Here is a 134,924-nt window from a genome sequence, read left to right as displayed (position 1 = left end):
CTGTGGGTGAAGGCTATAACTGAAGTACAAGAGAAGAGGGCTGAGAGAACAGGAGGGAGGAGGACCCTGCTCCTGGGAGCTTACAATCTAAGGGGAGGGGAGACGGAAGACATGAAGCGTGAACTACTCAATGGGGACCTGGGAGCAGAACGGTAGAGAGATAGCGATAGCTGGGGAAGGAGGAAGGTCGTGAGATTAAGATGGTTGGGGCAGGAGCGTGAGGCGAGCCATCAGGTGAATTGGCTTAGTGCTGGATGGGCATGCTATGATGAACAGGTGGGTTTTTAGTGCCCGTTTGAAGATGTATAAGGTCTGCGAGCATGTGACCAATCTTGGCGCTGGTCATTGGCTGACCGGACAGGGGAGGAGTATATAGGCTGAAGAGGTTGGAAATGTAGGGAGCAGTGGAGAGAGGGCCTTCTATGTGATGGTGAGGAATCTGAAATGGTATCTGTAGGGGAAGGGGAGCCAGTGCAGAATATTGCAGAGGGGAGTGGTGGCTGTGGAGTGGCAGGAGAGGAAGATGAGACTGTTGGAGGCCAGTGAGAAGATTGCAGTAGTTGATCCACGAGATGACCAGTGAGTGGATGATAAGTTTAGTGGTCCGTGAGAGGAATGGCCTGATGCGAGCGATGTTACGGTGCTAGAACTGACAGTATTGAGCCAGAGATTGAATGTGGGAGGTGAAGGAGAGGGAGGAGTTGAGTGACACCCAGGCAACAGAGTTGGGGGTACAGGGGAGATGAGTCAACAGTGATAGAGATATGGGGGGGGGGGGGTGTGGAGACTTAGGATTGGGGAAGATGATGAGTTCGGTTTTGTCTATGTTCAGCTTCAGAGAAAGGAGATGGTGGTGAGGCAGCTGGATATCTGAGAGAGGACAGAGGGGGAGAGGGCAGGAGAACAGGGGTACAGTTGCATGTTGCTGGTATAGAGGTGGTATTGGAGGCTGAAGGAACTGAGCAGTACTCCCAGGGAAGAGCTGTACAGGGAGAAGAGCAGGGGGCCAAGGACAGAATCCTGTAGAATGCCAACAGGATGGATGGAAGGGGGTGAGGTGGAGCCAGAGGCACGCACACAGAGAAAGTAGTTGTTGAGGTAGGAGAACCAGGTGAGGACGGTGCTAGAGAGGCCAATGGTCTAATGAGTGCAGAGGAGGTAATCCATGGTGTCAGAGACCACAGAAAGCTGCAAGAGGTTGAGCAGAGAGAAGTGGCCCCTGGATTTGTCTGAAAGTAGGTTATTGGTGACTTTGACCAGGGCAGTTTCGGAGTGGGTGAATGCCAGATTTGGAGAGGATAGCTGTTGTCAGAGAGGACAGCTGTAGACAAAGCCGCTCAAGTAGTTTGGAGGCAAAAGGGAGAAGAGAAATGGAGTGGTAGCTAGTGGGTGAGGATGGTTTCGAGGTTGGGTTTTTATGAGCTGACTCTGTAAAAGATGATTATCCAGTGATCATAAACCATTTCTACCACATTAAGGCAGACAGCAGTATATGAAAACACCTAAAGGAGCAAAAACAAATAGCATGAAACCCCCAGGTGTAACTGCCCCACCCCACCCCTTTTTGTGGTTGCCTCATTGCAGTGTAGGGTCCCCGTATACCTAGTGCCATCTGTCTAGCGCTTTAATACATCTGTACTTGGAGAACATTTGATAAAAACAGAATTGTTTCTATTGGAGGTGAAGCTCGTCATATTTTCTGTACATAATAGTTTCCCGACCTTTAATCTAATCATGTTCTTTTGGTCGGACATTGCTGGTGAGAGAGACCAATAGCTTAAATAGTTTCAGATATTGATCATAAAAGAATAAATATTTGTGTAGCATTGGAATCCCATGTTTCCAGGCATTGAGCAGATAGTGGGGATGCCTGCAGTAACAGTGGTCCGGTGGCCCTCAGGTGTGTCATCTCCAGGAGGCATATGAAAGTTACAGACAAATTCTACCATCATTGTCCATCTTCTTCTACCGCTCTGTAATATCCCTTTCACATCACCAAGGCCGGATCCCACCCGGGAATTGGAAAAGGGTTCTTCCCGGGTGGGATCCGGCATTGAACTCTTAACTGCAGGCTTCCAGACCCAGCAATTTGCTGGGTCAGTTGCCACAGCGGCGGGTGGCGGAGCCGGCAGCGAGGGCGGAGGTAGCTCTGGGAGATGAGATCATCTCCGTGCCACCTCACCCTATGTAGTGAATGGGTCTCGGGTTGCATCGACCCGGGAACCCGTTTATGCTGCCACCGACCCGGTATTCAACCTGGGAATAACACTGCTTTATTTCCGGGTTGAATTACCAGGTCAGGTGACCCGGGAATTCCACCATGGCCCTTTCACATCGCACAGCGACCCGCATCAACCCGGCAATAATGCGGGTCAATACCGGGTTATCTGTGCGGTGTAAAAGGGGTATAACAATTGCAAGAGAGATACAGATATGACACATACTACATCATAGGGTATTGTGACCGGACGGTTCCGAAAGCCCTCACCGCCTCGCGTCCTGCCCAGTCACAGAATGGAGTTTAGGTCACACGGGACCTGTCCAATTAGGGGATTCCCGCTTACCGTCAGTAACCGCCTGTTACTGACTCCACCCACTGTGCAGCTACTATGCTGCCACCACCAGACTCCTTGTAACCGTGGCGTCTGGAACCACGGTTCTGCTCTGTATGCGTCGACACGCAGTCTTACCACACCTGTGTGGTGTTGACTGAACCCCACTAGTCGCATGCCCAAGCAATATAGCTGGCGGAAGGTGAAGCTTGGAGACGCTGGGTCATACCCAAAACAGGCGAAGAATGGAGCTAGGTTTGGCATAACCCTGCAGGTCACAAGATGAAGCGGTCATCTTGAGGCAGAAGATGTTTATTTACTCAAATAGTCTTAAAAAAGAGGGGAAACAGCAATACAGCAAGATGTTACAGCCGACAGTAGATGGTATAATACACTGAGGCTTGCAGGCACCTTTATATACAGTAAAAACACACTGTATCTTCTGAGGATAATCTCCACCCCCCCACCCCCCGAGTCTCTTACAAATTATAAATACATATATTACATTTTAAAAGGAGATAAAGGCTGCAGGAAGCAATTTCCTCCTTCCTGTCACACACAAAGTCTGGTGTCCTTTAAACTCCATCCTTTAGCATCTGGTAGTTTACACTTCGCCATTGATACATTTATCACATATGGGTGGTCATTCCGAGTTGTTCGCTCGGTAATTTTCTTTGCATCGCAGTGATTTTCCGCTAATTGCGCATGCGCAATGTTCGCACTGCGACTGCGCCAAGTAAATTTGCTAAGAAGTTTGGTATTTTACTCACGGCATTACGAGGTTTTTTCTTCGTTCTGGTGATCGTAATGTGATTGACAGGAAGTGGGTGTTTCTGGGCGGAAACTGGCCGTTTAATGGGAGTGTGTGAAAAAACGCTGCCGTTTCTGGGAAAAACGCGGGAGTGGCTGGAGAAACAGAGGAGTGTCTGGGCGAACGCTGGGAGTGTTTGTGACGTCAAACCAGGAACGAAACTGACTGAACTGATCGCAGTGGCAGAGGAAGTCCCGAGCTACTCAGAAACTGCAAAGAAATTTCTATTCGCAATTTTGAGAATCTTTTGTTCGCAATTTTGCTAAGCTAAGATTCACTCCCAGTAGGCGGCGGCTTAGCGTGTGCAAAGCTGCTAAAAGCAGCTTGCGAGCGAACAACTCGGAATGAGGGCCATGGTTTGTATTTGAGTTCTCAAACAAATGTTCTTCCTTCCTGCATCTACCATTCAGGATTCATATATCAATCACACCAGCTACATAAATAAATACAGGTTCCAAACCCATACCAATCCCCATACCACTGTATATATGGAATAAGGAAACCGCCCGTGATTAACATCTTTCCCTGAGGAACTCACACCCAGCCTTTACCTGCCGTGCACTGTCCAACATCCAAAGGTTTTGTCATTCACCAGATCTCCTGCTGGGAGAGGGCAATTAGCATCCCATCTCCTAGTCACAGAAGATAGGGGATCCTTATCCAGGCAGATATAGTAAGTGCATTTTTCCCTTTTAAAATACAGGTGACCACATCTTAAATATCAATACATTATAAAACGTGCAGTTTATAACTCTCCAACTGCGCACAGTGCAGCGTTATACAGATAGAGCCGCGCTCATCTAAGGTGGCTCCATCGCAAACGAGCACTCCCGACGTGACTAGGCAGGCGGCGTGACTAGGCGATCCGTCCGCCTAGTCACGCTGGAGTGTACAGAGACGCTCCCATTCAGAGCGTCTGTTTCCGGGAGCATGGACGGAGGTGTTCTCCATTCAAGTGAATGGGGCGTGTCTCCATCACGGGCTCGTGCGCCCAGTCGGAGACCGAGACGCCTAGACACCGACGGAGCCACGACTAGCGTGGCTCCATCTGTAACATGAAGACACATTTTTAAACACTCCGTGCCCGGCGCTGTTAGTACATGTGAATGGGGCACCTAGCACCCATAGTCTCTGTAAAATGGTGCTGGGCACGGACGGTTAACCCATTCAGCGCCGCGCTGCCATTGTCCTTGTGGCTGATGGGGTCTCCGGCCACAGGTATTATCTAAAAAGTTGAGATACAGGGAGGCTGGCTCCAGACCTCTGCCGGCCACAAGCCCTCTACCCCACCAATTACCCTTCTCCCTCCTCTCCCTGCCCCCTCACCTTCATCACACTGTACTCCCTCCCTGCCCTTCTCCCTCCTCTCCCTGCCCCCTCACCTTCATCACACTGTACTCCCTCCCTGCCCTTCTCCCTCCTCTCCCTGCCCCCTCACCTTCATCACACTGTACTCCCTCCCTGCCCTTCTCCCTCCTCTCCCTGCCCCCTCACCTTCATCACACTGTACTCCCTCCCTGCCCTTCTCCCTCCTCTCCCTGCCCCCTCACCTTCATCACACTGTACTCCCTCCCTGCCCTTCTCCCTCCTCTCCCTGCCCCCTCACCTTCATCACACTGTACTCCCTCCCGGCCCTTCTCCCTCCTCTCCCTGCCCCCTCACCTTCATCACACTGTACTCCCTCCCTGCCCTTCTCCCTCCTCTCCCTGCCCCCTCACCTTCATCACACTGTACTCCCTCCCTGCCCTTCTCCCTCCTCTCCCTGCCCCCTCACCTTCATCACACTGTACTCCATCCCTGCCCTTCTCCCTCCTCTCCCTGCCCCCTCACCTTCATCACACTGTATTTCCTCCCTGCCCTTCTCCCTCCTCTCCCTGCCCCCTCACCTTCACACTGTATTCCCTCCCTGCCCTTCTCCCTCCTCTCCCTGCCCCCTCACCTTCATCACACTGTACTCCCTCCCTGCCCTTCTCCCTCCTCTCCCTGCCCCCTCACCTTCATCACACTGTACTCCCTCCCTGCCCTTCTCCCTCCTCTCCCTGCCCCCTCACCTTCATCACACTGTATTCCCTCCCTGCCCTTCTCCCTCCTCTCCCTGCCCCCTCACCTTCATCACACTGTACTCCCTCCCTGCCCTTCTCCCTCCTCTCCCTGCCCCCTCACCTTCATCACACTGTACTCCCTCCCTGCCCTTCTCCTGCAGTTTCCCTTCCTGCACCAGCAGTACACCCTTTGTATCCGTACAAAGTAATCTCACCTCAACGCTACAGCAACCCTGATTATCTCATTTACACCTCACACCCCCTATCCTGTGCCCCATGGAACACCAGATCTGTCTGTAACACACTGGCCCCCACTCGTGCCTTTTCATCTCCAACTTCCACAGGGAATAACATTGGGGTGTAGAGTTGGATCTTGATCCGAGGCACCAACAGGCTAAAGCTTTGACTGTTCCCAGGATGCCTTGCAACGCCTCCTCTATATCCCCGCCTCCAGGCACTGGAGCTCAGTCTGGAAGTTGGTGCCTGCAGTGCAGGAAGCTAACATGGGGCTGCGCCAGGCAGCCCTGAAAATAGCTTTTCTGACAAGAAAGAAGAATTCAAGGGCCGCAGCACAGGCACCAGATGCTATATGTCACGCAGACATATCGTGCTGCAGCTCCATCACGTCCCCTAGCGGCGCTGTACACTCACGCGCCCTGGTTGCCTGGTACTTAGAGCGGAGGCGCTCCGGTTCCCATAAGGCACACATCACCGCTGCAGCTCTCCTGGATCGCGTGGCCGCACTTCAGGGAGGAGGTAAGAGGGTCCCCTGGTGGGATACGCCAAAATCGTGATCTGGTCACGGTCCCAGGAGACGGACTGTGCCGCTGGCGTGGACACTGGCCGTGCAGGGACCCCACTATATCCACCAGGGCAAGGAGCACAAGTCGGATTTACTAAAAATCCGTTTTACATAGGCTCCATAGTACCCGGTGGTGAAGTCCAGCAGAGGGGATAAGGCGCTGACCTGTAGCTCCTCCCCCAGCCCCAGGCGCCATCTACAGCAGATGTTCCCACCCTGGAGCTGCATCTCTCTCCCTCACTCCCTGTCAGCGTTTGGGCGCCATTACACAGAGCTGCGCTGATTCTGGGACTGCTGGGTGATGTCTCCTCTGTAAAGCCGTCTGTCTCATCAGCGCTGTGCATTTACGGGATACTTAAGTTTCTACATTTCGTTTAGACAGTGTTAGTTAAGAACAAGAGCATAACTACAGGGATATTTAGTACAGGTATCCTGTGATATACATCTGGTCTTTACTGTGCATTGTTATATCTGTATCCACACATATCTATATGTAGTATTACTAGTCCAGTGCAGTTTTATTGTTATATGTAATAATTCCTGCATTGAACATGTGACTGTGTGTGCCTGTAGCTGCTGTGTGGTTTCCATTCTGTGTATCTCACACATATTGCTATCACTATATTCTGTACCCTCTGTGTTTCACGGGATTTACTGTTTGTATTTTTCTCTGTGTATTTCAGTCACCTCATACCACTTAAATCCTCTGTTTGTGCTCTGCATTTGCGGTCACCTACTACAGGGTTTTTTTTGTCAGGTATTGTATTTGTATGGCTATATTGTACTGTCACGCCCTAGGGCTACATTCTCAATAATGTCTAATGCACAGGGCGCTCCTGCCTCAGGCAGTGCTGACGCCTCGGTTTTACCTGAGGGAAATGTTTCAGCTGAGGGTCCAGGTACTGGGTGTTTTGCACCCCCTAGTCAGCCTGCAGCATCAGTGGCACCCCAAAACCCACCTTGGGCTACTTTTTCTAATTTGCTGACTACCCTTGTAACACAACTTACGCCGCCTATGGGACCTCCTGTGCCATTACAGTCACATGTTGTCCCTGTAGTTAATCCGCCATGGGCGGATACTCTGTCAATTCAGTTACAGCAATTAAATCAAACCTTGGTTAAACAAAAGCCTAACCCTCACCCTACTGGGACCAAGGGGTCATCTAAGCGGGCCATTTCTTCCTCACAATCCATTCGTGTTTCGGATACTTCGTCCAATGACGATGGGGTATATACTGATCCTTCAGACACGGATACAGTTGCTTCTGATGTGGAATCTACAACGCAGGTTGATGTTCCTGACCTAGTAGAGATTAAGATGATTCTTCAGATTGATAACGATGATCCTCCATAGGCATCTAAGAAACCTGATAAGTTCAAACGTCAGACGGTCACTAAATTTAGTCTTGCCACATTCTGACCATTTAATTGACATACGTCAGGAATCCTGGGAGTCTCCAGGAATGAAATTTTCCCTGTCTAAAAAGATGCTAGCTCGTTATCCTATCTCTGCAGAATTAAGTACCAAGTGGGAGACACCGCCACCAGTGGACTCGCATGTAGCCCATCTCGTGGTGTCATCTACTCTGCCTGTCACGACCGTTACTTCTCTGAAGGAACCAACGGATAAGCGTGTGGAGAGCTGCTTGAAGTTTATTTACACACTTGCAGGTGCAGTACATAGACCTACCATGGCAGCCTCTTGGGCTGCAAAAGGTATTGAAGCCTGGGTTCAAGCAGTTGAGGCAGAGCTACCTCTGGATTTTCCTGATGATGCCAGACAATGCCTATCATATATTACCACAGCCTCCCATTACATCCAGGAGGCAGCCTCTGATGCAGGCGTTATGGAGGCCAAGGCGTCTACTACGTCCATACTGGCTTGCCTGATTCTGTGGTTAAGGTCCTGGTTGGCGGACCTGGACTCTAAGAAGACTTTGGAGGTGCTCCCTTTTAAGGGAGATATTCTATTTGGGGAAGATCTGAACAAGATTGTGACTGATTTGGCGTCGGCCATGACTGCGTGTCTCCCAAGTACTGATCCTTTGGCTCCGAAGGCTGAGAGTACCACTTTTCGTTCCTTTCGACCTCCAGGTAAAGCAAAGGGTCAGGCGTACCCGAGACAAGCTTGCACTTAAAACCTCTAAGCCCACACCTAAATGTTCTTGGGCCGCCCGTCAGCCTGCTTCCAAATCAGACAAGCCTGCTGCATGACAGGGCGGGCCTCCCCCTGGGGCACCCTAGGGTGCGAGGCCGACTTCTACAGTTCGGCCAGGTATGGTTAAAGACCACTGCAGACGCCTGGGTGCTGGAAGTCATCTCTCACGGAAACCTGGTCTCTTTCAAGAAACGTCTCCCTCACCAGTTTTGCACGACGGTTATCCCTTTGGATCCATTAAATGCACAAACTCTGTTTGGTTGTACAATCCCTCCTGGATACAGGAGTGATAGTGCCAGTGCTTCTGTCTCAGAGACGCAAAGGGTATTCAATGCTGTTCCTAGTTCCGAAGCTGAATGGATCCTCCCGACCCATTCTCAACCTCATATCTTTGAACAAATTTGTGAAGGTATCCAAGTTCCGTGTGGAAACTCTTTGCTCTATTGTTCTGGCCCAAGGATTATATGGTGTCCCTGGACATACAGGATGCTTACCTACACATTCCTATTGTCATGTCGCATCATCAATATCTGTGGTTTGCTATTGGCAACCTACATTATCAATTCCAAGCCTTGCCTTTCAGACTGACCACAGCTCCTCGGATCTTCACCAGGTCATGGCTGTCATGACGGCCATTCTCCGTCGGCAAGGTATCAGGATCATGCCGTATCTGGACGACTTGCTGATCCTGGCAAACTCTCCAGAGGTTCTCCTCCATCATCTGGAACTGACGGTCCAATTCCCACATGCCCACGGGTGGCTCATCAACTGGAAGAAGTCCTCACTGGTCCCTGCTGATAATGCTGATTATCTTTACAGGAATAAAAGCTATACCTTAAACACCCCGTAAATACACTTTAAACCTTTAGCTGCTGCGGCCGCTATACTTAATTCACACTACGCACCTTTTACGCTATTAGCGTAAAAGGGTTCCGTAGTGTACGGACTTTGCGTACACACGCCGCGCTGACGGTACAAAGTACTCACAGCGCATACACACCCAGAGATACACTTTAAACCTTCTACAGCAATGCTATGCAATAATAATAATACACTTTAAACCTGACCAGGGCAATGAGGACACGACACCAATTGTGATTTTACCGCTGGGTTCCGACACCACAGTGGATTTTTTCTGAAAGGGGGTTTACAATACAAATTATACAATACAATACAATATAACAGAATAATGGCTACAGTCAATGTACATACATGAGTGGATTCGCTTGCGCAACCCGGCCGGTCCCCGGTCATCTAATAGATAACTTTGTGAGTCTTGTGTCAGGCCAGGCTGCAGCAGGCTTTATTTATACAATTCTTCCAAAAGCAATACAATGGATACTGTAATCCCTTTGTCCATTGGACACAGGATTGCACTTTTACAGTACAGGAGAGGTCATAGGTTGATAGGAAAAGGTGGGCGATGTCTTTCCCAACTGCTCTTGTGGGTGGTCTCCTCTGGATTCCCACCGCATACATAATATACAGTAAATACAGTTTATATCTATATTCTGCTTCTGCACATAACTATCCGCAGGACCATGGGATCTTCCGCAAACCAACACCGGAATGTTACCCTTAAAATACCCTACAGCTGGATACCAAACACCACCTTATGACCTTGTTCTGTCCCCTCCTATTCTGTAAAGGTGAATCCCTTTGTTCTGAAACCATTAAAACTGTTGTTACTTTCTGATGTGGTGCAGGGGGACTATGTGTACAATGTGCTCTATTTGGATTAAATATGTAATGTGTTTTGATAGCTCTCCATGCGTACACAAACTCTGCTGTAAATACCCATACCATGCACTGATGCGCAGGACCGCGGGAGCGACCATACGCAAATTGCGGATATGTGCACGCACGGCAGAACAAGTACACGCGCAGAGGCCATCTGTGTGTAGTTTGTACGTGGTGTGTGCACTGCAATATATTTCGACTTTGACACTGCTCAGAGCATGGTGCACCTGGGGACATTACTGGACACACACAACCAACGCTTGTTCTTGTCTCCAGAGAAGGTCCTGAAGCTTGAGGACAGGATAAGTTACTTCCTTTCTCGTCCAAGAGTGTCGATACACTCGGCGATGCAAATACTAGGTCTCGGTGTCAGCTTTCAATATGATAGAGTATGCTCAATTTCATTCACGCCCACTGCAGAGGTTAATCCTTAACAAGTGGGATGGCCTGCCTCACCGAAACAGATCTCACATCATTTCTTTGACTCCGGATGTACATCGGTCACAGGCCTGGTGGTTACAGGACCAACAATTGAGCAGGGGTCGTCCCTTCTGGATCTCCAACTGGGTCCTTCTGACAACGGATGCCAGCCTGCGGGGTTGAGGCGCGGTGTTCGAACAACACACTCTCCAGAGTCGATGGACCAGGGAGGAATCTCTTTTCCCGATAAACATTCTGGAATTGTGGGCGGTGTACAATGCTCTGAACTTTGCCCTACCCCTGATACAGAACAGGCCTGTTCAAGTACAATCGGACAACGCCACCACGGTGGCGTACATAAATCATCAAGGCGGCACTCGAAGCCGCATGGCAATGATGGAAGTGTCAAAAATTATTCAATGGGCGGAAAGCCATCTGCCAGCCATATCGGCAGTGTTCATTCCGGGGGTCCTCAACTGGGAAGCGGACTTCCTCAGTCGTCAGGACGTACACGCCGGAGAGTGGAGTCTTCATCCAGAAGTTTTTCAACTCCTAGTGGACAGGTGGGGCCTACCAAATGTAGACCTGATGGCGTCTCAACACAATCAGAAGGTTCCGGTCTTCGGAGCAAGAACAAGGGATCGTCAAGCAGCGTTCACGCACTAGCAATTCCATGGAACTTTTGGCTGCCATACGTGTTCCCTCCAGTGTCACTCCTGCCCAGGGTAATTCGGAAGTTCAAGCAAGAAGGAGGAATACTACTTCTAATCGCTCCAGCGTGGCCCAGACAGCATTGGGTCTCAGACCTGCAGGGTCTCTCGATAGTGTCCTCTTCTACTTCCTCAAAGCCCAGACCTCCTCGTTCAGGGCCCTTGTGTCCACCAGGACCTGGCTCGACTGGCTTTGACGGTGTGGCTCTTGAAGCTTCACTCCTGAGAGCCAAAGGATTCTCTGAGGCGGTCATTCAAACTATGTTGAAAGCCTGTAAACCGGCTTCGGCTTGGTGTGTGAATAACAATTACGATGCATACAAGTTCAGCACTGCCAAACTTTTGACTTTTCTGCAACAAGGCCTGGACTTAGGCCTTCGTTTGGCCTCATTAAAGGTTCATATATCTGCCTTGGTGTGGTTTCATAGAAAAATTGCGTCTCTTCCTGACGTTCATACTTTCACTCAGGGTGTTTTACGGATTCAGCCTCCCTATGTCCCTCCTGTGGCTCCATGGGATCTGTCTGTTCTCAATACCCTGCAAGAGTCTCCATTTGAACCTCTTGAGACGGTGGACCTTAAATGTCTTACCCTTAAGGTCGTGTTTCTACTGGCTATTGCCTCTGCTAGGTGGGTGTCAGACTTAGGTGCTTTGTCCTGTCCCTCACCCTTTCTGATTTTTCACCGCGACCGTGCAGTTCTTCGTACTCGCCCTGGCTATCTACCCAAGGTGGTGTCTTCGTTCCACCTTAACCAAGAGATTGTGGTTTCGGCCTTCATCCCTCCTGGTTTTTCCTCTAAAGAACGGTCTTTGGATGTGGTACGGGCTCTCCTTATATATGTGGAGAGGACTGCCTCCCTTTGGAGATCTGATTCTCTCTTTGTCCTTTTTGGTTTTCACAAACGTGACTGGCCTGCGAATAAGCAAACTTTGGCCAGATGGATTAGAATGGTGAGTGCACAAGCTTATGTACAGGCTGGTCTTCCAGCTCCTGCTACTATCAAGGCTCTTTCTACTCGGTCTGTTGGACCTTCTTGGGCGGCCTGCCGTGGCGCGTTCGCAGAGCAATTGTGCACGGCGGGTCATTTACCTGTTACTGCATTGGACTGATTAACAAAACTGAGCTCCAGTGCCAGGAGGCGGGGATATAGAGGAGGCGGTGCAGTGCATTGTGGAAACAGTCAAAGCTTTAGCCTGTTGGTGCCTCGGATCAAGATCCAACTCTACACCCCGATGTTATTCCCTGTGGAATCCAGTGTACCTCGCAGAAAGGGATTTAACAATGGTAAGTCTTACCATAAATCTCCTTTTAGCACTATAGACCAGGGCTTAATGCTCGGGCTGCAGTGCATCACAATGTACATGAATATACGTATTTATACATATACATTTACCCTAGCCCCAGTTCCTTATGTATAACAGGCCTGGCCAACCTGTGGTTCTCCAGCTGTTGTGAAACTACAAGTCCCAGCATGCCCTGCCACAGTTTTCTATTAGTGTCGGGGATGCTAAAACTCTGGCAGGGAATTCTGGGATGTGTAGTTTCACAACAGCTGGAGAACCGCAGGTTGGCCAGGCCTTGTGTACTATATTCCTGGCACATTGCTGAACCTTTCCTCTGGACTAACTTATGCAGCAGGGTCTCCATGGAAGCTTCACTCTCACAGCGATGTGCTGGAACCTAGGGGGTAATGCAGACCTGATCACTAGGCTGCGTTTTCTCACAGCCTGTGATCAGGTCCGAACTGCGCATACGTATGCACCGCAATGCGCAAGTGCGTAGGACTCCTGCACCGGGCTTCGGTGCATAGCGACGGGATGGTGCAAAAAAATCGATCGCATGGTTGAACGCACGGAGATTGACAGGAAGAAGGCGTTTGTGGGTGGCAACTGACCGTTTTCTGGGAGTGTCTGGAAAAACGCAGGTATGTCCAAGCGTTTTCAGGGAGGGTGTGGCCGTAGAGACCCCCCAGCCACATGGTTAATGGCGGCCGCGGCTTAAGGGTTAACCCTTAAGTGCCCGGCGCCATTATACGGACAATGGGCGCTTGGCGACATTTTTAAACATGCACTGGCGCTAGGCGCCATCTTTAAATGTATTGTGGGTGCTAGGCACCGGGTATTTCAAATATGTAAAATGCTTTAAAATATGTTCTATGACGTGTTATAACATGTCACATGTCACGCTCCAGGTGCAGTGGTAGGATTGCACAGTTACAATGCATGGTGCCAGCACTTAGAAGGAATGTGTAAGTTATTTTGTTTCTAAAAGGCTTTGACAATTGTTGTTCAGCAACTTGTACATAGCCAGTCACATGTTACTTGTCCTAGCTAAAGCAGGGTGTCGATTAGCAGGCCTTTTGGTCGGCAAATGTTTTCTTTCAGGTACAAACTAAGGTTTGGAAAGAAGACTGTTCTTTCAGCATCTCCTGTGGTGTGATGACTCAAAACTGGTTTTGCATGGAGACACAAGGGGCTGCTAAATCAGATTGTGTTTTATGAATGCAAACTAGTGGGTTTCGTGTAACAACAATTAAGATTTCCTAGGCTGCATTATGTGTGATGCAGATTATGTGTAATTTACAGTATAAGAACGTTGTCTATGTGTGAGAGGGTGAATGCAATTGAAATGCAAGTTACATTTACATTTGTGAAAGAGACAGGAACATGATAATCAGATTGTGTTTGGGAAAGCCACTGGTTTGGTTATATATGAAGAGGAGCAGGAATGTGCTTTATCTAATTCTTATCTTTTGAAATATAACTGTATTCATTTATATTTCCTGCGATAACCTGATTGGTTGGAGAAGACAGGGAGGGCTTACCCCCCTGTGGTACTGTGTGTAGAACTGAGATAAAAAGAGGAGGCCTGTGAGCCTCCAGGTGTATTATACCAACTACTTTCTGCTGTAACATCTTGCTGTATTACTGAGTCTTTTCAGAACTATTTGGGCAAATAAAGATCTTCTGCCTAAAGACAACCGCTTCATCTTGTGACCTGCAGGACTAGGCAAAACCTAGCTTCGTTCCCCGGCTGTCCAGGGTGTAACCAGCGTCTCCAAGCTCCGCCTTCGGCCTGCTACCGTGCTGTGCTTGGGCAAGCAATGTTTGGGGATTCATCAACACCACACAGGTGTGGTAAGGCGGCGCGTCGACGCATACAGAGCAGAACCGTGGTTCCGAACACCACGGCAGGTTAGGAGTTTGGTGGTGGCAGCGTAAACCCGCCCACAGCGCAGTGGGTGGAGTCAGTAACAGGCGGTTACTGACGGTAAGTGGGAATCTCCATGTGGCCAGGTCCCGTGTGACCTAAACATCCATTCTGTGTACTGGGGACGGGACGCAAAAGCGGTGAGTGCTTTCGTACGGGACCGTCTGGTCACAGAGGGTGTCTGACGTAAATTCCGGTCCCGGACAGGCTGAAGTGATCGCAGCGGCTGAGTAATTCCTGGGCATCACAGAGACTGCACAAAATCAGTTTGTGCAGCTCTGCTTCGCATGCGTTCGCACACTTGCACAGCTAATTTTCCCCCTGTAGGTGGCGACTATCTGATCGCAGGACTGCAAAAATCATTGCCCAACGATCAGGTCTGAATTAGGCCCCTAGTCTGCTGATCACCGATGTTGCAGAGGACTCAATCGGGACATCCGCTGACAAAAAATAGGATTTTACATACGTAGCTGTAAATCCTTTTCTCGTAGTCCATAAGGGATATTGGGGACAGAATTAGTGCGATGGGGTATAGACGGGTCCAAAGGAGCAAGTGCACTTTAAAATTCTTCCACTGGGTGTGCTGGCTCCTCCCCTCTATGCCCCACCTACAGCTCAGTTATAGGTAAAACAGTGGCCGAAGGAGAATGACATACTTGAGAGAAGGAACTTGGCAATAACAGGTGTGGTGAAATTTACACACCAGCACACCAATACATAATCTTAGCCAGCAAATTCTGGCAACAGCTGAACAGGAACATGTAACAGAACCTGCAGAAAAGTCGCCGCACAGAGGCGGGCGCCCAATATCCCTTATGGACTACGAGAAAAGGATTTACCGGTAGGTATTTAAAATCCTATTTTCTCTAGCATCCATAAGGGATATTGGGGACAGAATTAGTATGATGGGGATGTCCCAAAGCTTCCAGAACGTGTGGAGATATCTGCAGCACCGCCTGCCCAAACTGGGTATCCTCTTTGGTCAGGGTATCAAATTTGTAGAACTTCACAAAGATGTTCGTCCCCGACCAGGTAGTAGCTCGGCATAGTTGCAGGCCGAGACTCCATGGGCAGCTGCCCAGGAAGAAACCACCGATCGAGTAGAGTGGGCCTTCAGAGACTGTGGAACCGGTAAGGATGCAGACGCATAGGCCTGTTGGATAGTAAGCCTAATCCAATGAGCGATGGACTGCTTTGAGCAGGGCGACCCTTTTTCCACGCATCATACAGCACGAACAAAGAATCCGTCTTTCTGATCCGAGCCGTCCTCTTGACATAGATCCTCAAGGCTTGTACAGCATCCAAAGCCTCTGGGAGAGCAGAAGTGTCAGAACCGGACGGAATCACAATAGGTTGATTCAAGTGAAACGTGGAAAACTCCTTCAGCAGGAACTGTCTAGTCCTGAGCTCCGCTCTGTTCTCGTAAAAGACCAAGTACGGACTTTTGCATGACAAGGCCACCAATTCTGAGGCACGCCTAGCAGAAGCCAGGGCCAGTAACATTACCATTTTCCATGTGAGGAACTTATCTTCTACCGTCGGCAGAGGTTCAAATCAGGAGTTCTGCAGAAAGTGTAACATTACAATAGTAGTTTCCAACCTGATATCTCTATCACTGTTGAGAACTCTGCAATCACCCCTACCCCACAAGCTCGCTGCCTAGGTGTCATTCTTGACTCTGAACTGTCCTTTGTTACCCACATTCAATCTGTCTCAAGATCATGTTACATACATCTAAGAAACATATCCAAAATACGCCCTTATCTTACACAAGACACAGCAAAAACTCTAATCCATGCTCTCATTATCTCCCGCATTGATTATTGTAATAGTCTCCTGACCGGTCTTCCCAAACATAAGCTCTCACCACTACAATCCATTTTGAATGCAGCTGCGAGGCTAATCTTCCTTGCCAGGCGTTCATCGTCTGCAGATCCGCTCTGTCAGTCCCTCCATTGGTTACCGGTATTCTACCGTATTAAATATAAAATACTTTTACTCACATACAAGGCTATTAACCAAACTGCACCAACATACATCTCTTCACTCATCTCAAAATATCTCCCTACCCGACCTCTCCGCTCTGCACAAGACCTACGCCTCTCATCCACACGCATTACTTGTTCACACTCAAAATTACAGGACTTTATCCGGGCTTCACCCACTCTGTGGAATGCCCTCCCACGCACAGTAAGACTCGCCTCTAGTCTCCAAACCTTTAAATGTTCCCTGAAAACACACCTCTTCAGACAAGCCTATCAAATTCCAGACCCACCCACATAACCTTCAGTGCTTCCCTATCTAATTACATCCTCTGTAGAGTATTCATAACATCACTTATGTCTTTCTTTAGTCTCACACCCTCCTGACACTTGGATAACTTTGTGGGGTATCATCATACAACCCATTAAGAACCTAGCAATCTGGTGGACCATTATGCAATAGGTAGCATCAATCCTTGTGTATCTATGCCTATTTCCCTATAGATTGTAAGCTTGCGAGCAGGGCCTTCCTACCTCTCTGTCTGTTTTTACCCAGTTTTGTTCTATTACTGTTGTTCCAATTGTAAAGCGCAACGGAATATGCTGCGCTATATAAGAAACTGTTAATAAATAAATAAAATAAATAAAATTACATCCAGATCCCAAGGTGCCGTAGGCGGCACGAAAGGAGGTTGTATATGAAGCACCCCTTGCAAGAAGGTCTGAACTTCCGGCAAGAGAGCCAACTTCTTCTGAAAGAAGATGGAAAGAGCTGAAATCTGGACCTTATTGGATCCCAGACGCAAGCCTTTATCCACACCCGTGTGCAGGAAACGGAGGAACCTTCCCAAGTGAAATTCTGCAGAGGGATATTTGCGTTCCTCGCACCAAAAGACATATCTCCGCCAGATATGATGATAATGTTTTGACGTCACAGGTTTTCTGGTTTGTACCATAGTGGCAATGACCTTCTTGGAAAGCCCTTTGTGAGCTAGCATGTTCTACTCAACTTCCATGCCGTCAAACGAAGCCGCCGTAAGTCCGGGTAGACGAACGGTCCTTGCTGAAGAAGATCCCTTCTTAGTGGTAAAGACCAAGGGTCCTCTACAGACAAGTCCAGGAGAGCCGTGTACCATGCTCTTCAGGGCCAAGATGGGGCAATCAAGATTGCTTCCACTCTTTGATGTCTGATTCGCTTGAGCACCCTTGGGATCAGAGGAATCTGAGGAAACAGGTAGACCAGTTGGTAAGACCAAGGCGAAGTCAGCGCATCCACTGCACTCGCCTGAGGGTCCCTGGTTCGTGAGCAATAGCAGCGAAGCTTCTTGTTGAGACGAGAGGCCATCAAGTCGATCTTTGGGTAACCCCAACTGTCGACGAACAGTTGAAACACCTAAGGGTGTAGTCCCCACTCCCCCGGGTGGAGATCATGGTGACTTAGGAAGTCCGCCTCCCAGTTGTCCACTCCTGGAATGAAGATTGCGGACAGCGCTCTTGCATTTCTATCCACCCAGAGGAGTATTCTTGACACTTCTCGCATGCAGGCCCTGCTTTTTGTCCCTCCTTGTCGATTGATGTACGCTTCCGCCGTGGCGTTGTCCGACTGCACCTGGATCGCCCGATTCCGTAGTAGATGAGACGCCTGAAGCAGAGCATTGTGGATAGTCCGAAGTTCCAGAATGTTGATTGGAAGTAGGGCCTCTTGGGCAGACCACCTGCCCTGGAATTGCGCCCCTTGGGTGACAGCTCCCCATCCTCTTAGACTCGCATCCGTCGTGAGGAGGATCCAATCCTGAATCCCGAAGTTTCGGCCTTCCAGGAGATTGGAAGACTGTAGTTACCACAGGAGTGAAATCCTGGCCCGGGGTGACAGCTGAATCATCCGATGCATCTGAAGATGAGAACCGGACCACTTGTTCAGAATGTCCAATTGGAAGGGTCTGGCATGGAACCTGCCGTACTTTATCGCCTCGTAGGAGGCCACCATCTTTCCCAATAATTTTATGCAAAGATGAACGTAGACTCGAGCAGGTCTAAGTACCATGCTAACTATTTCCTGGAGCGTTCTCGCTTTTTCCTCTGGGAGAAACACTTTCTGTGCTACAGTATCCAGTAGCATTCCCAGAAACAAGAGCTACTGAGACGGTTCCAGGTGGGACTTCTGTAGACTGAGGATCCACCCGTGGTGAGACAGAAGTTGGATAGTGCGATCTATATCGAGCAATAGAAGCTCCCTGAAGCTTGTTTTTATCAGAAGATCGTCCAGGTATGGAATCACATTGACCCCCTGGACCCTGAGTTGAAACATCATTTCTGCCATCACCTACGTGAACACCCTCGGCGCTGTAGACAGGCCAAAGGGTAACGCCTGAAATTGGTAGTAATCGTTCAGCAGGGCAAGCCTCAGATAGGCCTGATGAGGAGGCCAAATTGGGATATGTAGGTAAGCCTCCTTGATATCCAGGGACACGAGGAATTCCTGTTGTTCCAGGCCTGCGATCACTGCCCTCAAAGATTCCATTTTGAATTTGAAAACCTTTAGGTGAGGATTCAAGGACTTCAGATTCAGAATGGGTCTCACAGACCTGTCTGGTTTCGGTACTACAAACGGACTGGAGTAGTAACCCTGTCCTTGTTGCAGGAGTGGTACTGGAACAATGACCTGGGACTGGACCAACTTGTTTATGGCCAGCAGTAGTGTACCATGCATACTTTCCAAAACTGGTAAGCCTGATTTGAAAAATCGTTGGGGAGGAGAACCGTCGAACTCCAGCTTGTATCCCTGAGATATAAGGTCCCTTACCCAAGCTTCCTGGCAAGAACCGTCCCAGATGTGGCTGAAGTGACGTAACCGAGTTCCCACCACGAGATCCCCTTGGGGTGGGCCCTGTCATGCTGAAGTTTTTGCGGTAGCAGAACCGGTGTTCTGGTCCTGAGACCCAGCAACTGCTGATCTTCTAGGTTTTCCTCTGGAGCCTCTAGCTGCGTTAGAGGCCCCTCTGGCTCTAGATCAAAATCTGGAGGAGCGAAAGGACTGAGAAGACAGTCCAGGATAGGTACGTTTAGCAGGTGGGGCTCCCGAAGGGAGAAACGTGGACTTTCCAGCCATAGTTTTGGAAATTATGCGTCCAGGTCACCTCCAAAGAGCCATTCACCTGTGAAGGGAAGAGATTCCACTTTACGTTTGGAGTCCGCATCAGCAATCCACTGACGCAGCCATATGGCTCTGCGCGCAGACACAGCCATAGCCGTGGTTCTGTGGTTCTAGCATTAATAGTGCCAATCTCTTTAAGGGAGTCACAGAGGACTCTTTCCATGTCCTGAATGCGAGTCAGGAAAGTGACAGTATTAACTAAGGTCATATCACCCGAAAGACCTTCCTTAATTTGACTAGCCCAGGAATGAATTGCATGTGTCATCCAGCAACTGGCAATGACCGGTCTTTGTGCTACGCCTGCAGCCATGTAAATAGATTTCAGAGTGGTCTCTATTTTTCTGTCAGCCGGGTCCTTTACTGTAAGGGAGCCCGGAGCAGGGAGTACCGCCTTTTTAGAAATGCGAGAGACTGAGACGTCTACTGCTGGGGATTCTTCCCAGAATTTTCTGCCTTCAGGGGCAAAGGGGAAGGTATTCAAAAACTTTTTTGACACTTGATATTTTTTATCTGGATTCTTCCAGGCTAGTTTAAATAAGTCATCCAATTCTTTGGAATCAGGGAATGTGACTTTTTTATTTCCTCTTGAGGGAGGAAAAATGACTGCTGAGTATTAGCATCCCCCAGGGGGACCTTTAACCCCTCTAGAATAGCCAATATGAGAGGTACAATACCCGGAATTGGGGTGGGATCCCCACTTATGGGGTCCACATCATCCTGTATATCATCATCAGTACCTGATAGGAGTGCAGGTAGAGCACGTTTATGTGCACCCTTAGTAAACAGGGGGCGATGTTTAGCAGCTAGATTTGCCTCTGCTTTTTGCAGTTCCTGAGTCTTATTGGCATTTGCAGTGAGCTGAGATGACATATCAGATATCATAGTTTTGATAGCCCCCAACCAGGAGGGCTCTGGACTCTCCCCCACATTGTTATCAGCAAACAGAGATGACTGACTACACTGCTCACATGATATTGAGCTGGATGCACTAGGAGAGAACCTGGCATTGGATACGCCGCATGACTTCTGTTTTACCAATACACACACACCACAGCCTGATAATATATATTACAAGCCTGCCCTAGTGCATGTGAGAGGAGACACAGGAGAGAGCACCCAGTGCTGCACAGCCACAGTGAGGTTATCAGCCGTTGGTATATCAGTGTAAACACAGTGAGACTGTAACTGATAAAATCCCCCGGGGGGATTATTGTGCACAGAGATAGCGGCTTTTTCCCCCTATACCCGGTACCAGCGATCCAGGGACTGTTTGGAGGCTGCTACAGTAGCTGCTTATGCAGAGGAAGGCGCCAAATGCCGCTGAGCCCGATCTAATGTAGCTCCGACCCCCCGCCATGGCGCCGGAGCTACTGCTCGATATTTATACTGGCCATATCTCCCAGCGTGTACAACCTCACATAAATGCTTGGTTTACCCTCTAGTTAGCCAGTCTCACGCAGGGGCTGCAGCGGGTCCAACCCAGGAGGGACCCGTACGCCTCACCCACGCTTCAGCCGCACATTAAACCGGGGGGATTCCCCGGTTGGTACTCACCACCGATGATCACCTCCAGGCAACGTTAGAGGTGTGCGGTGAACTGCCGCTGCGACAGCCAAAGCGCCATGCCCCGCTGAACAAAAAGCCCCTCAGCGGGAAGGCGGCTCTGCACCTGAAGAGGCCGGTGACCCCCGCCCCCCCTAACTCACACGGCGCAGGTATGCTGTTACCCAAACAGCATACTGAAATAAATTAAATTTAAAAAGAAAATGAAGAAAAACTGGCGCTTCAGAGTGTGCAACCTCTCCTGAGGGCACTTTTTTTTAAACTGCCTGTGGGAGGGGCATAGAGGGGAGGAGCCAGCACACCCAGTGGAAGTAATTTAAAGTGTCCTGGCTCCTTTGGACCCTATCTATACCCCATCGTACTAATTCTGTCCACAATATCCCTTATGGATACTAGAGAAAACGGATTTATTTGCGCATTTGTTACCATTCTCCAGCCACGGCTCTGACACTTGTCATTGGATTCTGTGGCAGTCAGCTTCACCGGGTGAGAGAGTCCTGGGCCTGCCCACACTGCTTATCCTGTACTTGCTTTGTCCCCACTTACTGGGGTCACCCGGGCGTGCCCTGAGGTCTGAGGCGCTTCCTGCTATGAAAGCCCATCCGTGTTGCTAGCTTGTGTATAATATGGAAGTCATGAATGTACGGTGCCAGGCTGCACTGCAACGTCTGCCATCCCCCCGTGGTGTCTTGTAGCCACTTCATAGGGCTGTGATCAGTCACCATGGTGAATTGTTGGCCGTACAGATAGGGAATAAGCTGACTGAACCTGCTGGAGACCTGGACTGCATGCCCTCGCTGCTGTATACCTGGGAAGAGACCTGCCCTCGCTGCTGTATACCTGGGAGAGACCTGCCCTCGCTGCTGCATACCTGGGAGAGACCCGCCCTCGCTGCTGCATACCTGGGAGAGACCTGCCCTCGCTGCTGCATACCTGGGAGAGACCCGCCCTCGCTGCTGCATCCCTGGGAGAGACCCGCCCTCGCTGCTGCATACCTGGGAGAGACCCGCCCTCGCTGCTGTATACCTGGGAGAGACCCGCCCTCGCTGCTGCATACCTGGGAGAGACCTGCCCTCGCTGCTGCATCCCTGGGAGAGACCTGCCCTCGCTGCTGCATCCCTGGGAGAGGCCTGCCCTCGCTGCTGCATCCCTGGGAGAGACCCGCCCTCGCTGCTGCATCCCTGGGAGAGGCCTGCCCTCGCTGCTGCATCCCTGGGAGAGACCCGCCCTCGCTGCTGCATCCCTGGGAGAGACCTGCCCTCGCTGCTGCATACCTGGGAGAGGCCCGCCCTCGCTGCTGCATACCTGGGAGAGACCCGCCCTCGCTGCTGCATACCTGGGAGAGACCTGCCCTCGCTGCTGCATACCTGGGAGAGACCTGCCCTCGCTGCTGCATACCTGGGAGAGACCTGCCCTCGCTGCTGCATCCCTGGGAGAGACCTGCCCTCGCTGCTGCATACCTGGGAAGAGACCTGCCCTCGCTGCTGCATACCTGGGAGAGGCCTGCCCTCGCTGCTGCATACCTGGGAGAGACCTGCCCTCGCTGCTGTATACCTGGAAGAGGCCTGCCCTCGCTGCTGCATCCCTGGGAGAGACCTGCCCTCGCTGCTGCATACCTGGGAGAGACCCGCCCTCGCTGCTGCATACCTGGGAGAGACCTGCCCTCGCTGCTGTATACCTGGAAGAGGCCTGCCCTCGCTGCTGCATCCCTGGGAGAGACCTGCCCTCGCTGCTGCATACCTGGGAGAGACCCGCCCTCGCTGCTGCATACCTGGGAGAGACCTGCCCTCGCTGCTGCATACCTGGGAGAGACCTGCCCTCGCTGCTGCATACCTGGGAGAGGCCTGCCCTCGCTGCTGCATCCCTGGGAGAGACCTGCCCTCGCTGCTGCATACCTGGGAGAGACCTGCCCTCGCTGCTGCATACCTGGGAGAGACCTGCCCTCGCTGCTGCATACCTGGGAAGAGACCTGCCCTCGCTGCTGCATCCCTGGGAAGAGACCTGCCCTCGCTGCTGCATACCTGGGAAGAGACCTGCCCTCGCTGCTGCATACCTGGGAAGAGACCTGCCCTCGCTGCTGCATACCTGGGAAGAGACCTGCCCTCGCTGCTGCATACCTGGGAGAGACCTGCCCTCGCTGCTGCATACCTGGGAAGAGACCTGCCCTCGCTGCTGCATACCTGGGAGAGACCCGCCCTCGCTGCTGCGTCCCTGGGAGAGACCTGCCCTCGCTGCTGCGTCCCTGGTAGAGACCTGCCCTCGCTGCTGCGTCCCTGGTAGAGACCTGCCCTCGCTGCTGCGTCCCTGGGAGAGACCTGCCCTCGCTGCTGCATACCTGGAAGAGACCTGCCCTCGCTGCTGCGTCCCTGGGAAGAGACCTGCCCTCGCTGCTGCATACCTGGGAGAGACCTGCCCTCGCTGCTGCATACCTGGGAAGAGACCTGCCCTCGCTGCTGCATACCTGGGAGAGACCTGCCCTCGCTGCTGCATACCTGGGAGAGACCTGCCCTCGCTGCTGCATCCCTGGTAGAGACCTGCCCTCGCTGCTGCATACCTGGGAGAGACCTGCCCTCGCTGCTGCATACCTGGGAAGAGACCTGCCCTCGCTGCTGCATCCCTGGTAGAGACCTGCCCTCGCTGCTGCATACCTGGGAGAGGCCTGCCCTCGCTGCTGCATACCTGGGAAGAGACCTGCCCTCGCTGCTGCATACCTGGGAGAGACCTGCCCTCGCTGCTGCATCCCTGGTAGAGACCTGCCCTCGCTGCTGCATACCTGGGAGAGACCCGCCCTCGCTGCTGCATACCTGGGAGAGACCTGCCCTCGCTGCTGCGTCCCTGGGAAGAGACCTGCCCTCGCTGCTGCATACCTGGGAGAGACCTGCCCTCGCTGCTGCATACCTGGGAGAGACCTGCCCTCGCTGCTGCGTCCCTGGGAGAGACCTGCCCTCGCTGCTGCGTCCCTGGGAGAGACCTGCCCTCGCTGCTGCATACCTGGGAGAGACCTGCCCTCGCTGCTGCATACCTGGGAGAGACCTGCCCTCGCTGCTGCATACCTGGGAAGAGGCCTGCCCTCGCTGCTGCATACCTGGGAGAGACCTGCCCTCGCTGCTGCATCCCTGGGAGAGACCTGCCCTCGCTGCTGCATCCCTGGGAGAGACCTGCCCTCGCTGCTGTATACCTGGAAGAGACCTGCCCTCGCTGCTGCATCCCTGGGAAGAGACCTGCCCTCGCTGCTGCATACCTGGGAGAGACCCGCCCTCGCTGCTGCGTCCCTGGGAGAGACCTGCCCTCGCTGCTGCATCCCTAGGAGAGACCTGCCCTCGCTGCTGCGTCCCTGGTAGAGACCTGCCCTCGCTGCTGCATACCTGGGAGAGACCTGCCCTCACTGCTGCATACCTGGGAAGAGACCTGCCCTCGCTGCTGCATACCTGGGAAGAGACCTGCCCTCGCTGCTGCATACCTGGGAAGAGACCTGCCCTCGCTGCTGCATCACTGGTAGAGACCTGCCCTCGCTGCTGCATACCTGGGAGAGACCTGCCCTCGCTGCTGCATACCTGGGAGAGACCTGCCCTCGCTGCTGCATCCCTGGGAAGAGACCTGCCCTCGCTGCTGCATCCCTGGAAGAGGCCTGCCCTCGCTGCTGCATACCTGGGAGAGACCTGCCCTCGCTGCTGCATACCTGGGAGAGACCTGCCCTCGCTGCTGCATACCTGGGAGAGACCTGCCCTCGCTGCTGCATCCCTGGGAGAGACCTGCCCTCGCTGCTGCATCCCTGGAAGAGACCTGCCCTCACTGCTGCATACCTGGGAGAGACCTGCCCTCGCTGCTGCATCCCTGGGAGAGACCTGCCCTCGCTGCTGCATCCCTGGAAGAGACCTGCCCTCGCTGCTGCATCCCTGGGAGAGACCTGCCCTCGCTGCTGCATACCTGGGAAGAGACCTGCCCTCACTGCTGCATACCTGGGAGAGACCTGCCCTCGCTGCTGCATCCCTGGGAGAGACCTGCCCTCGCTGCTGCATACCTGGAAGAGGCCTGCCCTCGCTGCTGCATACCTGGGAGAGACCTGCCCTCGCTGCTGCATCCCTGGAAGAGGCCTGCCCTCGCTGCTGCATACCTGGGAGAGACCTGCCCTCGCTGCTGCATACCTGGGAGAGACCTGCCCTCGCTGCTGCATCCCTGGAAGAGACCTGCCCTCACTGCTGCATACCTGGGAGAGACCTGCCCTCGCTGCTGCATCCCTGGGAGAGACCTGCCCTCGCTGCTGCATCCCTGGAAGAGACCTGCCCTCGCTGCTGCATCCCTGGGAGAGACCTGCCCTCGCTGCTGCATACCTGGGAAGAGACCTGCCCTCACTGCTGCATACCTGGGAGAGACCTGCCCTCGCTGCTGCATCCCTGGGAGAGACCTGCCCTCGCTGCTGCATACCTGGAAGAGGCCTGCCCTCGCTGCTGCATACCTGGGAGAGACCTGCCCTCGCTGCTGCATCCCTGGAAGAGGCCTGCCCTCGCTGCTGCATACCTGGGAGAGACCTGCCCTCGCTGCTGCATACCTGGGAGAGACCTGCCCTCGCTGCTGCATCCCTGGGAGAGACCTGCCCTCGCTGCTGTATACCTGGGAGAGACCTGCCCTCGCTGCTGCATACCTGGGAGAGACCTGCCCTCGCTGCTGCGTCCCTGGGAGAGACCTGCCCTCGCTGCTGCATACCTGGGAGAGACCTGCCCTCGCTGCTGCATACCTGGGAGAGACCTGCCCTCGCTGCTGCATACCTGGGAGAGACCTGCCCTCGCTGCTGTATACCTGGAAGAGGCCTGCCCTCGCTGCTGCATACCTGGGAGAGACCTGCCCTCGCTGCTGCATACCTGGGAGAGTCCTGCCCTCGCTGCTGCATCCCTGGGAGAGACCTGCCCTCGCTGCTGTATACCTGGGAGAGACCTGCCCTCGCTGCTGCATACCTGGGAAGAGTCCTGCCCTCGCTGCTGCATACCTGGGAGAGACCTGCCCTCGCTGCTGCATACCTGGGAGAGACCTGCCCTTGCTGCTGCGTCCCTGGGAGAGACCTGCCCTCGCTGCTGCATCCCTGGGAGAGACCTGCCCTCGCTGCTGCATCCCTGGGAGAGACCTGCCCTCGCTGCTGCATCCCTGGGAGAGACCTGCCCTCGCTGCTGCATACCTGGGAGAGACCTGCCCTCGCTGCTGTATACCTGGGAGAGACCTGCCCTCGCTGCTGCATCCCTGGGAGAGACCTGCCCTCGCTGCTGCATCCCTGGGAGAGACCTGCCCTCGCTGCTGCATCCCTGGGAGAGACCTGCCCTCGCTGCTGCATACCTGGGAGAGACCCGCCCTCGCTGCTGCATACCTGGGAGAGACCTGCCCTCGCTGCTGTATACCTGGAAGAGGCCTGCCCTCGCTGCTGCATCCCTGGGAGAGACCTGCCCTCGCTGCTGCATACCTGGGAGAGACCCGCCCTCGCTGCTGCATACCTGGGAAGAGACCTGCCCTCGCTGCTGTATACCTGGAAGAGGCCTGCCCTCGCTGCTGCATACCTGGGAGAGACCTGCCCTCGCTGCTGCATCCCTGGGAGAGACCTGCCCTCGCTGCTGCATCCCTGGGAGAGACCTGCCCTCGCTGCTGCATACCTGGGAGAGACCCGCCCTCGCTGCTGCATCCCTGGGAGAGACCTGCCCTCGCTGCTGCATCCCTGGGAGAGACCTGCCCTCGCTGCTGCATACCTGGGAGAGACCTGCCCTCGCTGCTGCATCCCTGGGAGAGACCTGCCCTCGCTGCTGCATCCCTGGGAGAGACCTGCCCTCGCTGCTGCATCCCTGGGAGAGGCCTGCCCTCGCTGCTGCATCCCTGGGAGAGACCCGCCCTCGCTGCTGCATCCCTGGGAGAGGCCTGCCCTCGCTGCTGCATCCCTGGGAGAGACCCGCCCTCGCTGCTGCATCCCTGGGAGAGACCCGCCCTCGCTGCTGCATACCTGGGAGAGGCCCGCCCTCGCTGCTGCATACCTGGGAGAGACCCGCCCTCGCTGCTGCATACCTGGGAGAGACCCGCCCTCGCTGCTGCATACCTGGAAGAGACCTGCCCTCGCTGCTGCATCCCTGGGAGAGACCCGCCCTCGCTGCTGCATCCCTGGGAGAGACCTGCCCTCGCTGCTGCATCCCTGGGAGAGACCTGCCCTCGCTGCTGCATACCTGGGAAGAGGCCCGCCCTCGCTGCATCCCTGGGAAGAGACCCGCCCTCGCTGCTGCATACCTGGGAAGAGGCCTGCCCTTGCTGCTGCGTCCCTGGGAAGAGGCCCGCCCTCGCTGCGTCCCTGGGAAGAGGCCCGCCCTCGCTGCATCCCTGGGAAGAGACCTGCCCTCGCTGCGTCCCTGGGAAGAGGCCCGCCCTCGCTGCTGCATACCTGGGAGAGACCTGCCCTCGCTGCTGCATACCTGGAAGAGACCTGCCCTCGCTGCTGCGTCCCTGGGAAGAGGCCCGCCCTCGCTGCATCCCTGGGAAGAGACCCGCCCTCGCTGCGTCCCTGGGAAGAGGCCCGCCCTCGCTGCATCCCTGGGAAGAGACCCGCCCTCGCTGCGTCCCTGGGAAGAGACCCGCCCTCGCTGCATCCCTGGGAAGAGGCCCGCCCTCCTGCCACAAACCACCTAGGTATTTCTCTAGACTAGAGCAGGATATTTATTTGTAGTGATATAACGCACACACATGGCCGCCCAGCCCTCTGTTATACAGTGATGGAGGCAGCTAAATCAGTCCGTTACCCTCATTTACCAGAGAGATCAGTCTGGATCTTACCTATTCCTTGCTGATGGTCTACTCACGTCCATTTACCTGCAGACAGGCCCCGGCTCCGCGCTGCTCTTACCTGCCCTTCACACATTTAGGGTCTGAGGTGCACACCAAGCCACCATATTTACCATTGTGCTAATGCATGTAGTCACAACTGTCCTCACAAGTATGTGTACTTACACCCACCCCACGCTGGGTGCGCACGATCCCCCATCATTAGTATCAGCACGCCCCCCCCCCCCCCACGCTGCGTGCGCACATTCCGCCATCATTAGTATTGATACACTTGCCCTCTGTTGGGTACACACATTCCGTCACAAGCAGGTGTCCCTTCATCATACGCACAATTCAGAATCACACGGAATCTGCTTACACGGCCACAACACGGATCTCTTACATACAGATGTGTCCACTTACACCTGGCCTCCCTGCACATTATCTACCCCTCTAGTCACTACGTGCTGTCATTCAGTAGCGTGTCGCATCTTTTCCATTAGAATTATGCTAATGGACGCACACTCTGCTGAGTAAAATAATATATGGCATGTATATATTCCGTGTGTGTGACTGGTTGTGCCTACATACAAAATGCTACACCACAGTGTTTACCTAACGTAGCATTCCATATGCAGATACAGCCGCAGTCACACACAGAATATAGACATGCTGCATATCCTATTACTGACACTGTAACGTTACATTCCATATGCAGATACAGCCGCAGTCACACACAGAATATAGGCATGCCGCATATCCTATTACTGGCACTGTAACATAGCATTCTGTATGCAGATACAGCCACAGTCACACACAGAATATAGACATGCCGCATATCCTATTACTGACACTGTAACACAGCATTCTGTATGCAGATACAGCCGCAGTCACACAGAATATAGGCATGCTGCATATCCTATTACTGACACTGTAACATAGCATTCTGTATGCAGATACAGTCACACACAGAATATAGACATGTCACATATCCTATTACTGACACTGTAACGTAGCATTCTGTATGCAGATACAGCCACAGTCACACACAGAATATAGACATGCCACATATCCTATTACTGACACTGTAACATAGCATTCCATATGCAGATACAGCCGCAGTCACACACAGAATATAGGCATGCCACATATCCTATTACTGACACTGTAACATAGCATTCCATATACAGATACAGCCGCAGTCACACACAGAATATAGACATGTTGCATATCCTATTACTGACACTGTAACATAGCATTCTGTATGCAGATACAGCCGCAGTCACACACAGAATATAGGTATGCCACATATCCTATTACTGACACTGTAACGTAGCATTCCATATGCAGATACAGCCACAGTCACACACAGAATATAGACATGCCACATATCCTATTACTGACACTGTAACATAGCATTCTGTATGCAGATACAGCCACAGTCACACACAGAATATAGGCATGCCGCATATCCTATTACTGACACTGTAACATAGCATTCCATATGCAGATACAGCCGCAGTCACACACAGAATATAGACATGCCACATATCCTATTACTGACACTGTAACATAGCATTCTGTATGCAGATACAGCCGCAGTCACACACAGAATATAGACATGCCACACATCCTATTACTGACACTGTAACATAGCATTCTGTATGCAGATACAGCCGCAGTCACACACAGAATACAGGCATGCCACATATCCTATTACTGACACTGTAACATAGCATTCTGTATGCAGATACAGCTGCAGTCACACACAGAATATAGACATGCCGTATATCCTATTACTGACACTGTAACATAGCATTCCATATGCAGATACAGTCACACACAGAATATAGACATGCCACATATCCTATTACTGACACTGTAAGGTAGCATTCCATATGCACATACAGCTGCAGTCACACACACAATATAGGCATGCCTCATATACTATTACTGACACTGTAACATAGCATTCCATATGCAGATACACCCACAGTCACACACAGAATACAGGCATGCCACATATCATATTACTGACACTGTAATGTAGCATTCCGTATGCAGATACAGCCAGTCACACAGAATATAGGCATGCCGCATACCCTATTACTGACACTGTAACATAGCATTCCGTATACAGATACAGCTGCAGTTACACACAGAATATAGGCATGCCGCATATCCTATTACTGGCACTGTGGCTGTATCTGCATACAGAATGCTACGTTACAGTGTCAGTAATAGGATATGCGGCATGCCTATATTCTGTGTGTAACTGCAGCTGTATCTGTATCTGTATATGGAATGCTACATTACAGTGTCAGTAGTAGGAGATTCGGCATGCCTATATTCTGTATGTGACTGCGGCTGTATCTGTATACAGAATGCTACGTTACAGTGTCAGTAATAGGATATGTGGCATGCCTATAATCTGTGTGTGACTGTATCTGCATACAGAATGCTATGTTACAGTGTCAGTAATAGGATATGCAGCATGCCTATATTCTGTGTGACTGCGGCTGTATCTGCATACAGAATGCTGTGTTACAGTGTCAGTAATAGGATATGCGGCATGTCTATATTCTGTGTGACTGCGGCTGTATCTGCATACAGAATGCTACGTTGCAGTGTCGGTAACAGGATTTGCAGCATGCCTAAATTCTGTGTGACTCTAGCTGTATCTGCATACGGAATGCTATGTTACAGTGTCAGTAATAGGATATGCGGCATGCCTAAATTCTGTGTGACTCTAGCTGTATCTGCATACGGAATGCTATGTTACAGTGTCAGTAATAGGATATGTGGCATGCCTATATTCTGTGTGACTGTGGCTGTATCTGCATACAGAATGCTATGTTACAGTGTCAGTAATAGGATATGTGGCATGCCTATATTTTGTGTGTGACTGGGGCTGTATCTGCATATGGAATGCTATGTTACAGTGTCAGTAATAGGATATGTGGCATGCCTATATTTTGTGTGTGACTGGGGCTGTATCTGCATATGGAATGCTATGTTACAGTGTCAGTAATAGGATATGCGGCATGCCTATATTCTGTGTGTGACTGTGGCTGTATCTGCATACAGAATGCTATGTTACAGTGTCAGTAATAGGATATGCGGCATGTCTATATTCTGTGTGTGACTGCAGCTGTATCTGCATACAGAATGCTGTGTTACAGTGTCAGTAATAGGATATGTGGCATGCCTATATTTTGTGTGTGACTGGGGCTGTATCTGCATATGGAATGCTACATTACAGTGTCAGTAATAGGATATGCGGCATGCCTATATTCTGTGTGTGACTGTGGCTGTATCTGCATACAGAATGCTGTGTTACAGTGTCAGTAATAGGATATGCGGCATGCCTATATTCTGTGTGTGACTGCGGCTGTATCTGCATACAGAATGCTATGTTACAGTGTCAGTAATAGGATATGTGGCATGTCTATATTCTGTATGTGACTGCGGCTGTATCTGCATATGGAATGCTACGTTACAGTGTCAGTAATAGGATATGCGGCATGCCTATATTCTGTGTGTGTGACTGCGGCTGTATCTGCATACAGAATGCTGTGTTACAGTGTCAGTAATAGGATATGCGGCATGCCTATATTCTGTGTGTGACTGCAGCTGTATCTGCATACAGAATGCTGTGTTACAGTGTCAGTAATAGGATATGCGGCATGCCTATATTCTGTGTGTGACTGCAGCTGTATCTGCATATGGAATGCTATGTTACAGTGTCAGTAATAGGATATGCAGCATGTCTATATTCTGTGTGCGACTGCGGCTGTATCTGCATATGGAATGCTGTGTTACAGTGTCAGTAATAGGATATGCGGCATGTCTATATTCTGTGTGTGACTGCGGCTGTATCTGCATACAGAATGTAACGTTACAGTGTCAGTAATAGTATATGAGGCATGCCTATATTCTGTGTGTGACTGTGGCTGTATCTGCATACAGAATGCTACGTTGCAGTGTCAGTAATAGGATATGCGGCATGCCTATATTCTGTGTGTGACTGTGGCTGTATCTGCATACAGAATGCTACGTTACAGTGTCAGTAATCGGATATGTGGCATGCCTATATTCTGTGTGTGACTGTGGCTGTATCTGCATACAGAATGCTACGTTGCAGTGTCAGTAATAGGATATGCGGCATGCCTATATTCTGTGTGTGACTGCGGCTGTGTCTGCATATGGAATGCTACGTTACAGTGTCAGTAATAGGATATGCGGCATGTCTATATTCTGTGTGTGACTGTGGCTGTATCTGCATACAGAATGTAACGTTACAGTGTCAGTAATCGGATATGTGACATGCCTATATTCTGTGTGTGACTGTGGCTGTATCTGCATACAGAATGTAACGTTACAGTGTCAGTAATAGGATATGTGGCATGTCTATATTCTGTGTGTGTGACTGGCTGTATCTGCATACAGAATGCTATGTTACAGTGTCAGTAATAGGATATACGGCATGCCTATATTCTGTGTGTGACTGTGGCTGTATCTGCATACAGAATGCTATGTTACAGTGTCAGTAATAGGATATGCGGCATGCCTATATTCTGTGTGTGACTGCGGCTGTATCTGCATACAGAATGCTACGTTACAGTGTCGGTAATAGGATATGCAGCATGTCTATATTCTGTGTGACTGCGGCTGTATCTGCATACAGAATGCTACGTTACAGTGTCGGTAATAGGATATGCAGCATGTCTATATTCTGTGTGACTGCGGCTGTATCTGCATACAGAATGCTACGTTACAGTGTCAGTAATAGGATATGCAGCATGTCTATATTCTGTGTGACTGCGGCTGTATCTGCATACAGAATGCTACGTTACAGTGTCAGTAATAGGATATGCAGCATGTCTATATTCTGTGTGACTGCGGCTGTATCTGCATACAGAATGCTACGTTGCAGTGTCGGTAACAGGATTTGCAGCATGCCTAAATTCTGTGTGACTCTAGCTGTATCTGCATACGGAATGCTATGTTACAGTGTCAGTAATAGGATATGCGGCTTGCGAGGGTTGTGTTACAGAAAAATTAATAAATACTTGGCACATTTAACCCAGTGTAATCTAGACCTAGCATTACATTACACCAGACATCACTTACATTGGTTATCCTCCCCTCTAATACTGGTCATACGCCAGAACGATATCATTCCAACCAACCATCTTGTTGACTGGTTAGAACGATAGTTGGGCAGTGTGTGGGAGAAAATGATCAACAGCCGTTTGTTCCCACACGCCAAAAAATGCCCAAAAATGGTTGGTCAAACCTGTTTGATTTTTCCTAACTCAGGGGGTGAGGGATCAGTGTATGACAGGCTGGGGCATCAGGGGAAGGGAGGACATGTGATCTGTGTGTGACAGCCTGCGGTGTCAGGGGGTGAGGGATCAGTGTATGACAGGCTGGGGCATCAGGGGAAGGGAGGACATGTGATCTGTGTGTGACAGCCTGCGGTGTCAGGGGGTGAGGGATCAGCGCATGACAGGCTGGGGCATCAGGGGAAGGGAGGACATGTGATCTGTGTGTGACAGCCTGCGGTGTCAGGGGGGTGAGGGATCAGCGCATGACAGGCTGGGGCATCAGGGGAAGGACATGTGATCTGTGTGTGACAGCCTGCGGTGTCAGGGGGTGAGGGATCAGTGTATGACAGGCTGGGGCATTAGGGGAAGGGAGGACATGTGATCTGTGTGTGACAGCCTGCGGTGTCAGGGGGTGAGGGATCAGCGCATGACAGGCTGGGGCATCAGGGGAAGGACATGTGATCTGTGTGTGACAGCCTGCGGTGTCAGGGGGTGAGGGATCAGTGTATGACAGGCTGGGGCATTAGGGGAAGGGAGGACATGTGATCTGTGTGTGACAGCCTGCGGTGTCAGGGGGTGAGGGATCAGTGTATGACAGGCTGGGGCATCAGGGGAAGGGAGGACATGTGATCTGTGTGTGACAGCCTGCGGTGTCAGGGGGTGAGGGATCAGCGCATGACAGGTTGGGGCATTGGGGAGGAATTAGATCAGCGAGCAACAGCTTGAGGTGATGGGGGAAAAAGAGGGAATGGGATCAGTGAGGAATGAAAAAGGCGTGTGACTGCCTGGGGTGTTGCAGGTTTGGGATCGGCACGTGACAGCCTGGGATGAGGGAATGGGATCGGCATGTGACAGCCCGAGATGGAATGGGATTGGCGCGTGACAGCCTGGGATGGAAGGGAGGGAATGTGATCACCACGTGACAGCCCGGGATGGAATGGGATCGTCACGTGACAGTCCGGGATGGAATGGGATTGGCACGTGACAGTCCGGGATGGAATTGGATCGGCGCGTGACAGCCCAGGATGGAAGGGAGGGAATGGGATTGGCATGTGACAGCCCAGGATGGAAGGGAGGGAATGGGATCGGCACATGACAGCCCGGGATGGAATGGGATTGGCGCGTGACAGCCCAGGATGGAAGGGAGGGAATGGGATTGGCATGTGACAGCCCAGGATGGAAGGGAGGGAATGGGATCGGCACATGACAGCCCGGGATGGAATGGGATTGGCGCGTGACAGCCCAGGATGGAAGGGAGGGAATGGGATCGGCACGTGACAGCCCGGGATGGAATGGGATTGGCGCGTGACAGCCCAGGATGGAAGGGAGGGAATGGGATCTGCACGTGACAGCCCAGGATGAGGAAACATGACAGCCCAGGATGGAATGGGATCGGCACATGACAGCCCAGGATGGAAGGGAGGGAATGGGATCGGCGCATCCCGGGATGGAAGGGAGGGAATGGGATCGGCGCATCCCGGGATGGAAGGGAGGGAATGGGATTGGCACGTGACAGTCCGGGATGGAAGGGAGGGAATGGGATCGGCGCATCCCGGGATGGAAGGGATGGAATGGGATCAGCAGGTGACAGCCTGGGATGGAAGGGAGGGAATGGGATCAGCATGTGACAGCCTGGGATGGAAGGGAGGGAATGGGATCAGCATGTGAAAGCCTGGGATGGAAGGGAGGGAATGGGATCAGCAGGTGACAGCCTGGGATGGAAGGGAGGGAATGGGATCAGCATGTGACAGCCTGGGATGGAAGGGAGGGAATGGGATCAGCATGTGAAAGCCTGGGATGGAAGGGAGGGAATGGGATCAGCATGTGACAGCCTGGGATGGAAGGGAGGGAATGGGATCAGCACATGACAGCCTGGAATGGAAGGGAGGGATTGGGATCGGCACGTGACAGCCCGGGATGGTAGGGATTGGGATCGGCAGGTGTCAGCCCGCGATAGGAGGGATTGGGATCGGCACGTGACAGCCCGGGATGAGGGAATGGGATCAGCATTTGCCAGCCCGGGATGGAATGGGATCGGCGCATCCCAGGATGGAAGGGAGGGAATGGGATCAGCGCGTCCCGGGATGGAAGGGGATCTGCATGTGACCGCCTGGGAAGGGAGGGAATGGGATCAGCATGTGACAGCCCTGGATGGAAGGGAGGGATTGGGATCAGCACGTGACCTCCTGGGAAGGGGGGGAAATGGGATCAGCATGTGACAGCCCTGGATGGAAGGGAGGGAATGGGATCTGCATGTGACAGCCCGGGATGGAAGGGAGTGAATGGGATCTGCATGTGACAGCCCGGGATGGAAGGGAGTGAATGGGATCTGCATGTGACAACCCTGGATGGAAGGGAGGGAATGGGATCTGCATGTGACAGCCCGGGATGGAATGGGATCTGCATGTGACAACCCTGGATGGAAGGGAGGGAATGGGATCTGCATGTGACAACCCTGGATGGAAGGGAGGGAATGGGATCTGCGTGTGACAGCCCGGGATGGGAGGAAATGGGATCTGCATGTGACAGCCTGGGAAGGGAGGGAGGGAATGGGATCTGCATGCGACAGCCCGGGAAGGGAGGGAGGGAATGGGATCTGCATGTGACAGCCTGGGATGAAAGGGAGGGAATGGGATCAGCATGTGACAGCCCGGGAAGGGAGGGAGGGAATGGGATCTGCGTGTGACAGCCCGGGATGGGAGGAAATGGGATCTGCACGTGAAAGCCTGGGAAGGGAGGGAGGGAATGGGATCAGCACATGACAGCCCGGGAAGGGAGGGAGGGAATGGGATCTGCATGTGACAGCCTGGGAAGGGAGGAAATGGTATCTGCGTGTGACAGCCTGGGATGGAAGGGAGGGAATGGGATCTGCATGTGACAACCCTGGATGGAAGGGAGGGAATGGGATCTGCGTGTGAGAGCCAGGGATGGGAGGAAATGGGATCTGCATGTGACAGCCTGGGAAGGGAGGGAGGGAATGGGATCTACATGTGACAGCCCAGGATGGAAGGGAATGGGATCTGCACGTGACAGCCTGGGAAGGGAGGGAGGGAATGGGATCAGCATGTGACAGCAAGGGAAGGGAGGGAATGGGATCTGCATGTGACAGCCTGGGAAGGGAGGGAATGGTATCTGCATGTGACAGCCTGGGATGGAAGGGAGGGAATGGGATCTGCATGTGACAGCCCTGGATGGAAGGGAGGGAATGGGATCAGCATGTGACAGCCTGGGATGGAATGGGATCTGCGTGTGACAGCCTGGGATGGAAGGGAGGGAATGGGATCTGCATGTGACAGCCTGGGATGGAAGGGAGGGAATGGGATCTGCACATGACAGCCTGGGAATGGAGGGAGGGAATGGGATCAGCACGTGACAGCCCAGGAAGGGAGGGAGGTAATGGGATCTGCATGTGACAGCCTGGGAAGGGAGGGAATGGTATCTGCGTGTGATAGCCCGGGATGGAAGAGAGGGAATGGGATCTGCATGCGACAGCCCTGGATGGAAGGGAGGGAATGGGATCTGCATGTGACAGCCCGGGATGGAATGGGATCTGCATGTGACAACCCTGGATGGAAGGGAGGGAATGGGATCTGCATGTGACAACCCTGGATGGAAGGGAGGGAATGGGATCTGCGTGTGACAGCCCGGGATGGGAGGAAATGGGATCTGCATGTGACAGCCTGGGAAGGGAGGGAGGGAATGGGATCTGCATGCGACAGCCCGGGAAGGGAGGGAGGGAATGGGATCTGCATGTGACAGCCTGGGATGAAAGGGAGGGAATGGGATCAGCATGTGACAGCCCGGGAAGGGAGGGAGGGAATGGGATCTGCGTGTGACAGCCCGGGATGGGAGGAAATGGGATCTGCACGTGAAAGCCTGGGAAGGGAGGGAGGGAATGGGATCTGCATGTGACAGCCTGGGAAGGGAGGAAATGGTATCTGCGTGTGACAGCCTGGGATGGAAGGGAGGGAATGGGATCTGCATGTGACAACCCTGGATGGAAGGGAGGGAATGGGATCTGCGTGTGAGAGCCAGGGATGGGAGGAAATGGGATCTGCATGTGACAGCCTGGGAAGGGAGGGAGGGAATGGGATCTACATGTGACAGCCCAGGATGGAAGGGAGGGAATGGGATCTGCACGTGACAGCCTGGGAAGGGAGGGAATGGGATCAGCATGTGACAGCAAGGGAAGGGAGGGAATGGGATCTGCATGTGACAGCCTGGGAAGGGAGGGAATGGTATCTGCATGTGACAGCCTGGGATGGAAGGGAGGGAATGGGATCTGCATGTGACAGCCCTGGATGGAAGGGAGGGAATGGGATCAGCATGTGACAGCCTGGGATGGAATGGGATCTGCGTGTGACAGCCTGGGATGGAAGGGAGGGAATGGGATCTGCATGTGACAGCCTGGGATGGAAGGGAGGGAATGGGATCTGCACATGACAGCCTGGGAATGGAGGGAGGGAATGGGATCAGCACGTGACAGCCCGGGAAGGGAGGGAGGTAATGGGATCTGCATGTGACAGCCTGGGAAGGGAGGGAATGGTATCTGCGTGTGATAGCCCGGGATGGAAGAGAGGGAATGGGATCTGCATGCGACAGACCTGGATGGAAGGGAGGGAATGGGATCTGCATGTGACAGCCCTGGATGGAAGGGAGGGAATGGGATCAGCATGTGACAGCCTGGGATGGAAGGGAGGGAATGGGATCTGCGTGTGACAGCCTGGGATGGAAGGGAGGGAATTGGATCAGCATGTGACAGCCTGGGATGGAAGGGAGGGAATGGGATCTGCACGTGACAGCCCGAGATGAGGGAACATGACAGCCCAGGATGAAATGGGATTGGCTCGTGACAGCCCAGGATGGAAGGGAGGGAATGGGATCGGCATGTGACAGCCCAGGATTGAAGGGAGGGAATGGGATCGGCGCATCCCGGGATGGAAGGGAGGTAATGGGATTGGCACGTGACAGTCCGGTATAGAATGGGATTGGCACGTGACAGTCCGAGATGGAATGGGATTGGTGTGACAGCCCGGGATGGAATGGGATTGGCACATGACAGCCCGGAATGGAAGGGAGGTATAGGCACGTGACAGCCCGGGATGGGAGGGATTGGGATCGGCACGTGACAGCCTGGGAAGGGAGGGAGGGAATGGGATCAGCACGTGACAGCCCAGGTTGGAAGGGAGGGGATGGGATCTGCATGTGACAACCCTGGATGGAAGGGAGGGAATGGGCTCTGCGTGTGACAGCCCGGGATGGGAGGAAATGGGATCTGCATGTGACAGCCTGGGAAGGGAGGGAGGGAATGGGATCTGCATGTGACGGCCCAGGATGGAAGGGAGGGAATGGAATCTGCACGTGACAGCCTGGGAAGGGAGGGAGGGAATTGGGATCAGCATGTGACAGCCCGGGAAGGGAGGGAGGGAATGGGATCTGCATGTGACAGCCCAGGATGGAGGGGAGGGAATGGGATCTGCATGCGACAGCCCTAGATGGAAGGGAGGGAATGGTATCTGCGTGTGACAGCCCAGGATGGAGGGGAGGGAATGGGATCTGCATGCGACAGCCCTGGATGGAAGGGAGGGAATGGGATCTGCATGTGACAGCCTGGGATGGAAGGGAGGGAATTGGATCAGCATGTGACAGCCCTGGGTGGAAGGGAGGGAATGGGATCAGCATGTGACAGCCTGGGATGGAATGGGATTTGCATGTGACAGCCTGGGATGGAAGGGAGGGAATGGGATCTGCATGTGCCAGCCTGGGATGGAAGGGAGGGAATGGGATCTGCACGTGACAGCCTGGGAAGGGAGGGAGGGAATGGGATCAGCACGTGACAGCCCGGGAAGGGAGGGAGGGAATGGGATCTGCATGTGACAGCCAGGGAAGGGAGGGAATGGTATCTGCGTGTGACAGCCCGGGATGGAAGAGAGGGAATGGGATCTGCATGCGACAGCCCTGGATGGAAGGGAGGGAATGGGATCTGCATGTGACAGCCCTGGATGGAAGGGAGTGAATGGGATCAGCATGTGACAGCTTGGGATGGAAGGGAGGGAATGGGATCTGCGTGTGACAACCTGGGATGGAAGGGAGGGAATGGGATCAGCACGTGACAGCCCGGGATGGAAGGGAGGGAATGGGATCAGCACGTGACAGCCCGGGATGGAAGGGAGGGAATGGGATCAGCATGTGACAGCCTGGGATGGAAGGGAGGGAATGGAATCTGCACGTGACAGCCCGGAATGGAAGGGAGGGAATGGGATCAGCATGTGACAGCCTGGGATGGAAGGGAGGGAATGGTATCTGCACGTGACAGCCCGGGATGAGGGAACGTGACAGCCCAGGATGGAATGGGATTGGCGCGTGACAGCCCAGGATGAAAGGGAGGGAATGGGATTGGGATGTGACAGCCCAGGATGGAAGGGAGGGAATGGGATCGGCGCATCCCGGGAGGGAAGGGAGGTAATGGGATTGGCACGTGACAGTCCGGGATGGAATGGGATTGGCACGTGACAGTCCGAGATGGAATGGGATTGGTGTGACAGCCCGGGATGGAATGGGATCGGCACATGACAGCCCGGAATGGAAGGGAGGGATTGGCACGTGACAGCCCGGGATGGGAGGGATTGGCACGTGACAGCCTGGGAAGGGAGGGAGGGAATAGGATCAGCACATGACAGCCCGGGTTGGAAGGGAGGGAATGGGATCAGCACGTGACAGCCCGGGTTGGAAGGGAGGGAATGGGATCAGCATGTGACAGCCTGGGATGGAAGGGAGGGAATGGGATTTGCGTGTGACAGGCCGGGATGGAAGGGAGGGAATTGGATCAGCATGTGACAGCCTGGGATGGAATGGGATCTGCGTGTGACAGCCTGGGATGGAAGGGAGGGAATTGGATTTGCGTGTGACAGCCCGGGATGGAAGGGAGGGAATGGGATCTGCATGTGACAGCCCGGGATGGAAGGGAGGGAATGGGATTGGCACATGACAGCCCGGGAGGGAATGGGATTTGTTTCCATTAAATCTTACTTAAACATGCATTTCTGGTTTATCCTGTGTAACAGAGCAGTGGATATGAAAGTGCAGACTCCTATGGTGTATGCCGAGAGGCCGGTAACCAGGGATGTACTGGGAAGTTCCTCAGGGGCCTTTTTTTGACGGGGTGACACATAAATCTGCCCTCGGGGCAAAACTTATAGCAGAAGAGTTACCTGTGCTTTACATTAATACAAGCTGTGAAATTATGGATTGCTGGGGCGTTCTTGCTCAGACTACTGGGGCTCACTTGCTTTCTATAAGTGCCAGTAGGACATTACGACCAATCTAATGACAATGCAGCAGATGGCAGCAGTAGGAGAGACGAGCTGGGTGCACACCTAGGTCTATCATGGTGATTAGACATTGGTTGCTAGAAGTTAGAAAAGACAAGAAGAGCACACGGCAGCACTTTATTGTAAACATGGTTTTATTTGGTGCTAACACACGCTCCATGGTATATATACTCCCACCACGCGGAAAGCGTTTATGTCACTGTTACTGGCCATACAAAGCAGAACAAATGAAGGAGTGACGGCAGAAGCCCCAGACACGCAAGGGTGGGACGAGGGGCCACCAGACACCACCAGCTAATGAAAGCACAGAGTTCATCTCTGACAGTTCCTGTGAGTCGCCGGTGTGGCCAGAGCTCTGTCCAGGGGACAAAGTGTTATTCCGTCCAGTCTCAGCTTCTTCTCTGGTCCAGTCTCTCACGCCAACCATTACTCCGATCCTTCTGATGAACTGGGCAATTCACACGAACTGTATGGATCAGGTCATTCAGAGTCTTGGTTGGACTGGGCGACTCAAATGGTCCTATGTGCAGCTGAACTGGGAAGTTCATATGGCCTGATCGGCTACTTCCGGTGCTCCCTTCACGCCTTCTCTTCCACTGGGAAATGCAGATGCTCCTCCCCACGGTTAGACTGTGAAACTGAGTTGTACCCCATACCCCTCCCTTTGGACTAATTTAAGCGCCCCTATCTACAGCTGACCTGGGTAGTTCATATGCCCTGCACCCCCCATAGACTGGTTCATTCAGCCCTTCCATTGAAATTAGGTAATTCTGTTGCTTTCCCCCCGCTTCCTCATTGGATGGATTACACCTCTCTCCTCCCAGGCTCCTTCCATCACACTGGCTGGACTGGTGAATTTGGTTCAGTGTCTCCCTTTTCTACCGGAGTCTCTGCAGACCTGCTCCGTTGTGCGCAGTCTGGATTGTCATGAAGCGGTTCCGCGTCTTCTCCATCCTCATCTCGGTTCACCTGGCAGAGACATACCTCTATCCCCGAGTCCCCGGTCAATCTCCTCTGTCTGTAATGTTCTTCCTCAGCTTCTTCATCAACCTCCTCAATGACCCAGCAGTGGTGACCATCGAAAATGTCAACGTAGGAGGAAAAGGCTGTATGCTTGTGAAGGGTATGGTCACTACCACAAGCCCCCTCCTCTTCTGGGCTCTGTTCCCAGCTCCCTCCCTCACTGGCTGTACTTCCCAGGCTGGTCTCCATCTCATCTGTCACCTGGACAGAGAATGAGCTACTTCGAGACAGCAAGCATCCGGAACTACAAGAGCAAGTGCTGGAGTGATCAGAGCTGGGAGTGAGGGAAGGAGGGTCTGAAGGGGAGGCTGGTGGGGGTGATGAAGACGGCAGGCCCAGCTGGGTAAGGATGGAGCTGTATGGAGGAGGAGGGGTTGTGGGCCGGTTTGCAACCTCCTCATAGGCTGGAAGCTTAAAGGACGACAACACCCCTGTGGAGATGGAGACAGAACAGGGTACATGGATTATAAACACTAAAGCAGCAATGCACTGTGGCCATTATAGAACAGGACTCTGCAATATAGCCTATACTTAGCGTATCGATAAGGTGGTGTGTGTATGGTCATTGTGGAACACCTTATATATATACATCCACTCAGAACCTGAAACCACTTGTATATTGTCATCAGAGTTATTGTAAATAATAATAGTGCAGATGTATTCAAACTGCAAAATGTTAATAATCATAGCACATCTATTGTGTCTCAGAGCTCAGGTACAGACCTATAGCACACAAGCTTCCAAGTCCCGAGCAATTGTCCTATGCTACCAATGGGGAGGAAGAGAGGAATAAACATCCCCAAAGTCCTCTACAGACCGTACTATATAACGTACCACCCTACAGGGAGAGCGGACACAGAGCAGGAGTAACTGTACCACCCTATAGACAGACAGGGAGAGCGGATACAGAGCAGAAGTAACTGTACCACCCTATAGACAGACAGGGAGAGCGGATACAGAGCAGGAGTAACTGTACCACCCTACAGACAGACAGGGAGAGCGGATACAGAGCAGGAGTAACTGTACCACCCTACAGACAGACAGGGAGAGCGGACACCGAGCAGGAGTAACTGTACCACCGTACAGACAGACAGGGAGAGCGGACACCGAGCAGGAGTAACTGTACCACCCTACAGACAGACAGGGAGAGCGGATACAGAGCAGGAGTAACTGTACCACCCTATAGACAGGGAGAGCAGGATACAGAGCAGAAGTAACTGTACCACCCTACAGACAGACAGGGAGAGCAGGACACAGAGCAGGAGTTACTGTACCACCCTACAGACAGACAGGGAGAGCGGATACAGAGCAGGAGTAACTGTACCACCCTACAGACAGACAGGGAGAGCGGACACAGAGCAGAAGTAACTGTACCACCCTACAGACAGGGAGAGCGGACACAGAGCAGGAGTTACTGTACCACCCTACAGACAGACAGGGAGAGCGGATACAGAGCAGGAGTAACTGTACCACCCTACAGACAGACAGGGAGAGCGGACACAGAGCAGAAGTAACTGTACCACCCTACAGACAGGGAGAGCGGACACAGAGCAGGAGTAACTGTACCACCCTACAGACAGACAGGGAGAGCAGATACAGAGCAGGAGTAACTGTACCACCCTACAGACAGACAGGGAGAGCGGACACAGAGCAGAAGTAACTGTACCACCCTACAGACAGACAGGGAGAGCGGACACAGAGCAGGAGTAACTGTACCACCCTACAGACAGACAGGGAGAGCGGACACAGAGCAGAAGTAACTGTACCACCCTACAGACAGACAGGGAGAGCGGACACAGAGCAGAAGTAACTGTACCACCCTACAGACAGACAGGGAGAGCGGACACAGAGCAGAAGTAACTGTACCACCCTACAGACAGACAGGGAGAGCGGACACAGAGCAGAAGTAACTGTACCACCCTACAGACAGACAGGGAGAGCGGACACAGAGCAGGAGTAACTGTACCACCCTACAGACAGACAGGGAGAGCAGATACAGAGCAGGAGTAACTGTACCACCCTACAGACAGACAGGGAGAGCGGACACCGAGCAGAAGTAACTGTACCACCCTACAGACAGACAGGGAGAGCGGACACAGAGCAGGAGTAACTGTACCACCCTACAGACAGACAGGGAGAGCGGACACAGAGCAGGAGTAACTGTACCACCCTACAGACAGACAGGGAGAGCGGATACAGAGCAGGAGTAACTGTACCACCCTACAGACAGACAGGGAGAGCGGACACCGAGCAGAAGTAACTGTACCACCCTACAGACAGACAGGGAGAGCGGACACAGAGCAGGAGTAACTGTACCACCCTACAGACAGACAGGGAGAGCGGACACAGAGCAGGAGTAACTGTACCACCCTACAGACAGACAGGGAGAGCGGACACAGAGCAGGAGTAACTGTACCACCCTACAGACAGACAGGGAGAGCGGACACAGAGCAGAAGTAACTGTACCACCCTACAGACAGACAGGGAGAGCGGACACAGAGCAGAAGTAACTGTACCACCCTACAGACAGACAGGGAGAGCGGATACAGAGCAGAAGTAACTGTACCACCCTACAGACAGACAGGGAGAGCGGACACAGAGCAGGAGTAACTGTACCACCCTACAGACAGACAGGGAGAGCGGACACAGAGCAGAAGTAACTGTACCACCCTACAGACAGACAGGGAGAGCGGACACAGAGCATGAGTAACCGTACCACCCTATAGACAGACAGGGAGAGCGGACACAGAGCAGAAGTAACTGTACCACCCTACAGACAGACAGGGAGAGCGGACACAGAGCAGGAGTAACCGTACCACCCTATAGACAGACAGGGAGAGCGGACACAGAGCAGGAGTTACTGTACCACCCTACAGACAGACAGGGAGAGCGGATACAGAGCAGAAGTAACTGTACCACCCTACAGACAGACAGGGAGAGCGGACACAGAGCAGGAGTAACTGTACCACCCTATAGACAGACAGGGAGAGCGGACACAGAGCAGGAGTAACTGTACCACCCTATAGACAGACAGGGAGAGCGGACACAGAGCAGGAGTAACTGTACCACACTATAGACAGACAGGGAGAGCGGACACAGAGCAGAAGTAACTGTACCACCCTACAGACAGACAGGGAGAGCGGACACAGAGCAGAAGTAACTGTACCACCCTATAGACAGACAGGGAGAGCGGACACAGAGCAGGAGTAACTGTACCACCCTATAGACAGACAGGGAGAGCGGACACAGAGCAGGAGTAACTGTACCACCCTATAGACAGACAGGGAGAGCGGACACAGAGCAGGAGTAACTGTACCACACTATAGACAGACAGGGAGAGCGGACACAGAGCAGAAGTAACTGTACCACCCTACAGACAGGGAGAGCAGGATACAGAGCAGAAGTAACTGTACCACCCTACAGACAGACAGGGAGAGCGGATACAGAGCAGAAGTAACTGTACCACCCTACAGACAGACAGGGAGATCGGATACAGAGCAGAAGTAACTGTACCACCCTACAGACAGACAGGGAGAGCGGACACAGAGCAGGAGTAACTGTACCACCCTACAGACAGACAGGGAGAGCGGACACAGAGCAGAAGTAACTGTACCACCCTACAGACAGACAGGGAGAGCGGACACCGAGCAGAAGTAACTGTACCACCCTACAGACAGACAGGGAGAGCAGGATACAGAGCAGGAGTAACTGTACCACCCTACAGACAGACAGGGAGAGTGGATACAGAGCAGGAGTAACTGTATCACCCTATAGACAGACAGGGAGAGCAGGATACAGAGCAGAAGTAACTGTACCACCGTACAGACAGACAGGGAGAGCGGACACAGAGCAGAAGTAACTGTACCACCCTACAGACAGACAGGGAGAGCGGATACAGAGCAGAAGTAACTGTACCACCCTACAGACAGACAGGGAGAGCGGACACAGAGCAGGAGTAACTGTACCACCCTACAGACAGACAGGGAGAGCGGACACAGAGCAGAAGTAACTGTACCACCCTACAGACAGACAGGGAGAGCGGACACCGAGCAGAAGTAACTGTACCACCCTATAGACAGACAGGGAGAGCGGACACAGAGCAGAAGTAACTGTACCACCCTACAGACAGACAGGGAGAGCGGATACAGAGCAGAAGTAACTGTACCACCCTACAGACAGATAGGGAGAGCGGACACAGAGCAGGAGTAACTGTACCACCCTATAGACAGACAGGGAGAGCGGACACAGAGCAGGAGTAACTGTACCACCCTATAGACAGACAGGGAGAGCGGACACCGAGCAGAAGTAACTGTACCACCCTACAGACAGGGAGAGCAGGATACAGAGCAGAAGTAACTGTACCACCCTATAGACAGACAGGGAGAGCGGACACAGAGCAGAAGTAACTGTACCACCCTACAGACAGACAGGGAGAGCGGATACAGAGCAGAAGTAACTGTACCACCCTACAGACAGACAGGGAGAGCGGATACAGAGCAGAAGTAACTGTACCACCCTACAGACAGACAGGGAGAGCGGATACAGAGCAGAAGTAACTGTACCACCCTACAGACAGACAGGGAGAGCGGACACAGAGCAGGAGTTACTGTACCACCCTACAGACAGACAGGGAGAGCGGACACAGAGCAGGAGTAACTGTACCACCCTACAGACAGACAGGGAGAGCGGACACAGAGCAGGAGTAACTGTATCACCCTATAGACAGACAGGGAGAGCGGACACAGAGCAGAAGTAACTGTACCACCCTATAGACAGACAGGGAGAGCGGACACAGAGCAGAAGTAACTGTACCACCCTACAGACAGACAGGGAGAGCGGACACCGAGCAGGAGTAACTGTACCACCCTATAGACAGACAGGGAGAGCGGACACAGAGCAGGAGTAACTGTACCACCCTATAGACAGACAGGGAGAGCAGGATACAGAGCAGAAGTAACTGTACCACCCTATAGACAGACAGGGAGAGCAGGATACAGAGCAGGAGTAACTGTACCACCCTATAGACAGACAGGGAGAGCGGGATACAGAGCAGGAGTAACTGTACCACCCTATAGACAGACAGGGAGAGCGGACACAGAGCAGGAGTAACTGTACCACCCTATAGACAGACAGGGAGAGCGGACACAGAGCAGGAGTAACTGTACCACCCTATAGACAGACAGGGAGAGCGGACACAGAGCAGGAGTTACCGTACCACACTATAGACAGACAGGGAGAGCAGGATACAGAGCAGAAGTAACTGTACCACCCTATAGACAGACAGGGAGAGCGGATACAGAGCAGAAGTAACTGTACCACCCTATAGACAGACAGGGAGAGCGGACACAGAGCAGGAGTTACCGTACCACCCTATAGACAGACAGGGAGAGTGGATACAGAGCAGGAGTTACTGTACCACCCTATAGACAGACAGGGAGAGCGGACACAGAGCAGGAGTTACTGTACCACACTATAGACAGACAGGGAGAGCGGACACAGAGCAGGAGTAACTGTACCACCCTACAGACAGACAGGGAGAGCGGATACAGAGCAGAAGTAACTGTACCACCCTATAGACAGACAGGGAGAGCAGACACAGAGCAGGAGTAACTGTACCACCCTACAGACAGACAGGGAGAGCGGACACAGAGCAGAAGTAACTGTACCACCCTATAGACAGACAGGGAGAGCGGACACAGAGCAGGAGTAACTGTACCACCCTACAGACAGACAGGGAGAGCGGACACCGAGCAGAAGTAACTGTACCACCCTATAGACAGACAGGGAGAGCGGACACAGAGCAGGAGTAACTGTACCACCCTATAGACAGACAGGGAGAGCGGACACAGAGCAGGAGTAACTGTACCACCCTACAGACAGACAGGGAGAGCGGACACAGAGCAGGAGTAACTGTACCACCCTATAGACAGACAGGGAGAGCGGACACAGAGCAGGAGTAACTGTACCACCCTACAGACAGACAGGGAGAGCGGACACCGAGCAGAAGTAACTGTACCACCCTACAGACAGACAGGGAGAGCGGACACAGAGCAGGAGTAACTGTACCACCCTACAGACAGACAGGGAGAGCGGACACAGAGCAGGAGTAACTGTACCACCCTACAGACAGACAGGGAGAGCGGACACAGAGCAGGAGTAACTGTACCACCCTACAGACAGACAGGGAGAGCGGACACAGAGCAGGAGTAACTGTACCACCCTACAGACAGACAGGGAGAGCGGACACAGAGCAGAAGTAACTGTACCACCCTACAGACAGACAGGGAGAGCGGACACAGAGCAGAAGTAACTGTACCACCCTACAGACAGACAGGGAGAGCGGATACAGAGCAGAAGTAACTGTACCACCCTACAGACAGACAGGGAGAGCGGACACAGAGCAGGAGTAACTGTACCACCCTACAGACAGACAGGGAGAGCGGACACAGAGCAGAAGTAACTGTACCACCCTATAGACAGACAGGGAGAGCGGAACAGAGCAGGAGTAACTGTACCACCCTATAGACAGACAGGGAGAGCGGACACAGAGCAGGAGTAACTGTACCACCCTACAGACAGACAGGGAGAGCGGACACCGAGCAGAAGTAACTGTACCATCCTACAGACAGACAGGGAGAGCGGACACAGAGCAGGAGTAACTGTACCACCCTACAGACAGACAGGGAGAGCGGACACAGAGCAGGAGTAACTGTACCACCCTACAGACAGACAGGGAGAGCGGACACAGAGCAGAAGTAACTGTACCACCCTACAGACAGACAGGGAGAGCGGACACAGAGCAGAAGTAACTGTACCACCCTACAGACAGACAGGGAGAGCGGATACAGAGCAGAAGTAACTGTACCACCCTACAGACAGACAGGGAGAGCGGACACAGAGCAGGAGTAACTGTACCACCCTACAGACAGACAGGGAGAGCGGACACAGAGCAGAAGTAACTGTACCACCCTACAGACAGACAGGGAGAGCGGACACAGAGCATGAGTAACCGTACCACCCTATAGACAGACAGGGAGAGCAGATACAGAGCAGGAGTAACTGTACCACCCTATAGACAGACAGGGAGAGCGGACACAGAGCAGAAGTAACTGTACCACCCTACAGACAGACAGGGAGAGCGGACACAGAGCAGGAGTAACCGTACCACCCTATAGACAGACAGGGAGAGCGGACACAGAGCAGGAGTTACTGTACCACCCTACAGACAGACAGGGAGAGCGGATACAGAGCAGAAGTAACTGTACCACCCTACAGACAGACAGGGAGAGCGGACACAGAGCAGGAGTAACTGTACCACCCTACAGACAGACAGGGAGAGCGGACACAGAGCAGGAGTAACTGTACCACCCTATAGACAGATAGGGAGAGCGGACACAGAGCAGGAGTAACTGTACCACACTATAGACAGACAGGGACAGCGGACACAGAGCAGAAGTAACTGTACCACCCTACAGACAGACAGGGAGAGCGGACACAGAGCAGAAGTAACTGTTCCACCCTATAGACAGACAGGGAGAGCGGACACAGAGCAGGAGTAACTGTACCACCCTATAGACAGACAGGGAGAGCGGACACAGAGCAGGAGTAACTGTACCACACTATAGACAGACAGGGAGAGCGGACACAGAGCAGAAGTAACTGTACCACCCTACAGACAGGGAGAGCAGGATACAGAGCAGAAGTAACTGTACCACCCTACAGACAGACAGGGAGAGCGGATACAGAGCAGAAGTAACTGTACCACCCTACAGACAGACAGGGAGAGCGGATACAGAGCAGAAGTAACTGTACCACCCTACAGACAGACAGGGAGAGCGGACACAGAGCAGGAGTAACTGTACCACCCTACAGACAGACAGGGAGAGCGGACACAGAGCAGAAGTAACTGTACCACCCTACAGACAGACAGGGAGAGCGGACACCGAGCAGAAGTAACTGTACCACCCTACAGACAGACAGGGAGAGCAGGATACAGAGCAGGAGTAACTGTACCACCCTACAGACAGACAGGGAGAGTGGATACAGAGCAGGAGTAACTGTATCACCCTATAGACAGACAGGGAGAGCAGGATACAGAGCAGAAGTAACTGTACCACCGTACAGACAGACAGGGAGAGCGGACACAGAGCAGAAGTAACTGTACCACCCTACAGACAGACAGGGAGAGCGGATACAGAGCAGAAGTAACTGTACCACCCTACAGACAGACAGGGAGAGCGGACACAGAGCAGGAGTAACTGTACCACCCTACAGACAGACAGGGAGAGCGGACACAGAGCAGAAGTAACTGTACCACCCTACAGACAGACAGGGAGAGCGGACACCGAGCAGAAGTAACTGTACCACCCTACAGACAGACAGGGAGAGCGGACACAGAGCAGGAGTAACTGTACCACCCTACAGACAGACAGGGAGAGCGGACACAGAGCAGAAGTAACTGTACCACCCTACAGACAGACAGGGAGAGCGAATACAGAGCAGAAGTAACTGTACCACCCTACAGACAGATAGGGAGAGCGGACACAGAGCAGGAGTAACTGTACCACCCTATAGACAGACAGGGAGAGCGGACACAGAGCAGGAGTAACTGTACCACCCTATAGACAGACAGGGAGAGCGGACACCGAGCAGAAGTAACTGTACCACCCTACAGACAGGGAGAGCAGGATACAGAGCAGAAGTAACTGTACCACCCTATAGACAGACAGGGAGAGCGGACACAGAGCAGAAGTAACTGTACCACCCTATAGACAGACAGGGAGAGCGGATACAGAGCAGAAGTAACTGTACCACCCTACAGACAGACAGGGAGAGCGGATACAGAGCAGAAGTAACTGTACCACCCTACAGACAGACAGGGAGAGCGGATACAGAGCAGAAGTAACTGTACCACCCTACAGACAGACAGGGAGAGCGGATACAGAGCAGAAGTAACTGTACCACCCTACAGACAGACAGGGAGAGCGGACACAGAGCAGGAGTTACTGTACCACCCTACAGACAGACAGGGAGAGCGGACACAGAGCAGGAGTAACTGTACCACCCTACAGACAGACAGGGAGAGCGGACACAGAGCAGGAGTAACTGTATCACCCTATAGACAGACAGGGAGAGCGGACACAGAGCAGAAGTAACTGTACCACCCTACAGACAGACAGGGAGAGCGGACACCGAGCAGAAGTAACTGTACCACCCTATAGACAGACAGGGAGAGCGGACACAGAGCAGAAGTAACTGTACCACCCTACAGACAGACAGGGAGAGTGGATACAGAGCAGAAGTAACTGTACCACCCTATAGACAGACAGGGAGAGCGGACACAGAGCAGGAGTAACTGTACCACCCTATAGACAGACAGGGAGAGCGGACACAGAGCAGGAGTAACTGTACCACCCTATAGACAGACAGGGAGAGCGGACACAGAGCAGGAGTAACTGTACCACCCTATAGACAGACAGGGAGAGCGGACACAGAGCAGGAGTAACTGTACCACCCTATAGACAGACAGGGAGAGCGGACACAGAGCAGGAGTTACCGTACCACACTATAGACAGACAGGGAGAGCGGATACAGAGCAGAAGTAACTGTACCACCCTACAGACAGACAGGGAGAGCGGACACAGAGCAGGAGTTACCGAACCACCCTATAGACAGACAGGGAGAGTGGATACAGAGCAGGAGTTACTGTACCACCCTACAGACAGACAGGGAGAGCGGACACAGAGCAGGAGTTACCGAACCACCCTATAGACAGACAGGGAGAGTGGACACAGAGCAGGAGTAACTGTACCACCCTACAGACAGACAGGGAGAGTGGACACAGAGCAGGAGTAACTGTACCACCCTACAGACAGACAGGGAGAGCAGACACTGAGCAGGAGTAACTGTACCACCCTATAGACAGACAGGGAGAGCGGACACAGAGCAGGAGTAACTGTACCACCCTACAGACAGACAGGGAGAGCGGACACAGAGCAGGAGTAACTGTACCACCCTATAGACAGACAGGGAGAGCAGACACAGAGCAGGAGTAACTGTACCACCCTATAGACAGACAGGGAGAGCGGACACAGAGCAGGAGTTACTGTACCACCCTACAGACAGACAGGGAGAGCGGACACAGAGCAGAAGTAACTGTACCACCCTACAGACAGACAGGGAGAGCGGACACAGAGCAGGAGTAACTGTACCACCCTACAGACAGACAGGGAGAGCGGACACAGAGCAGAAGTAACTGTACCACCCTACAGACAGACAGGGAGAGCGGATACAGAGCAGAAGTAACTGTACCACCCTACAGACAGATAGGGAGAGCGGACACAGAGCAGGAGTAACTGTACCACCCTATAGACAGACAGGGAGAGCGGACACAGAGCAGGAGTAACTGTACCACCCTATAGACAGACAGGGAGAGCGGACACCGAGCAGAAGTAACTGTACCACCCTACAGACAGGGAGAGCAGGATACAGAGCAGGAGTAACTGTACCACCCTACAGACAGACAGGGAGAGCGGACACAGAGCAGGAGTAACTGTACCACCCTACAGACAGACAGGGAGAGCGGACACAGAGCAGGAGTAACTGTACCACCCTACAGACAGACAGGGAGAGCGGACACAGAGCAGGAGTAACTGTACCACCCTACAGACAGACAGGGAGAGCGGACACAGAGCAGAAGTAACTGTACCACCCTACAGACAGACAGGGAGAGCAGGATACAGAGCAGAAGTAACTGTACCACCCTACAGACAGACAGGGAGAGCGGACACAGAGCAGGAGTAACTGTACCACCCTACAGACAGACAGGGAGAGCGGACACAGAGCAGAAGTAACTGTACCACCCTATAGACAGACAGGGAGAGCGGATACAGAGCAGGAGTAACTGTACCACCCTATAGACAGACAGGGAGAGCGGATACAGAGCAGGAGTTACTGTACCACCCTACAGACAGACAGGGAGAGCGGACACAGAGCAGGAGTAACTGTACCACCCTACAGACAGACAGGGAGAGCGGACACAGAGCAGAAGTAACTGTACCACCCTACAGACAGACAGGGAGAGCGGATACAGAGCAGAAGTAACTGTACCACCCTACAGACAGACAGGGAGAGCGGACACCGAGCAGAAGTAACTGTACCACCCTATAGACAGACAGGGAGAGCGGATACAGAGCAGAAGTAACTGTACCACCCTACAGACAGACAGGGAGAGCGGATACAGAGCAGAAGTAACTGTACCACCCTACAGACAGACAGGGAGAGCAGGATACATGTTATGGTCGACCACTATTGGTTGACATTGACACATGGTTGACACATGAAAATGGTCGATACATGAAAGGTCGACACATGAAAAGGTCGACATGAGTTTTTTTACTTTTTTTGGTATCTTTTTTTGCGTAAAGTGACTGGGAACCCCAATTAGTGCACCGCGTCCCCACGCATGGTGCCTTCACTACGCTACCGCTTCGTTCGGCACAGATTATCGTTCCAATCGTAGTCCACGTGGATCGTAAAGTATGGAAAAGTTCCCCAAAAGAAAAAAAAGTTAAAAAAAACTCATGTCGACCTTTTCAGGTGTCGACCTTTCATGTGTCGACCATTTTCATGTGTCAACCATGTGTCCATGTAAATGTCGACCAATAGTGGTCGACCTAATGACTGTCGACCATAACATGGTCGACCATGTGAACGGATACCCAGACAGACAGGGAGAGCAGGATACAGAGCAGAAATAACTGTACCATCCTACAGACAGACAGGTAGAGCGGGGAAAGAGCAGGAGTTACCGTACCACACGATAGACAGACAGGGAGAGCGGACACAGAGCAGGAGTTACCGTACCACACTATAGACAGACAGGGAGAGCAGACACAAAGCAGGAGTTACTGTACCACCCTATAGACAGACAGGGAGAGCGGACACAAAGCAGGAGTTACCGTACCACACTATAGACAGACAGGGAGAGCAGACACAAAGCAGGAGTTACTGTACCACCCTACAGACAGACAGGGAGAGCAGACACAAAGCAGGAGTTACTGTACCACCCTACAGACAGACAGGGAGAGCGGACACAAAGCAGGAGTTACCGCACCACCCTATAGACAGACAGGGAGAGCGGACACAGAGCAGGAGTTACCGTACCACACTATAGACAGACAGGGAGAGCGGACACAAAGCAGGAGTTACCGTACCACACTATAGACAGACAGGGAGAGCGGACACAGAGCAGGAGTTACTGTACCACCCTATAGACAGACAGGGAGAGCGGACACAGAGCAGGAGTTACTGTACCACACTATAGACAGACAGGGAGAGCAGATACAGAGCAGGAGTAACTGTACCACCCTACAGACAGACAGGTAGAGCAGGATACAGAGCAGGAGTAACTGTACCACCCTATAGACAGACAGGGAGAGCAGGATACAGAGCAGGAGTAACTGTACCACCCTACAGACAGACAGGGAGAGCAGATACAGAGCAGGAGTTACTGTACCACCCTACAGACAGACAGGGAGAGCGGACACAGAGCAGGAGTTACCGTACCACCCTATAGACAGACAGGGAGAGCGGACACAGAGCAGGAGTTACTGTACCACCCTATAGACAGACAGGGAAAGCGGACACAGAGCAGGAGTTACTGTACCACCCTATAGACAGACAGGGAGAGCGGACACAGAGCAGGAGTTACCGTACCATCCTATAGACAGACAGGGAGAGCGGACACAGAGCAGGAGTTACCGTACCATCCTATAGACAGACAGGGAGAGCGGACACAGAGCAGGAGTTACTGTACCACCCTATAGACAGACAGGGAAAGCGGACACAGAGCAGGAGTAACTGTACCACCCTATAGACAGACAGGGAAAGCGGACACAGAGCAGGAGTTACCGTACCACCCTATAGACAGACAGGGAGAGTGGACACAGAGCAGGAGTAACTGTACCACACTATAAACAGACAGGGAGAGCGGACACAGAGCAGGAGTTACCGTACCACACTATAGACAGACAGGGAGAGCGGACACAGAGCAGGAGTTACCGTACCACACTATAGACAGACAGGGAGAGCGGACACAGAGCAGGAGTAACTGTACCACCCTATAGACAGACAGGGAGAGCGGACACAGAGCAGGAGTAACTGTACCACCCTATAGACAGACAGGGAGAGCGGACACAGAGCAGAAGTAACTGTACCACCCTACAGACAGACAGGGAGAGCGGACACAGAGCAGAAGTAACTGTACCACCCTATAGACAGACAGGGAGAGCAGGATACAGAGCAGAAGTAACTGTACCACCCTACAGACAGACAGGGAGAGCGGACACAGAGCAGAAGTAACTGTACCACCCTACAGACAGACAGGGAGAGCGGACACAGAGCAGAAGTAACTGTACCACCCTATAGACAGACAGGGAGAGCAGGATACAGAGCAGAAGTAACTGTACCACCCTACAGACAGACAGGGAGAGCGGACACAGAGCAGAAGTAACTGTACCACCCTACAGACAGACAGGGAGAGCGGATACAGAGCAGGAGTTACTGTACCACCCTATAGACAGACAGGGAGAGCGGACACAGAGCAGGAGTTACTGTACCACCCTATAGACAGACAGGGAGAGCGGACACAGAGCAGGAGTAACTGTACCACCCTATAGACAGACAGGGAGAGCGGACACAGAGCAGAAGTAACTGTACCACCCTACAGACAGACAGGGAGAGCGGACACAGAGCAGAAGTAACTGTACCACCCTATAGACAGACAGGGAGAGCAGGATACAGAGCAGAAGTAACTGTACCACCCTATAGACAGACAGGGAGAGCGGACACAGAGCAGAAGTAACTGTACCACCCTATAGACAGACAGGGAGAGCGGACACAGAGCAGGAGTAACTGTACCACCCTATAGACAGACAGGGAGAGCGGACACAGAGCAGGAGTTACTGTACCACCCTATAGACAGACAGGGAGAGCAGGATACAGAGCAGGAGTAACTGTACCACCCTATAGACAGACAGGGAGAGCGGACACAGAGCAGGAGTAACTGTACCACCCTACAGACAGACAGGGAGAGCGGACACAGAGCAGGAGTAACTGTACCACCCTACAGACAGACAGGGAGAGCGGACACAGAGCAGGAGTTACTGTACCACCCTATAGACAGACAGGGAGAGCGGACACAGAGCAGAAGTAACTGTACCACCCTATAGACAGACAGGGCGAGCGGACACAGAGCAGGAGTAACTGTACCACCCTATAGACAGACAGGGAGAGCGGACACAAAGCAGGAGTTACTGTACCACCCTATAGACAGACAGGGAGAGCGGACACAAAGCAGGAGTTACCGTACCACCCTATAGACAGACAGGGAGAGCAGATACAGAGCAGGAGTAACTGTACCACCCTACAGACAGACAGGGAGAGCAGATACAGAGCAGGAGTAACTGTATCACCCTACAAATAGATGGAGAAGAATGCATACAGACAGAAGAGAGAGAGCGGATAGAGAGTAACTGTATCACCCTACAGACAGAAGAGGAGAGCGGACACAGAGTAACCCTACCACCCCACAGACAGAAGATGGAGAGTGGATACAAAGTAACCCTACCACCCCACAAACACAAGACGGAGAGTGGATACAGAGTAACCCTACCACCCCACAGAAACAAAACGGAGAGCGGACACAGAGTAACCCTACCACCCCACAGACACAAGACGGAGAGCGGATACAGAGTAACCCTACAGCCCCATAGACAGAAGAGGGAGAGCGGATACAGATTAACCCTACCACCCCACAGACACAAGACGGAGAGCGGACACAGAGTAACCCTACCGCCCCACAGACAGAAGAGGGAGAGCGGACACAGAGTAACCCTACAGCCCCACAGACACAAGACGGAGAGTAGAGACAGAGTAACCCTACAGCCCCACAGACAGAAGAGGGAGAGCGGACACAGAGTAACCCTACCACCCCACAGACACAAGACGGAGAGTAGAGACAGAGTAACCCTACAGCCCCACAGACAGAAGAGGGAGAGCGGACACAGAGTAACCCTACCGTCCCACAGACAGAAGAGGGAGAGCGGACACAGAGAAACTGTATCACCCTACAGACAGAAGAGGGAGAGCGGACACAGAGTAACCCTACCACCCCACAGACACAAGATGGAGAGTAGAGACAGAGTAACCCTACAGCCCCACAGACAGAAGAGGGAGAGTGGATACAGAGTAACCCTACCGCCCCACAGACAGAAGAGGGAGAGCGGACACAGAGTAACTGTATCACCCTACAGACAGAAGAGGGAGAGCGGATACAGAGTAACTGTATCACCCTACAGATGGGAGGGAGAGCGGATACAGAGTAACCCTACCACACCACAGACAAAAGACGGAGAGTGGATACAGAGTAACCCTACCACCCCAGACAGAAAAGGGAGAGCGGACACAGAGTAACCCTACAGCCCCACAGACACAAGACGGAGAGCGGACACAGAGTAACCCTACCACCCCACAGACACAAGACGGAGAGCAGACACAGAGTAACCCTACCACCCCACAGACACAAGACGGAGAGTGGATACAGAGTAACCCTACCACCCCCCAGACACAAGACGGAGAGCGGACACAGAGTAACCCTACCACCCCACAGACAAAAGACGGAGAGTGGATACAGAGTAACCCTACCACCCCACAGACACAAGACGGAGAGCGGACACAGAGTAACCCTACCACCCCACAGACACAAGACGGAGAGCGGATACAGAGTAACCCTACCACCCCACAGACACAAGAAGGAGAGCGGACACAGAGTAACCCTACTACCCCACAGACACAAGACGGAGAGTGGATACAGAGTAACCCTACCACCCCACAGACACAAGACGAAGAGCGGACACAGAGTAACCCTACCGCCCCACAGACACAAGAGGGAGAGCGGATACAGAGTAACCCCACAGACACAAGACGGAGAGCGGACACAGAGTAACCCTACAGCCCCACAGACAGAAGACGGAGAGTGGATACAGAGTAACCCCACCGCCCCACAGACAGAAGAGGGAGAGCGGATACAGAGTAACTGTATCACCCTACAGACAGAAGAGGGAGAGCGGATACAGAGTAACCCCACAGACACAAGACGGAGAGCGGACACAGAGTTACCCTTCAGCCCCACAGACAGAAGAGGGAGAGCGGATACAGAGTAACCCTACCACCCCACAGACACAAGACGGAGAGCGGACACAGAGTAACCCTACAGCCCCACAGACAGAAGAGGGAGAGCGGATACAGAGTAACCCTACCGCCCCACAGACAGAAGAGGGAGAGCGGATACAGAGTAACCCTACCGCCCCACAGACAGAAGAGGGAGAGCGGATACAGAGTAACCCTACAGCCCCACAGACAGAAGAGGGAGAGCGGATACAGAGTAACCCCACCACCCCACAGACAGAAGAGGGAGAGCGGATACAGGATAACTGTATCACCCTACAGATGGGAGGGAGAGCGGATACAGAGTAACCCTACCACCCCACAGACACAAGACGGAGAGTGGATACAGAGTAACCCTACCACCCCACAGACAGAAGAGGGAGAGCGGATACAGAGTAACCCTTCCACCCCACAGACACAAGACGGAAAGTGGATACAGAGTAACCCTATCGCCCCACAAACAGAAGAGGGAGAGCGGACACAGAGTAACCCTACCACCCCACAGACAGAAGAGGGAGAGCGGATACAGAGTAACCCTACCACCCCACAGACACAAGACGGAGAGTGGATACAGAGTAACCCTACCGCCCCACAAACAGAAGAGGGAGAGCGGACACAGAGTAACCCTACCACCCCACAGACAGAAGAGGGAGAGCGGACACAGAGTAACCCTACCACCCCACAGACAGAAGAGGGAGAGCAGATACAGAGTAACTGTATCACCCTACAGACAGAAGAGGGAGAGCGGACACAGAGTAACCCTACCACCCCACAGACAGAAGAGGGAGAGCGGACACAGAGTAACTATCACCATACAGACAGAAGAGGGAGAGCGGATACAGAGTAACCCCAGCACCCCACAGACAGAAGAGGGAGAGCGGACACAGAGTAACTGTATCACCCTACAGACAGAAGAGGGAGAGCGGATACAGAGTAACCCTACCACCCCACAGACAGAAGAGGGAGAGCGGATACAGAGTAACTGTATCACCCTACAGACAGAAGAGGGAGAGCGGACACAGAGTAACCCTACAGCCCCACAGACAGAAGAGGGAGAGCGGACACAGAGTAACTATCACCATACAGACAGAAGAGGGAGAGCGGATACAGAGTAACCCCAGCGCCCCACAGACAGAAGAGGGAGAGCGGACACAGAGTAACTGTATCACCCTACAGACAGAAGAGGGAGAGCGGAAACAGAGTAACCCTACAGCCCTACAGACACAAGAGGGAGAGCGGACACAGAGTAACCCTACCACCCCACAGACACAAGACGGAGAGCGGACACAGAGTGACCACACACCCCACAGACAGAAGAGGGAGAGCGGACACAGAGTAACCCTACCACCCCACAGACACAAGACGGAGAGCGGACACAGAGTGACCACACACCCCACAGACAGAAGAGGGAGAGCGGACACAGAGTAACCCTACCACCCCACAGACACAAGACGGAGAGCGGACACAGAGTGACCACACACCCCACAGACAGAAGAGGGAGAGCGGACACAGAGTAACCCTACAGCACCACAGACAGAAGAGGGAGAGCGGATACAGAGTAACCCTACCACCCCACAGACAGAAGAGGGAGAGCGGATACAGATTAACCCTACCACCCCACAGACACAAGACGGAGAGCGGACACAGAGTAACCCTACCGCCACACAGACAGAAGAGGGAGAGCGGACACAGAGTAACTGTATCACCCTACAGACAGAAGAGGGAGAGCGGATATAGAGTAACTGTATCACCCTACAGATGGGAGGGAGAGCGGATACAGAGTAACCCTACCACCCCACAGACACAAGACGGAGAGTGGATACAGAGTAACCCTACCACCCCACAGACACAAGAGGGAGAGCGGATACAGAGTAACCCCAGCGCCCCACAGACAGAAGAGGGAGAGCGGATACAGAGTAACCCCAGCGCCCCACAGACAGAAGAGGGAGAGCGGATACAGAGTAACCCTACCACCCCACAGACAGAAGAGGGAGAGCGGATACAGAGTAACCCCAGCACCCCACAGACAGAAGAGGGAGAGTGGATACAGAGTAACCCTACCACCCCACAGACAGAAGAGGGAGAGCGGATACAGAGTAACCCCAGCGCCCCACAGACAGAAGAGGGAGAGCGGATACAGAGTAACCCTACCACCCCACAGACACAAGTGGGAGAGCGGACACAGAGTAACTGTATCACCCTACTGACAGAAGAGGGAGAGCGGACACAGAGTAACCCTACAGCCCCACAGACACAAGACGGAGAGCGGACACCGAGTAACCCTACCACCCCAAAGACACAAGACGGAGAGCGGACACAGAGTAACCCTACCACCCCACAGACACAAGACGGAGAGCGGACACAGAGTAACCCTACCACCCCACAGACACAAGACGGAGAGTGGATACAGAGTAACCCTACCACCCCACAGACACAAGACGGAGAGCGGACACAGAGTAACTCTACCACCCCACAGACACAAGACGGAGAGCGGACACAGAGTAACCCTACCACCCCACAGACACAAGACGGAGAGCGGATACAGAGTAACCCTACCACCCCACAGACACAAGATGGAGAGCGGACACAGAGTAACCCTACCACCCCACAGACACAAGACGGAGAGCGGACACAGAGTAACCCTACCGCCCCACAGACACAAGAGGGAGAGCGGATACAGAGTAACCCCACAGACACAAGACGGAGAGCGGATACAGAGTAACCCTACAGCCCCACAGACAGAAGACGGAGAGTGAATACAGAGTAGCCCCACAGACAGAAGAGGGAGAGCGGATACAGAGTAACTGTATCACCCTACAGACAGAAGAGGGAGAGCGGATACAGAGTAACCCCACAGACACAAGACGGAGAGCGGACACAGAGTAACCCTACCACCCCACAGATAGAAGAGGGAGAGCGGACACAGAGTAACTATCACCATACAGACAGAAGAGGGAGAGCGGATACAGAGTAACCCCAGCGCCCCACAGACAGAAGAGGGAGAGCGGACACAGAGTAACTGTATCACCCTACAGACAGAAGAGGGAGAGCGGAAACAGAGTAACCCTACAGCCCTACAGACACAAGAGGGAGAGCGGACACAGAGTAACCCTACCACCCCACAGACACAAGACGGAGAGCGGACACAGAGTAACCCCACAGACACAAGACGGAGAGGGGACACAAAGTAACCCTACAGCCCCACAGACAGAAGAGGGAGAGCGGATACAGAGTAACCCTACCACCCCACAGACACAAGACGGAGAGCGGACACAGAGTAACCCTACAGCCCCACAGACAGAAGAGGGAGAGCGGATACAGAGTAACCCTACAGCCCCACAGACAGAAGAGGGAGAGCGGATACAGAGTAACCCTACCACCCCACAGACAGAAGAGGGAGAGCGGATACAGAGTAACCCTACCACCCCACAGACACAAGACAGAGAGCGGACACAGAGTAACTGTATCACCCTACAGACAGAAGAGGGAGAGCGTACACAGAGTAACTGTATCACCCCACAGACACAAGACGGAGAGCGGACACAGAGTAACCCTACCACCCCACAGACACAAGACGGAGAGCGGACACAGAGTAACTGTATCACCCCACAGACACAAGACGGAGAGCGGACACAGAGTAACCCTACCACCCCACAGACAGAAGAGAGAGAGCGGATACAGAGTAACCCTACCACCCCACAGACAGAAGAGAGAGAGCGGATACAGAGTAACCCTACCGCCCCACAGACAGAAGAGGGAGAGCGGACACAGAGTAACCCTACAGCCCCACAGACAGAAGAGGGAGAGCGGATACAGAGTAACCCTACAGCCCCACAGACACAAGACGGAGAGCGGATACAGAGTAACCCTACCACCCCACAGACACAAGAGGGAGAGCGGATACAGAGTAACCCTACCACCCCACAGACACAAGACGGAGAGCGGACACAGAGTAACCCTACCGCCCCACAGACAGAAGAGGGAGAGTGGACACAGAGTAACCCTACAGCCAACAGACATAAGACAGAGAGCGGACACAGAGTAACCCTACCACCCCACAGACACAAGACGGAGAGCGGATACAGAGTAACCCTACCACCCCACAGACACAAGAGGGAGAGCGGATACAGAGTAACCCTACCACCCCACAGACACAAGACGGAGAGCGGACACAGAGTAACCCTACAGCCCCACAGACAGAAGAGGGAGAGCGGACACAGAGTAACCCTACAGCCCCACAGACAGAAGAGGGAGAGCGGACACAGAGTAACCCTACCACCCCACAGACAGAAGAGGGAGAGCGGATACAGAGTAACCCCACAGACACAAGACGGAGAGCGGACACAGAGTAACCCTACAGCCCCACAGACAGAAGACGGAGAGTGGATACAGAGTAACCCCACCGCCCCACAGACAGAAGAGGAAGAGCGGATACAGAGTAACTGTATCACCCTACAGACAGAAGAGGGAGAGCGGATACAGAGTAACCCCACAGACACAAGACGGAGAGCGGACACAGAGTTACCCTTCAGCCCCACAGACAGAAGAGGGAGAGCGGATACAGAGTAACCCCACCACCCCACAGACACAAGACGGAGAGCGGACACAGAGTAACCCTACAGCCCCACAGACAGAAGAGGGAGAGCGGATACAGAGTAACCCCACCACCCCACAGACAGAAGAGGGAGAGCGGATACAGGATAACTGTATCACCCTACAGATGGGAGGGAGAGCGGATACAGAGTAACCCTACCACCCCACAGACACAAGACGGAAAGTGGATACAGAGTAACCCTACCACCCCACAGACAGAAGAGGGAGAGCGGATGCAGAGTAACCCTACCACCCCACAGACATAAGACGGAGAGCGGACACAGAGTAACCCTACCACCCCACAGACAGAAGAGGGAGAGCGGATACAGAGTAACCCTACCACCCCACAGACACAAGACGGAGAGTGGATACAGAGTAACCCTACCGCCCCACAAACAGAAGAGGGAGAGCGGACACAGAGTAACCCTACCACCCCACAGACAGAAGAGGGAGAGCGGACACAGAGTAACCCTACCACCCCACAGACAGAAGAGGGAGAGCAGATACAGAGTAACTGTATCACCCTACAGACAGAAGAGGGAGAGCGGACACAGAGTAACCCTACCACCCCACAGACAGAAGAGGGAGAGCGGACACAGAGTAACTATCACCATACAGACAGAAGAGGGAGAGCGGATACAGAGTAACCCCAGCGCCCCACAGACAGAAGAGGGAGAGCGGACACAGAGTAACTGTATCACCCTACAGACAGAAGAGGGAGAGCGGATACAGAGTAACCCTACCACCCCACAGACAGAAGAGGGAGAGCGGATACAGAGTAACTGTATCACCCTACAGACAGAAGAGGGAGAGCGGACACAGAGTAACCCTACCACCCCACAGACACAAGAGGGAGAGCGGACACAGAGTAACTATCACCATACAGACAGAAGAGGGAGAGCGGATACAGAGTAACCCCAGCGCCCCACAGACAGAAGAGGGAGAGCGGACACAGAGTAACTGTATCACCCTACAGACAGAAGAGGGAGAGCGGATACAGAGTAACCCTACCACCCCACAGACACAAGACGGAGAGCGGACACAGAGTAACCCTACCGCCACACAGACAGAAGAGGGAGAGCGGACACAGAGTAACTGTATCACCCTACAGACAGAAGAGGGAGAGCGGATATAGAGTAACTGTATCACCCTACAGATGGGAGGGAGAGCGGATACAGAGTAACCCTACCACCCCACAGACACAAGACGGAGAGTGGATACAGAGTAACCCTACCACCCCACAAACACAAGAGGGAGAGCGGATACAGAGTAACCCCAGCGCCCCACAGACAGAAGAGGGAGAGCGGATACAGAGTAACCCCAGCGCCCCACAGACAGAAGAGGGAGAGCGGATACAGAGTAACCCTACCACCCCACAGACAGAAGAGGGAGAGCGGATACAGAGTAACCCCAGCGCCCCACAGACAGAAGAGGGAGAGTGGATACAGAGTAACCCTACCACCCCACAGACAGAAGAGGGAGAGCGGATACAGAGTAACCCTACCACCCCACAGACACAAGAGGGAGAGCGGACACAGAGTAACTGTATCACCCTACTGACAGAAGAGGGAGAGCGGACACAGAGTAACCCTACAGCCCCACAGACACAAGACGGAGAGCGGACACAGAGTAACCCTACCACCCCACAGACACAAGACGGAGAGCGGACACAGAGTAACCCTACCACCCCCCAGATACAAGACGGAGAGCGGACACAGAGTAACCCTACCACCCCACAGACACAAGACGGAGAGTGGATACAGAGTAACCCTACCACCCCACAGACACAAGACGGAGAGCGGACACAGAGTAACTCTACCACCCCACAGACACAAGACGGAGAGCGGACACAGAGTAACCCTACCACCCCACAGACACAAGACGGAGAGCGGATACAGAGTAACCCTACCACCCCACAGACACAAGATGGAGAGCGGACACAGAGTAACCCTACCACCCCACAGACACAAGACGGAGAGCGGACACAGAGTAACCCTACCGCCCCACAGACACAAGAGGGAGAGCGGATACAGAGTAACCCTACCACCCCACAGACACAAGACGGAGAGCGGATACAGAGTAACCCTACAGCCCCACAGACAGAAGACGGAGAGTGAATACAGAGTAGCCCCACAGACAGAAGAGGGAGAGCGGATACAGAGTAACTGTATCACCCTACAGACAGAAGAGGGAGAGCGGATACAGAGTAACCCCACAGACACAAGACGGAGAGCGGACACAGAGTAACCCTACCACCCCACAGACACAAGACGGAGAGCGGACACAGAGTAACCCTACCGCCCCACAGACAGAAGAGGGAGAGTGGATACAGAGTAACCCTACCACCCCACAGACAGAAGAGGGAGAGCGGATACAGAGTAACCCTACCACCCCACAGACACAAGACGGAGAGCGGACACAGAGTAACCCTACCGCCCCACAGACAGAAGAGGGAGAGCGGATACAGAGTAACCCTACCACCCCACAGACAGAAGAGAGAGAGCGGATACAGAGTAACCCTACCGCCCCACAGACAGAAGAGGGAGAGCGGACACAGAGTAACCCTACCACCCCACAGACACAAGACGGAGAGCGGACACAGAGTAACCCTACCACCCCACAGACACAAGACGGAGAGCGGACACAGAGTAACTGTATCACCCCACAGACACAAGACGGAGAGCGGATACAGAGTAACCCTACCACCCCACAGACAGAAGAGAGAGAGCGGATACAGAGTAACCCTACCACCCCACAGACAGAAGAGAGAGAGCGGATACAGAGTAACCCTACCGCCCCACAGACAGAAGAGGGAGAGCGGACACAGAGTAACCCTACAGCCCCACAGACAGAAGAGGGAGAGCGGACACAGAGTAACCCCAGCACCCCACAGACAGAAGAGGGAGAGCGGATACAGAGTAACCCTACAGCCCCACAGACAGAAGAGGGAGAGCGGACGCAGAGTAACTGTATCACCCTACAGACACAAGACGGAGAGTGGATACAGAGTAACCCTACCGCCCCACAGACAGAAGAGGGAGAGCGGATACAGAGTAACCCTACAGCCCCACAGACACAAGACGGAGAGCGGATACAGAGTAACCCTACCACCCCACAGACACAAGAGGGAGAGCGGATACAGAGTAACCCTACCACCCCACAGACACAAGACGGAGAGCGGACACAGAGTAACCCTACCGCCCCACAGACAGAAGAGGGAGAGCGGACACAGAGTAACCCTACAGCCAACAGACATAAGACAGAGAGCGGACACAGAGTAACCCTACCACCCCACAGACACAAGACGGAGAGCGGATACAGAGTAACCCTATCACCCTACAAATAGATGGAGAAGAATGCATACAGACAGAAGAGGGAGAGCGGATACAGAGTAACTGTATCACCCTACAGACAGAAGACGGAGAGCGGACACAGAGTAACCCTACCACCCCACAGACACAAGACGGAGAGCGGACACAGAGTAACCCTACCACCCCACAGACACAAGACGGAGAGCGGACACAGAGTAACTGTATCACCCCACAGACACAAGACGGAGAGCGGATACAGAGTAACCCTACCACCCCACAGACAGAAGAGAGAGAGCGGATACAGAGTAACCCTACCATCCCACAGACAGAAGAGAGAGAGCGGATACAGAGTAACCCTACCGCCCCACAGACAGAAGAGGGAGAGCGGACACAGAGTAACCCTACAGCCCCACAGACAGAAGAGGGAGAGCGGACACAGAGTAACCCTACAGCCCCACAGACAGAAGAGGGAGAGCGGACACAGAGTAACCCCAGCACCCCACAGACAGAAGAGGGAGAGCGGATACAGAGTAACCCTACAGCCCCACAGACAGAAGAGGGAGAGCGGACGCAGAGTAACTGTATCACCCTACAGACACAAGACGGAGAGTGGATACAGAGTAACCCTACCGCCCCACAGACAGAAGAGGGAGAGCGGATACAGAGTAACCCTACAGCCCCACAGACACAAGACGGAGAGCGGATACAGAGTAACCCTACCACCCCACAGACACAAGAGGGAGAGCGGATACAGAGTAACCCTACCACCCCACAGACACAAGACGGAGAGCGGACACAGAGTAACCCTACCGCCCCACAGACAGAAGAGGGAGAGCGGACACAGAGTAACCCTACAGCCAACAGACATAAGACAGAGAGCGGACACAGAGTAACCCTACCACCCCACAGACACAAGACGGAGAGCGGATACAGAGTAACCCTACCACCCCACAGACACAAGAGGGAGAGCGGATACAGAGTAACCCTACCACCCCACAGACACAAGACGGAGAGCGGACACAGAGTAACCCTACAGCCCCACAGACAGAAGAGGGAGAGCGGACACAGAGTAACCCTACAGCCCCACAGACAGAAGAGGGAGAGCGGACACAGAGTAACCCTACCACCCCACAGACAGAAGAGGGAGAGCGGATACAGAGTAACCCCACAGACACAAGACGGAGAGCGGACACAGAGTAACCCTACAGCCCCACAGACAGAAGACGGAGAGTGGATACAGAGTAACCCCACCGCCCCACAGACAGAAGAGGGAGAGCGGATACAGAGTAACTGTATCACCCTACAGACAGAAGAGGGAGAGCAGATACAGAGTAACCCCACAGACACAAGACGGAGAGCGGACACAGAGTTACCCTTCAGCCCCACAGACAGAAGAGGGAGAGCGGATACAGAGTAACCCTACCACCCCACAGACACAAGACGGAGAGCGGACACAGAGTAACCCTACAACCCCACAGACAGAAGAGGGAGAGCGGATACAGAGTAACCCTACCGCCCCACAGACAGAAGAGGGAGAGCGGATACAGAGTAACCCTACCGCCCCACAGACAGAAGAGGGAGAGCGGATACAGGGTAACTGTATCACCCTACAGATGGGAGGGAGAGCGGATACAGAGTAACCCTACCACCCCACAGACACAAGACGGAGAGCGGACACAGAGTAACCCTACAGCCCCACAGACAGAAGAGGGAGAGCGGATACAGAGTAACCCCACCACCCCACAGACAGAAGAGGGAGAGCGGATACAGGATAACTGTATCACCCTACAGATGGGAGGGAGAGCGGATACAGAGTAACCCTACCACCCCACAGACACAAGACGGAGAGTGGATACAGAGTAACCCTACCACCCCACAGACAGAAGAGGGAGAGCGGATACAGAGTAACCCTTCCACCCCACAGACACAAGACGGAAAGTGGATACAGAGTAACCCTACCACCCCACAGACAGAAGAGGGAGAGCGGATGCAGAGTAACCCTACCACCCCACAGACATAAGACGGAGAGCGGACACAGAGTAACCCTACCACCCCACAGACAGAAGAGGGAGAGCGGATACAGAGTAACCCTACCACCCCACAGACACAAGACGGAGAGTGGATACAGAGTAACCCTACCGCCCCACAAACAGAAGAGGGAGAGCGGACACAGAGTAACCCTACCACCCCACAGACAGAAGAGGGAGAGCGGACACAGAGTAACCCTACCACCCCACAGACAGAAGAGGGAGAGCAGATACAGAGTAACTGTATCACCCTACAGACAGAAGAGGGAGAGCGGACACAGAGTAACCCTACCACCCCACAGACAGAAGAGGGAGAGCGGACACAGTGTAACTATCACCATACAGACAGAAGAGGGAGAGCGGATACAGAGTAACCCCAGCGCCCCACAGACAGAAGAGGGAGAGCGGACACAGAGTAACTATCACCCTACAGACAGAAGAGGGAGAGCGGATACAGAGTAACCCTACCACCCCACAGACAGAAGAGGGAGAGCGGATACAGAGTAACTGTATCACCCTACAGACAGAAGAGGGAGAGCGGACACAGAGTAACCCTACAGCCCCACAGACAGAAGAGGGAGAGCGGACACAGAGTAACTATCACCATACAGACAGAAGAGGGAGAGCGGATACAGAGTAACCCCAGCGCCCCACAGACAGAAGAGGGAGAGCGGACACAGAGTAACTGTATCACCCTACAGACAGAAGAGGGAGAGCGGATACAGAGTAACCCTACCACCCCACAGACAGAAGAGGGAGAGCGGAAACAGAGTAACCCTACAGCCCTACAGACACAAGAGGGAGAGCGGACACAGAGTAACCCTACCACCCCACAGACACAAGACGGAGAGCGGACACAGAGTAACCCTACCACCCCACAGACACAAGACGGAGAGCGGACACAGAGTGACCACACACCCCACAGACAGAAGAGGGAGAGCGGACACAGAGTAACCCTACAGCACCACAGACAGAAGAGGGAGAGCGGATACAGAGTAACCCTACCACCCCACAGACAGAAGAGGGAGAGCGGATACAGATTAACCCTACCACCCCACAGACACAAGACGGAGAGCGGACACAGAGTAACCCTACCACCCCACAGACAGAAGAGGGAGAGCGGATACAGAGTAACTGTATCACCCTACAGACAGAAGAGGGAGAGCGGATATAGAGTAACTGTATCACCCTACAGATGGGAGGGAGAGCGGATACAGAGTAACCCTACCACCCCACAGACACAAGACGGAGAGTGGATACAGAGTAACCCTACCACCCCACAGACACAAGAGGGAGAGCGGATACAGAGTAACCCCAGCGCCCCACAGACAGAAGAGGGAGAGCGGATACAGAGTAACCCCAGCGCCCCACAGACAGAAGAGGGAGAGCGGATACAGAGTAACCCTACCACCCCACAGACAGAAGAGGGAGAGCGGATACAGAGTAACCCCAGCGCCCCACAGACAGAAGAGGGAGAGTGGATACAGAGTAACCCTACCACCCCACAGACAGAAGAGGGAGAGCGGATACATAGTAACCCCAGCGCCCCACAGACAGAAGAGGGAGAGCGGATACAGAGTAACCCTACCACCCCACAGACACAAGAGGGAGAGCAGACACAGAGTAACTGTATCACCCTACTGACAGAAGAGGGAGAGCGGACACAGAGTAACCCTACAGCCCCACAGACACAAGACGGAGAGCGGACACAGAGTAACCCTACCACCCCACAGACACAAGACGGAGAGCGGACACAGAGTAACCCTACCACCCCACAGACACAAGACGGAGAGCGGACACAGAGTAACCCTACCACCCCACAGACACAAGACGGAGAGTGGATACAGAGTAACCCTACCACCCCACAGACACAAGACGGAGAGCGGACACAGAGTAACTCTACCACCCCACAGACACAAGACGGAGAGCGGACACAGAGTAACCCTACCACCCCACAGACACAAGATGGAGAGCGGACACAGAGTAACCCTACCACCCCACAGACACAAGACGGAGAGCGGACACAGAGTAACCCTACCGCCCCACAGACACAAGAGGGAGAGCGGATACAGAGTAACCCCACAGACACAAGACGGAGAGCGGATACAGAGTAACCCTACAGCCCCACAGACAGAAGACGGAGAGTGAATACAGAGTAGCCCCACAGACAGAAGAGGGAGAGCGGATACAGAGTAACTGTATCACCCTACAGACAGAAGAGGGAGAGCGGATACAGAGTAACCCCACAGACACAAGACGGAGAGCGGACACAGAGTAACCCTACCACCCCACAGACATAAGACGGAGAGCGGACACAGAGTAACCCTACCACCCCACAGACAGAAGAGGGAGAGCGGATACAGAGTAACCCTACCACCCCACAGACACAAGACAGAGAGTGGATACAGAGTAACCCTACCGCCCCACAAACAGAAGAGGGAGAGCGGACACAGAGTAACCCTACCACCCCACAGACAGAAGAGGGAGAGCGGACACAGAGTAACCCTACCACCCCACAGACAGAAGAGGGAGAGCAGATACAGAGTAACTGTATCACCCTACAGACAGAAGAGGGAGAGCGGACACAGAGTAACCCTACCACCCCACAGACAGAAGAGGGAGAGCGGACACAGAGTAACTATCACCATACAGACAGAAGAGGGAGAGCGGATACAGAGTAACCCCAGCGCCCCACAGACAGAAGAGGGAGAGCGGACACAGAGTAACTGTATCACCCTACAGACAGAAGAGGGAGAGCGGATACAGAGTAACCCTACCACCCCACAGACAGAAGAGGGAGAGCGGATACAGAGTAACTGTATCACCCTACAGACAGAAGAGGGAGAGCGGACACAGAGTAACCCTACCACCCCACAGACACAAGAGGGAGAGCGGACACAGAGTAACTATCACCATACAGACAGAAGAGGGAGAGCGGATACAGAGTAACCCCAGCGCCCCACAGACAGAAGAGGGAGAGCGGACACAGAGTAACCCTACAGCACCACAGACAGAAGAGGGAGAGCGGATACAGAGTAACCCTACCACCCCACAGACAGAAGAGGGAGAGCGGATACAGATTAACCCTACCACCCCACAGACACAAGACGGAGAGCGGACACAGAGTAACCCTACCGCCCCACAGACACAAGACGGAGAGTGGATACAGAGTAACTGTATCACCCTACAGACAGAAGAGGGAGAGCGGATATAGAGTAACTGTATCACCCTACAGATGGGAGGGAGAGCGGATACAGAGTAACCCTACCACCCCACAGACACAAGACGGAGAGTGGATACAGAGTAACCCTACCACCCCACAAACACAAGAGGGAGAGCGGATACAGAGTAACCCCAGCGCCCCACAGACAGAAGAGGGAGAGCGGATACAGAGTAACCCCAGCGCCCCACAGACAGAAGAGGGAGAGCGGATACAGAGTAACCCTACCACCCCACAGACAGAAGAGGGAGAGCGGATACAGAGTAACCCCAGCGCCCCACAGACAGAAGAGGGAGAGTGGATACAGAGTAACCCTACCACCCCACAGACAGAAGAGGGAGAGCGGATACAGAGTAACCCCAGCGCCCCACAGACAGAAGAGGGAGAGCGGATACAGAGTAACCCTACCACCCCACAGACACAAGAGGGAGAGCGGACACAGAGTAACTGTATCACCCTACTGACAGAAGAGGGAGAGCGGACACAGAGTAACCCTACAGCCCCACAGACACAAGACGGAGAGCGGACACAGAGTAACCCTACCACCCCACAGACACAAGACGGAGAGCGGACACAGAGTAACCCTACCACCCCACAGACACAAGACGGAGAGCGGACACAGAGTAACCCTACCACCCCACAGACACAAGACGGAGAGTGGATACAGAGTAACCCTACCACCCCACAGACACAAGACGGAGAGCGGACACAGAGTAACTCTACCACCCCACAGACACAAGACGGAGAGCGGACACAGAGTAACTCTACCACCCCACAGACACAAGACGGAGAGCGGATACAGAGTAACCCTACCACCCCACAGACACAAGATGGAGAGCGGACACAGAGTAACCCTACCACCCCACAGACACAAGACGGAGAGCGGACACAGAGTAACCCTACCGCCCCACAGACACAAGAGGGAGAGCGGATACAGAGTAACCCCACAGACACAAGACGGAGAGCGGATACAGAGTAACCCTACAGCCCCACAGACAGAAGACGGAGAGTGAATACAGAGTAGCCCCACAGACAGAAGAGGGAGAGCGGATACAGAGTAACTGTATCACCCTACAGACAGAAGAGGGAGAGCGGATACAGAGTAACCCCACAGACACAAGACGGAGAGCGGACACAGAGTAACCCTACCACCCCACAGATAGAAGAGGGAGAGCGGACACAGAGTAACCCCACAGACAAAAGACGGAGAGGGGACACAAAGTAACCCTACAGCCCCACAGACAGAAGAGGGAGAGCGGATACAGAGTAACCCTACCACCCCACAGACACAAGACGGAGAGCGGACACAGAGTAACCCTACAGCCCCACAGACAGAAGAGGGAGAGCGGATACAGAGTAACCCTACAGCCCCACAGACAGAAGAGGGAGAGCGGATACAGAGTAACCCTACCACCCCACAGACACAAGACGGAGAGCGGACACAGAGTAACCCTACCGCCCCACAGACAGAAGAGGGAGAGCGGACACAGAGTAACCCTACAGCCAACAGACATAAGACAGAGAGCGGACACAGAGTAACCCTACCACCCCACAGACACAAGACGGAGAGCGGATACAGAGTAACCCTACCACCCCACAGACACAAGAGGGAGAGCGGATACAGAGTAACCCTACCACCCCACAGACACAAGACGGAGAGCGGACACAGAGTAACCCTACAGCCCCACAGACAGAAGAGGGAGAGCGGACACAGAGTAACCCTACAGCCCCACAGACAGAAGAGGGAGAGCGGACACAGAGTAACCTAACAGCCCCACAGACAGAAGAGGGAGAGCGGACACAGAGTAACCCTACCACCCCACAGACAGAAGAGGTAGAGCGGATACAGAGTAACCCTACAGCCCCACAGACAGAAGAGGGAGAGCGGACACAGAGTAACCCTACCACCCCACAGACAGAAGAGGGAGAGCGGATGCAGAGTAACCCTACCACCCCACAGACACAAGACGGAGAGCGGACACAGAGTAACCCTACCACCCCACAGACAGAAGAGGGAGAGCGGATACAGAGTAACCCTACAGCCCCACAGACACAAGACGGAGAGCAGATACAGAGTAACCCTACCACCCCACATACACAAGAGGGAGAGCGGATACAGAGTAACCCTACCACCCCACAGACAGAAGAGGGAGAGCGGACACAGAGTAACCCTACCACCCCACAGACAGAAGAGGGAGAGCGGACACAGAGTAACCCTACCACCCCACAGACAGAAGAGGGAGAGCGGAGTATTAGTAAAAGCATAGTTGAAATCAATTGCAAAGTGAACGCAAATCTGCACACAAAAAAAATACACACCCACAAAGCAAACTACCAAAAAACAAATCCAAATACAGAAATAGGAGTCACCCTGAACGCTAAGCACACTAGCGTTAGATGCCATTATACTGTCGATTCTTTACAGATTAGCGTAATTTGCAGTAAGAGAACCTCTGCCTCAGTGTTCCCAGTAAATGAGACTTCAGACAGGTTCCGGTATGTTATGGTCGACAGTCATTAGGTCGACCACTATTGGTCGACATTGACATGGTCAACATGGAAACATGGTCGACACATGAAAATGGTCGACACATGAAAAGGTCGACATGAGTTTTTGTACTTTTTTGTGTTGTTTTTTGCGTAAAGTGACTGGGAACCCCAATTAGTGCACCGCGTCCCCTCGCATGGCTCGCTTCGCTCGACATGCTTCGGGCATGGCGCCTTCGCTCCGCTACCGCTTTGCTCGGCACAGATTACCGTTCCAATCGTAGTCCACGTGGATTGTAAAGTATGGAAAAATTCCCCAAAAGAAAAAAAAAGTTAAAAAACTCATGTCGACCTTTTCATGTGTCGACCATTCTCATGTGTCGACCATGTGCCCATGTCAATGTCGACCAATAGTGGTCGACCTAATTACTGTCGACCATAACATGGTCGACCATGTGAACTTATACCCTACAGACACAGGGTAATGTGCATATGTTACTAATGTCCTGACCTGTAATGATGAACAGTGTGAATGATGCGTTCACCGACATAAGCTGAACAAAGGAACAAAACTTGAAGTTCAGAATGCATAAGAGTCAAAACCCTGCAGATAAAATGGTGAGGCAGCAGACGAGCTGCGTGTGATTTACTATTCACTAATTGTGCAGCAACCGCTTCAACCATCGATGTTACTGCCGCCGTTATAGTGACTTGCAGAGTGTGGTAGCGCTATACCTGCCCAGAATCTGCACTGAATATTTCTGTACCTTATACTTGTCTGTCTGCAGATCTGCGTCTGCGCCGCCCTGGACCCAGGTACATGCTGCCACTACACGCCCAGATCTGTAACCTTGCGGAGACCGCCCACAGACACTCCCCCGCCACGCCTTCTTTACATTGTGGAGTACAGGGGTTGTATTTATGTGCAAGTCTGCTGAATAATTTAGCGGAGGTGATTTTTACTCTATTCCGTACACAAATATAGCGGCGGACATGGGGGTCATTCCGAGTTGTTCGCTTGTTGACGATTTTCGCAACGGAGCGATTAAGGTGAAAATGCGCATGGTACGCAGTGCGCATGCGGTAAGTATTTTAGCACAAAACTTAGTAGATTTACTCACGTCCGAACGAAGAATTTCCATAGTTAAAGTGATCGTAGTGTGATTGACAAGAAGTGGGTGTTTCTGGGCGGAAACTGCCCGTTTTCTGGGAGTGTGCAGAAAAACGCAGGCGTGCCAGGATAAAACGCGGGAGTGTCTGGAGAAACGGGGGAGTGGCTGGCCGAACGCAGGGCGTGTTTGTGATGTCAAACCAGGAACTAAATGGACTGAGCTGATCGCTATTTGTGAGTAAGTCTGGAGATACTCAGAAACTGCTAAGAATTTTCTTTTTGCTATTCTGCGAATCTTTCGTTCACTATTCTGCTAAGCTAAGATTCACTCCCAGAGGGCGGCGGCTTAGCGTGTGCAATGCTGCTAAAATCTCCTAGCGAGCGAACAACTCGGAATCACCCCCATGATCCGTGCAAATTTTGCGTGTGCACATTGTATCGATTAAATGCTAACGCATTTGCAGTTGCTGATAATCTTGAATTAGGCCCACCCTCCCTGCAAACACTTGGGCACGCCTGCGTTTTTCCAACCACTCCCAGAAAACGGTCAGATGCCACCCACAAACGCCTTCTTCCTGTCAATCTCCTTGCGAACGCCCGTGCGAATGGATCCTTCGCACAAACCCATTGCTGAGCGGTGATCCGCTCTGTACCCGTGCCACGCGCCTGCGCATTGCGGTACATACGCAAGTGCAGTTTAGACCTGATCGCCCGCCGTACTAAAACGCAGCCTAGCGATCAGGTCTGAATTAGCCCCCAGGTGCAGTTTACCTCGCACCCCGGGGCGTGCGGTGACAGAGAGGATTTTCTTGATACTCACCAAAAAATCAATTCCTCCAAGTCAACTCTGGGGAACACCGACGCTGGCATATGAGGGAGAGGCACTGAAATGGTTAAGGAGCGGAAACTCCCCCTCGCACATATAACCCTCCCCTTTCCCCAGCTCCTCAGTGATCTTTCTACCCAAACCCCAAAAGGAGAAAATAGTGTTGAAGAGAAACCTATAAAATCAACAACACAGCAGGGAGAGGACTCGGTGTCACCAGACTAGATTTACAGGGATTGATTTTACGGTAACTTATTTCACCCTAATCTGGGGAACACGGATGCTGGAATTTCCCAAAGCAAGACTCAAGATGGAGAGATCACGCACAGGCCATGCCGTATGCAAACCTCGCATCCTTAGCCGCAAACGTGTGGAAATGATTACATTTGGTACACGTGTGTGCCCAGGGCCAAGTGACCACCCTGCACAGCTGAACAATCGAGGCACCGTGCTAAGCGGTTCAAGAAGCGATCACAGCCCGAGTTGAATGAGACAGACTTGCCCACGGCTACATAAGACTGCTTAATGGCTGAAGTGATCCATTGAGCAATAGAATTCTTTGACCCTGGTCAACCTCTCTAATGAGTGTCATCAAGCAGTAAAACACAATTATTCTTACGCAAAGCAGCAGTCCTATCCACATATATCCAGAGTGCTCGTACCACATCCGGAAATCAGATGGGACTCTCTGTATCTGATGGGTGCAAAACAGGAACAACAGTCTCTTAATTCAGGTGAAAATGTGCAACTACCTTAGAAATAAAGGGCCGCCGAGTGCGGAGAGCCACTTGGTTCAAATTTAAAAAAAAAAATCAAATAAAAAAACTCAGACACATTGTGAGCTGAGGAAATAGCCAAACCAAACCAAACCCTACCTTCCAAGTTAATTCCCTATTTCCACCATCTCTAATGGCTCAAAAGGAACCCGCTGAAGATCAGCCAAAACTAACTTAAAGTCCTATTCTGGAACATAAGGTGGCTGGACATGCAATACCACTTGCATGAAAGTTCTGACATCTGGAAAGGATGCTAGATGCATCTGAAAAAGTATAGACAAGGCCGAAACTTGACTACTCAGGGAAGAGATGAGGAGGCCTTGGGACATTCCATCTTGTAAAAAAGAAAGTGGACGTGGTAAGCGAAACCAAGCATCCAAAACGTTCTAAGCTTCGCACCATCGTATGGAATATCTCCACAGCCTATGATTAATTGTTGAAGTGGATAACCTATGTGCCTGTAACACTGGTTGGATAACAGCTGTAGAAAACCCGTTGGACCTCAAGAGACTGGTCTCAAGTACCATGCCAATAAAGCTAACAGAGGCCAATCTGGATGAAAGAATGGACTCGCAGCAGCAGCCTCCATGATCTAATTCAAAGGACCACGTCAAGGAATCTACCACGCTTGCCTGTGGATCCTTGGACTGTGCCCCATACCTCAGAAGCTTTCTGTTCAACCTGGATGCCATGAGATCTAGAATATGCGGCAGACCCCGTTTCTCCACAATCTGGTTGAATGTGTCCTAATGTAGGGACCACGAAAAACTGCTCATAGTTCTAGCACATTGATAGATGTTCACTGACCAAACACCCTGGAATTGGAACCCTAAAGTCACTGCACCCCATCCCTGAAGACTGGCATCTGTCATGACTAGTGTTCATTTTGAGGGAGAAAACTGGCAGCGACTGGACAAGTTGGGAGTGCGGAGCCACAAATCCAGGGTTGAAGTGTTTGTATGGACAGGGGGAATAAGTGCCAATCTACGCAAGGAGCCCATCTCCTCCAACGCCAAAGGTTAAAATGCCGAGGGGGCCTGAAGTTAAAGCGTGCAAAAGGAAGTGCCTCAAATGTGGCTACCAGCTTTCCTCCGTGCTGAGACCAAATTGGATTACGGCAGGTTAAGTACCCAGTGGTGGAATTCCAGAGTTGACATAATCTGTGAGTACTGAGTAGATCTGCTGACGCTTTGATCAGCTGGTTGTCTAGGTAAGCAATTACCATAGCTCCCTGATGATGCACGCGGTATAGCTACCATAGGTGACACAATATTGGTAAACACCCTTTGCGTGGTAGAAAGCACAAAGGGCGAGGCCTGAAATTGAAAATGAAGGAGACCTGATGCAAAACGCAATAGTTCATCATCTCGTTCTCAAATTGGCATGTGCAGATATGCATCCTTGATACTGAGGGACACAAGAAATTCTCCTCCTTCCATAGAAGCAATTACAGAGTCTAAAGACTCCATCTTGGACTTCTGCACTTATAAGTTGAGCCTTTTTAAATTAAGATGGGGCCAGAGGAACCGTCTGGTCCAGCTGGTCTGACCAGGCCTCTATAAGTGTGGTAGCCCAGGTCCCTGCCAAAGCTGAGCGCAAGGTAGTACCTGTTACTGAAAAAAAAAAAAAAAATAACGAAGGATTCACACTTATGATCAGTATGATCCATAATGGCAGCAGAGTGGTTGTTGGAAGGACCGTGGATTTGGCTAAATGGGCGATCGAGGGTTCCACTGCTGGAGGTACCTCCTATACTGATGTATCCTTGTCAAAAAAGGTATACGTATATTTAAGAAATGCTGTAAGTTTAATTTTGTTATTGGGTTTAAGCCAAGCTTCACCCAAAACGTCTGAAAAATTAGAAAATTAAGAAAAGGTCAAAACCTCCTCCTTTCTTTATATAATCCTGAAGGAACCACTGAAGCATAAGGCTCCTCATCCTCCATCTTAAAGGTCTGGCAGATAGCCTGAATAAGCTCAGTGACTCCCAAACAATCATGAGACCTATCTTCCAAACCAGAGTGGTCTCGCCAGTCCTGATCAACCACTGTCCAAATCCTCTTCCCTAGGAAAATGCACCATCTGTGTAGGCTGGCGTTTACAAACACCAGTCCTAGACGAAACCAGGACCGCTTCCAAAGATGAACAGATTTTCTAAAGCCTATCCATTTGTAAAGATAATACTGAATCTGGGGTATAGTCACTATTTCAGGGGAAGGGGCCTGCCTCAAAGCCAAAGCACTTACCTGGCTATGGACATTGCGCACTTCCTTTGGTAAGTCAGCAATGTATTGAGCCAACACCTTTGCTCATAGTGTCAACACCTCCACTGGTGGAGTGTTCTTGGTGAGTGTTGACCAAGTGCCTCAGCCTCACACTCTGTATAAAGGGACCCCTGCCCTTTGCTCTATTTAATGACTTTAGGAGAACATTTAGAACATGTATAATGTACCGGAAGTACTGCCCCTTGCTTAGCTATGGGGGCTTTATCTCCCTTTGGAGACGTACTGTGCCATCACCACCAAGCGAAAACACTCACAAAGATACAAGAACGGCGTCTGTAACCTATATCTCCTCCCCCCCTATTTTTTCTAAACTGTATCAAACAAATGCAGAACTCTTTCTGCTCTCTTTTTTTTTTTTTTACAATAACACTTTAGAAATTTGAAAAATAGAAAAAAAAAGTCTAATTAATTCAAATAAAAGAAACAAAGATAAAGAAAATAAGAATTTACTTACCGATAATTCTATTTCTCGTAGTCCGTAGTGGATGCTGGGGACTCCGTCAGGACCATGGGGATAGCGGCTCCGCAGGAGACAGGGCACAAAAAGTAAGCTTTTAGGATCACATGGTGTGTACTGGCTCCTCCCCCTATGACCCTCCTCCAAGCCTCAGTTAGGTACTGTGCCCGGACGAGCGTACACAATAAGGAAGGATATTGAACCCCGGGTAAGACTCATACCAGCCACACCAATCACACCGTATAACTTGTGATCTGAACCCAGTTAACAGTATGACAAACGTAGGAGCCTCTGAACAGACGGCTCACAACAAATAACAACCCGATTTTTTTGTAACAATAACTATGTACAAGTATTGCAGACAATCCGCACTTGGGATGGGCGCCCAGCATCCACTACGGACTACGAGAAATAGAATTATCGGTAAGTAAATTCTTATTTTCTCTAACGTCCTAAGTGGATGCTGGGGACTCCGTCAGGACCATGGGGATTATACCAAAGCTCCCAAACGGGCGGGAGAGTGCGGATGACTCTGCAGCACCGAATGAGAGAACTCAAGGTCCTCCTCAGCCAGGGTATCAAATTTGTAGAATTTTGCAAACGTGTTTGCCCCTGACCAAGTAGCAGCTCGGCAGAGTTGTAATGCCGAGACTCCCCGGGCAGCCGCCCAGGATGAGCCCACTTTCCTTGTGGAATGGGCCTTGACAGATTTAGGTTGTGGCAAGCCTGCCACAGAATGTGCAAGTTGAATTGTGCTACAAATCCAACGAGCAATCGTCTGCTTAGAAGCAGGAGCACCCATCTTGTTGGGTGCATACAATATAAGCAGTGAGTCAGACTTTCTGACTCCAGCCGTTCTTGAAATATATATTTTCAATGCCCGGACCACGTCCAACAACTTGGAATCCTCCAACTCGTTAGTAGCCGCAGGCACCACAATAGGCTGGTTCAGGTGAAACGCTGACACCACCTTAGGCAGAAAATGAGGACGCGTCCGCAGTTCTGCCCTGTCCGTATGGAAAATCAGATATGGGCTCTTATATGATAAAGCCGCCAATTCTGATACTCTCCTGGCTGAAGCCAGGGCCAGTAGCATGGTTACTTTCCATGTAAGATACTTCATCTCCACCGATTTGAGCGGCTCAAACCAATGGGATTTTAGAAAATCCAAGACTACATTAAGATCCCACGGTGCCACTGGGGGCACAACCGGGGGCTGTATATGTAGTACTCCTTTTACAAAAGTCTGGACTTCAGGAACTGAAGCCAATTCTTTCTGGAAGAAAATCGACAGGGCCGAAATTTGAACCTTAATGGACCCCAATTTGAGGCCCATAGACAATCCTGTTTGCAGGAAATGTAGGAATCGACCCAGTTGAAATTCCTCCGTGGGGGCCTTCCTGGCCTCACACCACGCAACATATTTCCTCCAAATGCGGTGATAATGTTGTGCAGTCACCTCCTTCCTGGCCTTTACCAGTGTAGGAATGACCTCTTCCGGAATGCCTTTTTCCTTTAGAATTCGGCGTTCAACCGCCATGCCGTCAAACGCAGCCGCGGTAAGTCTTGGAATAGACACGGTCCCTGCTGAAGCAGGTCCCGTCTTAGAGGTAGAGGCCACGGATCCTCCGTGAGCATCTCTTGAAGTTCCGGGTACCAAGTTCTTCTTGGCCAATCCGGAGCCACTAGTATCGTTCTTACTCCCTTTTGCCGTATAATTCTCAGTACTTTTGGTATGAGAGGCAGAGGAGGGAACACATACACTGACTGGAACACCCACGGTGTTACCAGAGCGTCCACAGCTATTGCCTGAGGATCTCTTGACCTGGCGCAATACCTGTCCAGTTTTTTGTTGAGGCGGGACGCCATCATATCCACCATTGGTTTTTCCCAACGGTTCACAATCATGTGGAAGACTTCTGGATGAAGTCCCCACTCTCCCGGGTGTAGATCGTGTCTGCTGAGGAAGTCTGCTTCCCAGTTGTCCGCTCCCGGAATGAATACTGCTGACAGTGCTATCACATGATCTTCCGCCCAGCGAAGAGTCCTTGCAGCTTCTGCCATTGCTGTCCTGCTTCTTGTGCCGCCCTGTCTGTTTACGTGGGCGACTGCCGTGATGTTGTCCGACTGGATCAACACCGGCTGACCCTGAAGCAGGGGTTTTGCCAGACTTAGAGCATTGTAAATCGCTCTTAGCTCCAGTATATTTATGTGAAGAGACATCTCCAGGCTTGACCATACTCCCTGGAAGTTTCTTCCTTGTGTGACCGCTCCCCAGCCTCTCAGACTGGCATCCGTGGTCACCAGGACCCAGTCCTGTATGCCGAATCTGCGGCCCTCTAACAGATGAGCACTCTGCAACCACCACAGAAGAGACACCCTTGTCCGTGGCGATAAGGTTATCCGCTGATGCATCTGCAGATGCGATCCGGACCATTTGTCCAGCAGATCCCACTGAAAAGTTCGTGCGTGGAATCTGCCGAATGGAATCGCTTCGTAAGAAGCCACCATCTTTCCCAGGACTCTTGTGCATTGATGCACAGACACTGTCCCTGGTTTTAGGAGGTTCCTGACAAGTTCGGATAACTCCCTGGCTTTCTCCTCCGGAAGAAACACCTTTTTCTGAACCGTGTCCAGAATCATTCCCAGGAACAGCAGACGTGTCGTCGGGGTCAACTGAGATTTTGGAAAATTCAGAATCCACCCGTGTTGTTGCAGCACTAGTTGGGTTAGTGCTACTCCGTCTTCCAGCTGTTCTCTGGATCTTGCCCTTATCAGGAGATCGTCCAAGTAAGGGATAATTAATACGCCTCTTCTTCGTAGAAGGATCATCATTTCGGCCATTACCTTGGTAAAGACCCGAGGTGCCGTGGACAATCCAAACGGCAGCGTCTGAAACTGATAATGACAGTTTTGCACCACGAACCTGAGGTACCCTTGATGTGAAGGGCAAATTGGGACATGCAGGTAAGCGTCCTTTATGTCCAGGGACACCATAAAGTCCCCTTCTTCCAGATTCGCTATCACTGCTCTGAGTGACTCCATCTTGAACTTGAATTTTTGTATGTACAGGTTCAAAGATTTGAGATTTAGAATAGGTCTTACCGAGCCGTCCGGCTTCGGTACCACAAATAGCGTGGAGTAATACCCCTTTCCCTGTTGTAGGAGGGGTACCTTGACTATCACCTGCTGAGCAAACAGCTTGTGAATGGCTTCCAGTACCATCGCCCTGTCCGAGGGAGACGTTGGCAAAGCAGACTTTAGGAACCGGCGAGGGGGAGACTTCTCGAATTCCAACCTGTAACCCTGAGATACTACCTGTAGAATCCAGGGGTCCACCTGTGAGCAAGCCCACTGTGCGCTGAAATTCTTGAGTCGACCCCCCACCGTTCCTGAGTCCGCTTGTAAGGCCCCAGCATCATGCTGAGGGCTTTGCAGAACCCTGGGAGGGCTTCTGTTCCTGGGCAGGGGCTGCTTGCTGCCCTCTCTTACCCCTTCCTCTGCCCCGAGGCAGATATGACTGTCCTTTTGTCCGCTTGTTCTTATAGGAACGAAAGGACTGCGGCTGAAAAGACGGTGTCTTTTTCTGTTGGGAGGGGGTCTGAGGTAAAAAAGTGGATTTTCCGGCAGTTGCCGCAGCCACCAGATCCGATAGACCGACGCCAAATAATTCCTCCCCTTTATACGGCAATACTTCCATATGTCGTTTGGAATCCGCATCACCTGACCACTGTCGCGTCCATAAACTCCTTCTGGCAGATATGGACATCGCATTTACTCTCGATGCCAGAGTGCAAATATCTCTCTGCGCATCTCGCATATAAAGGAAAGCATCCTTTAATTGCTCTATAGTCAATAAAATACTGTCCCTATCCAGGGTATCAATATTTTCAGTCAGGGAATCCAACCAGACGACCCCAGCACTGCACATCCAGGCTGAGGCGATGGCTGGTCGCAGTATAACACCAGTATGAGTGTATATACTTTTCAGGGTAGTTTCCAGCCTCCTATCAGCTGGATCCTTGAGGGCGGCCGTATCAGGAGACGGTAACGCCACTTGTTTCGATAAGCGTGTGAGCGCCTTATCCACCCTAGGGGGTGTTTCCCAGCGCGCCCTAACCTCTGGCGGGAAAGGGTATAATGCTAATAACTTTTTTGAAATTAGCATTTTTCTATCTGGGTTAACCCACGCTTCATCACATACATCATTTAATTCCTCTGATTCAGGAAAAACTACAGGTAGTTTTTTCACCCCCCACATAATACCCCTTTTTGTGGTACTTGTAGTATCAGAGATATGCAAAGCCTCCTTCATTGCCGTGATCATATAACGTGTGGCCCTACTTGAAAATACGTTTGTTTCATCACCGTCGACACTAGATTCAGCGTCTGTGTCTGGGTCTGTGGTAAAGGGCGCTTTACAGCCCCTGACGGTGTCTGAGACGCCTGGGCAGGTACTAACTGGTTTGCCGGCCGTCTCATGTCGTCAACTGATTTTTGTAATGTGCTGACATTATCACGTAATTCCATAAACAAAGCCATCCATTCCGGTGTCGACTCCCTGGGGGGTGACATCACCATTATCGGCAATTGCTCTGCCTCCACGCCAACATCGTCCTCATACATGTCGACACACACGTACCGACACACAGCAGACACACAGGGAATGCTCTTATCGAAGACAGGACCCCACTAGCCCTTTGGGGAGACAGAGGGAGAGTTTGCCAGCACACACCCAAGCGCTATAATATATATGGGAACAACCCTATATAAGTGTTGTTCCTTATAGCCGCTTAAATATATAAAAATATCGCCAAAATATGCCCCCCCTCTCTGTTTTACCCTGTTTCTGTAGTGCAGTGCAGGGGAGAGTCCTGGGAGCCTTCCTCACAGCGGAGCTGAGCAGGAAAATGGCGCTGTGTGCTGAGGAGAATAAGCCCCGCCCCCTATTCCGGCGGGTTTTTCTCCCGGAGTTTTAGACATTTGGCATGGGTTAAATACATACATATAGCCTTAATGGCTATATGTGATGTATTCTTTTGCCATAAAAGGTATTATATATTGCTGCCCAGGGCGCCCCCAGCAGCGCCCTGCACCCTCCGTGACCGTCTGGTGTGAAGTGTGTGACAACAATGGCGCACAGCTGCAGTGCTGTGCGCTACCTTCATGAAGACTGAAGAGCCTTCTGCCGCCTGTTTCCGGACCTTCAATCTTCAGCATCTGTAAGGGGGGTCGGCGGCGCGGCTCCGGGACGAACCCCAGGGTGAGACCTGTGTTCCGACTCCCTCTGGAGCTAATGGTGTCCAGTAGCCTAAGAATCCAATCCATCCTGCACGCAGGTGAGTTGAAATTCTCTCCCCTAAGTCCCTCGATGCAGTGAGCCTGTTGCCAGCAGGACTCACTGAAAATAAAAAACCTAAAAAACTTTTTCTAAGCAGCTCTTTAGGAGAGCCACCTAGATTGCACCCTGCTCGGACGGGCACAAAAACCTAACTGAGGCTTGGAGGAGGGTCATAGGGGGAGGAGCCAGTACACACCATGTGATCCTAAAAGCTTACTTTTTGTGCCCTGTCTCCTGCGGAGCCGCTATCCCCATGGTCCTGACGGAGTCCCCAGCATCCACTTAGGACGTTAGAGAAAACAAGTAAATAACCTGAAGTATGTGTTAGCAATGCAGAAACACGAACACCAGAACAATGGGGGTTATTCCGAGTTGATCGCTCGCTAGCAGGTTTTAGCAGCCGTGCAAACGCATAGTCGCCGCCCACGGGGGAGTGTATTTTCGCTTTGCAGAAGTGCGAACGCCTGCGCAGCAGAGCGCCTGCAAACACATTTTGTGCAGAACAAGACCAGCCCTGTAGTTATTCTGTGCGATGATTGCTGCGACGAGTGTCGCGGTAATGACGTCAGATACCTGCTCAGCAAACGCCCGGCCACGCCTGCATTTTTCCAAACACTCCCAGAAAACGGTCAGTTGCCACCCAGAAACTCCCACTTCCTGTCAATCTCCTTGCGTTCGGCTGTGCGATTGGAATCGTCACTAGAACCAGTGCAAAACCATATTGGACTTTGTACCCGAACGACGCGCGTGCGCATTGCGGTGCATACGCATGCGCAGATTAGCCGTATTTTTCACTGATCGCTACGCAGCGAACAACGGCAGCTAGCGATCAACTCGGAATGACCCCCGATGCTCTTACACTGCCACCGGACACAGCAGCAGCACCAGTGTGGATCACTGCCCGGAAGCAGCCAAAAGTCACCAGACCCAGACGTTCATCCACCAGCTCTTGTGGCTGCCGTATTGCAAATGGCGCTGGATCTTCACCAGGTAAGCCACCGGTCACTCTCCAGTTCCCTTCTGTGTGAAAAATCTGACAGACGCTGGCTGCAGGCGTTGGTTTAATGCCTGCTCCTTCTGGACAGGCTAGAACGCAAGCAAAACCCTAATCCTTAATAACCTTATTGCCTCTCCTACAGGCACAAAAACAAATAACTGAGGAGCTAAAGAAAGGGTGGGGGGGGGGGGGGGGTAATATGAGGGTGGGAGAGTTCTAACTTACCAACCATTCTAGTGCCTACTTCTCCTTGTCCCCCATATCAGTCCGTGTCCCCCATATCAGGACGAAGGATGTTATACTACGACACGAATGGATGACCATGCACGTCGCCTGCCCTCACCCTGGAACACTTCCAGAATTGCCCCTTTGACACGTCACTGTAGAACTAGATTAATTGCTTGCTACACACCCAGGCAGCCCGGGACTCTTACAGAACGTAGTGTACAGGTATGTACTAATGTGGGATGACTTACTAAGGTCTAGCATAGATGGAGGATAGTGGCAGGCACGATGGTACGCAATAAGGTTGATCTCACGCTGCCTTTGCTGATGTTGCAGGCGAAGTTTGGCGCGACGGTGACGATAGGCACAGCAACAACTCAGGAGGATGAGTACAGTCCACAGGAGCCAGAACCCTGCGAGGGGGGAGAAGAGACGCACAGTTATTGTAGCCCTCACCCTTCCCACGTTGTATTACATAATATGTGTTACATATATACGTAATCTGGCTGTGTTATATTACCCCTCAGTATAACCCCAAATGCACAGATCTAAAAACTAACCAACGCCCAGGCTGCGTGACGCTTCATTTAAGCTGCGTGGTCTGTGATATCATCCACGCTTTCTCGGTGCACTAGGTGGCAGTGTATCTAGGACAGGAAGGGTCACTTACACCACAGCTCGTAGTAGTAGGTACAGCAGCCGGTCTCCCCGCAGCAGTGGCCACTCTCGCACACGTACGGCTTGTTGTTAACCCCAGGACATTGCTCCCGAGCCTGCGGAGAGGATGAGGTGGTTACTGGAAGGAGAACAAGGGTTGGGTCTTCTACTGATGGGAAATGAGGAGGGTGGACTGCTGCAGGACGATGTTGCATCGTAGACTGTGCGGAAGAGGAAGAATGATGTGGAAAAGAAGGAGGACGTGCGAAGGAAAGAGGAAGAGTGAGAAAAATAAAGATGAGGAGGAAGAAGGGGTGACCCCCTTTATCCTGGTCACTGACCCTCCTGGACAATATATACCTTATAGCCGGTATTACCCCTTCATCCTGGCCAACTTTTCCCACGGCTCATGTATCCCACTCATACTGATCTCCCAAGCCCCTAGTTCATGGACCTTCTTCTTGACCACCCTTACCCCTAGCTTTGTGTACTCCCTTCATACTCTCCTCCCATCATCCTGACTGGTGTACACCCCTCGTTCTGGCCTCCCACTCACTGACTGGTGTACCCTCTTCATTCTGGCCTCCCATCCCCCTGGCTAGTGTACCCCCCTCACAATGGCCTCCCACCTTCATACTGGATTCCAAAATCCCCTGGCTGGTGTACCTCCTTTGTCCTGGACTCCCACACCCCTGGCTGGTGTGCACATCTTGTACAGGCCTCCCACCCCCTAATTTGTTATATACACCCCCCCCCCCCTCATACTGGCCTCCCACATCCCTGGCTGGTCTACCCCCCTAATCCTGGCCTCCCACATCCCTGGCTGGTCTACCCCCCTCATACTGGCCTCCCACATCCCTGGCTGGTCAACCCCCTCATACTGGCCTCCCTCATCCCTGGCTGGTTTATACCCCTCATCCTGGCTTCCCTCATCCCTGGCTGGTGTACACATCTTGTACAGGCCTCCCACCCCCTAATTTGTTATATACCCCCCCCCCCCCCCCTCATACTGGCCTCCCACATCCCTGGCTGGTCTACCCCCCTCATCCTGGCCTCCCACATCCCTGGCTGGTCTACCCCCCTCATACTGGCCTCCCACATCCCTGGCTGGTCTACCCCCTCATACTGGCCTCCCACATCCCTGGCTGGTTCATACCCCTCATCCTGGCTTCCCTCATCCCTGGCTGGTGTACACATCTTGTACAGGCCTCCCGCCCCCTAATTTGTTATATACCCCCCCCCCCTCATACTGGCCTCCCACATCCCTGGCTGGTCTACCCCCCTAATCCTGGCCTCCCACATCCCTGGCTGGTCTACCCCCCTCATACTGGCCTCCCACATCCCTGGCTGGATTATACCCCTCATCCTGGCTTCCCTCATCCCTGGCTGGTGTACACATCTTGTACAGGCCTCCCACCCCCTAATTTGTTATATACCCCCCCCCCCCCCTCATACTGGCCTCCCACATCCCTGGCTGGTCTACCCCCCTAATCCTGGCCTCCCACATCCCTGGCTGGTCTACCCCCCTCATACTGGCCTCCCACATCCCTGGCTGGTCTACCCCCTCATCCTGGCCTCTCACATCCCTGGCTGGTCTACCCCCCTCATCCTGGCCTCTCACATCCCTGGCTGGTCTACCCCCTCATCCTGGCCTCCCACATCCCTGGCTGGTCTACCTCCTCATCCTGGCCTCTCACATCCCTGGCTGGTCTACCCCCCTCATCCTGGCGTCCCACATCCCTGGCTGGTCTACCCCCTTATCCTGGCCTCCCACATCCCTGGCTGGTTTATACCCCTCATCCTGGCTTCTCTCATCCCTGGCTGGTGTACACATCTTGTACAGGCCTCCCACCCCCTAATTTGTTATATACCCCCCCTCCCTCCCCCCTCACTGGCCTCCCACATCCCTGGCTGGTCTACCCCCTCATCCTGGCATCCCACATCCCTGGCTGGTCTACCCCTCTCATCCTGGCGTCCCACATCCCTGGCTGGTCTACCCCTCTCATCCTGGCGTCCCACATCCCTGGCTGGTCTACCCCCCTCATCCTGGCGTCCCACATCCCTGGCTGGTCTACCCCCCTCATCCTGGCGTCCTACATCCCTGGCTGGTCTACCCCCCTCATCCTGGTGTCCCACATCCCTGGCTGGTCTACCCCCTCATCCTGGCCTCCCACATCCCTGGCTGGTCTACCCCTCTCATCCTGGCGTCCCACATCCCTGGCTGGTCTACCCCCCTCATCCTGGTGTCCCACATCCCTGGCTGGTCTACCCCCCTCATCCTGGCGTCCCACATCCCTGGCTGGTGTAACCCCCTCATCCTGGCCTCCCACATCCCAGGCTGGTCTACCCCCTCATCCTGGCCTCCCACATCCCTGGCTGGTCTACCCCCTCATCCTGGCCTCTCACATCCCTGGCTGGTCTACCCCCCTCATCCTGGCGTCCCACATCCCTGGCTGGTCTACCCCCCTCATCCTGGCCTCCCACATCCCTGGCTGGTCTACCCCCTCATCCTGGCCTCCCACATCGCTGGCTGGTCTACCCCCCTCATCCTGGCGTCCCACATCCCTGGCTGGTCTACCCCCTCATCCTGGCCTCTCACATCCCTGGCTGGTCTACCCCCCTCATCCTGGCCTCCCACATCCCTGGCTGGTCTACCCCCTCATCCTGGCCTCCCACATCCCTGGCTGGTCTACCCCCTCATCCTGGCCTCCCACATCCCTGGCTGGTCTACCCCCCTCATCCTGGCGTCCCACATCCCTGGCTGGTCTACCCCCTAATCCTGGCCTCTCACATCCCTGGCTGGTCTACCCCCCTCATCCTGGCCTCTCACATCCCTGGCTGGTCTACCCCCTCATCCTGGCCTCTCACATCCCTGGCTGGTCTACCCCCCTCATCCTGGCCTCTCACATCTCTGGCTGGTCTACCCCCTCATCCTGGCCTCTCACATCCCTGGCTGGTCTACCCCCTCATCCTGGCCTCCCACATCCCTGGCTGGTCTACCCCCTCATCCTGGCCTCTCACATCCCTGGCTGGTCTACCCCCCTCATCCTGGCCTCTCACATCCCTGGCTGGTCTACCCCCTCATCCTGGCCTCCCACATCCCTGGCTGGTCTACCTCCTCATCCTGGCCTCTCACATCCCTGGCTGGTCTACCCCCCTCATCCTGGCGTCCCACATCCCTGGCTGGTCTACCCCCTTATCCTGGCCTCTCACATCCCTGGCTGGTCTACCCCCCTCATCCTGGCCTCTCACATCCCTGGCTGGTCTACCCCCTCATCCTGGCCTCTCACATCCCTGGCTGGTCTACCCTCCTCATCCTGGCCTCTCACATCCCTGGCTGGTCTACCTCCTCATCCTGGCCTCTCACATCCCTGGCTGGTCTACCTCCTCATCCTGGCCTCTCACATCCCTGGCTGGTCTACCCCCTCATCCTGGCCTCCCACATCCCTGGCTGGTCTACCCCCTCATCCTGGCCTCCCACATCCCTGGCTGGTGTAACACCCTATTATTTGTTAATGGTTACTTATATAGTGCAGCAAATGCCGTTGTGCTCTACAATTCTTTGTTCATTCGTTCTTTGCTGCATGTTCGTAATCAGGCTTTTAAGGCAGGTGATCCAGTTGCGTATAAAGTGAAGACTGAATCTGAAGACGGGGAGTAACAAAGCTAAAAGAGAGTTTTTTTTGTTGACTTTAGTTCAGCATTCAATACCATCCTTCCAAATACACTAATATCTAAATTGCATCATTTGGACTTTCTGTTTATGTAATTGGATTTTAGACTTCTTAACTAATAGACCCTGTGACAGGACGGTACCGTACGAAAGCACTCGCCGCTTTCGCGTCCCGTTGGCTGCGCACAGAATGGAAGGTCAAGCCGCACGAGGCCTGACCACATAGGGGATTCCCGCTTACCGTCAGTAACCGCCTGTTACTGACTCCACCCACTGCGCTGTGGGCGGGTTCTCGCTGCCACCACCAAACTCCTAACCTGCCGTGGCGTTTGGAACCGCGGTTCTGCATGTGCCGACGCACTGCCTTACCACAGCTGTGTGGTGCTGACGAATCCCCACTAGCCACTTGCTAGGCCTCTACCGGTAGCTGGCGGAAGGCGGAGCTTGGAGACGCTAGGTGCTTCCCTGGACAGCCAGAGGACGGGGCTAGGTTTGGCCTAACCCTGTAGGTCACAAGATGAAGCAGTCTTCTTGAGGCAAGGATGTTTATTGCTCAATAACCTTTAAAAAGGCTCCTCCCTATTGCTAGGGGCAACAGCATACAATCAGATGTTTTCAGTAGAATAAGATGTTACAATACACACTCCTATGGGCCAACTACCCTCCTTTTATCCCTCTCCAAGACCCCTTACCACAGGGGGTAAGCCCGCCCGGTGGTGCACAACCAATCAATGTTTACCCATGAGCTGTGCATGCCTTGGTCTCATGCACAGCTAACATTGTCCCCTATGGACAGTGGGGAGTGGTCGGTCTCCTTTGACTCTCCCATCTTGGAGAATCAGGATACTCCCCGGTGCCGTTCAGTCTGGCTGGGGGAAGTTTTCCCTCCTAAATCTGACTTCCAGAAACCTGCCCGGGACCCATCTCACTGCCTGCAGCCTGGATTTGGGCTCCAGAGCTGGGCAGCCTGGCTCCCCGGTCCAGGTCTCTTGGCCACTACGGGTGATCTCCATGGAGCTCCAAGAAACCACTCAGCTTGTTTCATAGCTGAGCTGCTTCTCTCTCTCCCTGTGCCCCTTGGAAGTGTGAGGCTGGATGGGAAAGCATTCCATTTTTGGGGAAAAAGGTCTGGGAGAATCCATCAGCCTGCACAGCCATGGATTCCCCCCTCCTGGGACACACAACCAAGTAAGTGCAATTTACCTTTAAATACATTACATTTAAATCACACTGTACATGTTATACATTTAAATACACTCTGAGCCTGCACAGGCTCCACATACCTAGGCACTGCAGTGCCTTACAACACACTGTAGGTCATTACATTTAAACAATGTCTGGTTGGTTAACTACTGTACCCTAGTCCTGCAGCCTGGCTACTAGGACCCTGTCTGTGCTGGAGGTATGGGGCTGGCTTCCCCCCATCCTCCCTGTAATGCCTGCCACTGGGGTCCAGGGAGCCGGCTCTCCCTGTCCCCCCAGTGGGGCACTAACTTCGTGGCCTCGCCGCACGCAGCGGCGCACCCCCCTGTACCGAAGCCCGGCGGCCCGGGACACTTGTCCCGGCCGCCGTGACTCTGGCTCTGTTGCAGCGCTCATCATCCTGCTTGCCAGCCTAATTGCACCCACGCCGCTAGGGAGCCGGCTAGCCCGGTCCCCCATGAGCGGCGCTGACTTGTGGCCTCGCCGCAGCGTTCGGCGGGGAGCCGGGCTGCGGCGCACCCCCCTCGCTGCCCAGCAGCCCGGGACGTTCGTCCCGGCTGCCGCGGCTGGCCACCTCCAACGGGCTGAGGCGCCGGGAGCAGAGCTCCCGGCCCCCAGCGGCGGCTCTCCCTTCTCCCCGGCGCGCACACTCCAGTGCGCCCGGGGCTGCACCGACCGCTGCCGGGAGCGGAGCTCCCGGACTCCGGCGGTCAGCGGCTGTCCTCTCCCCCGGCGCGCACACTCTGCTGAGCGTGCCGGGGGATGCCCTCACTGCCGTGGTCTCCGGAGGGGTCCGGGACCACGGCACACCATAAAAAATACATTTTTAAAACAGATTTCTAAACACGGCGCCTAGCGCCCACGGTATTCAAATCTGGCGCCAAGCGCCCATTGTCTTTTGAAATGGCGCCGGGCACTAGGGGTTAACCCCTTCAGTGCCACGGCGGCCATTTCCCTCGTGGCTGGGGCTCTCCGGCCACAAGGACAAAACCTGTAGCCAGTGTAAGGTAATGCTTCAGACTTCGTTCTGTTAAGAACATAGCGAAAGTGCACGTCGTGCCGCAACTAGTGAAGCTGAAAGGAAACTAAACTGGCCGACGTCCACAGAAGCTGTACCTAAATATTGAGCAGATTCACAAGTGTGATCAGCGAGAAGTATAAGGTGTTCTACTTGGAGGGCAAACGTGAACTGAATTGCCATGCCAATTCCGTCTTGTTAACCCAAAACCCGCACCAAAGCAGGGCTAAGCAACACCCCTACTGTGTACCCAGGGCAAAGACGCGCTAGTATCCCCCAAAGAGGATCGGCTTGAGTCCGTATTCGTCTGAGCTGCTTAGTAAGATATGCTGAATATGGAAAACACACCAGCGTTCCCTGCTTAGCCACCATACCGCATTATCTGGAAAAACGGTTTCCAGTTAATTATCAATGGCCGGCTGTGATATGAGGGCTGGCATTGAATAGACAGAAATCAACCTAGCTGAAACTGTCAATTTATAAGACAAATAATAACAAAGTCTCCCCAGGCAGTATACGCGTGGTATGTGCAGTCGTATTTGTTCGACATACTGTCTGACAGACATTGCAGCGAAGCTGCTTGTTTACTTTACATTAGACGCACTCATTATGTGCACTGACCAGTAAGCCCAGAAGGACAGAACAGTACCGTGCTTAGTATCACGTAAGGCAGGTGTGTATGAATCCGCATTACAGTGCACGTGTTTAACCTACAATAGTGAAACTAGGTGTACAAAACCAATAAAATAAAAATTCCTAACAACACCCCGGCTCCCCCAGAGTCCGAGTGTTGTAGTGCAGCCACTTCCTGGAAAGAAGCAGGAAGTAACGTTAAAATTGTGTCCGCCATGTGCTTGCCATTGCAAGATAAGTGTATTGATACATACTCATGATGTAGCCATATACAAAGACCCATGTATATGTATATGTGTGTATATATATATATATATATATATATATATATATATATACACACACACACACACAAACATACTTTTGGAAATATATATCCATAAATATACACACATATCCATATAGATATACATATATACCCCTATATATACACATCTTTACAGGTGCCCAGCAGTCCTGAAAAATCACTGACCCCCGCACAGGCTTAATAGCCTGAGCTGTCTGCTGCCTTAAACGCAGCTTAGTTATGGGGCCTCCCCTGCGGGCATTACTCACCCCCCCTCTCCCCGCAATCTCCCTTCTCAGAGACGGACCGCGGCAGCAGTGAGAGCTGTCTGCAGTCAGCCTTTTACCTCTCCCCCCTCTGCATACAGAGCCGCTGGAGCCGCCATTCGCGGCTCCTGAGCTCTCGCGGGTAGCGGCTAGCAGAAGCTAACCGCGGGAGGGAGGGGGGGAAGCGGCGTCCAGGGACTGGGGAGCGCGGGTATGGGAGCGGCCGGCCGGGAAGCGGCGGCGGCTTAGCGCCCAGTGGCGGCTGCTGTGCAGTCCGCGGCTGGGCAGTGGAATACAGCCAGTGAATGGTGGCTTGGCGCCCAGCGGCAGCTGCTATGCAGTCCGCAGCTGGGCAGGCAGGAAGGAAGTGTTGTTGTGAACATTGTCCACTTGCTTGGCGCCCAGTAGCGGCTGCTGTGCAGTCCGCGGCTGGGCAGGAGGGTGCACGGTATATAGTGTGTATAAAAAAAATAAGACATAATGTCCCCACATAGCGCCCTCACCCCCTGCATCTAACACAAGTGAGCGGCGGCAGTGTGAGATGCCTAACCGCTCATTACCTGTACCAGGGGAGGCTATCACGGGCTTCTGAACTAAGCACGGTCCAGCTTCTTTGTGCAGCCTGAGGCTGCAATCAGCTCTGCTGATTGTGGTCAATGGCGGGGCCCTTTTCATGGCACCCACCATCCCGGACCCCACTTCTCTGATAAGTTGGGAAGGGAGTGGGTAGAAAAAACTAAAAATAAACTTGCTTGAAGAATCGAAGGACAATCCTGTCCAATGTACCTTCCGACTAGAGGCACAGAAAAATACTGAAGGGTTTATGGGAGTATGGAGGGGGTGACCAGTTACTAATTTAAATATTTAAATGTGCCATTTCCGGCTACGCCCCGTCCATATCCAAGAGTACTCCAGTGACCCCCTAGTGGATGAAAAAGAAAGATAAATATAAAAGAAAGATAAATATACTTGATGGGGCTTGTGAATGTTTTTTATGGTGATAGGTTGTGGATGTTATTGTCAATGTATAAAGATAAATAAAAAGCTCATGAGTGCTAATAAGAGGGTAGTGGATAATTGAGGCCTCAATGTGTACAGAAGGGTGAGTTGCAGGGAGAATGAAAGATGTAATTGTTTTCGAGAAAATACCATGGAGTGAAATTAAGAAAATTTGTGGTACATAGAGGCTCATATAGGTGTGGTTGTTCTTGCTGCTGCTGCTGTTGTTATCTTTTGACAAATGCAACTGTGATTATATGCTAATATGGACAGAAGCTAATCTGAGGATAGTGACACCCACTGCTATCGCATCATTTCTGTCCGGTGGCATAAAACTGCTGGTACATTGGTAGCATCATCGCAAACTGGGTCATGTCAGAAAATCTTGAGTGCCTCTGAAGAATGCGCTGGCTGAGCTGCACTCCTGGGTCACCGAGGGCTCTCCAGTAGCAAGTAAGAGCGCAACTGCTAATTTAAGCATGCCCAGAAAACGTCATCTGGATGGCCATGACACGCCTGCATTTACCGGACCACTGCCCTATCACTCACAATGCGACTAGTTCCTCGGTGCAGTCGCAATACACTCGCTGCACGTGTACACTGCAGCTCAGACACATGTGCAGTAGGACAGACTGATGTGCGTACAATAGCAGCTTTACAACAGCACCTGAATGAGCTTCATGGTGTGTCTGAAATAAAACGGACGTTAATTAGGCTTAGAGCGTAATGAAGTTGCAATTGTTAAAGTTAAATGTTCAAATATCTGTTCACTGGTGTTGTTCAGCTGTTCATTTCGAAACACAAATTGTTATGAACACTTTGTGTATGTGAATGCACAATGGGGGTCATTCAGACCTGATCGCACGCTAGATTATTTCGCTGCGCTGCGATCAGAACTGCGCATGCACCGCAATGCGCAGGCGCGTCGTACGGGTAAAAGCGGATCACTGCTGAGCGATGGATTTAACGAAGAATCCATTCGCACAGCCGATCGCAAGGAGATTGACAGGAAGAGGGCGTTTGTGGGTGACAACTGACCGTTTTCTGGGAGTGGTTGGAAAAAAGGCAGGCGTGTCCAAGCGTTTGCAGGGCGGGTGTCTGACGGGTGTCAATTCCGGGCCCGGACAGGCTGAAGTGATCGCAGCGGATGAATAAGTTCTGGGCAACTCAGAAACTGCACAAAACTTATTTGTACCCCTCGGCTGCACATGTGATCTCACACTTGCAAAGCTAAAATACACTCCCCCATAGGCGGCGACTATTTGATCGCAGCGCTGCAAAAAATAGCTAGCGAGCGATCAGGTCTGAATTAGGCCCATTGACCAGTACAGCTGACACTAGATTGCATCTAAAGGAAAACAATGGCTAATTAATACAGGCTACCAGTGAGGCAAATGTTCAGCTGATGAAAGAGGTGATAGAATGCAAACTCCAGCCCAGTATAACGGGGGTCATTCCGAGTTGTTCGCTCGCAAGCTGCATCCCAATTCCCTGGCTGCTGTACCTCATTCATTCTAGCCTCCCACTCTCCTGGCCGATCACATTGTCCTCCCAACTCGCTGGGTGGCATACCCCATTCATCTTGGCCTCCCTGGCTGGTGTACCACCCTAGTGCAGGCCTCCTACCCCCTTGGCTGGTGTACCTCCTCATACTTGCATCCCAATTCCCTGGCTGGTGTACCTCCTGCATCCTGGACTCCCATCCTCACTGGTTGATGTACCCACATGTTCTGTCCTCATGCTCCCTGGCTGGTGTACCTCCTGCATCCTGGCCTTCCATTCTCACTGGTTGATGTACCCACATGTCCTGTCCCATGCTCCCTGGCTGGTGTACCTCCTACATCCTGGCCTCCAGTCCTCTCTGGTTGATGTACCCACATGTCCTGTCCTCATGCTCCCTGGCTGGTGTACATCCTGCATCCTGGCCTCCCCTCCTCTCTGGTTGATGTACCCACATGTCCAATCCTCATGCTCCCTGTCTGGTTTACCTCCCTCAGCCTTGCCTGCCACCCCACTCATAATGGCTTCCCCCTCACTGGCTGGCATACCCTCTTCATCAGAGCCTCCATTCACCCTGGCTGGTGTACCCCCTTGTACACCCCTCCCACTCTCCTGACTGCTGTACCTCCTTCATTCTAGCCTCCCACTCTCCTGGCCGATCAAATTGTCCTCCAAACTCGCTGGGTGGCATACCCCCTTCATCTTGGCCTCCCTGGCTGGTATACCACCTCATACTTGCATCCCAATTCCCTGACTGGTGTACCTCCTGCATCGTGGCCTCCCATCCTCTCCGGTTGATGTACCCACATATCCTGTCCTCATGCTCCCTGGCTGGTGTACCTCCTGCATCGTGGCCTCCCATCCTCTCCGGTTGATGTACCCACATGTCCTGTCCCCATGCTCCCTGGCTGGTGGCCCTCCTGCATCCTGGCCTCCAGTCCTCTCTGGTTGATGTACCCACATGTCCTGTCCCCATGCTCCCTGGCTGGTGGCCCTCCTGCATCCTGGCCTCCAGTCCTCTCTGGTTGATGTACCCACATGTCCTGTCCCCATGCTCCCTGGCTGGTGGACCTCCTGCATCCTGGCCTCCAGTCCTCTCTGGTTGATGTACCCACATGTCCTGTCCCCATGCTCCCTGGCTGGTGGACCTCCTGCATCCTGGCCTCCCGTCCTCTCTGGATGATGTACCCACATGTCCTGTCGCCATGTTACCTGGCTGGTGGACCTCCATCCTGTCCCTATGCTCCCTGGCTGGTGTACCTCCTGCATCCTGGCCTCCTATCCTCTCTGGTTGATGTACCCCCATGTCCTGTCCCCATGCTCCCTGGCTGGTGGACCTCCTTCCTGTCCCCATGCTCCCTGGCTGGTGTACCTCCTGCATCCTGGCCTCCCCTCCTCTCTGGTTGATGTACCCACATGTCCTTTCCCCATGCTCCCTGGTTGGTGGACCTCCTGCATCCTGGCCTCCAGTCCTCTCTGGTTGATATACCCACATGTCCTGTCCCCATGCTCGCTGGTTGGTGGACTACCTGCATCCTGGCCTCCAGTCCTCTCTGGTTGATGTACCCACATGTCCTGTCCCCATGCTCCCTGGCTGGTGGACCTGCTGCATCCTGGCCTCCAGTCCTCTCTGGTTGATGTACCCACATGTCCTGTCATCATGCTCCCTGGCTGGTGGACCTCCTGCATCCTGGCCTCCAGTCCTCTCTGGTTGATATACCCACTTGCCCTGTCCTCATGCTCTCTGGCTGGTGTAACTACTGCATCCTGGCCTCCAGTCCTCTATGGTTGATGTACCCACATGTCCTGTCCCCATGCTCCCTGGCTGGTGGACCTCCTGCATCCTGGCCTCCAGTCCTCTCTGGTTGATGTACCCACATGTCCTGTCCCTATGCTCCCTGGCTGGTGGACCTCCTGCATCCTGGCCTCCCGTCCTCTCTGGATGATACCCACATGTCCTGTCCCCATGTTACCTGTCTGGTGGACATCCATCCTGTCCCCATGCTCCCTGGCTGGTGTACCTCCTGCATCCTGGCCTCCTATCCTCTCTGGTTGATGTACCCCCATGTCCTGTCCCCATGCTCCCTGGTTGTTGGACCTCCTTCCTGTCCCCATGCTCCCTGGCTGGTGTACCTCCTGCATCCTGGCCTCCCCTCCTCTCTGGTTGATGTACCCACATGTCCTGTCCCCATGCTCCCTGGTTGGTGGACCTCCTGCATCCTGGCCTCCAGTCCTCTCTGGTTGATATACCCACATGTCCTGTCCCCATGCTCCCTGGCTGGTGTAACTCCTGCATCCTGGCCTCCAGTCCTCTCTGGTTGATATACCCACATGTCCTGTCCCCATGCTCCCTGGCTGGTGTACCTCCTGCATCCGGGCCTCCCATCCTCTCTGGTTGATGTACCCCCATGTCCTGTTCCCATGCTTCCTGGCTGGTGTAACTCCTGCATCCTGGCCTCCAGTCCTCTATGGTTGATGTACCCACATGTCCTGTCCCCATGCTCCGAGGCTGGTGGCCCTCCTGCATCCTGGCCTCCAGTCCTCTCTGATTGATGTACCCACATGTCCTGTCCCCATGTTCCCTGGCTGGTGGATCTCCATCCTGTCCCCATGCTCCCTGGCTGGTGTACCTCCTGCATCCTGGCCTCCAATCCTCTCTGGTTGATGTACCCCCATGTCCTGTCCCCATGCTCCCTGGCTGGTGGACCTCCTTCCTGTCCCCATGCTCCCTGGCTGGTGTACCTCCTGCATACTGGCCTCCCCTCCTCTCTGGTTGATGTACCCACATGTCCTGTACCCATGTTCCCTGGTTGGTGGACCTCCTGCATCCTGGCCTCCAGTCCTCTCTGGTTGATGTATCCACATGTCCTGTCCCCATGCTCCCAGGTTGGTGGACCTCCTGCATCCTGGCCTCCAGTCCTCTCTGGTTGATATACCCACATGTCCTGTCCCCATGCTCGCTGGTTGGTGGACCTCCTGCATCCTGGCCTCCAGTCCTCTCTGGTTGATATACCCACATGTCCTGTCCCCATGCTCGCTGGTTGGTGGACTACCTGCATCCTGGCCTCCAGTCCTCTCTGGTTGATGTACCCACATGTCCTGTCCCCATGCTCCCTGGCTGGTGGACCTGCTGCATCCTGGCCTCCAGTCCTCTCTGGTTGATGTACCCACATGTCCTGTCATCATGCTCCCTGGCTGGTGGACCTCCTGCATCCTGGCCTCCAGTCCTCTCTGGTTGATATACCCACTTGCCCTGTCCTCATGCTCTCTGGCTGGTGTAACTACTGCATCCTGGCCTCCAGTCCTCTATGGTTGATGTACCCACATGTCCTGTCCCCATGCTCCCTGGCTGGTGGACCTCCTGCATCCTGGCCTCCAGTCCCCTCTGGTTGATGTACCCACATGTCCTGTCCCTATGCTCCCTGGCTGGTGGACCTCCTGCATCCTGTCCTCCCGTCCTCTCTGGATGATACCCACATGTCCTGTCCCCATGTTACCTGTCTGGTGGACATCCATCCTGTCCCCATGCTCCCTGGCTGGTGTACCTCCTGCATCCTGGCCTCCTATCCTCTCTGGTTGATGTACCCCCATGTCCTGTCCCCATGCTCCCTGGTTGGTGGACCTCCTTCCTGTCCCCATGCTCCCTGGCTGGTGTACCTCCTGCATCCTGGCCTCCCCTCCTCTCTGGTTGATGTACCCACATGTCCTGTCCCCATGCTCCCTGGTTGGTGGACCTCCTGCATCCTGGCCTCCAGTCCTCTCTGGTTGATATACCCACATGTCCTGTCCCCATGCTCCCTGGCTGGTGTAACTCCTGCATCCTGGCCTCCAGTCCTCTCTGGTTGATATACCCACATGTCCTGTCCCCATGCTCCCTGGCTGGTGTACCTCCTGCATCCGGGCCTCCCATCCTCTCTGGTTGATGTACCCCCATGTCCTGTTCTCATGCTTCCTGGCTGGTGTAACTCCTGCATCCTGGCCCCCAGTCCTCTATGGTTGATGTACCCACATGTCCTGTCCCCATGCTCCGAGGCTGGTGGCCCTCCTGCATCCTGGCCTCCAGTCCTCTCTGATTGATGTACCCACATGTCCTGTCCCCATGTTCCCTGGCTGGTGGATCTCCATCCTGTCCCCATGCTCCCTTGCTGGTGTACCTCCTGCATCCTGGCCTCCAATCCTCTCTGGTTGATGTACCCCCATGTCCTGTCCCCATGCTCCCTGGCTGGTGGACCTCCTTCCTGTCCCCATGCTCCCTGGCTGGTGTACCTCCTGCATCCTGGCCTCCCCTCCTCTCTGGTTGATGTACCCACATGTCCTGTCCCCATGCTCCCTGGTTGGTGGACCTCCTGCATCCTGGCCTCCAGTCCTCTCTGGTTGATGTACCCACATGTCCTGTCCCCATGCTCCCTGGCTGGTGTACCTCCTGCATACTGGCCTCCCCTTCTCTCTGGTTGATGTACCCCCATGTCCTGTCCCCATGCTCCCTGGCTGGTGGACCTCCTTCCTGTCCCCATGCTCCCTGGCTGGTGTACCTCCTGCATCCTGGCCTCCAGTCCTCTCTGGTTGATGTATCCACATGTCCTGTCCCCATGCTCCCAGGTTGGTGGACCTCCTGCATCCTGGCCTCCAGTCCTCTCTGGTTAATATACCCACATGTCCTGTCCCCATGCTCCCTGGCTGGTGTAACTCCTGCATCCTGGCCTCCAGTCCTCTCTGGTTGATATACCCACATGTCCTGTCCCCATGCTCCCTGGCTGGTGTACCTCCTGCATCCGGGCCTCCCATCCTCTCTGGTTGATGTACCCCCATGTCCTGTTCCCATGCTTCCTGGCTGGTGTAACTCCTGCATCCTGGCCTCCAGTCCTCTATGGTTGATGTACCCACATGTCCTGTCCCCATGCTCCCTGGCTGGTGGACCTCATTCCTGTCCTCATGCTCCCTGGCTGGTGTACCTCCTGCATCCTGGCCTCCAGTCCTCTCTGGTTGATATACCCACATGTCCTGTCCCCATGCTCGCTGGTTGGTGGACCTCCTGCATCCTGGCCTCCCCTCCTCTCTGGTTGATATACCCACATGTCCTGTCCCCATGCTCGCTGGTTGGTGGACCTCCTGCATCCTGGCCTTCAGTCCTCTCTGGTTGATATACCCACATGTCCTGTCCCCATGCTCCCTGGTTGGTGGACTACCTGCATCCTGGCCTCCAGTCCTCTCCGGATGATGTACCCACATGTCCTGTCCCCATGTTACCTGGCTGGTGGACCTCCATCCTGTCCCCATGCTCCCTGTCTGGTGTACCTCCTGCATCCTGGCCTCCTATCCTCTCTGGTTGATGTACCCACATGTCCTGTCCCATGCTCCCTGGCTGGTGTAACTCCTGCATCCTGGCCTCCCGTCCTCTCTGGTTGATGTACCCACATACTGGCTTCCCCCTCACTGGCTGGCATACCCTCTTCATCCTAGCCTCCACTCACCCTGGCTGGTGTACCCCCTTGTACACCCCTCCCACTCTTCTGACTGCTGTACCTCCTTCATTCTAGCCTCCCACTCTCCTGGCCGATCAAATTGTCCTCCCAACTCGCTGGGTGGCATACCCCCTTCATCTTGGCCTCCCTGGCTGGTATACCACCTCATACTTGCATCCCAATTTCCTGGCTGGTGTACCTCCTGCATCGTGGCCTCCCATCCTCACTGGTTGATTTATCCACATGTCCTGACCTCATGCTCCCTGGCTGGTGTACCTCCTGCATCCTGGCCTCCCATCCTCTCTGGTTGATGTACCCACATGTCCTCTCCTCATGCTCCCTGGCTGGTGTACCTCCTGCATCCTGGCCTCCCGTCCTCTCTGGTTGATGTACCCACATGTCCTGTCCCCATGCTCCCTGGCTGGTGGCCCTCCTGCATCCTGGCCTCCCATCCTCTCTGGTTGATGTACCCACATGTCCTGATCTCATGCTCCCTGGCTGGTGAACCTCATGCATCCTGGCCTCCCATCCTCTCTGGTTGATGTACCCACATGTCCTGATCTCATGCTCCCTGGCTGGTGTACCTCATGCATCCTGGCCTCCCATCCTCACTGGTTGATGTACCCACATGTCCTCTCCTCATGCTCCCTGGCTGGTGTACCTCCTGCATCCTGGCCTCACGTCCTCTCTGGTTGATGTACCCACATGTCCTGTCCCCATGCTCCCTGGCTGGTGGCCCTCCTGCATCCTGGCCTCCCATCCTCTCTGGTTGATGTACCCCCATGTCCTGTCCCCATGCTCCCTGGCTGGTGGACCTCCTTCCTGTCCCCATGCTCCCTGGCTGGTGGACCTCCTGCATCCTGGCCCCCCCCTCCTCTCTGGTTGATGTACCCACATGTCCTGTCCCCATGCTCCCTGGTTGGTGGACCTCCTGCATCCTGGCCTCCCATCCTCTCTGGTTGATGTACCCCCATGTCCTGTCCCCATGCTCCCTGGCTGGTGGACCTCCTTCCTGTCCCCATGCTCCCTGGCTGGTGTACCTCCTGCATCCTGGCCTCCAGTCCTCTCTGGTTGATGTACCCACATGTCCTGTCCCCATGCTCCCTGGTTGGTGGACCTCCTGCATCCTGGCCTCCAGTCCTCTCTGGTTGATATACCCACATGTCCTGTCCCCATGCTCCCTGGCTGGTGTACCTCCTGCATCCGGGCCTCCCATCCTCTCTGGTTGATGTACCCCCATGTCCTGTCCCAATGCTCCCTGGCTGGTGGACCTCCTGCATCCTGGCCTCCCGTCCTCTCTGGTTGATGTACCCCCATGTCCTGTCCCAATGCTCCCTGGCTGGTGGACCTCATTCCTGTCCTCATGCTCCCTGGCTGGTGTACCTCCTGCATCCTGGCCTCCCGTCCTCTCTGGTTGATGTACCCACATGTCCTGTCCCCATGCTCCCTGGCTGGTGGCCCTCCTGCATCCTGGCCTCCCATCCTCTCTGGTTGATGTACCCCCCATGTCCTGTCCCCATGCTCCCTGGCTGGTGGACCTCCTTCCTGTCCCCATGCTCCCTGGCTGGTGGACCTCCTGCATCCTGGCCCCCCCTCCTCTCTGGTTGATGTACCCACATGTCCTGTCCCCATGCTCCCTGGCTGGTGGACATCCTTCCTGTCCCCATGCTCCCTGGCTGGTGGACCTCCTGCATCCTGGCCTCCCGTCCTCTCTGGTTGATGTACCCCCATGTCCTGTCCCAATGCTCCCTGGCTGGTGGACCTCCTTCCTGTCCCCATGCTCCCTGGCTGGTGTACCTCCTGCATCCTGGCCTCCAGTCCTCTCTGGTTGATGTACCCACATGTCCTGTCCCCATGCTCCCTGGTTGGTGGACCTCCTGCATCCTGGCCTCCAGTCCTCTCTGGTTGATATACCCACATGTCCTGTCCCCATGCTCCCTGGCTGGTGTACCTCCTGCATCCGGGCCTCCCATCCTCTCTGGTTGATGTACCCCCATGTCCTGTCCCCATGCTCCCTGGCTGGTGGACCTCCTGCATCCTGGCCCCCCTCCTCTCTGGTTGATGTACCCACATGTCCTGTCCCCATGCTCCCAGGTTGGTGGACCTCCTGCATCCTGGCCTCCAGTCCTCTCTGGTTGATATACCCACATGTCCTGTCCCCATGCTCCCTGGCTGGTGTACCTCCTGCATCCTGGCCTCCCGTCCTCTCTGGTTGATGTACCCCCCATGTCCTGTCCCAATGCTCCCTGGCTGGTGGACCTCATTCCTGTCCTCATGCTCCCTGGCTGGTGTACCTCCTGCATCCTGGCCTCCCGTCCTCTCTGGTTGATGTACCCACATGTCCTGTCCCCATGCTCCCTGGCTGGTGGCCCTCCTGCATCCTGGCCTCCCATCCTCTCTGGTTGATGTACCCCCCATGTCCTGTCCCCATGCTCCCTGGCTGGTGGACCTCCTTCCTGTCCCCATGCTCCCTGGCTGGTGGACCTCCTGCATCCTGGCCCCCCCTCCTCTCTGGTTGATGTACCCACATGTCCTGTCCCCATGCTCCCTGGCTGGTGGACATCCTTCCTGTCCCCATGCTCCCTGGCTGGTGGACCTCCTGCATCCTGGCCTCCCGTCCTCTCTGGTTGATGTACCCCCATGTCCTGTCCCAATGCTCCCTGGCTGGTGGACCTCCTTCCTGTCCCCATGCTCCCTGGCTGGTGTACCTCCTGCATCCTGGCCTCCAGTCCTCTCTGGTTGATGTACCCACATGTCCTGTCCCCATGCTCCCTGGTTGGTGGACCTCCTGCATCCTGGCCTCCAGTCCTCTCTGGTTGATATACCCACATGTCCTGTCCCCATGCTCCCTGGCTGGTGGACCTCCTGCATCCGGGCCTCCCATCCTCTCTGGTTGATGTACCCCCATGTCCTGTCCCCATGCTCCCTGGCTGGTGGACCTCCTGCATCCTGGCCCCCCTCCTCTCTGGTTGATGTACCCACATGTCCTGTCCCCATGCTCCCAGGTTGGTGGACCTCCTGCATCCTGGCCTCCAGTCCTCTCTGGTTGATATACCCACATGTCCTGTCCCCATGCTCCCTGGTTGGTGGACTTCCTGCATCCTGGCCTACAGTCCTCTCTGGTTGATGTACCCACATGTCCTGTCCCCATGCTCCCTGGCTGGTGTACCTCCTGCATCCTGGCCTCCCGTCATCTCTGGTTGATGTACCCACATGTCCTGTCCCCATGCTACCTGGCTGGTGTAACTCCTGCATCCTGGCCTCCAGTCCTCTCTGGTTGATGTACCCACATGTCCTGTCCCCATGCTACCTGGCTGGTGTACCTTCACGTCCTGTCCCCACTCTTTGCACCCTGTGTTGTTCATGACTCAAACTCTGAGAAAAGTTTGGGAAAAGCAAGTGTCTATTGTGCATCCCTATCCTGATCTCAGCCCCCTGCCGCTTACCCCTGCGTCAGAGCATCTTACCATGACATGCGGCATTGCAGGCGGTAGTATGTGCTCTGCTGAGTGCATGCGAGTGTCATACATACAAGTCCCAGCACATACGGAGCTGTCCTGGTTACTCATATCCACAGTATGTTCTCCAGAGATAAACTACAAAAATATCTGAGGACCCAACTGACCAGCCCAGATTGTGTACAGTAAACAGAAAGTAACATTACACAAAGACCTAATCCAGCTTCATCCACACTACAGCGGAGCTGGCAGGAGCCATGTGCCTCACACCATACTCACTATTATCCCTGGTGTAATCTATCTCCCAACACATAGAGACTACAGGGAAGATTAATGCTCATTACATGTACACACTGGGGTGATCTAGGCTACCTGTCACTACTATACTGGTGTTATAAATCCACTAACACAGAGGCACAGGGAAGAATAAGGCTCAGCTGGGGTGATGAAGTCACCCCGTTCTCAGTGGAGTGGATGCTCCGGGGGAAAGAGCAGTGGTGAGTAGGAGCTCCTGCAGGTCACTGCGGAGTGTGTGCTCCTGGTAACAATGTGCATTGTACCCAACTCCAGTCCTCTGGAAGCCCGGGTTCCAGATATCACAGAATCACAAAGGTAATAATTAGCACCAATTTTGGATCTTTTAAATGTGAAAGTAATGAGTGCACTGATGTGGAGTGTCAGCTACCGGGGGCAGCGGGTGGTGCAGAACGCCAGCTTCCGGGGGTAGTTAGTGTAGACTAATAGCCCCTGGAAGCACTAGTGCAGACTGCAGTGTACAGTGTCAGCTCCCAGGGGCAGGCAGGGTAGATAGAGTGCAGTGTAGAGTGTCAGCTCCCGGGGGTAGGCAGTATAGAGTGCAATCTCCTGGGCGGCAGTAGAGTGCAGTGTAGAGTCAGCTCCTGGAGGCAGTAGTGTAGAGTGCCAGATCCCAGGGGCAGGCAGTGTAGATTGTCAGCTCATGGGGGTAGGCAGGGTAGGATGCAGGGTAGAGTGTCAGCTCCTGGGGGCAGGCAGGTCAGGGTAGAGTGTCAGCTCCTGGGGGCAGGCAGGTCAGGGTAGAGTGTCAGCTCCTGGGGGCAGGCAGGTCAGGGTAGAGTGTCAGCTCCTGGGGGCAGGCAGGTCAGGGTAGAGTGTCAGCTCCTGGGGGCAGGCAGGTCAGGGTAGAGTGTCAGCTCCTGGGGGCAGGCAGGTCAGGGTAGAGTGTCAGCTCCTGGGGGCAGGCAGGTCAGGGTAGAGTGTCAGCTCCTGGGGGCAGGCAGGTCAGGGTGTCAGCTCCTGGGGGCAGGCAGGGTAGGGTAGAATGTCAGCTCCTGGGGGCAGGCAGGGTAGGGTAGAGTGTCAGCTCCTGGGGGCAGGCAGGGTAGGGTAGAGTGTCAGCTCCTGGGGGCAGGCAGGGTAGGGTAGAGTGTCAGCTCCTGGGGGCGGGCAGGTAGGGTAGAGTGTCAGCTCCTGGGGGCAGGTAGGGTAGAGTGTCAGCTCCTGGGGGCAGGTAGGGTAGAGTGTCAGCTCCTGGGGGCAGGCAGGTCAGGGTAGAGTGTCAGCTCCTGGGGGCAGGCAGGTCAGGGTAGAGTGTCAGCTCCTGGGGGCGGGCAGGGTAGGGTAGAGTGTCAGCTCCTGGGGGCGGGCAGGGTAGGGTAGAGTGTCAGCTCCTGGGGGCAGGTAGGGTAGAGTGTCAGCTCCTGGGGGCAGGTAGGGTAGAGTGTCAGCTCCTGGGGGCAGGCAGGTCAGGGTAGAGTGTCAGCTCCTGGGGGCAGGCAGGTCAGGGTAGAGTGTCAGCTCCTGGGGGCAGGCAGGTCAGGGTAGAGTGTCAGCTCCTGGGGGCAGGCAGGTCAGGGTAGAGTGTCAGCTCCTGGGGGCAGGCAGGTCAGGGTAGAGTGTCAGCTCCTGGGGGCAGGCAGGTCAGGGTAGAGTGTCAGCTCCTGGGGGCAGGCAGGTCAGGGTAGAGTGTCAGCTCCTGGGGGCAGGCAGGTCAGGGTAGAGTGTCAGCTCCTGGAGGCAGGCAGGTCAGGGTAGAGTGTCAGCTCCTGGGGGCAGGCAGGTCAGGGTAGAGTGTCAGCTCCTGGGGGCAGGCAGGTCAGGGTAGAGTGTCAGCTCCTGGGGGCAGGCAGGTCAGGGTAGAGTGTCAGCTCCTGGGGGCAGGCAGGTCAGGGTAGAGTGTCAGCTCCTGGGGGCAGGCAGGTCAGGGTAGAGTGTCAGCTCCTGGGGGCAAGCAGGTCAGGGTAGAGTGTCAGCTCCTGGGGGCAGGCAGGTCAGGGTAGAGTGTCAGCTCCTGGGGGCAGGCAGGTCAGGGTAGAGTGTCAGCTCCTGGGGGCAGGCAGGGTAGGGTAGAGTGTCAGCTCCTGGGGGCAGGCAGGGTAGGGTAGAGTGTCAGCTCCTGGGGGCAGGTAGGGTAGAGTGTCAGCTCCTGGGGGCAGGTAGGGTAGAGTGTCAGCTCCTGGGGGCAGGTAGGGTAGAGTGTCAGCTCCTGGGGGCAGGCAGGTCAGGGTAGAGTGTCAGCTCCTGGGGGCAGGCAGGTCAGGGTAGAGTGTCAGCTCCTGGGGGCAGGCAGGTCAGGGTAGAGTGTCAGCTCCTGGGGGCAGGCAGGTCAGGGTAGAGTGTCAGCTCCTGGGGGCAGGCAGGTCAGGGTAGAGTGTCAGCTCCTGGGGGCAGGCAGGTCAGGGTAGAGTGTCAGCTCCTGGGGGCAGGCAGGTCAGGGTAGAGTGTCAGCTCCTGGGGGCAGGCAGGGTAGAGTGTCAGCTCCTGGGGCAGGCAGCGCAGAGTAGCAGGGTAGAGTGTCAGCTCCTGGGGAAAGGCAGTGCAGGGTAGAGTGTCAGCTCCTGGGGGCAGAGTGTCAGCTCCTGGGGGTAGGCAGGGTAGAGTGTCAGCTCCTGGGGAAAGGCAGGTCAGGGTAGAGTGTCAGCTCCTGGGGGTAGGCAGGGTAGAGTGTCAGCTCCTGGGGGTAGGCAGGGTAGAGTGTCAGCTCCTGGGGGCAGGCAGGGTAGAGTGTCAGCTCCTGGGGGCAGGCAGGGCAGAGTGTCAGCTCCTGGGGAAAGGCAGGGCAGAGTGTCAGCTCCTGGGGAAAGGCAGGGCAGAGTGTCAGCTCCTGGGGAAAGGCAGGGTAGAGTGTCAGCTCCTGGGGAAAGGCAGGGTAGAGTGTCAGCTCCTGGGGAAAGGCAGGGTAGAGTGTCAGCTCCTGGGGAAAGGCAGGGTAGAGTGTAAGCTCCTGGGGAAAGGCAGGGTAGAGTGTCAGCTCCTGGGGGTAGGCAGGGTAGAGTGTCAGCTCCTGGGGGTAGGCAGGGTAGAGTGTCAGCTCCTGGGGGCAGGCAGGTCAGGGTAGAGTGTCAGCTCCTGGGGGCAGGCAGGGCAGAGTGTCAGCTCCTGGGGGCAGGCAGGGCAGAGTGTCAGCTCCAGGGGAAAGGCAGGGTAGAGTGTCAGCTCTTGGGGTCACTGGTGATACTGACCGGGTGTCCCGGGCTCTTCCTCCGCTCCCACAGGCCAGCGCTGCTGCCGGCCCCCTCCATGCTCTCACAGTAGCCGGGCCTGGCGCATCTCCCCAGCCCGGGACCCCGGCTCCGAGGCCGCCATCTTATTCCACCCGGCGGCAGCTAGCATAGCAACAGTCCAGGCCCCGCCCACACAGCACCTACATCCAATCAGCGAGGCACACCGGCAGGGAAGCGCGCTGATTTGCTGACTGATCACAACAACTCGGAAGTTACATCAGTATCGGGCGGGAGAAGGGCGGTCCCAGCCTTTGAGTGACAGTTGCCTGACCAGTAAGAGTAGTCCCTGTGACGTCATGTGAGTGGCAGTTCCATCTGCTGACGGCAGGAGATATAGGTTTATTTCCGGCGGAAGTGAGAGGGGATTGGCTGAGAGTGGGTGTGGGCGGGAGTGTGTGGGAGTTTATGTAGCTGCTGGTGGGGAATTGTGTCACTGACAGTCTGTCAGGTGGTGCAGGGCGCCTGGCCAGTGGGGTCTCTGCTGAGGGCTCCGACGTAGCTGTACGGGTGTAGTACGGTTTGCCGGCTCCCAGCGACCAGCATACCGGCAACGGGAGCCCGACCGCCGGCATACCGACAGGGTGGCGAGTGCTAAGGAGCCCCTTGCGGGCTCGCTGCGGGCACGGTGGCGCTTGTTTATTCTCCCTCCAGGGGGGTCGTGGACCCCCACGAGGGAGAATAGCTGTCGGTGTGTCGGGATTCCGGCGCCGGTGTAATGTGCGCCGGGATCCCGACATTCGGCATACTGAAGACCACCCAGCTGTACAGTGCCGACCATCAGCCCATGGCTGTACACTAACGGTCCTCCTGTACACCATCAGCCCATGGCCGTACACTACCGGTCCTCGCTGTACACCATCAGCCCATGGCCGTACACTACCGGTCCTCGCTGTACGTACACTACCGGTCCTCGCTGTACACCATCAGCCCAATGCCGTACACTACCGGTCCTCGCTGTACACCATCAGCCCATGGTCGTTGAAAGGATTGCCCCTCTATTCTTTAACCCTCGATGTGATGGCCTCTCAGACGTCTGTGAGTGTAAACCTTTAGCCACAAGGAACATGCACAACACAAGCAGTAAAGATTCACACTGTTTATTGTTCGTTTAACAAAAGTATATAAAAGAAAGGATTTAGGGCGTGTATATCCCAAGTCAATAACTAATTGGACAGAACACAAAAAGGGGCTAACATAACATGATTGGCTAGGAACTGCCGCAGTGGAAGGATATGCATATATGGGCAAGTTTGTATTTCAAATAGGGAGGTTGTTCACACGGTATAAAAAAGATAAGAGACAAGGACAGTAGCAAGGAATGTGCTGGAACATTAAGTTCTATAACACAAGCAATTCTATGACATTGAAGCAGAGACGAGCTTTAACCCTTTCAATCCCCTCTTAGAATCATTATTGTTATACTATATGATTCTTGCAAAGCTTACGTCTTTCTGCACACCAATGGCGCAATTTTTTTAGCCTGAGCGGGAGTTGCAGTAATTGTTGGGCATTTTAAGAAGGGTTAATCGTTGAGTTAATGATGTTCCGTGTTTATCCTTTTCATCTAAGGCTTCAGCGGGCTTATAGCCCCATGGGGTACCTGTGTTCCAGGCAGCCGCGGACCATGAGCTGCAATCATTTCCCCAGTTATGGCCTGTAACGCAAATATAGGGTACCTCGGGGCTTAGGTTGTCTGTGGTGTCAGCGCGGATCTGGTAGTCAACAGACTTTTGGACAGCAGCTAGTTGGGGGAATTGGAAATAATCTAGTATGTAGGTTGCGCTGTATGTGGTGGAAGAGTTATACCATAGTGTCAGTTTCCCTTATTCTGAGTTATATCAACCTCAGTCATTGAGAGGGGAAAAATGGGCCAGTAGGGCTATCAAGATAGTCCCCAGGGTAAAGATAGGGGGCAGGTTCTTCATCGTTTTCTGTTCTTCTGTCTTCGCTAGGTGGGAGGTCAGGGCTGTCCGCCCCGGTTCGTACCTCACTGGAATCACTTGCTTCCCTCTCTAGGTCTGGTCTAGGAACCTTTTTTACTCGGGATGCATGGATCCAGGTAGGACTTTCCTCTGTCAGGACTGCTGTTCGGGTAACTGCTACGACCTCTGTCTCTGGACCATAGGTGAAGTCTCCTGGGCTCTTGTTCCTGGGGAGCACCTTCACCACGACTCTGTCTCCGACTTTAAAGGGGTGTGTAGGTTCCTGTGGATTCAAAGGGTTTTTACAAACAACCTCATGTTCAATTTCATTCAGTTTTGTTATCAGGGACCTGACATACTCTTCCCTTATGAGTTCTGGATCTCCTTCCTGTATTACTAGTGGTTTCTTAGCCCAGGGTGTAGGAAAGGGTCTACCCATTAGTATTTCAAAGGGTGAGTATCCTAGAGTTTTCTGTGGGGTCATTCTGATTTCTGCTAGGACAATGGGAAGGACCTGCTTCCATTTGTGGAAGGTACCTCCTGTGGCCTTCCTTAGTTTGTCTTTGAGGGTCCTATTCATTCTTCCTACGACCCCTGAACTCTGCAGGTGGTACGGGATGTGAAACTTCCACTCCACCTGCAGAGCTTTTACTAAGGCCTGTGTGATTTTGGCTGTAAAGGCTGAGCCTTTATCACTATTTATTTGCAGGGGGCACCCCCATCTAGGGATGATTTTCTGTGTTAGGATTCTTGCTACTGTCTTGGCATCCTCTGACTTAGTTAGGAATACTTCTGGCCAGCGGGAGAACATATCTACAATGACCAGGGCATATTCTTGTTTACCTGTACCAGGGATATGGGTAAAATCAATTTGTAAGTGTGTAAAAGGGGTGGTGGGGTATTCAAGATGCTGGTGTTTAGCTTTATTAGGGTTGTTAGGGTTGTTCCTGAGGCAAGTGATGCATCTGCTAACATACTGGTCCACAAGTGATTTGGCATTAGTAACATAAAAATCATTGGTTAGTAGGAGGAGTGTTGTGGCTTTACTATGGTGACCAACACCACGGCAATGGGCAACGAGCAAAGGGGCACTGGACTGGGGTATACAGGGTTTCCCCTCTTTGCAGATTAATCCTGATTTAGGATTTTTTCTGCAGAATTGGGTAAGTCCAGTCGGAGAGATCAGTATTAGTCGCAGCAGCTTGAAGTTGAGTGAGCAGATGGACGTTGTCAAGGGAGGGACATGCTCTAGTGAGTGCAATGAGTTCTGCAGCTTGCGCGGACTGATAAGGTATTGGCAGGGTTTCCAACACAGTGTCAGGGAGGGTGACAATGGCATAGCCAGCCTGGTATGTATTGTCATTGGGCCTACTACAGGAGCCGTCAACAAAAACTATGTCTGCGCCTGGTATGGGAACGGGAGACATGTCAAGTCTGGGAGAAGTTTCAGCTTCAATGGAAGCAGCACAGTCATGTAGGTCGGGTGGTTCATCCTCGGGACCTTTCAAGCCTAAAAGGGCATTGAGAATGGGTGCAGGGCCAGAAGAACTAGCAGTGTACTTAATGGTAAGGGTAGGGTTACTCAAAAGGAGTACTTCATATCCACTAAGGCGTTGTGCTGACATGTGCTGTGTGTGTAAGCCTTTAAGTATTGCCAGGACATCATGTGTGGTGTGGAGTACTGTGATGTGGCCTAAAGTGAGGGTAGTGGCCATTTCTGCAACCATTGCACAGGCTGCCAAAGCCCTGAGGCAGGCAGGCATACCTTGCACAGACACTGGCATGACTTTGGGAAAAAAATGCCACGGGGCGCAACTTCCCTCCATGAAACTGTGTGAGCACCCCCGCCATGGTTTTACAATTGTCCCTTGCATATAGATGGAAAGGTAGTACATAATTGGGGAGGCCAAGTGCCGGACTTTTCATCAACATACATTTTAAACTTTCATATGCAGTTAACATTTCTTGTGACCATTGTACAGTTTTAGGTTTGTCCTTCAGTGTGGCTTGTCTCAAAATGTTATCATAATAGGAGCAATCAGAAATCCACTGTCTGCAGTAATTTACCATACCCAGGAAGGACAGTAGTTCCTTCTGGGTAGTTGGGGTGACCAGGCCCAATACAGACTGTATGCGTTGTGGACTGATCCTCCTCTCTCCCTGAGTGAGCACAAAACCTAAGTAATCAACATGCTTTTTACACCATTGCATTTTTGTTTTGGACACCTTGTGTCCACATTCACAAAGCCAGTTTAGTAATGAAACACCATCCTCTCGGCAGGCCTCCTCAGTTTGACTACAGAGCAGCAGATCATCTGCATACTGTAGCAGGACTGAACCATGGTGAGGTTGCCAGGGCCCCAATGTGGCCTGGAGACAACAGGTGCGTCAATAATCTGCACCAGGTAAGTTGTTTACCCTCAAAAGAAAAGGCAAAAAGTAATTGTGTCTGTGAATCTACAGGCATGCTGAAAAAGGTATTCTTCAAATCAATTACAGAGAAGAACGCAGCATCTGCAGGGATTGCAGAAATGAGTGAGTTTACATCTGGAACAATTGGTGCAATTGGGACAATTAACTGATTGATCGCTCTGAGATCCTGTACAAATCTTATACTGCCATCAACTTTGGCAACAGGGTTCACAGGAGTACAGTATGGTGATACAATATGTCTGAGAATACCCTGTTGTAAGAATTGCTGTATCATGGGGCGGAGACCTTCTATCTTTTCTGGTGAGAGGGGATACTGCATAGGTCAGAACACAAAACACTGGTTGTTGCACCGCTGTCCACTAAAAAGGGAATTTTACTTCCATTTATAATAAGTGGCAGCAGAGGTGAATCTTTACTATGACGGGTGAGTTGAATAAAGGCTGGGATACCCTCCTCCGGGCCCCGTCAGTGCGCGGGGTCTTTGGAATCTTCCCTGACTGCGGGGTTGGTTCTGTCTGTCAAAGCGTCTGGAGTTCTGATAGTTATGAGTGAGTGCAGGTTTCTTTACATCAAAACACCCTGCAGCCTCTTTCTCATATAGATGTTTTTTTTTTTTTTTTAAATCTATCGTACTATCAGAAGTCCAGGAAGAGACGTTAGACGTTTTGCTTAACAGAAACTATGACAGAAGGTAGAAGGTTGTTAATGAAGGTGGAAATGAGTAAGCTTTCTGAGTTAAGCAAAGGTAAGCCAGCGTCATTTGTCCAGCAGTCCTTAAACCTTTTCCAAAACTCAGTAACAGACTCCGAAGGTTTCTGTTTACAAGCTACAGCGACAGGCAAAAAAGCACAGGCAAAGGAGCACGGGTTTTAAAGACTTCCTTCATATGTGTATAGCTGCGTCCTTTGCAAGCTTTGCGCAAATAAGATATACAGCCATCGAGGGTAATAGTGGGCTTGGGACAGTGTTTTACTATTATCTAAACTCTGGGTTACTGGTGCGTTAGGGATAGAGCTAGTGGACGCACCCTCCAGCAGTGGAGTTGGAGGCGATCCCATCTGGTGTGAAAGGGTTACTGCTGCCAAGAGATCTGTGTCTCCGAGCGCAGGATACATTGGAATGCAAGGGGGAGGCGAGAGGGATTTCAAAGATTTACAGTTTCTCACTTCTGTGCTGTTGGGAACTGATATTTTTTTTAATCCTCCATATAGAAAGGGTAATTACTGCCTTCCCGTAGGAATGGGTCCTGTCCTGCTTTCTCTGTCTACCCTGCTAAATTATCCACCCAGGGGTTAACTAAGTAATACTCTGAGGTAGAGTTGCGGGCGACATACATCTTGCATGTCTCACCAGGGAGGGGCGGGGGATATGTAGTTTTTTTTTTTTTTTTTTACTCTGACTAGAGCCCATTGTCAGACAGTAATATAAATCAACAGTACAACTTTAAAAGAAAATATCTAAAATTTACAACACTCTACTATACATGCATCAGCTAACCAGTTAATTAGTCATTGACAATATCACAATATTATCTGTATAGTGAGAACATGAAATCTTTTGACGTGTACGATACTTACCATTCGTACAAGATGTCAGAAAAATACAGCGTTTTAAACAGGAAGCAGGAAAAGTGTTTGAGTAAAGATATCTGGCAGACGAAAACTTACCAGCCGTCTGGACCAAATATAAGAACTTATCTCACTACAAACATACAAGAATATATAGACGATCAAATCGAGGTATTCTCTACGTTACGTATAGACCCCAGGTCTATTTTAAGTATCCCAGATACTAACGTCACGTTATGTATAGACTCCCAGGTCTATTTTAAGTATCCCAGATACTAACGTCTTTGGAGAATTGCGCTTGGACCCCTGGTCCCTTCTCAGACGTATCTTTAAGTCCCAGACATTAAAGATGTTTGGTCACGTGTTCCCAGAACACTGACACGGATTCAGCTTCAGTGTATGACCGCAATCCCGTATGGCAAAGACAGACAATAAATTCTCTATCTTACCATTCGGGGACGATCACTGAATCGCGGACAGAGCCCCCACTTGAAAGGATTGCCCCTCTATTCTTTAACCCTCGATGTGATGGCCTCTCAGACGTCTGTGAGTGTAAACCTTTAGCCACAAGGAACATGCACAACACAAGCAGTAAAGATTCACACTGTTTATTGTTCGTTTAACAAAAGTATATAAAAGAAAGGATTTAGGGCGTGTATATCCCAAGTCAATAACTAATTGGACAGAACACAAAAAGGGGCTAACATAACATGATTGGCTAGGAACTGCCGCAGTGGAAGGATATGCATATATGGGCAAGTTTGTATTTCAAATAGGGAGGTTGTTCACACGGTATAAAAAAGATAAGAGACAAGGACAGTAGCAAGGAATGTGCTGGAACATTAAGTTCTATAACACAAGCAATTCTATGACATTGAAGCAGAGACGAGCTTTAACCCTTTCAGTCGTACACTACCGGTCCTCGCTGTACACCATCAGCCCATGGCCGTACACTACCGGTCCTCGCTGTACACCAGCCCATACTCGTACACTACCAGTCCTCTCTGTACACCATCAGCCTAGGTTCAGGCAGGGAGGTTCAGAATCCACCCGTGATCCTGGAGTAAACGAGTTGACAGGGCAATGCTGTGCAACAGCTTCTCTCTGGACGGCGCCTTAAGCAGCAGGTCGTCCAGGTACGGAGTTATGTTCACTCCCTGCATGCAGAGGAGAAACATAATTTCTGCCATTACCTTGGTGAACACCCTCGGTGCCGTGGAGAGGTCAAATGGCAGGGCCTGTAATTTGTAGTGAAAGCCCTGTAATGCAAACCATAGATAAGCCTGGTGAGGCGGCCAGATTGAAACATGAAGGTATGCATCCTTGATGTCCAAAGACACCAGGAATTCCTCTTCCTCCAGACCTGAGATCAATTTCGAGATGGAGTCTCTGAGAGCGGTTAACACCCGTAAGTACAGGTTCAGTGACTCGAGATTTAAAATGGGCCTTACCGAACTGTCCGGTTTTGGTATTACAAATAAGTTGGAATAATAACCTTTGTTGTGTAGGTGAAGAGGAACTGAAACAATGACTTGTGTCTGTACCAGTTTTTGAATTGCTGCCTGTAAGGTCAAACTTGCTTCCGGAGAAGCTGGTAAGCCTGATTTGAAGAATCTGTGAGGTGGGAGTTCCTGAAACTCCAGTCTGTATCCCTGGGTGATAAAATCTTTTACCCAGGGATCTTGGAAAGACGTTGCCCATATGTGACTGAAATAACCTAACCGGGCTCCCACCTGCCTGTCTCCCAGGCAGTGTGCGCCACAGTCATGCTGAGGGTTTGGAGGAAGCAGACCCGGAGGCCTGATCCTGAGAACCTGCAGCTGCGGGTTTTCTGGGTTTACCTCTATTACCTTTGAAGGTTGCAGCAGAACCCTTGGATTTGCCTTTAAACTTTGCTGTTCGAAAGGACTGCAGTGTTGGGGCCAAGTAAGTTTTTCTAGCTGGCACTGCTGCGGAAGGAAGGAACGTAGACTTACCCGCCGTAGCTTTGGATATCCACGTATCCACTTCATCTCCAAACAGAGCCTCACCCTTAAATGGCAGGCTTTCCATGCTCCGTCTGGAATCTGCATCCACAGTCCACTGGCGTAGCCATAGGCCCCTGCGTGCCGACACTGCCATGGCAGTGGTGCGTGCGTTGAGTAGACTAATTTCTTTGATGGCTTCAACCATAAAGTTAGCAGAATCTTGGATATGCGGTAGGAGTAAAACAACATCATCCCTAGGTAAGAAATCTAAATCATCAATTAGAACACCTGACCATTTTGCAATGACCCTAGTGATCCATACACAAGCAATAGGGGGTCTCTGGGCCACCCCAGCTGAAGTGTATAAAGATTTGAGAGTGGTCTCAATCTTGCGGTCAGCCGCGCCTTTTAAAGACAAGCCCCAGGAACCGGTAAGACCACCTTACGCGATAACCCGGATACAGACGCATCCACTATCGGCGGGTTTTCCCACTTCTTCCTATTCTCTGCAGGAAAGGGAAAATAAGATTTTACTCACCGATAAATCTATTTCTCGTAGTCCGTAGTGGATGCTGGGGACTCCGTCAGGACCATGGGGAATAGCGGCTCCGCAGGAGACAGGGCACAAAAAGTAAAAGCTTTTGGACCTAGGTGGTGTGCACTGGCTCCTCCCCCTATGACCCTCCTCCAAGCCTCAGTTAGGATACTGTGCCCGGACGAGCGTACACAATAAGGAAGGATTTTGAATCCCGGGTAAGACTCATACCAGCCACACCAATCACACCGTACAACTTGTGATCTGAACCCAGTTAACAGTATGATAACAGAGGAGCCTCTGAAAAGATGGCTCACTACAACAAAAACCCGATTTTGTTAACAATAACTATGTACAAGTATTGCAGACAATCCGCACTTGGGATGGGCGCCCAGCATCCACTACGGACTACGAGAAATAGATTTATCGGTGAGTACAATCTTATTTTCTCTAACGTCCTAAGTGGATGCTGGGGACTCCGTCAGGACCATGGGGATTATACCAAAGCTCCCAAACGGGCGGGAGAGTGCGGATGACTCTGCAGCACCGAATGAGAGAACTCTAGGTCCTCCTCAGCCAGGGTATCAAATTTGTAGAATTTAGCAAACGTGTTTGCCCCTGACCAAGTAGCTGCTCGGCAAAGTTGTAAAGCCGAGACCCCTCGGGCAGCCGCCCAAGATGAGCCCACTTTCCTTGTGGAATGGGCTTTTACAGATTTTGGCTGTGGCAGGCCTGCCACAGAATGTGCAAGCTGAATTGTACTACAAATCCAACGCGCAATAGTCTGCTTAGAAGCAGGAGCACCCAGCTTGTTGGGTGCATACAGGATAAACAGCGAGTCAGATTTCCTGACTCCAGCCGTCCTGGAAACATATATTTTCAGGGCCCTGACTACGTCCAGCAACTTGGAGTCCTCCAAGTCCCTAGTAGCCGCAGGCACCACAATAGGTTGGTTTAGGTGAAACGCTGAAACCACCTTAGGAAGAAATTGAGGACGAGTCCTCAATTCCGCCCTATCCGAATGAAATATCAGGTAAGGGCTTTTATAGGATAAAGCCGCCAATTCAGATACTCGCCTGGCAGAAGCCAGGGCCAACAACATTACCACTTTCCATGTGAGATATTTTAATTCCACCGTGGCAAGTGGCTCAAACCAATGTGATTTTAGGAATCCCAAAACTACATTGAGATCCCAAGGTGCCACTGGGGGCACAAAGGGAGGCTGTATATGCAGTACCCCTTTTACAAAAGTCTGAACTTCAGGAAATGAAGCCAATTCTCTCTGAAAGAAAATCGACAAGGCCGAAATTTGAACCTTAATGGACCCTAACTTTAGGCCCATGGACAGTCCTGTTTGCAGGAAATGTAGGAAACGACCTAGTTGAAATTCCTCTGTCGGGGCCTTCTTGGTCTCTCTTATAATTCTCAGTACCTTGGGTAAGAGAGGCAGAGGAGGGAACACATACACTGACTGGAACACCCAAGGTGTTACCAGAGCGTCCACAGCTATTGCCTGCGGGTCTCTTGACCTGGCGCAATACCTGTCTAGTTTTTTGTTGAGGCGTGACGCCATCATGTCCACCTTTGGTTTTTCCCAACGGTTCACAATCATGAGGAAGACTTCCGGATGAAGTCCCCACTCTCCCGGGTGTAGGTCGTGTCTGCTGAGGAAGTCTGCTTCCCAGTTGTCCACTCCCGGAATGAACACTGCTGACAGTGCTATCACATGATTTTCCGCCCATTGCAGAATCCTTGCAGCTTCTGTCATTGCCCTCCTGCTTCTTGTGCCGCCCTGCCTGTTTATGTGGGCGACTGCTGTGATGTTGTCCGACTGGATCAACACCGGCTGACCCTGAAGCAGAGGCTTTGCTAGGCGTAGAGCATTGTAAATTGCCCTTAGTTCCAGTATATTTATGTGAAGTGAAGTCTCCAGGCTTGACCACACTCCCTGGAAGTTTCTTCCTTGTGTGACTGCTCCCCAGCCTCTCAGGCTGGCATCCGTGGTCACCAGGATCCAGTCCTGAATGCCGAATCTGCGGCCCTCTAGGAGATGAGCAATTTGCAGCCACCACAGAAGAGATACCCTTGTCCTTGGAGACAGGGTTATTTTCTGATGCATCTGAAGATGCGATCCGGACCATTTGTCCAGCAGATCCCACTGAAAAATTCTTGCGTGGAATCTGCCGAATGGAATCGCTTCGTAAGAAGCCACCATTTTTCCCAGGACCCTTGTGCATTGATGCACTGACACCTTTCCTGGTTTTAGGAGGTTCCTGACTAGCTCGGATAACTCCCTGGCTTTCTCCTCCGGGAGAAACACCTTTTTCTGGACTGTGTCCAGAATCATCCCTAGGAACAGCAGACGTGTCGTCGGAATCAGCTGCGATTTTGGAATATTTAAAATCCACCCGTGCTGTTGTAGTACTTCTTGAGATAGTGCTACTCCGACTTCTAACTGTTCTCTGGACCTTGCCCTTATTAGGAGATCGTCCAAGTAAGGGATAATTAATACGCCTTTTCTTCGAAGAAGAATCATCATTTCGGCCATTACCTTGGTAAAGACCCGGGGTGCCGTGGACAATCCAAACGGCAGCGTCTGAAACTGATAATGACAGTTCTGTATTACGAACCTGAGATACCCTTGGTGAGAAGGGCAAATCGGGACATGGAGATAGGCATCCTTGATGTCCAGAGACACCATATAGTCCCCTTCTTCCAGGTTCGCTATCACTGCTCTGAGTGATTCCATCTTGAATTTGAACCTTTTGATATAAGTGTTCAAAGATTTTAGATTTAAAATCGGTCTCACCGAACCGTCTGGTTTCGGTACCACAAACAGTGTGGAGTAATATCCCTTCCCTTGTTGTAGGAGGGGTACTTTTATTATCACCTGTTGGGAGTACAGCTTGTGAATGGCTCCCAATACCGCCTCCCTGTCGGAGGGAGCTATTGGTAAAGCAGACTTCAGGAACCGGCGAGGGGGAGACGTCTCGAATTCCAATTTGTACCCCTGAGATACTACTTGCAGGATCCAGGGGTTCACTTGCGAGTGAGCCCACTGCGCGCTGAAATTTCTGAGACGACCTCCCACCGTACCTGAGTCTGCTTGTAAGGACCCAGCGTCATGCTGAGGACTTGGCAGAAGCGGAAGAGGGCTTCTGTTCTTGGGAAGAAGCTGTCTGCTGCAGTCTTTTTCCCCTTCCTCTACCCCGGGGCAGATATGACTGTCCTTTTGTCCGCTTGCCTTTATGGGAACGAAAGGACTGATGCTGAAAAGACAATGTCTTTTACTGTTGAGAGGTGACTTGAGGTAAAAATGTGGATTTCCCAGCCGTTGCCGTGGTTACCAGGTCTGATAGACCGACCCCAAATAACTCCTCCCCTTTATACGGCAATACCTCCATGTGCCGTTTTGAATCCGCATCACCTGACCACTGTCGCGTCCATAACCCTCTTCTGGCAGAAATGGACAGCGCACTTACTCTTGATGCCAGAGTGCAAATATCTCTCTGTGCATCTCGCATATATAAAAATGCATCTTTTAATTGCTCAATAGTCAATAAAATACTGTCCCTATCCAGGGTATCAATATTCTCAGTCAGGGAGTCCGACCACGCCACCCCAGCACTGCACATCCAGGTTGAGGCGATTGCTGGTCGCAGTATAACACCAGTATGTGTGTATATACTTTTAAGGATATTTTCCAGCCTCCTATCTGCTGGCTCCTTAAGGGCGGCCGTTTCTGGAGACGGTAACGCCACTTGTTTTGATAAGCGTGTGAGCGCCTTATCTACCCTAGGGGGTGTTTCCCAACGAGCCCTAACCTCTGGTGGGAAGGGATATAGTGCCAATAATTTTTTAGAAATTAGCAGTTTTTTGTCGGGGGTAACCCACGCTTCATCACACACTTCATTCAATTCCTCTGATTCAGGAAAAACTACGGGTAGTTTTTTCACACCCCACATAATACCCCTTTTCGTGGTACTTGCAGTATCAGAGATGTGCAAAACCTCCTTCATTGCCGTGATCATGTAACGTGTGGCCCTACTGGAAAATACGTTTGTTTCTTCACCGTCGACACTGGAGTCAGTGTCTGTGTCTGGGTCCGTGTCGACCCACTGAGGTAACGGGCGTTTTATAGCCCCTGACGGTGTTTGAGACGCCTGGACAGGCACTAACTGAGCTGCCGGCTGTCTCATGTCGTCAACAGTTTTTTGTAACGTGCCGACACTGTCACGTAATTCCTTAATTACGGCCATCCATTCAGGTGTCGACTCCCTAGGGGGTGACATCACCATTATAGGCAATTGCTCCGCCTCCACATCATTTTCCTCCTCATACATGTCGACACACACGTACCGACACCCAGCACACACACAGGGAATGCTCTGATAGAGGACAGGACCCCACTTAGCCCCTTGGGGAGACAGAGGGAGAGTTTGCCAGCACACACCAGAGCGCTATATATGTATAGGGACAACCTTACAATAAGTGTCTATCCCTTATAGCTGCTTATATCTGTTATTTTGCCAAATAAGTGCCCCCCTCTCTTTTTTACCCTGTTTCTGTAGTGCAGGATGCAGGGGAGATTCTGGGAGCCTTCCTACCAGCGGAGCTGTGTGGGAAAAATGGCGCTGTGTGCTGAGGAGATAGGCCCCGCCCCCTTCTCGGCGGGCTCTTCTCCCGCTTTTTTCTGGAAAACTGGCAGGGGTTAAATACATCCATATAGCCCAGGAGCTATATGTGATGTATTTTTTGCCAAATAAGGTAAATTCATTGCTTCCCAGGGCGCCCCCCCCACCCAGCGCCCTGCACCCTCAGTGACCGAAGTGTGCTGAGAGCAATGGCGCACAGCTGCAGTGCTGTGCGCTACCTTATGAAGACAGGAAAGTCTTCTGCCGCCGATTTATGGACCTCTTCTTGCTTCAGCATCTGTAAGGGGGCCGGCGGCGCGGCTCCGGGACCCATCCATGGCTGGGCCTGTGATCGTCCCTCTGGAGCTAATGTCCAGTAGCCAAGAAGCCCAATCCACTCTGTACGCAGGTGAGTTCGCTTCTTCTCCCCTTAGTCCCACGCTGCAGTGAGCCTGTTGCCAGCAGGACTCACTGAAAATAAAAAAACCTAAGTCTATACTTTTATTCTAAGCAGCTCAGGAGAGCTACCTAGATTGCACCCTTCTCGGCCGGGCACAAAGATCTAACTGAGGCTTGGAGGAGGGTCATAGGGGGAGGAGCCAGTGCACACCACCTAGGTCCAAAAGCTTTTACTTTTTGTGCCCTGTCTCCTGCGGAGCCGCTATTCCCCATGGTCCTGACGGAGTCCCCAGCATCCACTTAGGACATTAGAGAAAGGAAGAAATCAGTCTCTTAGGGATTTGAAACTTCTTATCAGGGTTTACCCACATTTCTTCAAAGAGGGCATTTAATTCCTTTGAAGCGGGGAAAGTAGCAGAGGATTTGTTTTTTGTATTAAAGTAAGATTCCTCCTCAGACCTGTCAGGGATGTGTAACACAGTTCTGACAGCTTCAATAATGGCCTGAATTCCCTGTGACATGACGGCATCACCCCCACTCGCATCTATCTCACCCTCCTCATTATCTGACGTATCAGGGTCAGTATCACCCTCCATGATTTGGGCCAGAGTACGCTTTTGTGGGCAAATGGCGAGAGCTTGGTGTGCAGGTATGGGAGCTGAATCCCTATGTATCAGCTCATCCATAGACTGCCTCAAGAATTGTGTTTTCTTTTCATTATTAGACAGTTTAGTTGAAATATTTGAAATCATCCCTTTAATGGAAGCTAACCACAGGGGTTCAGCCCCACTGGACTGGGAGTGAACACTATCCTGAGTATAGGGTAGTGAGTCCCCAGGAGATGAGAGACATTCAGCTGTACAAGAAACACAGTCCCTGGACATTGTAATGGACACCTCCACACACACACCACAATGAGGAAAAAACACAGTATATGTAGGCAAAGTCTAAGAGAGACACATAGCTTAGAGCCAGCCACACAGCGTCCCTGTCAGCAGTAGTAAAACTAAGTTGGGTCACAATAACGAGATTTATGGTAAGAACTTACCGTTGTTAAAGCTCTTTCTGCGAGGTACACTGGGCTCCACAGGGAATGACATTGGGGTGTAGAGTAGGATCTTGATCCGAGGCACCAACAGGCTAAAAGCTTTGACTGTTCCCAGAATGCATAGCACCGCCTCCTCTATGGCCCCTTCTCCGTGCACAGGAGCTCAGTTTTTGTTAACCAGTCCAATGCAGTAGCAGGTAAAAGAGACGACAACCGTTAGTAGCCACATATACCACATACTCACGACAGGAGAAAGTGTCAGCGGCTAATGCCATACCAACCCAAAGAAGCTAAGTGCGTCAGGGTGGGTGCCCTGTGGAGCCCAGTGTACCTTGCAGAAAGAGATTTAACAACGGTAAGTTCTTACTATAAATCTCCTTTCTTTTTCATCCACTAGGGGTCACTGGAGTACTCTTGGGATATGGACGGCTTTAGCAGAACAGGCACTGAATATTTAAATTTAGTAACTCTCCTCCCTTCCATATTGCCAGAGTACCTCAGTGTTTTTTCTGTGCTCACAGCAGTGACACGCATGTGTGGACCTTCCACACTTACTTTGAATTTTAGGCTGTTAAGCCTATATTAACAGGGTTAGTTTTGAAAGTTAGTTACAGGTTATAAAGACAGGTGTTATAACCTGAACTGTGATTATAACTGTAAGCAGGGCATGGGCCCCATTTTAACTATGCTTCCTGTTTATGATTCCAGAATGTTCCCGTCCTACAACTCTACTCCACCGGATGGCGCAGGTGGGTTAGTGGGAATTTTGGATCAGGTTTCATACAGTCTGGCCACGGGCACTGCATTTCGGCCATATATATATTAGACACACCTTAGCAACAATTTTGCAGAGTCGTGCAAGTTGTCTATCTTTGTATATTGTGTTGTCTGTCTGCATAATGAGTAAGGCACCAGCAAAAACTAAAAAGCTGTTTCACTGCAATGTCTGTAAGAGTGTGTTACCGCATGGTTCTCCCACATGCACAGTATGTTTTGTAAATTCAGCTACAAATACAATTTCCGCTCCGGTTTCGAAGCCGGTTTCATCACCGGACCCTCAGTGGGCAATACTAGCAGATCGGAAATTGGCCGCCGCTCGACACGAGCGGGAAACTGCAAGATCTGAGTCTCGGGTGAGACCGCCAGAACTACCGGAGGGGTCTCAGCCTTTCCAAAGGTCCAAGTCCACTTTGGGTAGAAGGGATACATTTAATTTGTCTTATGATTTACCAGTTTCTGCTATGTTGCATTCTGACAATTCTATGCCAGACCTCACTGCGCAAGATGAGGGTGAGGAGGGCGAATTAGACCAGCAGTCAGATAGTGAGGATATTGACAGTTCGGGCATTGATAATCTCATCAGGGCGGTGCGCCAGTCTCTGAAGTTTACAGAGACTGAGGAGCCTCTGACAAATGATGAGGTGGTATTTACTAAACAACACAGATCTCCAATGTGTTTCGGAATCTCTTAATAAGATGTTAGTAGAAACACGGAAGAATCCAGATAAACGGTTTTCTATACCTCGCCGATTTAAGTCTAGTTACCCGTTTCCAGAGTCTGTGACATCTAGATGGGAGAATCCGCCAATGGTGGATTCGTCTGTGTCAAAACTTACAAAAAAATTAACCATACCAGTACCAACTGCTACTACGCTTAAAGACCCTTCAGACCGTAAAATAGAAGCTATGCTAAAGTCCATGTATATAGCAGCAGGAGTGTTGCTTAGACCTGGGTTGGTTGGCATTTGGGTAACTAAGGCGCTAATGGTATGGATAACAAGTCTGGCCTACATGACGATCATCTTATACTTCTCGCTGATCAAATCTATGAGGCTGCTGATTATCTTTGTACCGCTTTTACTGACGTCTATCAGCTCAGTTCTCGCCTTTCATCGTCGCTTGTTACGGCACGACGAACACTCTGGCTGCGTTCTTGGCAAGCGGAGGCAGAGGTCAAGAGAGGTATAGAGGCGTTACCTTACGGTGGCAAGAAATTGTTTGGTCCTGAATTGGACAAATGGATTTCTGAGGCCACGGGAGGAAAGTCTGTTTTCCTACCATTGCATCCAACGGTACCTAGACGGAAATACTCTGGCCCGGCGTTCAAATTCTTTAGACCTCAGCCCTTTCGAGGCCGTGGTAGAGGAACAGCCACGCCTGGTAGACGAGGTAGAGGACGTGGTTTTCAACAAACCACCACCAGTCGTCAGGACGCTAAGGTCACCGACAAGCCAGTGGCATGACGGGCTCCCAGCCCATCTCGGATCTCCAGTTGTGGGGGCACGCCTTCAGACGTTCCATTTGACGTGGTTCCAGACAGCCACAGATGGGTGGATCCGCAATTTAGTGTTAAAAGGTTACAAGATAGAGTTCGACTGTTTCCCGCCACTGCGGTTTTTCAAGACAGGACTGCCTGTGTCGGACGACAAGAGGGCGGTTCTGCAAATTGCTATTCAGTCTCTGCTGGATTCAGCAGTTTTTATTCCGGTCCCTGTACACCAACAAGGTCAGGGTTATTATTCCAGTCTGTTTGTGGTACCAAAGCCGGATGGCTCGGTCAGGCCAATATTGAACTGAAAGGGCCTCAATCAGTACGTCACTTACTACAGATTCAAGATGGAATCCCTGCAGTCAGTAATTGCAGGTTTAGAGCCACAGGAATTCATGATTGCGCTGGATCTCAAGGATGCGTACTTACACATTCCGATTTGGCCACCTCATCAGAGGTTCTTGCGTTTTGCGATATGGCAAAACCATTACCAGTTTCAGGCTCTACCGTTTGGCCTCTCGTCAGCGCCTCGGGTATTCACCAAAGTGATGTCTGTGATGATAGCTCATCTCAGATCCCTGGGAGTGATAATAGTTCCGTACTTGGACGATCTGCTCATCAAAGCTCCGTCTCAACAGATGCTCCTCCAACATGCGTTGCTGACGTACAATGTACTAGTTCAGCACGGTTGGATTGTCAACTTCAAGAAATCACATCTGATTCCATTTCAACGACTTCAATTCCTAGGAATGATTCTCGATACGGTAGATCAAAGAATTTACCTACCAGAACAGAAAGTACGGAGTATTCGTCATCTGGTACAATTAGTGCTCAAGCTACGCACAGTCTCGGTACATTTGTGCATTCGCCTGTTAGGCACAATGGTGGCGGCTTTCGAAGCGCTTCAGTTCGGAAGATTTCACTCACGTCCTTTTCAACTGGATGTGCTCGCACAGTGGTCGGGCTCGCATCTGCAGATTCACCAGAGGGTGAGGTTGTCTCCACGGGCCAGAGTATCTCTACTCTGGTGGCTCAAAGTACACAATCTAACCGCAGGGAAACGGTTCGGCGCAAGGAATTGGATAATTCTAACAACGGACGCGAGTCTCAGAGGTTGGGGAGCTGTGGTTCAAAATTGTCAGCTCCAGGGTCTCTGGGCGGATTGCTCTCTATAAATGTCCTGGAACTCCGGGCAATTTACAATGCGCTACGACAAGCAGTGCACATGCTCCGGTCTCAGACTGTCCAGGTGCAGTCAGACAACGCGACAGCGGTTGCGTACATCAACAAACAAGGAGGAACGAGAAGCCGCATGGCCATGCGGGAAGTAGCTCGAATCCTCAATTGGGCCGAGCATCACCAAGTGATATTGTCGGCAGTGTTCATTCCGGGAGTGGACAACTGGGAGGCGGATTATCTCAGCCGTTGGGATTTTCATCCAGGAGAATGGGCATTAAATCCAGAAGTGTTTCACATGTTGGTCCAGAGGTGGGGTTACCCACAAGTGGATCTGATGGCATCGCGCCACAATCACCAAACGCCCCAGTATGTGTCCAGAACGCGAGATCCAAAGGCAGTGGCGGTGGATGCTCTCACAATCGTGTGGCCATGCAGCCTCGTGTATCTGTTTCCACCGTTTCCGCTGCTCCCTCTGTTGCTAAAATGGATCAAACGAGAGTCCGCCACAGTCATACTAGTGGCGCCTCATTGGCCTCGGAGAGCTTGGTTCTCGGATCTCCGCGGGCTACTCGCAGACTATCCTTGCCCGCTCCCGCTACATCCGGACCTGTTACAACAGGGTCCGTTCCTTTACCCCGATTAAGCGCGGCTGTGTTTGACGGGGTGGCTGTTGAGACCGCCCTCTTAAGAGAGGGCATTCCAGAATCGGTTATACCAACCATGTTACGTGCTAGGAATCCAGTTACGGCAGCTCATTATTACAGAATTTGGCGTGCCTATATAGGTTGGTGTGAAGCTCGGAAGTTTCCAACGTCATCTTTCAAGTTATCCCGTCTTTTATTATTTCTACAGACGGGGTTAGATGGAGGACTGCGTTTATCTACACTAAAGGTGCAGGTCTCTGCCTTGTCAATTTACTTTCAAAGACGTTTGGCTCTATTGCCGTCTGTACACACCTTTCTGCAAGGTGTCCTCAGGGTACAGCTTCCATTCATTCCACCTACAGCGCCATGGGACTTGAATCTGGTTTTAGATTTCTTACAGTCTTCATATTTTGAACCCTTACAACAAGTGGATATTAAGTTTCTCACTTGGAAAACAATTTTTCTCCTAGCCTTAGCTTCGGCACGGCGTGTTTCAGATTTGGGTGCCTTGTCATGCAAGCCACCGTATTTGGTGTTTCATGATGACAGAGCGGAGCTTCGGGCGAATCCCGCTTTCTTGCCAAAGGTAGTGTCATCTTTTCACATCAACCAACCAATAGTAGTTCCTGTGTTAACAGGAGATTCTGGAACTTTGGATGTGGTACGCGCACTACGCGTTTATGTATCCCGATCGTCTACAGTTCGTAAGACGGATACTGTCACAACTGAGGGTTTTAGCTGACAGGAGGAAGCCTCAGTTGTAGGGGCTGAGAGGAACTTAAACCGGGGAGGTTTAATCAGACCCCTGGACATGTAAGTGTTAAAAGGAAACCCGAAGGTGTGACCATGACAACCAGGTAAAAGTAAATTAAAAGTTTATTGACAAACTCCGTGTAACAACAGACAGCAAATAATAAAAATGGCAATGATAAATAATATGATTCCTGGAGCACTCTGACCATGAAATGGTTTCACAGGACACTGGTAGGTTAAGAACAGTTGTTAAAGTCCTTAGATGGAATAACTTTCTGTGACAGGACGGTACCGTACGGAAGCACTCGCCGCTTGCCGCGTCCCGTCGACTGCGCACAGAATGGAAGGTCAAGCCGCACGAGGCCTGACCACATAGGGGATTCCCGCTTACCGTCAGTAACCGCCTGTTACTGACTCCACCCACTGCGCTGTGGGCGGGTTCTTGCTGCCACCACCAAACTCCTAACCTGCCGTGGCGTTTGGAACCACGGTTCTGCTCTGTATGTGCCGACGCACTGCTTTACCACAGCTGTGTGGTGCTGACGAATCCCCACTAGCCACTTGCTAGGCCTCTACCGGTAGCTGGCGGAAGGCGGAGCTTGGAGACGCTAGGTGCTTCCCTGGACAGCCGGAGGACGGGGCTAGGTTTGGCCTAACCCTGTTGGTCACAAGATGAAGCAGTCTTCTTGAGGCAAAGATGTTTATTTGCTCAATAGTTCTAAAGAGAACCCTTCCCTATTGCTAGGGGCAACAGCATACAGCAAGATGTTCCAGCAGAATAAAGATGGTACAACTACTACTCTGGAGGCACGCAGGTCTCCTTTTTATGTCAGTTTTCCACACAGTATCACAGGGGGGTAAGCCCTCCCTGTCTTCTCCAACCAATCAGGTTATTTTACAAAATACCAATAAATCACATTTTACAAGGATATAAGTGCAATAAAACAATATCCTCCTTCCTCTGACACAGGCGTTTGGTATCAGATTAACATTCACTATTGATAAATTTATCACATAGCTTCAAAACACAATGTTTCTGTCTCATTCACATCTCCAGGCAAACCCAGTGTCTGAGACCACAACAGGAAGGCTACAATACAAACAGTCTTCCTTCCTGCATTGGTCGCTCGCATGTCAATTAAATCAGGTACATGAAACAAGTTCCAAGCCCATAAACCCAGTGATTAGCATCTCTCTCTAAAGAACTTACACATCAAAAGGTATTGTCCTTCACACCTCTCTGATAGGAAGTGGCATGCTAAGGGCCCTGTCCCATTCCCAAAGGATAAGACATGATTATTCAGACATCTATAATAGTAAGTGCATTTTCCTCTTTAAATATACAGATGACCACATCTTGAATATAAAATACAGTTAAACATGCATTCCTGCAATTGTGCATAGAGCACTACATATGACATGTTAAAACACATCATTAAACAAACTTTTAAACAGTCCGTACCCAGCGCCGTAAGTACGTTTAACAGTGACGCCCAGCGCCCATTGTCCCTTAATATGGCGCCAGGCACAAGGGTTAACACCTTCAGTGCCGCAGCCGCCATTACACGTGTGGCTGGTTGGTCTCTCCGGCCACACTCCTCCCCCCCATTCAAGCGGGTCAACCAGGGACCCATGTCCCAACGATTTGGGTCCTGGTCCCGCAGTCCGTTGGGGTGAAGGGGACGCTACCTGAGATGTGTAGGCTCTGGCCTAGACAGTTCATCCATAGTGCAGTGGGCCTCTCTTCGTGGGTGCACAATCTTCAAATAGTCCACCTGAAGTCCAAGTTCAAGGCTCCACCACAAAAGTCTGTCCAATTCCCCCAAGGTAGGTTGCAGCCACCTAACAGGTAGGTGGTAAGTCACCACGGTGGGGGGCCGGTTACAAACAAGTGCCACCCACGGTGTCCCAATTGTGGCATACCCCACCTCCCACAATAGCAGTTTCCTGCTCAAACAGGCCACAGGGTGCTCCTGCCCATATGGCTCTTTCTGGCTCGGTACAGCTCCCAGTCCGTGCAGTGGCGCAATAGTTCGTAACACACAGTCCTGGTCAAGAATGTGCGCCATCAGCACTGGAGCGGGTACCCGAGCCTTCTTCAATGACTGGAATGCCAACTCGCAAGCGGGTGCAAAGTCCACTGACTTGGGAATGCCCTTCCTAGCCACCTCTGTCAAGGGGTTCACTACAGGACTAAAGTCAATGACAACATGTCCGTAGGGCCTTACAGGTTCTAAGGTCAGTACCGGTCTGGGTGATGTGGGTCGGGGACAGCCTCTGGTTGCCTCCACCCCCTCTGGGTTGGGCCTACCCCTGTCTCCTCCCACATGGTGCCCCAGGCACTGCACCTCCGTCATACCTATCTGGCAATTGTCTGCCCTTACTGTCAGACCTGCCCTCCAATCCTCCTCTGTCGACCTATGACTCGGGAAACCTACCCTGTCACCTAGGCCTACTCCTTCCTCCTCGTCCGCTACCTGTGCCACAGTGATGGCGGCCAGACCACCAGCCTCTGGATCCTGTGTGGCATCCACTACAGGGAGGCTGCGTGTCCTCCCCGATCTACTGTGCACAGGCAGGGGACCTGCTATGTCCACAGCAACTTGCTGCAAGGGTTCTCCTATGGGCAGAGGCCCAGAGACAACACAACCGCTGGAGTGCCCCGGCTGCCAACGCATGGCACCAGCCTTACATTTGGTCTGGGCGTCATCCGACATTCCAGACCAGGGTAAGCTCTGTGTCAGGCACTTCAGGGTACGGTCTGTCTCCGGGTTGCTGTCCAAAGGGGTTTCGCTGGCAACCGACATCGGTTGCGCAGGAACGTTCCCTGAGGGGACCAGTTGGACACATTCCCTATCTGGTCTATCCCCTCCCACTTTCCTGTCTACCCTGTACCTTAACCCTTCCCGCCAGGTCAAACTTCCTGCCCCAACCCTGTCAAGGCCGCTGCCAGAGTGGCGCCTCATGCCTTTCGGGGATGGGTCAGAGAGTTGAGCCTCCCTAAACTCCTGCCTGTGGCCCTCAATCTCTCCTAAATTGGGACACTCTACAGGGGGATCTAGGTGGGGACTACTAGGGTCAGTCTGGTAGGGGTCAGTCATGGAAAAGTCAGTGTGGTTTCTCATACTCACCGCCGGAGTTGGCAAACCACTTGGGTCTGGAGCATCATTGGGCACCCCCACAGGATCAAACGAGCTGGAACCGACATCCTCTGCGTTGCTAGTGGACGTGGGCATACCAGAGGCAAAAGGCATGCGGGGTCGATGTGCCGATCTAGCCGCTGTAATCTTTTCCTCTGGGCTGGTTGATGCTGTGGTTGGCTGTGCTGGCAGTTGTCTAGCAGCTGTAGTCTTTTCCTCTGGGCTGAGCTGTGCTGGAGTAGCTGATGTCAACGGTGGTTTTGGAACTTGACTCCGGGGAATGGCGCCAACAAACGTAGTGACGATCCCACCACCCAGATCATTTCCTAGCACCACATCAGTTGGGAGACCATCCATGACGGCAACTTCTCGCAACTCTGGTCCAGCTCCCCAGTCCAGGTAGACTCTTGCCATGGGAACCGCTTTTTCTGTTCCTTCTGCCAGGGTGATCGTGGCAGTGCGACCCTGCAATACTGCAGCAGGATCTATAAGGTGGGGGCTCACCACAGTGATTGAGGCCCCAGAGTCTCTTAGGCCTTCTCCCTGCAGGGGTCCCACGTGGACTGGCTGCAGGTGCCTCAACATGTTGTGTAGGGGCTGTTTGGCCATGCAGGTGACTCTCTCCGCAGAGTGCACCTGTCTCTCACCACACTCCATCGGACTGACTGGAGGGGGAACAGTCTCTGTAGGCTCATCTCCTCTCGTCAAACAAGCGATCCGGGCTCCAGCACTCGGATTTGGGGCACGAGTCTGGGGTGCTTGGGATGCAGGACAGTTCATCCTCAGATGTCCGATTTTCCCACAGCCGTAGCACTTCTTCTCCAGTCGTGGCACCGATGATCTCTGATCAGTTGCAGGGACGCTGCGGTGCGGTTGCTGGCCAAGAGCACCCGGGTTGGAAGATGCTTGTCTTTGGGGGTGATGAGTTGAAGAGGGGGGTCCCCTTGGTGGTACAGTCTGTTGGAGCTGGCTGCTGGCGGGGCGCTTCTGCCCCCGTGGCCGAATTGCCACATATTTGTCGGCTAATTGGGCAGCCATTTTTAAGCTAGGTGGCTCCCGATCTAGCACCCACTCCTTCACTTCTTGGGCGCACCTGCGGTAGAACTGCTCCCTGCAGATCAGGTCGATCAGTGCGTCCCATGTAGTGGCTTCCGAATCCTTCACCCACTTCACCACGTACTGCCGCAGCTGGGTGGCGAACTGCTCATGGGTGCTGCTCGGATTCTTGGGCAAGTCTCTGAACTTCTTCCTGTAAGACTCTGGAGTGATGAAGAATCGCTGGAGGAGGGCCTTCGCGACTTCGTCGTAGTTCCCACAGTCCTCCGTCGCCACTCCTCGATAGGCCTCCAAGGCCTCTCCATGCAGAGTGGGCACAAGGTGTCTCACCCACTCCGACTTGGGTAGATCGTGCAGTTTACAAGTCCTTTCAAAAACTTGTAAATGTCCATCAATGTCCCCATCACTGTCTGCAAACTTGGCAAACTGAACTCGTCCTGATCTGTGTACAACAGCTGACAACGGCTCCCGGGGTACCACGGCTTGTGATGCCCGCTCCGCATGCCACATCCGAATGACAAGCATGCGTTCTTGCTCCGTTGCCCTTTCCCCCAATTCCGCTAGCCGATCTGCTAGGGTATCCGGGTCGCCCCCCCTGGGACGTTGGGATCCTGGCCCTGCTAGGGATTGCTGGGAAACATTGCTGCTGTGAGAGAGGGCGGGGCTTGTGGTTCTCACCGGTTCCTCACGAAGGTCCACTGGTGGGCCGTCCTCTGCGATGCTGACGCCGTCAGTGCTTTCCACCTCCGCCCGATGAGACTCCTCCCAGCTCCTGAGCGCCGCCTGCATGACGCTCCTGGACGCGTTGGAAGGGATATCCACACCCTTCCCCTGGCATACGATCTCCAGATCCTCCTTGGACATTCCGCTGAATTCCGCCATCTTGTGCGTTCTCCTGCGCTGCAGTTACTCCTCTCCTGAGTAACTCGGCTTCTCCAATCGGGTGATGAAAAGCCGCCTGGGATTATCCCACCACTATGCCACCAATTTCTGTGACAGGACGGTACCGTACGGAAGCACTCGCCGCTTGCCGCGTCCCGTCGACTGCGCACAGAATGGAAGGTCAAGCCGCACGAGGCCTGACCACATAGGGGATTCCCGCTTACCGTCAGTAACCGCCTGTTACTGACTCCACCCACTGCGCTGTGGGCGGGTTCTTGCTGCCACCACCAAACTCCTAACCTGCCGTGGCGTTTGGAACCACGGTTCTGCTCTGTATGTGCCACTGCTTTTCCACAGCTGTGCCACTGCTTTACCACAGCTGTGTGGTGCTGACGAATCCCCACTAGCCACTTGCTAGGCCTCTACCGGTAGCTGGCGGAAGGCGGAGCTTGGAGACGCTAGGTGCTTCCCTGGACAGCCGGAGGACGGGGCTAGGTTTGGCCTAACCCTGTTGGTCACAAGATGAAGCAGTCTTCTTGAGGCAAAGATGTTTATTTGCTCAATAGTTCTAAAGAGAACCCTTCCCTATTGCTAGGGGCAACAGCATACAGCAAGATGTTCCAGCAGAATAAAGATGGTACAACTACTACTCTGGAGGCACGCAGGTCTCCTTTTTATGTCAGTTTTCCACACAGTATCACAGGGGGGTAAGCCCTCCCTGTCTTCTCCAACCAATCAGGTTATTTTACAAAATACCAATAAATCACATTTTACAAGGATATAAGTGCAATAAAACAATATCCTCCTTCCTCTGACACAGGCGTTTGGTATCAGATTAACATTCACTATTGATAAATTTATCACATAGCTTCAAAACACAATGTTTCTGTCTCATTCACATCTCCAGGCAAACCCAGTGTCTGAGACCACAACAGGAAGGCTACAATACAAACAGTCTTCCTTCCTGCATTGGTCGCTCGCATGTCAATTAAATCAGGTACATGAAACAAGTTCCAAGCCCATAAACCCAGTGATTAGCATCTCTCTCTAAAGAACTTACACATCAAAAGGTATTGTCCTTCACACCTCTCTGATAGGAAGTGGCATGCTAAGGGCCCTGTCCCATTCCCAAAGGATAAGACATGATTATTCAGACATCTATAATAGTAAGTGCATTTTCCTCTTTAAATATACAGATGACCACATCTTGAATATAAAATACAGTTAAACATGCATTCCTGCAATTGTGCATAGAGCACTACATATGACATGTTAAAACACATCATTAAACAAACTTTTAAACAGTCCGTACCCAGCGCCGTAAGTACGTTTAACAGTGACGCCCAGCGCCCATTGTCCCTTAATATGGTGCCAGGCACAAGGGTTAACACCTTCAGTGCCGCAGCCGCCATTACACGTGTGGCTGGTTGGTCTCTCCGGCCACACCTTACCAGGCCTGGCTGTAGTAGTGAAGATATCCAAGGAACATGCCAGTAGATGGAACAGATGAAGCTGGTAACTTGAATCAGCTGTTGTCATTGCTGGATAGAACCAGCCAGGTGATAAGACACGGAGTGGATGCGGAATGGAATCAGCCAGATGATAAAGTCACTGAATGAATGCTGGGTGGAACCAGCCAGGTGATGAAACACGGAGTGAATATAATAAGATGCTAGGGAGCGTGGAAACAGAGGAGTTGAAGGATGATTACCGGTGGTAGTGGATACTGCTGGAAGCAGATGAAATAGCTGGAAGCTGGAAACTGGATCAGCCACGGAGGACTGCAGAGTCAGGCTGCACCGCAGGATGGTAGGCAGGTGCGGGTCTCTTTAGTGGATGCTGGAGACAGGAGCTGGAACCTGGAAACACAACCACAGGAGAGAGACTGGAACAAGGTATGACAAACAAAGCACTGACCATTATCTGGCCCAGGCACAGGATACTTATACCTGGGCAATTATGCAGATTTCCAGAGGCAGTGGATTGGAGGAACTGAAGCATGTGATTGAATCCAACATGGCTGCGCCCATGTTAGAACTTGGAGGGAAAACTGGTTTAGGAAACCATGTGGAAACATAACTGCAATGGCGGCGCCGGCCGCAGAGGACAGGAGACGCCAGACTGAGAAATGTATGCTGATACTCGTGGATGACAACAGAGGCCGCGGCAGGCATGGAACACCACACTGACAACCTGCACCTATAACACAGGAGCGGCGGCGGAGGCCGTGGAGAACGGGAGATGCCATGCAGGATTCAAACATGGCGCCGCTGTGACAGCATCTCAGCGTGACAGGAGGGATGTGCAGTATGTGGACACAGATGAGATCCGGCCTTGGAATGCTGAGCGAGCCTCAGGAGACA

At 52.7% G+C, this 134,924-nt stretch overlaps 1 protein-coding gene across 1 annotated transcript; it reads right to left on the bottom strand.

The window, feature by feature from the left end:
• Nucleotides 1-40,705: 40,705 nt before the first annotated feature.
• WBP1 (WW domain binding protein 1) lies at nt 40,706-108,360 on the bottom strand. Its single transcript, XM_063925701.1, has 4 exons — nt 108,091-108,360; nt 86,166-86,268; nt 85,747-85,908; nt 40,706-42,043 (listed from the first exon to the last, which is right to left on the bottom strand). The coding sequence occupies exons 1-4, from the start codon at nt 108,148-108,150 to the stop codon at nt 41,424-41,426; spliced, it is 945 nt and encodes a 314-aa protein (XP_063781771.1). The 5' UTR covers nt 108,151-108,360; the 3' UTR covers nt 40,706-41,423.
• Between the last annotated feature and the right edge of the window lie 26,564 nt (nt 108,361-134,924).

The sequence above is a fragment of the Pseudophryne corroboree genome, chromosome 1 (assembly GCF_028390025.1).
Source record: "Pseudophryne corroboree isolate aPseCor3 chromosome 1, aPseCor3.hap2, whole genome shotgun sequence".
NCBI lineage: Eukaryota > Metazoa > Chordata > Amphibia > Anura > Myobatrachidae > Pseudophryne > Pseudophryne corroboree.
The sequence above is the reverse complement of the archived record's forward strand: the minus strand, read 5'-3'. Positions and strand labels throughout refer to the sequence as shown.

Bases quoted from the DNA above. Each gene is read 5' to 3' on its own strand.
- WBP1 (XM_063925701.1), bottom strand. From the start codon at position 108,150: ATGGAGGGGGCCGGCAGCAGCGCTGGCCTGTGGGAGCGGAGGAAGAGC. The intron at 86,269-108,090 runs GTCAGTATCACC...TCCTCTCCGCAG, and splicing joins GGAAGAGCCCGGGACACCCG to GCTCGGGAGCAATGTCCTGG. The intron at 42,044-85,746 runs GTAAGTCATCCC...CCATCTCCACAG, and splicing joins TCCATCTATGCTAGACCTTA to GGGTGTTGTCGTCCTTTAAG.